Raw genomic sequence first — 144,179 nt, 5'->3', positions numbered from 1 at the left:
TGTTTGAAAATTTCACAACACTCTAAAAATGGAAAAATATTTCTGAAATAACGGTACATTATACACTTTAAATTAACATGTTAAAGTGAACACGAAAATATTTAGAAGGTGTTTTAGAAAATGCTGCTTATAAGAGGTGCCAATTACTTTAGTATCTTGTTGTTTAATTTTGAACCTTGAGACAGAGTTTTTAGTCACATTTTACTAAAAACTAATATAGGTATTCGTTTATTCAGGTAAGCAATATAAAGTAGTAAATTAAGGGTCCGGAAAAACATGTCTAGTCACATTTTTGGACAATAACATTTTAAATTCAATATGTAGAGCAATCAACTGTTAGTTACAGCTTCTGTTACCTCTGTAATTATAAATGTAACTCATTTTTATCTCACTTTAAAAACACCTATATACGAAAATAATACAATAATTACTTATGGTTAATTATGAACATTGTTCCTTTCAAACTGCGATGACTCAAAATGTTGTCAGAGTGACTTATTAGACATGTTCTTTCCGTGTACCCTTTAACCCTTAAATTCATGATTTTTTGGATAATTTCCTAAAAAACTGAAATAGATGGGTAATGTTGTATATATTGTGAGGCAAAAAAAAAGAAAAAAATAATACATATTAAGCCACAGGCCATCAAAATATACGATGTAGATATACATCATAATGCATTTAAGGGTTAAATAGAAAGTTCATGCATAGTTCGTGATCAGCAACGTAAAATAAGCTTCGTCAAGTGGAAACAAAAGCAAATCAGCTACAGGCTTCGTCATCTACTTACAAATTATGTAATCCAAAATATGTCCTATAGCTCGTATCGTATGTCAGCGGATTAAGAACTATGGGACATATTTTTGAGTAAGTTATATGCACGCATATTTTTACACTTGACTGTACAAACTTTCACGCTTAAATATAATTAATGGGATTCGCTTTATCTGTTAGTAAAATATTTGCTTTACCAAAACAATGTCACGGCAGTTCATATTTATCCCCTATTTTGTTATTCAGTTGAATTGAATGAATTCTTCACATATTTCCATAATTTAATAAAGTACGCAAACGATTCCGGAATTTCGTATTTAATGGAATAACATATATGATTATTAGTAAAATTAACGCTGAACTGCGATAAATATTTAATACCTACGAACCCACAGAACCTAAACGACACTTAAACCCCGTTTTTCTCACGTCACTTCGTAATTTATAGAGATTGCTGGCAACGAGACCTAAGGGCGGTATTCCGATTGCTTACCGACCATTTTCTTACAAATAAATAAATACTTGTGTACGAGCGAAATGCACGATGACGAAATAACATGATTCAAGTGATGATGATGTTGATCATCATCATCATAAATATCATTCTGATGTCAGTGAACGTTGGAATTGGCCTATATGATTCGTCTGGAGCAGTGGTGGGCAAACTTTTTTCATGGGGGGCCAGAAAGCTTGAGAAATTTCGGAGGAGGGCCAGAATTGCAGCAAAACTGGAAATTTTAAAATTTTACGGTTTTATATAAAAGTGCAATTATGCTGCAATTGCGGCCTTCCTCTTGAAACTTCTCAAGCTTTTTTTTACAGCAATAATAAACAAAAATATAAATATGGATTATTTATCTATGTATTTATATGTATTCAAATAGTTTACTTCATAACGGGTGAATCCTCAATATATAATCATCGCGGGCCATATACAAATTATTTCAATGTATCCGCGGCGGGCCGGATAAAATGGTTTCGCGGGCCGGAGTTGGCCCGCGGGCCGTACTTTGCCCACCACTGGTCTGGAGGGAAAGTAATCTGTATCAAAGTTCAAAACTTTTAATTGGTTTCGGGATCGTTTCACGTGAACCCCGTTCTTTGTCAACGTTATTGCTGCCTCATTATTATGTACGACTGTACGAGTGTCTTTTGAGACCGAAAGTTGTTACGAAGAGATTGCGGGCAGTAAGTCTTATTACGTTGTTGTAATTTTGTTTTGAGAGAAAATTTAATTTGGGGTATTACACAGTTTAAATACTTTGGATAAATGTAATATGTTTATTTTAGAACTAAAGACATACAGATATCGTAAGAGATAATTGTAAACTGATTAAACAGGTAATTTACAAGTAAGACACTTGGGGCCTTAGGCCCTACGGTCTACTTCAGTCTTCGCAATTAGGATGCTTGGGGAAGTTGTGGGAAGCGCGCATTTGTCGGAATTGCCAGGCCTTCAGCCCTATCAGATCAGCCCTATGTGGAGGTCGGCCTTCGGTCTTGGCATTTAGACGCTTAGGTACACTATTGTTCTTTGTTTGAGCACTATAATTATGCAGCTCGGCCTTCGGCCTCGCTGGTAGGCGCGTCTCTTCGGATTCGAATCCGAACGTCAGGCCTTCAGCCCTTTAGGTACAAAGTTTGTAATGTTTTGTGATGTCTGTCCACACTTTAACGTAAACCATTGCGGCTTTGTCCTTGATAATAGCCTACCCGTATTTTTAGGGTTCCGAATCATAAACGGTAAAAACGGGACCTTTTTAAGATTACTCGAGTGTCTGTCTGTCTATCCGTCTGTCATAGTCAATTTGGTCCGAAATTACTGGACCGATTTGGTTGAAAATTATACGTAACGTAAATAAATACATTTTTTAAATGGCGGCCACTTTGGGGGGAAGCTAATAAATTACATATATTTTAGTTAATATTACTTTAAAATAAATAAGTACGTTATATGTAAGATAAGATGTATTTATTTGAAAAGATTTGTCCCGCCGAGTTTGTTGCCGGTGCCATATTGAGATACCCTCCTCCAATTGAGGGGGGATTTAAATCTTCTCGGGGCAGAGGTATCGGGTTGGAGCCGGTGTAGCTTTACGAGTATTTGACGTTCATAAGCGCATTGTGATATGCATACTTGAATAAACTATCTTTTATCTTATCTTATCTAAGAAAAAAGAAAAAAGGCAAAAATTGACCAAAAAAGTAAAGCTAGCTCCCATACAAAAACCGTGATGTTTCGGTGTTTTTAACCCGTGACCCAGTAAAAAGAATCCCCACTATAACGTCTACAACACCCAACCCCTTTCGCCGTAAAAATGTAATCCGGAATGAAAAAGAAATATTTGATTACAGGGCGGATGGAAAGAAAATAGGTTTTAGATTACACATGACGTAATGTATGGAAATGAGATGAAACTGGTAGCGTGTACTGTGAACCAGCGTACAGAATTTGTACCTCAACATAAAATAGAATAGGTAGTAGATTCATGAAATAAAAATATTAAAACGGATTATATCACGTATATTGAGTTTATACTACATCCCGACGTTTCGAACCCTTTACAGCGTTCGTGGTCAACGGATGACTGAGGAAAACCTACACTGTGCAAATCAACTATAAATTTTAAGGACATTTAATACGTGCAAAATTGGTTCATAAGGTTATTTCTACATTACAACTACGAGTATTTTCAAGTAAAGATAAAGTTACGCCGGTTCTAACGTTTTTCGTCGTAATGTTCGAAACGTCGCGATGTAGTATAAATTCAATATACGCGATATAATCCGTTTTAATAGTTTTATTTCATGAGTAACTGTCGCGGTAACCGAATACAATATTAGCTAGGTACCTAGTAAATTGTTAACCAAGGGTTGGATTGGAAACCAATTCCTTATGAGTTAAAATCAATGATCAATCTCTCCCCATATTCAAATCAAAGTAACCCCAGTTTACCGGGACCCCTTTTATCTACTCGACACCGTTAAATCCACTCTTTCACAGTTACAAAGCATAACCAGCCATATTTGCTATTCCAAATACGAACCTAAAATGAAATGCATGAAAAATATTAATTTCTCACTTCCCTACAAATGTCACGCGTCTTACAATTTGAATAATTATCTTTTAACACATTTTGAACGTTAACACTAGAATCTAAAGTGCAATTTTGAATACCTTTTGTAACCGCATGTTTCCTGATATGACAAAGTTTAATATGCAGGCGGTTATGGCACTGTTATTTAAAATTTTCCTTAAATCTGATTTTGTGAGCTGTAAATCTAAGTTTGCGAGTTATAATTTTGTTACCGCATTCGGGCAGTGGTAGAGAACATTTTTGGCTGAAATTTTGGTTGGTCGAAGAATTTATAGTGTAAGGAATGATATATGGGTGTTTTGCGATTTCGTTGCGATCATGTTCATAGTCTAGTGGTTGTAAATTTATCTACGAAGTCAAATACAAGTTGTTTAAGTTGTTTTTGTTGTTTTTGTTTTTTGTTTAGTTGTTTATTACTTACTATATTACAACGTATATGTACTTAATACAAGTTGTTTTATTTAGCTATTGAAAACTATAATTATTATTTATTAAGTACTTATTTTTACAATTAGGTAAATAATTCATTTTTTTAGTTACGTATATTGGTATCGTTACTATAAGAGTATAATTTTAGTATAAATAAAATAGCTAGTGATATAGCCGAGGGATCTGACGAGCGAAATTTTAAACAGAAATATATTTTCAGAGTAATTGAGACAAAGTGAAAAAAAATCCGAGCGATGGCTATTTCTTCCGTCACAAGTTTCATTAGGCGAGCCGTAATCTTTTGTCTCCTTTCTTTAACTTTTTATATAATTCTTTATTTTACGAATAAATAAACTTTACATGTATGTATATTAGGTATGTATAAAACTACTTATAAAATACCTATAACACTTTAAACTCTCGCGTTTTGTACACATATTTAATTACACAAACGGGTCTACCGCAATATAATTTAATTTGTTTTTACCTTTAATTCCGACGTTTCAGCTGAGTAGCACTGCACCGGCTGTGGTCACGGAAAGACTGACGTCCCAACAAATGTCAACGGAGATATTATTAAAACACCACTAAACTACCCTAAATTAGTTAATAAAAATGTTCGGCGTAGACAAATAAACTGCAGCTACCCGTCAAAGTTTAATGTTTATTGTCCACGGCACGGCACGCAACACTCACAGTATCCGTACACTGGTCCGAAGATATATCCGCTGGTTTCAACATTTAACAATAACAATAAACATTCTGCAAAAAAACTGCACATAAAACACGGTATATTAAGACACAATTAATGTTTTTACCAAATAGGAAAAATATTTTTTATTGGGACAGTGCCTCAATGGTCGCATTTTATTTTTTAATGGACTGAGTTTACACATAATAACATAGTTGTATATTAAATGCCAGCTCATAAAAATGAAGGGGTGACGAGATATGAATTTTTAAAATTTTTGTTTAGGGTTGTCACTAAATTTTCTATGGAAATTTAATTATCATGTTCAGTCATACTTATTGATTCAGCTCTCGTAAATAACATCGTTAATTTTGGTATATCATTAAATCACTCATAACTTTTTAAACCCAAAGGGTTAAAACAAAATCTTCACAATTTTTTTGGTTTGTAATAGGCATTATTATGTTTGACTCTTAAAAAATTGTGCTACGCAAAAGAACCTTGGGTCATATCTTCGATGAAGGACATTGCGTGGTATTGGGAAGCCGACAGTCGGTACATGCTCAATCTATAATAAAAGATCAATGATATATATCTATCTATCTATCTTAACCTACTCTAAAATTCTAGTCAGGAATCGACAAAGGAAACAATATAGTATTTTTACGGGCTCCTTTCCAACTCAAACTTTCCTTAAGTTTCCCAAGCTTTCTATACGCGTATAATCGAAGGGAGTTCGAGATAGTTGGCAACTCAAACAAGCCAAAGATTCTCAAACTGCCTATTTGGAATGCCGCGCCGACCTTTGGGGGGAAACAGGGGAAACCACGTCTTTTGAAATCGAGGAAAAGTTTTTAGATACCTATCTATATTTTAACTTTGACCCCGCCGCTACCTTCACAGCCTTATCACTATCGATTTCCTGCCTATTATCCGCCTATTCTTGTAAAGTATAAGTACTTGTAACAGAACGCAACAGCAAACTGCTGTTACGTACAGACGCTGTTGAATAGGAATGAACTGTGTGAAAAAAACATCCTCTATGTCATACTTAAAAGCAGCCGTATGCAGTAAAGCCAATATGATTGCTGGTATGCATTGTTCGTGCCGGTAAACCTGCGCTTAAATCTCACTATGCTAAAAAAAGTGAGTGACGAAATCAGAAAGTGACGTCCTCAGAAAGTGGCGTCCTCAAAGAGTGACGTACTCAGAATGACTGTAAAAAGCTCAAAAGTGACAAACTCGGAATGTGACGTAGATACTCAGAAAAAGCCGTCCTCAGAACGTGACCTAACTGAAAAGTGTAGGAATGTGACATCTTCCGCCTAAACCTTCTACTCTTTGTGAGCTATCAGAATACAGTGCGCAGTAAATAATATAGACTTGGGACACCATTTCTTAAAATAATAATAGGCCCTCCGCCGGGAAAGGAACATTTTTAGGGCAAACAATAAACATTCTTGGTCACATCGTAAACTATATCCCAATAAAAGCCAACAATTTGAGGGTTTTTATTGGGATATAGTTTGTTAGGTTCCGTAGACAAAATAGGAGAAATTGACGTTTCGTTCTGCCATCTATACGTCCGAATGTCACTGGAGTTTATAATATTATTATTTTGTAGTAAGATTAGGGAAACTCATTTTGTATAAAACACGTAAAACTTTATAAAGATTTACGTACAGTTTATGCTCGTGTAAGCAGCTTACCATTTCATTAATTAGGTAGGTACCTTAAAATAAAAAGAACAGTCTGAGTGGATTTTCCTTAAAACAGTATATATAGGTATATTCATTTTATACTTGTTTTATATTACAAAGTATTAATGAGTTAACGCCACTTTCCCCGTCTATCTTCGAACATACTTATTTACCAGTTCTTTACATCAATATGCCAAACTAGACAGTAATAAATATCGTTATAACATTATATGATCGTAAATATTCAATACTACACATATTTATTACCCCAAATTGCCAAGTCAATTGGGTTTAGCGTCGCGTACTTTCTGGCAATATGCGTAGCAGCATAGAGAAATATAGTAAGCACAGAGTGCTTACTCCATACATCAGCCACACAGACACATGCCAAATGGCAGAATATAGGTAGTCTATAAGTGCATGCGCGCTGTATCTTAGGTATCCAAGTGGATAAAATCATTCATTAATTCAGTTTTGGTACCAGAACGTCTATTATTTTCGTAGTCGACATCTAGCATCGAGTAGCGGAATTATCAGTATCATACGTTGTCGTGTCGATATTAAGCGCTGAATGGGTTAAGAAATCGACTTTTCTCTCTCAACAGTCTTGTCGTATATCAAGGTACGTTCAATACGAACCCGAATTCTTCCCTTATCCTGTACCTTGTGTTAATTTCATTCGATAGCGTGACGTGACCGGTTTGCGTTAAGGTTCCATTAACGATTTTAGAGCCAAAATGTAAAATTAGTAGATTTAGTCGTTGAAATTGTACTCCTTTTGTTACGTAATATCTAAATAACAAGTACATATTGGTTTCTATTAACACGTCTTCTCATCTTGCCTTTTAATAATAAGGTCCCAGTGTGCGTCATCGGCAATATATGACGAGAAGGGACAGTTTTTAAAAATTCATCAAACAATTATAGTTATAAATTATAAAAAATGATGTATAAGAACAGTTTTAGGAAATGTTGTAGATTGTTTAAGTATAAAAATTGCGTTGAAATCGAGTCTATTTTCACGAAAAATGTTCACTTGTTTTGAAGTAATTTCTCGTGAAAATTGATTTCGTCTAACTTTCGTTTACTCTTGTTCAGTATCATATAAAAAAAAATGTAGTCTATGCCAGTTGGAGTACAGGATATGTGTAATACAAAATTACCATTTTCAGCAGTCCAAACTTTACGAAATTTACAAATAAAATCGACTAAATCAGTGCTTTACGCGCGTTTACCTAAACGTCTATCAGAAAAAAATCATTACTAATTTAGTGAGTCAGTTTTCAAAAAAATGATCTGCACAAATGCAAGACAAGAAGACGTGCTAATAGATACCAGTACTTGTTATTTCTATTACGTAACAAAAGGTGTACAATTTCATCGACTAACTCTATCAATTTTACATTTTTGCGACTAAAATCGATACCGGCCTCTTAAGTCTGAATTTGCATGAAATTAAGAGTTTTCAAAACGTCCCGTTTGGCGCGCTATTCAACATTCCATACAAAATGAGACATAAGGCGTTTGCCTTGCGCGTGACCTACGCGTTTGCGTACGTCACGTCACGCTATACTAATGAAATTTACACTAAGGGTTCAGAATACCTCCCTTATCCTGTCATGTCTAACCCGCGTCGGTACGTGCATCGTAAAAATAAAGTAGCGTAGTTTAAAAGCGTCGTAAACGAGCCTTGTATAGGCTATCAATCTTTTTTGCGACGATCAAATGTCTATACGATACCAATTACTTTACAGCAATATAAAAGTATAAAATCGGTTAAGTGCGAGTTTGTTTAACTCGCGCATCGGGATCGTTACAAACTTTCAATTAAGTACAGTTTTGAATGATTCCCGGTTAGTTTCACTAGACTTGATATGAATATGAACCGTGATTACCTCTTATCCCGGTCGATATAAGTCTAGTGAAACTTTCAATTATTTCATGCAACTATAAACACGACAGATTTTTGACCAGAACCCCTAGTGTAAACTTCACCCATCAAAAACATTCCATGTAAAAAGGTGCCAGTCTCGCACCGCTTTTAATACAAAAAAGTTTTGAGATGTAATGTGAAACCAAGTCGGTTATTTTAATCAGTGCCAGGGGGTGTTAAAACCGTATCAATAAGATATCTTTAATTTGTAATACGTATAATGACTTAGCCATTGACCATGACCTTTACTTTACCTACTATTTGTAGGAACTGCAACAGTAACTTTGTAATAGCATATACTTATATGGGATTACAAACTTACGTATGCAGTTTTTAGATATTTATAACGTGACTGATATTGCAATATTTTTAGGTTTTCTATGGCTTGATAAGCTAAAAACTACTTATGTTTAAAATTTGAAGCTTGTGGATGCTAGAAGTACCTTAGAATTATGATGATCGTGAGTGAGTGAATCAGTGTCGAAATTAAGGAACTTTGACATACAATAATTCTTAAGCTACAAGTTCAAATTGAATATTTTTGAGAATATGTCTTAAGTATGTTAAGCCCTATATATTACTGAAAATTCAGGGTTCTAGCTTCAGCTAGCACAAAATTACAGGACGTCGAAAATGGCCTGAAGCGCTTCGATAAAAGGATGGTATGGCCGTGCCTCTTTGTTTTGCTCGACTTGGCGGGGGCACTGCCGTGCCCCCAGATTCGATAGCGTGACGTGCGTTAAGTTTCATTTTATATGGGATTTTGAATAGCGCGCCAAGCGGGACGTTTTGGAAACTCAAAATCCCATACAAAATGCGTAAACGCGTACGTCAATTTACACTAGGGGTACAGATAGGTACAATAGAAGGATGTATAAAGGATGCTGCTATTGCTGCTATTGTGATTCCATTCATATTGAATTGCAGCTGAAAATAAGGGATTCCTATGATTTTTATGGTTCCGTACCTCAAAAGGAAACAAACGGAACCCTTAAAGCAGCGGTCGGCAACCTTTTAGCACCCAAGGGCCACATAGTAGTTGACGAATTTGACGCGGGCCGCACTTCGGTAATATTTGTGACTTTAGCAGACATTGTCGTTTGTCAATATTACATACAAAATAGCCAGGAAGGCTCGCGGGCCGCAAGCGAGAGGTTCGCGGGCCGCATTCGGCCGGCGGGCCGCCTGTTGCCGACCGCTGCCTTAAAGGATCACTCGTGCGTCTGTCTGTCTGACCATTCCCCCTTTATTGCCGAAACTACTGGGTCTAAAATTTTGAAAAAAAGACACAATATAGTCCTATAGATGACAGGAAAACCTATTAGAAAAATGCAGTCAAGCGTGAGTCGGACTTAATGTACGGACCCCTTGGAACGCGAGTCCGACTCGCACTTGGCGGGTTTTTTTAACCTTAACCCTCCCTTGACTTAAATTATCTTAATTTCGAATCACCTAATTCTAAACCGTTTGTGTCAGTGGCACGTAGGTATAATTACATTAATGTACCTCATAAAAGATCGCTCCTTTAAACCCCGAAATAACCTTTATACAGAGATAATTTAATAATATAGATCGGTAGGAAATAATACCTATTTGGTTCATCGCTTTTCCCCAACAGTCTTGTTTGTACAACATTTTATATTCCAACTACAAGAGAGCAGCTGCATTAAGGCCACCCCACACTAGCGTCTTTTGAGCGACGTCTAGCCAGCGCTATGGAAAATGACGTCGCTGCGCAGTTGCGCCAACGTTGCGTCGAGCAGCAGCCATTGTGTTGACATTGACGCTCGGAAGACGCTAGTGTGGGGTGGCCCTTACTGTTGCAGCGTCATTGTTTCCACCGCTGTATCTTTCAACTTCCTTGATAACATGAGTAACATTTGCTACAATCGTGACATTTATATTGACGCCCATTTTTTAAACAAAATTGATAGACATATTAAGTCACATTTATAGACGGGTCTATCGCGAAATTTACCACGACGAGTGAAACCTGTATCGAAACATCGGTAAATAAATAATAAAAAAATAAAAATTAAGGTAATAGAATAAAACGCGAAAGTTTTAAATATTAAAATTGATAGATTCAGCGGCAGCAACAACAATGCCGCAACAGTAATGCAGCTGCAGTTACCACCAACTTAAATAATTTATTTGTACTTACTTACTAAAGTAAAGAAGAATTTCTTACATTGACACGCCATTTCCTATCTGGCACAGTGGCATAGACCGCCGCATCATAGGCGGGACAGCAATATTAATTATGCGCGTGCGATAGAGATAGGAAACGGCGTGTCAATGAACGAAATCCTTTGTGCTTAGCGTCCTTACTTTAGCGGCACTTTTAGGATATCGACATTTGACAGTCTTTCTTTCAACTCGTCTGTGCTATAAGCAAATTGGCTTCTACATACACGAAGCGGATCGCACAAATGTAATTTTAAACGCGTATTTTATGGCCTAAAACGTATACTTGTAAATATTTAAGAAGCGTCGGGTATTCGTAATCTAATTTATAGCTCGAATGGCTTGTACTGTTATGTAGGAAAGAATAGAGAGAAATATTATTGCAATGTTCTGCCGCCAGAGTGCAGCACTATCACAAACCGTAAACCATAGAGTCACTGTGCCGTAAACAGTTTTTGCCAAGTTTTCACGGATTATTTGTTACGAATAAATGTGATATTGTTGCATCAGGGTGAGTGAGTGAGTGAGTGTGAGTGAGTGAGTCACAAGTTGTGTGACCCTGAACTTTGAAGGAGCTTACTACCTCATTGGTTAGAAAATGTTTTCTCTCAAAGTAATTTAAAGTCTTATTTTTTAAGTAACTTTAATTAAAATGTCATCCCAACAAGAAATGCTCCGAATGTTTTAAGTTTCTTCAACAAAACTGACACAGTTAAGCCATTATACACTTTATTCCCAATCAATAGCGTCTATATAAAGCTTACTTACCTGTCGCCTTCAATATCTAGCAATCGCAACGTTCAGACCTTTATAAACTCTATCGCAAAGGAATAGAGTCCAAATCTTCACATGTCAGTTTTATAGGTGTTCTGTCCAGTCGACATACCAGTCACGCGCGATATGTCATGCTAGGCACGTAGGCCCGTTCTGGTCGCAGTTGGAAGAACAGCTAAGGCAGGGATTTTTTTAAACAGGATGTCTGTTCAGACAATATGCTAATCGCTAACGCTCTGTACCGAATGAAACGCAACTGTCACTGCCGCACTAATATGGAAGTGTGTTAGAGAGACACAAAGCGTTTCGCTGTCGTAGCGATAGCGACTGTCACCTAGGCTAGGCCGGCTGCTGGCCCCGTAGACAATATGCCAATCGCTATCGCTCCGTGGCGAACGAAACGCAACGATCTGTCACACTAATATGGAAGAGTGATAAAGAGACAAAGCGATTCGATGGCGAAGCGCAAGCGATTGTCACCTTGGCTAGGCCGCCAGTACGGACCGAACGAAGGCCAAAAAGTCCTGGCCCTCACTTGTGACACTGATAGATCATGTCCAAAACAAATCAAAGTAGGTAACAAACTGTTAGTAAAATCAAAATAATTAAGCGTCCATATAAACAAGATTGGACTAAAGACGTAATGTAATGGTTATCAAATAAAGCCAAAATGTCAATGATTTCTCCATCAAACCATCTGTCATCCCGTTATTGTTTCTTTTCATTTGGCGTTTTCTATCAACGCTTGTCATCTTGACTAGCCCCCCCCTGTAATAAAGCTGTCCTAACAAGTCTGTGGCAGTCTACCGCCCGAAGCCCTGATTATGATAAGTACTCTAACAAGCCATTATGGCGATTTCAGCATAATGTATAATTTAACCTGACATTGAGGCCCGAATATATTCCAATAGCATCTCCCGGTGACTCTATCCGCTAACTCACATCTCTTGTTTGTTCATCCCGAGTTTGCTGCCGGTCCCATATTGGGATACCCTCCTCCAATTGAGGGGGGATTTAAATCTTCTCGAGGCAGAGGTGTAGGGTTGGAGCCGGTGTAGCTTTATTTGACGTTCATAAGCGCATTGTAATATGCGTTCTTGAATAAACTATCTTTTATCTTTATCTTATCTTGAAGAACGCTTGAATTTCAAGCACTAACAGTGCGCGAGTTTAACCGAAAAAAAATCAGGTTACCCCTCTCAACCCCCTAAAATAAGAGATAAGCGGTTCTGACTTATTGACAATATTAGTGGTGGTACTCGTAATTGCTGTAACTGTTCCAAATTTTAGGTATCTAGGTAAAATGTTTACGTTGTTATTTTGTAATGTAATAATGTGATGCTTGAATAAATATTTTTCTATTCTATTCTAAAACGCAGAGATCGTTTTAGAAAAACGAAGACCGAAGTGATATCAAAAGTTACCCGTGAACAAAGTTTTGTACGGAACACTAACACTTAATGTTAGTATTAGTAGGTATGTCTCGCGATAGCACAGAATAAATAATAGTACTAGGTACAGAAGACTCACTCTCTAAAAAAACGCGTCTGTTACGATCAGCACAGATATGGCCGCTAGGTGGCTTTCCCCAAAATTGGGGCGGAACGGATGTACTTTTAGCTGCCTGTAGCAAAGCGACGAAATCGCGGAGTGAGCCACGCCTGGCGATAGTTTAAATTCGGGTATCTTTATAGTTCAACTGGCATGAAACTCATAGTAGATACACTGCAATATGGGTGTAGTAAACTAGTTTTGGCGCGCAAGAGGGGCTACCGCGAAAACCGAAATTCGCAAATTGCGGGGATATTTCTCTTTTACTCCAATGAAGGCGTAATTAGAGTGGCAGAGAAACATGCCCGCAATTTGCGAACTTCGATTTTCGCGGTTATAGCCCAGGTGAGACGAGAGGTATGATGGTCTCGCTTATCGCTCGGAAATTGACGGGTGCTGCGGATATTGTCGACGCGGTGCGCCGGCGACGGAACCGCTATATCTATAGGTACTCATACTGTCGTAGGTTAACGTGGCAGGTATTAGAAAGAGGGCGATTCAGATTTAACGATTTGTTATGGTTTTGATCTTAATTTGATACGACCTTGAAGATCGGTCACGCTGTTTGGTGTATGCGAAATGAAGTGATAGAACTATTATTACTAACGTATAGAACCGGCACGGGGAACCAGTATTTTGTGTCATGAGTTGTTGTTTGACAACAAACCATAGAAGCGGAGCATGAATCTCGCGACCTAAATGCGTAGGTGCCATGAATTTTACGGCGCTTGCGAAGTTCTGGTTGCGTGGTACAGGTTGCGATTACGACAATTTCATTATTTAGTATGTCTTTTCTATAGTAATAATAACTCAATGGTCGCCAAATCGCCAATCACGAAGACGATCGTCTAGGACGTGTTAAAACCAGTTGTAATTCGGCGGCGATTGTCGTTTATTTTATCGCAAATTGACAGTGGCAGAACCCGCTGCAAGGCCGCAACAGTAATGCAGCTGCAGTTGGCATCTGAACGTCACCTTAAGGGTAACATTCCATTTCTGACCGCAGCTGCACTACTGGTACTGAACGCGCCGCTGTTACTGTCAATTTCCATAGTAAAATTGACAGTAGTGCAGCTGCGGTTGGAAATGGACTGTCACCTTAAGACTCTTAATGAAGTTATTTGGCATTTAATACAATATGTATATGAATTTTGAGCTAAAAAGTAACATTGTAAGAACCCGTATCCTTTCAAAAGTACCCAAGTATCCATAAAATTAAAAGTTATCCCTTAACTTTCAATTTAGAACTTAAAATTACACATTTCCGCATGGTTACGAAGGTTGCGATGAAAAAGTTTCGAAACTGGAAGTTCCATTATTTAAATAAACAATAAGCGAACTGTAGTAAAAAGTTACAATGTCCGATCGTTCATACAACAGCTGGCTAGGGATTACGCACTTTTAGAGTTTACAAGATATGTCACAACAAGTATACATTCATACAAATTTATAGGTACAGGCAATAATACAAGTAGGTACAATATCAAAAAAAATGTTAGGTACATTAGTTTGTGGTTTGTTTTTGTAGTAGTGGGTCAATGAATATTATGGAAATATTCGTCAATAGTGTAATAAGACTAATAAGCCATCTGTAGTAAAACATTTTTAAGTTTGTTCTTGAAAATTAAGTCACTAGGTGAGTTTATTACGTTAGCTGGAAGCGCGTTGTATATCTTGGGCCCTAGTACACTAAGTGATTTTCGCGCCTTTGCGAGTCTCCGCGACGGAACGAGTAGCAGGTGCTGGTCGCGCGTGCTCCTGCCAGGGGCATGGTGATGCGCGCGAGTCGGGTACGACCCCAGGTTGTGTGTTTTAACTTCACTTTAGTTGATACTTGTATCCTCGTTCTATCCTACCAAGCATAACGGCCGCCACGGCTCATTAGAAATAGACAGTTAGCATCTATAAAAGCCTATGAAACTACAAAAGTATATGCTACCTTAGAATACTTTTCCAAATAAAGATACCTATATCAGAACCCCTAGTGTAAATTTTCTATAGCGGAACCGGACTATTATTATAATTTACTAATATTTAAATGCTTCAAAACTTCTTAAATTATGAAATACAAAATGTAGGTATTAATTTCAGAAACGCAGACTTTACTCGTTAGAATTGATAATAGTTTTTTAATGTTTTAACTAATTAGCTAAAATGTAACACAAATTTCACTTCAAATATAAAACTTAATTCAGAAATTAGGCACGCCAGGTGGAGAATTGAATATGTCTGATTTAATTAATTAAACGTTTAAAAAAATGGAGTATTTAAAAGATAGAATATACTTTTATGAAATTTTTATACAATAGTTATATAATGAATTATTAATAAGTTCTTTTCAAGTCAAATTGATTTAAACTAAGAGACGTTTTGGCGAAGAACAGGTTATGATTGCGACAACTTCATTTTTTGGTATGGCTATGGCTTCTTATACATTTATACATAAACCACAAATTTACAAATTATATAAAAACCTTCCTCTTGAATCACTCTATCAATTAAAAAAACACATCAAAATCAGTTGCGTAGTTTTAAAGATCTAAGCATACATAGGGACAGACAGACAGCGGGAAGCGACTTTTTTATACTACGTAGTGACTAATTCAATGTCTGAAAAGGATACTTCTCGTTCTAAAGATAAAAACAGGCCTGAATGTTACGGTTCCATATCCTGATAAATAAATTCACTCCAAAGCTTTCCAACGCGATCCCGGAGTTTTAAAATTCCCTCTCAACACAAAACCCCATTATCTCTGAAAGAAAACTTTGAATAAGTCTAAATGTAATTCGTACAATCTCTTTCAATGTCTTACGATAAAATAGAATTAGGATTTTTGAATAGGCATTCGAGTGCTGTGAAGATCCGGTCGCGTTCGGAAATGCTATTCGACTTTTTTTTACTGTATTCATAAACATCCATTCGGATAAGCTGTGAAGGGTAATAAAGTAGGCCTAGCACATGATTGGAGCGACAGTATCTCGCGGCGAGATAGACTACCTGTCTTTTACTAACAATGTTAATTAAAGAGGGACGGGTAGTCTATTTCGCCGCGAGATATTGTCGCGCCAATCATGTGCTAGCCCCGCAGTGCCTAATAGAAAAAAAAACTCATTTATTATATAATAAGTGGTAAAAAACTAAACTAAAATTAAAAATGTCTATCAAAATTTTGAGCCCTTGCTAGGGTGCCCATCACGCAGGCAGCGTTCCCGCGCTGGATTGCTATGGCCAATCTTTGAGCTAGAAAGCTGCCTGCGCGAGGGTCACTCAGGGCGTTTGCTGAGCGCCTGAAAAAATGATCTTTCTTAACGGTGTTTAGCTTGAAAATATTGTATTAAATAAACATTCTTACTAACTTCATATCATAATACATCGACATTTGACTTGAAGTATCGTATTAATTATTCAAGCCAGTTTTTGACGATTGAGCCAATGAGGTAGGTAAGGGTATTTATTTACACTATTTACACAATGCAATACAGGAAGTTCGATTAACGTGTGAAAAAACTTACACATACCGGGTGGAAAAGCGAAGGGTACAACGACGTCCCCGGGGAGGGGATTCAATAACGCTATCTGAGCTAAGATCCGCGTTGGGAAGCCATGAAGTTAGCGGGACTCCAACTGGAAAACCGAGTACATAGCGGTATAATATATTCATCATCATCATCATTTTAGCCTCCTGTCACCCATTGCTGAGTTTAGGCTGGCGTGGCTCACTCCGCGGTTTCGTCGCGTCGCTACAAGTACCAACAACTACATGCGGCCCACACCAATTTTGGTGTCCATAGTAGTTGCTGCGCATCGCTACGGAACGGACGTCTGCTCGGGTGTGCCACCTAGCGGTCATATCTGTCGTAATAAACGCGTTTTGTTAGAGAGTGAATCGTCTGTAGGTACCTAGTACATACTAATATTTATTCTGTGGTGGCCTCTCTTCGTATATCCCGATCCAGGGCTAGTATTATCCAGAGGTGCCCGAATCTTTCGAATGTCGTCCACCCAAAGAGCTAATGGACGCCTGACGCTTCTTTCATCTGAAAGCGGCAAACAATCCATTAAGGATATGACTCACGTTAGATCGGGCCATGTCCGGGCCGGAGCTCCCGGAGCTTCGTTTTCTATGGAAAGCTCCACGTGATCACCTGTGATCTGTCATAGAAAAGTAAGCGCCGGAGGCTCCGGACACGGTCAGGTCAGCCCGGTCTAACGTGAGTCATCCTTTAACATGTTGATCAGTATTAACAAAAAATATTCATAAGCACACAATTCACACAAATAAATGCGCGTCTGTAAATACTGATCCATTTAAATTTCCATTCTGTATAAAAAAGTATTTCTTGGACAGCTTATAAATTATGTAAAAGTCAGTTCCTCAAGTCTTTGAGGTCCAAATTAATATTTAATTTTCATTGGACGATTGAAAAAGTTCTTTGAAATAAAATATTAACGTCGTTAGTGATTGCAGCAATTTTTTTTATTTTTTTATTGTTTCAAACAATTGTGAAGCAACGATTTTTTTTCTTAGTCATACTCGTAATATATGTAAAAGCGTAATTACGAATATGAACTAAAGGTTTATTGTCACCTAGAATAAAGCCTGAAAACAATAAAAATATTTCTTTATTTAGCTGCCTTCCTAGTCAATAAATGTAGAAATATTTTAAACTTACGTTTAGGTAGAGTACAGTGAAACCTGGATAATTGCAATCTCAAGGGACCGGAATTTTTTTGTCAATTAACCAGGTTTTTCATTTAAGCAGGTCGTGCCAATTAACGAGGTTCAAAAAATCGTTGTGTCAATTATAGAGGTTCTCATTAATAGAGGTTGCGTTCTGAGAAATTGCTTTTATGGAGGTTCAAATAACCATTGAAAATAGATTCTGGGTTTCTGGTCTGTATATTATATAACTTGTACTTTTACACTTAACTACATTAGTTACTGCTTATAATCATTTGGGTTTTTTAAATAATCCCTTGAATTGTAGAAGAAAGTTTTATTGGAATGTAAAAAGCATATTATGTTTTTGATTTAATCAAAACTATTTCACCTACTACAGTCTGTGATAGATACCCAATTAATAAATTGAATTCTGGGTGAAGATTTGAAATAAAATTATCATTGCTATTAAAATATTGTTTCTGCTCTCTACAAGTCTACATTATTTCAATAACAGAGGTCTTACTTATAGACTCGTTTCAATTACAGAGGTAATAAGAAGAGCTAAAATAACAGTGTTATTTGCACAGTGTCAATTATAGAGGTCTAAGTTGCGATGTGGTCAATTACAGAGGTAAAATTACGAAAAACACTAAAATCTAAATTGCAATTGTAGAGGTTCAAAAATTTCAATTATAGAGGCCTTTTGGTCTCAAGGGACCGGGACCGGTCCTTTGCTTGTAATTATTGAGGTTTTGCATTTATCCAGGTGTCAATTAACCAAGTTTCACTGTACATACTTATCTTATAAAAAAAAAACACTCAGACACATCTCATGGCCCACACTCGACTTTTATCTCCACATTTCCACTCTTTTGACAACAATAGTGTTCTGTCCGACACGTTCATTACATTTAGATGCTATCTCTTTCGCTCCGGGACCTCATCAGGCGGGATTAGATGCTATCTCTTTTTGACCTCTGGCATAACGAGTGGACAAAGTGACACTATACCGTCTAGTGGGGTAACTGATGGGGACAGGTGGAATAATATTAGAAAACTAGCGACCCGCCCCGGCTTCGCACGGGTATCTCAAAGCCCTAACAAAATATACACCTAATTAGTTTTATAAGATTAGCTTTTGCCCGCGACTTCCTCTGCGTGGAATTAGTAATCGAGGATATTATTTTGCTGACGATTTATTATTCGTTAGTTTTTGATAAAATTTCACATTAAATATTAAATAGACTGTTACTCTGTTCCGTTCATTCCTCTGTGTGAAGCGCTGCCACAATTTTTGAAATTACATAGACTGTTACTCTGCTCAGTTGGTTCCTCTGTATCTCAGGGCTAGGGCTGCCACAAATTTTTACGACGATCGCTACAAAAGATGCAATTAACGGTTTATTGCCACTCCCTAGCGCCGTGGAGCCGTTTCTATATAAATTCCTGGCCCTGAAGGGCTTTCGGTAATATCAGGAATTATTGTTCCAAGGGTTCCTTTATAGGCTGTATTCCACGTTAGAAAAGAAACGATGATTTTAGTTACAAAATCAAATTATTATTTTTATAAATGTATTTCGTATTTTTTCTTTATGTTACCTATTCTTTATATTGTTATGAAAGCGCCAACATTCAGCACGCTTCGCTAAACGAAAAGTATAATAAAAAGAAATTAGAGCTAGTAGAAGTTTTACATAAAATTCTTCTTGCTCTATTTTCTTCGTTAAACAAATCTTAACAGGCCAATTCGAACGTGCACCTGACTTCAAACCGATATTTGAATCATATTGGAATCATATCATTCAGCACTTATTCGCGCGTTCATACTTTTGTCCGTAGGTACATGTGGGACTGATACGCCCGCGCAAATGGCAGCTAACTAATATGATTCTAATATGATTCAAATATCGGTTTGATGTCAGGTGCACGTCCGAATAGGGATGTTGACACATGTTGAATTTTATAACAAAATCTAGTAAAATAGATAGCAAACGAGCAATTTATCACAATAATGTGGATATTAAAATAAAATATTGAAAAATTACAAAAATACAGGACCTGAAAGTTTCAAAATTTAAGTTTTTTTAACTTCCAAAAACGATAAAAGTAAGGGTACCATTCGATTCCTTACATTTCACCAAAAACAATATTGTATAGCAACCAGGGATCGGAACCGGTTTTTTGCAAAAACTTAGAAATAACCATATTTTTCGAATTATTTTATACTCGAAATGTAGGACTCAGTTGTGTTTTTAGGTTACGACTTCGTATTATTAGATTGCCCAATTAGAAATGAAGTAATTAGCAAAAACCGAAAAAATACCGTTTCCATTCCCATACAAAAAATACCGGTATCCGATCCCTGATAGCAACTATATACATAAACGCAATATTTCACCGACAAAAACGCAATTTTCTTGTTTTGTCCATACTACAACGTGGGCGGCCTCTGGCCGTTTTGTATAGGGCGTTTCGCGAGTGAAGTGCGACTACAATTTCTGACTTTTGTGTTACTTTAATGCAATGGGCCCCATATAGACATTTGATCCTAAAAACAAACCCGATCGATTGATACCATAAAAAAAAATTAGTCACGTAGCCTATTGCCCTGTAAATGACGTCAAAAGAGCTTTAATACAGCTGCCCGAAAACATCCGCAAGGAATAGCCGAAATACTTTTACTGAAGTTTATTCACAATAAAATTGTAAAATTTTACTACATTTCTGCTCAAGTATCTGTAACTTCGTTCCAATCGCGCTCGGAAATTTAATATATAAAAGAGGGACACTTAAAAAATGAAGACTGACAAAGTAAATACTAGAAAATTGAAACCAGGAAATTGAATATCTGGTGTTCGAGACGAACATCATAATTAACCATATTAGGTACTGAATTATAAATTAATAAATTTAAGAATTATGTAAAGCGTAAACTTATTTCTAAAGCTTTTTATTAGGGATGTACCGACTAGTCGGGAATGCCGACTATCCGGCCACATTTGTAGTCGGCAATTAGTCGGCGACTAATAGTCGGCAAAAAAGGCCGATTAGTCGGCCAATTATTAATTACAGAAACCAGGACATAAATGAAATAAAAAGGCAATATTAATCAAATGTTACATGCCCATTCTATTCAAATACGTATTTAGGGTACAAAAAGTGCTTGTGTTCATATTAAATTCATGTATAGGTAATTATGTAGGTGTATCGTCGCAGTAGCAGGGAACATATTTCAGTTGATATTGAAAGCGCGACGACGCAAGGAGCAAAAAAAAATGTTTTAATAATGCATCCGAACTTGAATAAAGCTACTACAGTTGCCATACGAATGTAATCTTTATCGTGAAGTAACGATCATGAACTTGGCCGACTAGCCGACTAGTCGGCCGACTAATCGGCCATCCGAGCGCCGATTAGTCGGCTAGTCGGCTAGTCGGCCAAAACCATAGTCGGTACGTCACTACTTTTTATACCACATACACAGGTAGATTAAATTTTCGCATTTTAATTAAAATACTACAGTTTAGTAGCATATTTTCTTTCCTAAATAGTTTTGTAGCAGACTTTCCTTCCTAAAATTAGAGAGCGTGGAGATCTGATCGAGACATATAAAATACTAACCCAACACTATGATCTCAAAGACTTCCAGAAGATGCTAGAACGCAATAATAACAACCGTCTGAGAGGTCATCAGCATAAGCTGGTGTCTCGCAGGTCCTACAATAATCCTCATAGACACTTCTTTAGCAACAGAGTGGTCAAAGCTTGGAACAAACTCCCAGAAGACGTAGTATCGGCCCAAAGTGTCAATGAGTTCAAGAATAAATTAGATAAGCACAACACGGAAAACTCTGTTGATGACTCGGGATACAGGCATTATCAGTTATTTCAACTGCCTGCCTGCTTAATAAATAATAATAATAATTGATATTGATATTGATCTTTATTGAAATCAAATTTTACAGCATTACAGCTAACACCAATGCACTGAAAAATTAAGTAAGTAATAATAAAGCGATTAATAAGCTACCTATTGCATGTTTGATTCGCAGAAACGTAAAAAATCTTTCAAAAGTTTACGACTTTGGTCGGCAAACAGGTCGCAGTCAGGTGCAAAAGATAATAATAAGGGCCAGATGCAGAAGGCGGTGATCTTGGACACGGCGCGGATAGTCCGTCGGTTCCTCTCTCTGCGGCCCTGACCACCGGCAGCTTGGGCCTTGCCCCGCTGCTGGCGGCACCCTAGGTTAGGTTTTTTATAATGTGTGTATATGTATTTTTTATTGTTTTGTAAGTGTTTTTATATTTTACTTTTATATTCATATTATAAAGAACCTAACGTAAGACGAAAAATAAATAAAGTGTATAATAATTAAAGTGAATTAAATAACTAGTCTTTATATTATCCACCATTCTGGTAAGTAAAAGATAAACTTCAGGCCGGAGCGACAACGAGCGTCGCAACTTTACAGCTCTTCTGGGATTATTATCAGTTCCCTTTTGTGCTGGAAATATTCTTTTGGAAAAAACCGTAAAATTCTATGAGACATTACTTATCGCGATCATTATTTAGTGTAAGATGTTTTTACTAGTAAAATATATCCATGAAAAACATAAATGTGAAATGAGAGCCAAGTTCAATATTAAGAACAGATATGCGTCGTTGTTGACTTCGTCGGAAAAATATCGATTTTAGAAGTAATTCCCACGTTTTTAGCTTTTGTGCATAATTAATTAAAGCAGACCTGTGTTCTTGATTTTTTTTCTATCGAGCGAAAGTCAAAAACTCCAATTCCAATCAGTAAAATCCCTCGAGAAAGGCCTCAAGAATGCTAATTAAATCTATGGCAGCCGTATTGTAATCCAAAAAAGCGCTATGACACTCTAAAAACTCCGTTTTCTGAACCTTTTGCACCTTAAGTTCGTGATCTTTGCGGTGTTAACTCCGTCGCTGTATCTGTCAATTTATTTAAAAAAAATAGTGACTTTCGCCGCCGCATTATTATTGCGATTATGACGCTCAATCCGTCTGTCAACAGTTTCATAAAAATCAACTATTATTATAGTACGTTTACGTCATATATATATTATATATGTGTACACGTTTACACCTTACTCCTTTGCAATAAAGGTGAAAAATGTACGCATATTTGGAGCCAATTGTACAACAAAATGAACAAAGGATATCTTGCTGCATATTTTACAAGCTTGTCAGTATTTTATACCAGTTTTCGTTTGTTTTGTAACAAAGCGATACGTAATGTTGATATTTCATGCTTTTGTTTGATAAGACCAACATTTTATGTGACCTATTCGTAAAATATTATCTATTTTTCACTATTTTAAACTAAACCTGTCGAGTAGACACCGCATTATGAAGCGTTTACAAAGAGCACGCGATAACCGCATATACAGGGTGTTTCCTGTAATAGGAAACTAAAGGCTGTACTCCTCAAGCCGACCAACATATGTTCAGCAATAATTTATTGCTCCTGAAGGAAGCACCCTGTATAGTCTGTCAAGCTGGTACAATTTAATATGTACATTACAAGCAAACTAAAGTAGGGTATCCCTAGAAAACGAACCAAAAGCAGCAATGTACATTTAACAACGATTAAATGTAAACAAAACAGTTCCACAGATAAGATATAAATGACACGCGATTTTTGAACAATTCAAACGTAGTGTTGCTAATTCGCGATTCTTCAAATTTGCCGCCTTTTTCTACTGACAAGATTTGCTTGACCAATGTGGCTACCACTAGTTTGGCCATCGAGAACGCAAGTACCTTACTTCCTATGTATCACGCTCGTACTCGCATATTAGTTTGAGCGAGATGTAAAGAAATTAAATTACGTTCTCGATAGCATATATATCAGTTTTGACACTGTCAGTGACTACGAATACGGACGGGCTCAAGTATAATTGCCCGTATTGGATTTACACGGTATATTAATACTCGTTCATAATACGAGGGGCGTTCAATATATAATGAGAATGAGATGCAAACTCTTTAAATATTAGGAAAGTAAATACTGGCCGGTAAAGCTAATCTACCTAGCTGATTGCCCTGAAAAAAAAAACTAATTGTTTTTTGTTTAAAAAAAATACGGCGATTTCTTTGCGATGCTATTGAGTACGTTAGCGAAAATGGAGAAAATTGAACTGCGCGCCGTTATCAAATACTGCCGTTTGAAAAAATTTTCTACGGACCAAGTCAATTTAGATTTACGGGACACTTTAAGGTCTAATGCTCCTCCGTATTCGACAGTCGCACGTTGGTGCGCCGAATTTAGACGTGGAAGAACATCGACCATGGATGACCCCCGCTCCGGACGCCCTACTACAGCAGTAACTGAAGAAATTGTGAAAAAAGTCGAAAACTTAGTTTTGGCGGATCGTCGTGTCACGGTTCGTTTTATTGCTGAAAATGTAAAGATTTCAACGGGGAGCGTGCATAATATTTTACATGAACGCTTGGGTATGAAAAAGGTATCAGCGCGTTGGGTACCCAGAATGCTTACTGACACACAAAAACAAACTAGAGTCGAGATTTGTCAAGAAGCTTTGGACCTGATACAGCAAGACCGGGAACTTTTTTTGGCGCGATTTATAACAATGGACGAAACATGGCTCCATCATTACGACCCTGAAACGAAACTGCAGTCTATGACATGGAAAAGGCCATCATCTCCAACTCCGAAGAAATTCAAGGTGGACCCATCTGCCGGTAAGGTCATGGGCTCTGTTTTTTGGGATGGTAAAAGGGTCGTAATGATTGAGTATCTCGAGCATGGAGCCACTATTACGGGCTCTTTATATGCCAAACAAATAGCAACATTGCGCAATGAGATCCGTGAAAAACGGCGAGGTAAACTCTCGAAAATTGTGTTGTTCCATCAGGACAATGCACCGGCACACAAGTCCGCCGTTGCAATGGCTGCAATACGTGATGCTGGGTTCGATATCCTTAAGCATCCTCCGTATTCACCAGACCTCGCCCCTAGTGATTTCTACCTATTTCCGAGATTGAAGGAATACCTAAGAGGCAAGAAATTTGAAGACGACGACGCGATAGTCGCTGCAGTACTAGATTTTTTAAGTACTCAAGATGAAACCATTTTTAGAAATGGAATTTTAAGTTTAGAAAAAAGATATACTAAGCGTATTATGCTAAAAGGTGACTATGTCGAAAAATAAAATTACATTTAATAAAAGTTGTATATAACATACTCATTCTCACTTTTTATTGAACGCCCCTCGTATTGTATAATTTTTTAAAGGAATGGCCAGAGACTGCACAGAATCGGGAAGACTGGAAAAAGTGGGGGGAGGCCTTTGCCCAGCAGTGGGACATTATAGGCTCCTAACAATAATAATTGTATAATTTTACAAAAATATTTCAAAACACAAGAGCAAGGTGCTCACTCATTCTATGAAGTTTAACTCACAACTTTAAAAGAACAAAGTTTAAATACCTCTGTTTTGTTTGATGTTACGTTGCGTTACAACTTTGCAATTTCCCAGTTTCTGTAATAACTTCTCTTTGAAAAGTTACAGAAGGTATTTTTTTAATTTTACGCCTATTTTTAATCGACCGTTGGAAAACTGTATTAAAATGAAACACAATACATACATTATAAAGTCCGTCTAGGCAAAGAGAATTAGAAGTAGAGGCGTATTGTCAAATAAATTATCTAGCGACAGTTAAGTTAAATTAACGCCATGTACTCGACACTAGCCACTATGGCGTTAATTTTTGATATTTAACAAATTGACACATAATATCCGTGAAAGAATAAGGATCAAAGTCAAATGGCGTTCTAACAGTTTTAATCTTCTGTTGAAAGATAGCCGTAAATTTACTGTGGATACATAATTTACTTTAACAAACCGCCTCTATTTCAAATTCTCTTTGCTAATACGGAACCCAAATACAAGTAGGTATTGGAAGACAAATTAATTCTGTTTCGTATAATCACAAGTATGTTAAACAGTATTGCCAATCTACGAGACTAACGTCCCCAATTCCCTTATACACAGACCGGTCAAGTGGCAAAAGGGTGTAAAGCGATTTGAAAACTTTTCGTGCAAAAAGTTTTTGCCTTGGTTTGAATTATTTTTGGCATTCCCTTGTTGGGTTGGAATCGTTCAAGTTTTGATAAAGAGGATCAAAACTGTCTTCAAAAAAAGTTCGGAAATCAAATCGTTGGTTCCGAATAAAAGACTTATTTTTTTACAAATAATTTTGAAGTGACAATTTTTGACCAAAAAAATCTAAAAACTAAATAGTAACATAACTTATACCTATGTATATCTGCTTACACTGATTAACTAGAATGTTTTCAATCTAAGCTTCGATAATAAATAGGGCTGTACCAACATAACTGATGTAGTACAGGAAAAGTAGCATATTTTGGCGGCAAATGGCCATATTTAGGCTTACTTTACCTGTACTAATGTAAAACACGGCATACACTTATCTCGTAAAAACATTTTAAAATGATTGTAAATTAAATAATATAGTACCTATATGATTCAAAGCAGAATTTTTAAATAGTATTTAGTCAAAATAGTGTATACTTGGGGTATATATTTATTTCTTTTTTGTTCTGCTACCTAAAGGTTGCTTACAAAAGATAATTTTTAGCGATAAGACTTCCTGCCGTCTGCCTATCAGATTTTTTCCCACGGCTGTTTCTTTTACTTAGAGTGGAATTAAATATTTTATAATTTCAAAAAAATACTCGTATTTTTCAATGTAGCTAGTACATGAATATTATTTGACTACAACTCAACAATAATCAAAAATTTCCATGTCTTAAAACATGATATTCCAGACTTATAGATTTTGCCATTGGGCGGCAGACTATAATGTATGCAACAGTCTCGCGTCTCCATAAAGAGATACAAATCTCGGTAGGATCCGAGGATCTCATGTGTGAGGTATAGACTACCCCTAATAGACTGCTGAAGGAAACGTTTAGGAAGACTGGGATATCAACCAAACTGCGTAATCAATGTTTCAGTTCATTGAATATAAGAGTTGGCATAAACGTACCTTCAATTCGCCTTTATTACATAAATTCGCATATTTATTTTGTTGGTTTATTAATAATATTTTACTTGGGCGAAGTTGGGCACCGACGGTGAAGTTATAATTTTTTCAACTTTCATTTTTTAGTGTACCGCACAAAACTTTGTTCGCGGTACACTTATGGGATCACTTCGGTCTTGAAAATCAGTTATTTTAGTTTAAATGGCACACATACTCGTAGGCACTCGTTTACTAGTTAAATGATATTACAAATGTAACTCGTCATATTTAATAGTTTCAGCTTTTTAACGTTAACGCCACTTACCTCAGCGGACGCGCTCTCCTTGTGCGCCAATGTAGTATGTTTCATCTATTGAGTAAGTGATCTCGTATGTCCCGTGCAAAGGATTTTTTCGGAATAAAGGTGAAGTGTCAGATTGCTCTGTATTTATAGCGGGAAGCGGGTACGAATACAAAGTGAAGGTGATAACCTTATCTACCTTACCTACCAAGACTTACCTAACAAGACTGCTGAAAGAGGTTTTAAGGGCGTACCTACTCTAAAAGGAAAAAGCGGCCAAGTGCGAGTCGGACTCGCCCATGAAGGGTTCCGTATTTAGGGGATTTATGACGTATTAAAAAAAACTACTTACTAGATCTCGTTCAAACCAATTTTCGGTGGAAGTTTGCATGGTAATGTACATCATATATTTTTTTTAGTTTTATCATTCTCTTATTTTAGAAGTTACAGTGGGGGGGGGGGGGGGGTAACATTTTACCACTTTGGAAGTATCTCTCGCGCAAACTATTCAGTTTAGAAAAAAATGATATTAGAAACCTCAATATCATTTTTGAAGACCTAACCATAGATACCCCACACATACTGGGTTTGATGAAAAAAAAAAATTTTGAGTTTCATCTTTTGTTTTTTGTTTTTTTTTTTCAAATTTATTGTTTTTTTTTTTTTCTATTTTTGTGTTAAAATCTTAATGCGGTTCACAGAATATATCTACTTACCAAGTTTCAACAGTATAGTTCTTATAGTTTCGAAAAAAAGTGGCTGTGACATACAGACGGACAGACGGACAGACAGACAGACAGACATGATGAATCTATAAGGGTTCCGTTTTTTGCCATTTGGCTACGGAACCCTAAAAACGGTACCCTTATTAGGATGATTCGTTCTGTCCGTCCGTCTGTTTCAGCCGATTGCCGAGCTGTAGCAACAGCCGCTTTTATACTCTCTACCGTACTCTATTACTCTAAGGTAATATTGCTGCAGTAATATGGCGCGACATTGCTGCCGCAAATGTAAAAGATCTGGGCAGCAACATCGTTTTTGCCACTAAGCGCTGCTCGCGCGGCCCGGTTCTGAACAGAATGTATGCGCGCCGTGCGCCGCGTGCGTCCAGTCTTCGGCCTAAGTGTAAGGCCTGAGTGGACGCTCGAGTTGGGCTTGCAGCGGGGCGGGGCGTGCGGCGTGCATGTTAAACAAATGCAAGCGTATAGGAGCGGGCTTAGTGCACGCTGCTCAAATTACTCCTGACAGTCCTGACCCCGACGCCACGCTGCACGCCCCGCCGAACGCTCTGCTTCGAGCCCTTAGCCCTTATTACACTTAATGTTATAATTATCATATTTTGAATATCTAAATACGCCTCAAGTAATCAAAGATACATTTCTAATGCAAGCTTCAGCTGTCGCTGAAATCTCCTTTAATATCCAGATTTAAGTCACGATAAGCACAAATGGTTTTAATGATTAATTGGGAGCAATTACTTGGGAGCGTATTCGACTTGTTTATGTGAGGGATCGTGGCATAACTAATTACAGTGACTCTTTTTGAGGTTTGTTAACAGAAACTTGTTGGCTCATTCAATCTGGACCAGGCGTGGCTCACTCCGCGATTTCGTCGCGTCGCTACAAGTACCTACAAGTACATGTGACCCACACCAAATTTGGTGTCTAACCATAGTAGTTCCCGCGCACCGCTGCGGAACGGATGTCTGCTCAAACTTGCGCCACCTAGCGGTCATATTTGTCGTAATAGACGCGTTTTTAAGGTTCCGTAGCCAAATGGCAAAAAACGGAACCCTTATGGATTCGTCATGTCTGTCTGTCTGTCTGTCCGTCTGTCCGTCTGTCCGTCCGTCCGTCCGTACGTAAACTATAAGAACTATACTGTTGAAACTTGGTAAGTAGATGTATTCTGTGAACCGCATTAAGATCTTCACACAAAAATAGAAAAAAAAAACTATAAATTTTGGGGGTTCCCCATACTTAGAACTGAAACTCAAAAAAATTTTTTTCATCAAACCCATACGTGTGGGGTATCTATAGGTAGGTCTTCAAACATGATATTGAGTTTTCTAATATATTTTTTTTCTAAACTGAATAGTTTGCGCGAGAGACACTTCCAAAGTGGTAAAATGTGTGTCCCCCCCCCCCTGTATCTTCTAAAATAAGAGAATGATAAAACTACAAAAAATATATGATGTACATTACCATGCAAACTTCCACCGAAAATTGGTTTGAACGAGATCTAGTAAGTAGTTTTTTTTAATACGTCATAAATCCCCTAAATACGGAACCCTTCATGGGCGAGTCCGACTCGCACTTGGCCGCTTTTAGAGAGTGAATCTTCTGTACCTAGTACCTACTTAACTACTATTTATTCTGTGTCTGGACTGGACACAAAATAAAAGTCATAGTGACGTTTTAGTTATTGCTGTCATGCCGCCGTGACCGGATGGCCGAGCGGTCTAGGCATCTGTCGTGTGAACAGAGGACGCTGGTTCGATTCCAGTTGACAGCCGCAACACAAGAGGAGTTCTAAATGCGATGCCGGCCTATAAGATGGGAGTACGTTCTTTTCAGGTTTGAAGGTCGTATCGGTCCGGAAATACCGCATGCGACAGTTCACACACAGCAGCATACAGGATACCTACCTGTAGTAATAATGTCACGATTTCACGAATGTAAAAAGAGAACGTTGAATTATGCTTCCGTTAAAACATAACATTACCTTGCAACCAAAACCAACTAAGTCTAATTAGATGCGCGTTCAAAAACCAACTCTCAGTCTTAATAATAAGACTCAAAATTAAAAGAACACAATTTTCCAACTTGATCCTCTTTTGTTTTGTCATCTTAAATATGACAAATGACGATCGTTTATTGCCACCATATTTATTGCTTTCGCAATTATTTCTTATTCTTATTATTATCTTTTGGGGGCCATTTTTCATATACTTTGTATGGCGGTCGCGGAATGGAAAGATCGAAAAATGTATGGAAATTTTGGGACACTTTTTTTCTCCTATTAGGATAGAAAGAGCTCGTGATTCTGAGTATAAATAACATAAAAATCCCAAATTTGAAAACAAAGTGTAGGGGACAACAAAAAAAAAGCGGCCAAGTGCGAGTCGGACTCGCCATGAAGGGTTCCATATCCCGTGGAGCGCCCTAACAAGACACGTGTGCTAGTAACTAGTATAGGAGTTCCATACTACGGTAATTCTGGGGCGCTCCAGGGGATATTTAGGGGATTTATGACGTATTAAGGCCGTGCATCGAAAAATAACAGGATCTTAGAAACGTGGCAGTGGCTAGCCCCGGAAACAAACAGTAGTGATTTTCGGATATATGTTTCTTGACTATATGATAAGTGATTTCGTAGTAGTCGAAACACGAATGCTTAAAATTTTCTCGATAGAAAATAAATCCAAACTTACGTGTTCATTTTTCGGTTTTAGCTTCGTGCAACTAGAAAACACATCCATATCCAGCACAATCCACCTTACAGCAAAGGTTTTAATCTCGTCTTAACTTTCAAAGAACTAAATATTAACTTATTATCCTTTACCGATGGATTTATTATCGATTTTTGATTTTATGAATTCAACAGCAAACGCCCATTTTACGCAGTTCGGTTTCTCTTTCTGTCATGCGTCAAAGTCATAAATGCATTCTTTATGCCAGTAATGTTAGATGGCCGTCGTGCCTCAAAGAGGTAAGACCTATGTCACTTCGCGCAGCGCTCCGAATTACGTAAAATTTTAATATCCAATAAACGTTGAGTCGTAACTCCATTGAGTAGTAACGGAATCGGAGGTAAACCTATGATGGTGCCTTCTTACAGGCCTATACGTTACGCATGTGTGCGTGTTTGCTTAGCTACGTCATGCTACGTCGAAATCTATACTCTTTGTCAGTTACAACGGGTTAGGAAATTTCGACAGATATTGAAATGTATCGGTAGCTGTTTGGTATTTAGCCATCAGAATCTAATCGTAACTTTTTGCTTTATTTTTGTTTGAAAATAAAATATCTATAAGAATATATTTTTTGCTTTTTTTCTATTGTAATGATAAAAATAAATCTAGTATGTTTCATGCTCAAATAATTTAAAATAATTGAATAAATATTAAAAACTAATTGATATTATTCGTTTTAATTATTATATTATTAAGTTTGTTTGAATAAAATATTTTATTTCAATAATACGAAAAGTTATTATATTTAAGTATCACTAAAAAAGGTCCCTACTTACAAAAACTCACTTGCACGGGCCGGGGTTCGAACCCGTGACCTCCGGTTTGAAAGTCGCACGCCACTACAATTTCACATAAGTAATTTACAATGACATGATACCGTGGAAAAAGTGAATATTACAATGTACTGTGTTACTATCATTTTATAGTTTATTTTGGCTTGACAAGGAGGAATGAGAAAAACGTGCAGAGCGAGAGGATTAAATCTCTCTGTCCCTTTCTTAAAGTAGCCAATCCTAATTATGACATCTGTTTTGATATTAATTCTTTGAACATATACTGGGTCAACCAAATCTTGTCAGTAAATAGGAACAACAAAAACTATACTCATCCTTTTCTTTTGGGTGCTAGTACTAGTGTAAGACAAAGATAGTATGATTCTCTGTCTATGTTTGAAATCAAACAGACCTTTGACACACTATAATTTGTCGATGTTCTTTTCATCGAGAAAGATTTTTATTAAAAAAATGTGTTGAATTTATATGTTTTATTTATGTTTTTTGGCATACATTTCATTATTTTGACAAATTTTTATTGTGATGACAAACGATTTGATGTGATGTGTGAAACGAACGATGTGATCAACGATTTATCTAATAAAACTTCATTTAGTCGAAAAAAATTGTTGTCTACTATACCGGGTGGAAAATAATTATGGGCCCTGGAGGGAAAGTGCCTTAAAACCTTAAGTTTGCTCATTTTACTTAAATGAAACATTATTGTTTTTTAAAGAAACAACTGCATTCAAAGATTATTGACGAGAAAACTTCTTTAGCGGCGCTGGGCACTTTTTGAGGTGGGGAAAAAATGATAAACTCGAGACAGCGTAAGGCGATCACGTGACCGTAAGGTTTAGATGGCCACTCATTTAGATGGCATTTAAATCAATAAAGAAAAACTCAATGACATTACATGAAAAAGGTTATAATCTTGTACGGGCTGAAATACGAGGATCTCACAGTTACATTATAACTTTATATCACTCAAATATAAATAATAATTATAATTCAATAAAGCTACATCTTGATGAAATCGCTAATAAAAGTGAACTCTAGTACTGGTGAATAAAACTCAAAATATCATGACCAAATATTAGATGCGAGGTCTGCAAGGTAACTTTACAATTTATATTCGAATTTTAAAAAATTAACGCTACAAATTTGAATTTAGAATTTTAAACAAGCTCACTGACCAGCAATTTCGGAACTAAAGTTTTTCAATAGAAAGGAGGATAGGTCAATTAGTTATTTTAGATTACAAAATTAGCGCATCAAAAAAATCAAAGTGCATAGAAAAAAGTCTCCTGAGTCATAATAAAATTGATGTCTCTTGGGTCACCAGAAAAGTCACCAGGGATAACGATGACCCAAAACACATTTAAAAGAAAATTTAAATTTTGTGTACTACCTACGAACATTTTTCAATAAACTATGTTTTTATAACATATTAGACCCAGGATAGATCTAATACCTCTTTTCGTACCCCGGATAAAATGGTCGGCGACTAAAAAAGTAACTGAAACGTTACGTTATTAGGTTCACGATGCCGCGTTGTACCCTTGCCTTCGTTGCGATATGTTTGGTAAGTCAGGAGACTTAAAAATGAGCCATGATTTTGGGACATACTAACAAATATTTTTTTGAATATATATAAATTTTAGCGGACTTCAATAATTTACCAGTTAAATTAGATGCAAATACCTTTTTAGTTAATCGTTAATATGATATATTAGTAGCAGTAAAACACTTTATTGTACAAAAAGACACATAAAACATGAAAAAACACACATCCTTCGTATATGGTAGAATATATTTTTCACACTTATAAGTAAAAACCAAAACCGATACGCGATTGGGATACATTCTTTTTGTATGGGATACAAAAAAAATTCTCCTGGGTCACCAAGAAAAATCGACATATTAAAATAATTCTGTTCGTTTTTAAGTTCTAGTCAGATTGGTTTTTTGGTTATTTGAGATAAATTACAATAACGCTTAGATTTGAAAAATATGATTTTCTATTTTGTTGCGACACGACCCGGGTAATAAAAATACTGCGAATTTGAACTTTTGTTTGTTGTCGTTGTAAAATGTATTAAAAAATTAATTTTAAATTAATACATTTAATACAAATACAAAATAATACATTTTAAATTAATTTTAATTAAAACCCCTGACAATTGAAATTCAAAATTATCCAGAAAATGGGTGTTTCAAAAAGACACCCTGTATTCCTTACATAAAATAATGTCTTATTCAATAAAACATAATTACTAAACACTGATTTATTTCAAATAAATGCAAATCGATCGGATAAAAGATATTAATACCTACCTATACAATGAATACGAGTACAGTCAGCTGCAATAATATGTTACACACCGAAGGCCGTTTTGCGGTAGATCGTGTTAGATCTTATTTGTAGAGCCATAAGAGCGTGTCACATATTTTTGCGGCCGTCGAAGAGTAACTTATTATTGCAGGTGACTGTACCTATGAAAAATTCGAGGGTTAAAAAGCATTTCAACCAAAGCATTTATAATAATAACGACTATGGACGCCTGCAACCCCAGGGGTATTGTAATCTCATAACAATAAGGTTGAAATTTGCATTTAGTGACCGCAAAGTCAGGTGAGCGTAATCAAGTAAATCTGTTTTCATCATATTTTATCAAAAATAATCTCTTTTCTGTTCTTGTGCTATTTTCTTATTATCAATACTCTTTAACTTATATGCTATCTACGCTGCTGCTTCTATGCTGTTAACATCTTCCAAAAACAACAATAAATATTTAGGTTTATTAATTAATTATTTTATTGTTTGCTATTATGAACAAGTAACAACGCCATCTGTTTCTATTTTTTCCGAATATAAGTTTCTGGCCGACCGCAGCGACCGCGTATAATGGTAGTTAACTTCTGTAACGTTAGATGGTGCTAAAAGGTCACACAAACTTCACGTGCGGCGCGAAGCGTTTCCATGTGTGCGTGTTAGCGGGGAGGGAAGAACTAGCGGGCGTGGTTTACAAAGCGCCAGACGCGGCTGCAGTAGGCCCTTAAAAAAAAACTACTTACTAGATCTTGTTCAAACCAATTTTCGGTGGAAGTTTGCATTGTAATGTACATCATATATTTTTTTTAAATTTATCATTCTCTTATTTTAGAAGTTACAGGGGGGGGGACACATTTTACCACTTTGGAAGTGTCTCTCGCGCAAACTATTCAGTTTAGAAAAAAATGATATTAGAAACCTCAATATCATTTTTGAAGACCTATAATTTTTTTGAGTTTCAGTTCTAAGTATGGGGAACCCCCAAAAAAATTTTTTTTTTCTATTTTTGTGTGAAAATCTTAATGCGGTTCACAGAATACATCTACTTACCAAGTTTCAACTGTATAGTTTTTATAGTTTCGGAAAAAAGTGGCTGTGACATACGGACGGACAGACGGACAGACAGACAGACAGACATGACGAATCTATAAGGGTTCCGTTTTTTGCCATTTGGCTACGGAACCCTAAAAACGCCCTTTAATGACTTTTTGCCCGATTCGAACTTTAAGATACGTCAAATATTACGGCTAGATATGATATGACTTAGATATGTCAGTGTCAAAAATTACTTCTTTGAATGACTCTTTTGACGACTAATATTTGACGTATCTTAAATTTCGAATCGGGCCGTTTGTCGACCTAACTTTGAGGTTTTTGCATGATCAGATGCAAATTGTATTAGCCGAGTTTTACTGAAACACAAAAAACATAAGTTAATTATGCTCATTCAACGTTTTAAAATGTCGCAGCCGTGACCAAAACACCTTAATGATGAAATAGTATTTTGACGTGGAACGTCTTTAAAAACCCGTAGTAGAGGTGCCGGACCAAAAACCAAGTGTAACGAAAAGTGTTATGGCGCGGTGGCTTATATCTCTGTAACTGTAATACCTATATGTATAGTTATAACATCAGTATATAGAGGAAAGTAGCCATTACTCGGAAATGCATGTTCTGCTGACATAGATGGCGTTGATTCTGCGCTAGAAACGACGCAATAGGAGCTAAAATGACCCCTATTTTCAGTGTTCATTTAGTAATTACTCATCAGCCCATTAACCTATTTCGGTAAAATTGGAGTCATTTGATAGATCTTATTCCATTTTAACGAAATAGGAGAAAAATAAAACACGCGAAATTATAATAAGCTGCAAAAAGGTAAAAGAGTGACAGTTTTTACAGAAATTTTATCACTGCTCTTGTTTGAGGCTGTGTGCGAAAATTAAGGCGCAAAACTGACAGAAATTACCTAAAGTAGTAAGATAACGCAAATACGGTTCTTTACATACCACTTTTACCCTAGTGAAGCCTGTTAATCTCCTCAAATAGTTCATTATAATCTATGGCGGCGCGGCGGCGCGAGTTAGTAAGAACACGTAGAACGAACGTATGGCGCCTGCTTGACAATCTCGAGTTCCTATTCCTAATTACTATCTTAGTTGAGTACTTTCTGCTGTATGGGTCAAACCAATTTTAGAAAAGGTTACTTCTGTGGACAATACATTAAAAGGTAACGACTCTGGTACGTATATATCCCGTTTTTCTCATTTGAGTCTCAAGAACTGAAAACATGTATTCCGCCTGTAAAGGTGCTGAGTAAAAAAATGGTTTTAGATTCCCTTAAATTTGCGATGTCTACAGGAAAGACGCGAACGAGATTGCTATAAAACGTGTATTACCCGTATAAAATATCTATTCTCGTAACATTGGTGTGTAATTTACTAAAAAATAGTACCTAATAATTACATTCATTACTCCAAAATTAATTAATTGATCATTTATAATTAAACAGGTGTGACGCTGTAATTTATTATTTTAAAATTTCCTATAAAAGCCGTGTTCATTTCTTAATAATTATCACCCCAAATAATCTTTATAGATAACATTTAAGATATTACCCATAATTATTAATTATTATAATACATCAAACATCGCGAGATGCGCGACTTCGGTATTCAAACACAAAGCAATAGTACATAGTACAAGTGTCTTAACGAAATGCGAAGGCCGAAGGATGTAAGTGTGACACACAACACACATAAGTGTGTCAAAATACATCCTGGACGCTAGAAATTCACAAAAAAGCAAGCACTCTACTTAAGCGTAGGCTTCGCCCGACATTTAAGTGTGAAGGGCGCCGCAGGCGCTCTGTATTCAAGAGCGCGCGACGCGCGCTGAATGTCGTGCTTTGCCCGACCTTTTAGGGTGAAGGACGCTCTGTATGTAAGAGCGCGCGAAGCACGCTGAATGTTGGGCTTCGCCCGACCTTTAAGCGTGAACGGCGCCGCAGGCGCCCTGTATGAAAGCGCGCGCCAAGCGAGCTGAATGTCGGGCTTTGCCCGACCTTTTAGGGTGAAGGACGCTCTGTATGTAAGAGCGCGCGAAGCGCGCTGAATGTCGGGTTTCGCCCGACCTTTAAGTGTGAACGGCGCCGCAGGCGCCCTGTATGTAAGAGCGCGCAAAGCGCGCTGAATGTCGGGCTTCGCCCGACCTTTAAGTGTGAAGGGCGCCGCGGGCACCCTGTATGTAAGAGCGCGCGGAATGTCGTGCTTCGCCCGAACTTTAAGTGTGAAGGCGGCCGCCGCATTCTTTAAGTGTGACTAATAATGTTCATGTGCCAGCGGCTCTCGGTCGGCCTTCGGCCTTCGCACTTAGACACTTATACTATTGTTCTGTGTTTAAGCACGCATCCTGGACGCTTCGGACCTTCGGCCCTACGCGGAGCTCGGCCTTCGGCCTTCGCATTTAGACACGTTTACTACTATGACGCTTCGGGCCTCCGGCCCTACACAGAGCTCGGCCTTCGGCTTTCTCATTAGCTATCCACACCAACGTTTCACGTCAACCATTGCGGCTGTGTCCCTGACACAGCCTCTCTCAATTTTTTAATTCAAGAAGTAGCAAAAGGGCGTTTTCTAAAATAAATATTGAAAACCTGATTCTTTCAAATCTGGTCGTTCTTGGGCTCATTCTACTCAGAATCGACAGCATTTTCCATCCCACCATTAAAAAAAGATGTCCCAAAATATCCATTCCATTACGTCACGTTTTAGTATGAAAAAAAATTTCACTTGTATGTGCGTGACGTAGTGGAACGTACAATTTTCATACAAATTTTTGGGACATTTTATTTTCTAGGATTCTGAGTTGAAAGAACCCAAAAACACCAGGATCTGTGAGAATCAGGTTTTCGATACTTATTTTAGAAAACGCCCAAAAATGGAGGGTACTGGCAAGAAAAGAACGAATGAATTAATGAAATTAAAAAAACATGTCTATGGTTCACTTATTTGTCAGAGATGACATTTAAAATAAGGTTGGTAACACTGTATTTCATTCAATATTTTTTAAGTGGTCATTACACGAAGTATCGTAAAGTCGCCAAAAAGGTACTGCGTGTATGCACAAATTCTTTTTTGGGGAATAGACTAAAGACTTGTCTTGGAAACTATAAAGTAGGGTTTTAAAGGTGTGTGCACAGTGCACGACCCTTTAAATGACAAATAAAAGTACGGGAGTAGAAAAATATATGTAAACAGTTCATTTACCATCATTAACATGTTTAATTGATTTAGGACCTCCATAACTTTGGTAAATGTAAATTAATGGCCTCCGTTCACAGATCACTTATTAGTAGATGGTGCATTAGGCGACTATTAGCTGTCATTATACGCGACTAAAAGGGTATTTGACTGTATTTTAAATAAAAAAAATCACGTTATGCATGAAATAAAGCACTGATTCTGATTCTGGATAGAAATATATAAAGTATAAGCAAATCGTTTCGACAGTTCTATAAAAGAAACTGATGTGACTAGTTGTAGCAATAATTCCCTATGAAGTAATAATTCCCATAGCCATACCACTCCCTTTTGTAACGTCTACGTTTAAGGCTGCATTTCCATCATTGATGCGTAACGAGGGATGTGTTTGTTAAGAACCAATAGAATCACTACACGCTAAGCAAGGATAGGTAAATAAAGTGATTCTATTGGTTCTTACCAAACACATCCCTCGCTACGCATTCTCCCACGTCTCTGGTGGAAACGCCGCCTAAGGCTGCTTGTATACGTCCAGCATTTTCACCGGACAATTGTCCGTGTTAGGCGACGATGTCTTGTTTTCTTGGGTGTAGCTATCGAGAGCCACATACAAAACTGGACGTAGCAAAAATGCGTACCTAGTCTATTTGAGGTGATCTACGCCTTCGTTAACAAAATGAGCCATTTAAGCTTAGTCGGCGGTTTCTTTGAGACAGTTTTAATATTTATTGCTTCTGGATTTTCAGTGAGTGATGGGGTCAAAGGTTTAGCTTCATAATATTAATACAGCCCCGGGTTAATGACATAAATGATGACAAATGGTAGGCCGAGGCGAATTGGAAAAAACTAAAAAAAGTGTTATTAAGTACCTATGTAAAATATTGTCAGACGGCGTTACATAGTACTTATGGGAATAATAATAATGTTGGTGGATGATTAAAAAGTCACTTTTAATCAAAGAAAATTATATATTTTCCATTAAAACTTAATTATTTTACAGAGCTATGTTAACAGTGGGAGTTGTTGAGAAAGAAGAGTCGATGAATGGATACAGGTATAAAACCATTCGGTCTTAAATATGGTTGCGTTCAGAAACAATAATAAAACGTCCCTAGTAAATTCATCATTCAGAGACAATTTCAATATGGCGGTTTGTTTACATAGATAGCAAGTTCCATAGAATGACACTTTACTGAAAAACACTTCTCAAAAATGAGCGTTTCTTTTATTTTTTGCTATTTTTATACATATATTGTGACCTTTTTTGTAACTTTTGTGTTATTTCTACTCATAATCACGAGCTCTTTCGATCCTAATGGGATTAAAAAATGTCCCAAGTTGTTTACTATTGTGTTACCATTTCTCTATGTACTTTGTATGGTGGTAACAAAAAGGAAAGTTTGTAAAATGTTTGGAAATTTTAGGACATTTTTTTCTCCTATAAGGATGAAAAGGGCTCGCTGAAATTAATTTCAGTCAGCAGAATTTTTTGTCGCGTCATGCCAGTTATACAGCCCCCCCCCCCCCTCTCCACGCCACGCACGTCTCATGCTAATGCAAGTCTTTATGAAAAACGCCGCGCGTGCCGACACGCCACGTGCTCGAGTGGGCATTCAATATCTCCGCTTAAGCTTAGGTACTTACTCTTTAACTTATGTTTGATCCGTACTGAAAGCGATACCGATGTATAAATAGGTATAAATGGGGGTTCACAGAAAAAAATGGTACCAATTACTTTTGTTCGAACATCTACTTTTGATGGGTTATTTAGACTCAGAATCACGAGTACCTACTATTGAATGAGACAAAGAACACATTTTTTTTCTTAAAACTGGTTTTTTGAAAAAAAAGTAAATGGTACTTACACTTTTAAGTGATAATGCCCAGATACACTATATATAGTGTGTGAATTCAATACGTGTGATAAATTAAACCAGATATAGAAAGTATCCGTATAATCATGAATTAAGTAAGAAGTTTTTAGGGTTCCGTACCTCAAAAGGAAAAAAACGGAACCTTTATAGGATCACTCGTGCGTCTGTCTGTCCGTCCGTCTGTCACAGCCTATTTTCTCCGAAACTACTGGACCAATTAAGTTGAAATTTTTTAAGTTACACTTCGTTATGACCACGGAATTATTTTTTTATTTACCGGACAGCAATGTACCTACTGCAAATATAACGAGACATACATAACATAGGTATAACATGACATTACTTGTTGGCAGTTACTTCAAAAATCTCGTATCTTGTAATTTGTCTGTTGCTTTAAATTGCGGGCTGAATTATTTTGTATGGTTAATATTTTCATTGTATTTCAATAGACAGATAGAATAGATAGATAGAGATTTAGATTTATAAATATACTTCTTAGGTCCTATACTAACTACCGTTTAAATATTCGCCCGTATTGAATTTACACACTGTATAGTTATGTGCTCCAAGACAATTAACAACGCACGTCTAATACAATTAACAGTACAAACAATACCGCGGTATGACCCTGGTTTATATTAATTTGTATCAAAGGTCCCTAGGGTAAAGGTGCCTATGCCAGATTAACTATTCGCTTTACAGGTTCAGGGCACGATCAAAGTGTCAGCGTTCAAACGGCTGCATAATTACAGAGGTCTATGGAGTTATTCCGATGGGACACAGTGAATCAGGCGTTTAAACCAGCCTTGTAGAATACTTACTTTTGAGTGTTGGTAAAATATCCTTAATTGTTAAGCGTTTAAATAAATGCCCGCAGCATAATTACTGAGGTTATTATATTGAGATATTGTACATGTGTACTGGGACACAGTGAAACAGAACCAAATTTTTTTATGTTTCAGACGACCCTATTACTAAGACTCCGCTGTCCGTCCGTCTGTCTGTCTGTCACCAGGCTGTATCTCATGACCCGTGATAGCTAGACAGTTGAAATTTTCACAGATGTATTTCTGTTGCCGCTATAATAACAAATACTAAACTACTATTACTACTACTAAGTGGGCGAGTCCGACTCGCACTTGTCCGTTTTTTTTTTTGTTTTTATATTGCTTTGTGGCTAACTGGTTCGCTTAAGGCTAAGCGATCGATTCTCCAAAACTCTGTAAGCGATTGAAATAAGATGGTGGCGGTCACAGCGAGTCTCAGGGTTGATTGTTCGAGCCTATGTTTGAATTGATTGTACATTAATGTACATTCATGTTATGAAGCCGTTAACGACTAGGTTAGTGGCGAGACACTCCTGACTTCGGGCAAACTCGGTTCCGTTCGGCTCAGCATTGCTCCGAGCTCCGAGCAGTTATTAGGGTTGACACAACTTGACGTCCCTTTGCGTGCACGACCACAGATAAGATAATGACTTGAATTTTGACAACCCTAAATAGCCGAAAGGGATAGTGCCATAAGTTAGAAAGGGATATCATGATTCGACCCTGAATCGCTGTCAAACTTCGGTTTTGTAGGAAGTGTCCTTTCTGGACGGTAGTTAGGTATAACCTATTCTGTGACTAGGCACTATAAATACCTATAGCTGAATAGTTAGACCATTCAGAGGGTTAAGCTAGATTTACGAATAATGTTTGTTACAGTACCGTCACGCTCCGTGATTAATTAACAATCCTGGGTGGTGACTGTACAAATAGGCTTTAAAAAGCAAAAGCTCATTTGATTCATTAGTTTACACACCTAAGAGTTATTTATTTTATTTTAAAATTTAATTCAGGCAAGGTGGTCATGGGCCATTTTATTTAAAGTTGTCCCATACACTTTTTTTTTTTCAAAATTGGGATTTTTTTATGTTAGCTCTTTTGATCCTAATAGGAGAAAAAAAGTCTCCCAAAATTTACATTTTTCGATCTATCCATTCCTTGTGGTAGAAGAGCCCGCCCCAAAATTTCTAACCGACTTGATCTTGATACGCGAAGCGCTGGTGGCCTAGCAGTAAGAGCGTGCGACTTGCAATCCGGAGGTCGCGGGTTCGAACCCCGGCTCGTACCAATGAGTTTTTCGGAACTTATGTACGATATATCATTTGATATTTACCAGTCGCTTTTCGCTGAAGGAAAACATCGTGAGGAAACCGGACAAATCCCAATACGGGCCTAATAGTTTACCCTCTGGGTTGGAAGGTCAGATGGCAGTCGCTTTCGTAAAAACTAGTGCCCACGCCAATTACTGGGATTAGTTGCCAAGCGGACCCCAGGCCGTGGCAAAATGCCGGGACAACGCGAGGAAGAAGAAGAGACTTGATCTTGATACCACGATGAAATGCACAATGGTTTCCCATAAAAGTGATGTTAAGTCCTTGATGATGACTTTTTTTATCCTATTAGGATAGAAAGAGCTCGTGATTCTGAGTAGAAATAACATAGAAATTAACAAATTAAAAAAAAATGTGTAGGGGACAACTATAAATAAAATGGCCCTCTGAATACATCTACATGTAAGCTTTGTATACCGACACCTAAAGCACGAAATTTGGCAAATAAATATATGAAGCAAGCCGGAAAACAAAGACAAAGACCAAGAAAGGCAGCATTCGGGCAAACTGCCATCAGCTTAGAAACTCAGATGAAGGCACCTGGGAAAAGCTAGACCATTCATAGGACATAGCTGGATGCAGAAGCAAATACAACCGGCCAAGTGCGAGTCGGACTCGCGCACGATGGGTTTCGTACTTACCATTTCTAAAAAAAACACCGGCCAAGTGCGAGTTGGACTCGCGTTCCAAGGGTTCCGTACATTAAGTCCGACTCACGCTTGACTGTACATTTTTAATAGGTTTTCCTGTCATCTAAGGTAAAGAACTATTTTTTAGGGTTCCGTACCCAAAGGGTAAAAACGGGACCCTATTACTAAGACTCCGCTGTCCGTCCGTCTGTCACCAGGCTATATCTCACGAACCGTGATAGTTGAAATTTTCACAGATGATGTATTTCTGTTGCCGCTATAACAACAAATACTAAAAACAGAATAAAATAAAGATTTAAGTGGGGCTCCCATACAACAAACGTGATTTTTGACCGAAGTTAGGCAACGTCGGGCGGGGTCAGTAAGTAAGTAAGTAAGTAAAGTAAATACACTTTATTGCACCACAAAGAAAAATACAATAACAGATTTACAGTGTAAATAAAGGTAGCAACAGGCGGTCTTATCGCTGTAAGCGATCTCTTCCAGACAACCTTGGGGTAGTACTTGGATGGGTGACCGTTTTTTTGCTTGTTTTGCTCTATTCTTTGTTGCTGGTGCGGAACCCTCCGTGCGCGAGTCCGACTCGCACTTGGCCGGTTTTTTTGTATTTTTTTGTTCAAAATTTTAGACCCAGTAGTTTCTGAGACAAAGGGGGAAATGGTCGGACAGACAGACACACGCACGAGTGATCCTATAAGGGTTATATTTTTCCTTTTGAGGTACGGAACCCTAAAAACAGCAAAAAAATCACGTTTGCGGTAAGGGAGCCCGATTTTAATATTTATTTTATTTGTTTTTAGTATTTGTTGTTATAGCGGCAACAATACATCATCTGCATCAATACAAAATTTCAACTGCCTATAAGCTAACACGGTTCATGAGTTATAGCCTGGTGACAGACGGACGGACAGCGGAGTCTTAGTAATAGGATCTCGTTTATACGCTTCGGGTACGGAACCCTAAAAATGCCGCGGTAATAAAAAAGTATTTTTCGGCCCTCCTGTATATAACAGGACCCTTACATTCAATTTACGTTGTCTTTTGCTAAGGTAATCCCTGCCGTAGACTCATTACTTGGGGAATTGGAGATAATGCGACGTCTACATATTAAGGGAACCTATGAAGATAACGTGTTTAGAACTTAAGGCTAGGCGCACATTGGATACGAAAGGTAATAAACTTAAAACTAGGGCTGAGCGGCCAAGCCTGATAAATCGAGATATTTTTAGGGTTCCGTATATCAAAAGGAAAAAACGGAACCCTTATAGGATCACTCGTGCATCTGTCTGTCTCTCCGACCATTACCGACGACATTAGGGGGGGGGGGGGGGCTATAGGTAGATGACAGGAAAAGAAAACCTATTAGAAATGTGCAGTCAAGCGTGAGTCGGACTTAATGTACGAAACCCTTGGAATGCGAGTCCGACTCGCACTTAGCCGGTTTTTTCATTTAAATAAGAACCCCACGTGTGTCACATATAGTTTTAATTTCAAAAACCCTTTTACTCGAGTTATCGAAAATATTAAATAGTTAAGGTTTTAAGTAACAAAAAAAGGTCGAACCTTTTTTTGCTTGATTAAAGCATGAAACTTGGCACAGTTGTTCCTTATATCAAAATAAGCCGATTAAGATCGGTAGCCCGAGGGACCCCCCGCTTAAGCCCGAGAGGGGGGGGGATCAAGTAGCGCCCCGCCCGGCTTCATTCTAAAAATTCTAACAGGCCCCGTTTAGCTAATAGGTCATATTTGGTATCAATTTCGGATAAATAAATAACGTAGAATTCATTTCTGGTATAAAAAAATTGCAATTTGTTGAAAAAAAAATTAAAAAAACACAAAAAATCTAATTTTTCAAGTGTAATTTTTGTTTTTTATTTATTGTCAAAATTAAACTGCTTGGTTTTTCTACATACAAAAAATATGACAATAAAGCCTATTTAATGCAGATTTTAAAAACATAACTTTTACTAACCTTTATGAAAAAGAAATTGCATTAAAAAAACATATATCGTCCCGCGCCGGTGAATATCTTGTTACCGACATAGGCATCGATATAGACAACATCCGAAGTACACACTCTGGAGACCGACTAAATGTGTTGTTTATTATTGTAGATCATATATTAAAGATAGAAAGGCGTACATAATATTTGATTAGAAAAAAAATGTGTCGTTCAGTGAAAAAAGGGACCTTGGAAAAATTTATCATAGAGCCTCTCTTTTGTATAGAAGCATAGTTAATTCCAACTACTCCATGGACTCCATGGTCCCTGTTCTCAATGAATAAGAAGTAAACTGTAAGTATTATTTAATCTACTTACTTATTACATTATAGAATAATTTGCCAGTAACTGGCCGCTTTAATAACTAGCCGCTCTAAACTAAAAATGAATTATATTCACCTATAAACAGAATTCATTTTAGTATAAGGTTCCAAAAACTGGCCAGCTTTCAATAACTGGCCACTGGCTAGCCTAAAATGATTTTTTGGTTTTGGGTGGCCAGTTACTAAAAGTGGCCAGTTACTGGCGAATTACCCTACCACACTTTAATTTTGCGTCTTGTGTCGTAATACAGTTCCTTCCCCAGACACATAAATGCGTACATTTCATCATTCATGTAGTTGCATCGCGTTTTTTATTCCGGTTCGCATTTACTTCTGGTCAGTTCCAACCATATTCTGACCAAAGCAGGTGTCAGACCAGTGTCGAACCCGTCGTCTGCTTCTTGCTTCCATTCCCAAGAAGTCTGACGGACTGAGCAAGTTTGACGACGAACTAACGTCTGAACTGAACCTAAACATCAACCCCTCGGTACACTGCGCGTAATAGGGCATTTATATGGCTCCCTTTTGTTAGAAGTAGGTATACATTATGGAATTTAATAATAAAATAACTTAGCAGTGACTTAATCTCATAGAACAGGTATAACATTATACAACTCTTCATTTCAATATCCCGGTGTAACTTGCCTTCTTCAATATTGCACTTATTACCGATCATATAATAACATTTTAGTATTTTAGGGGAATGCTTTTAGCCACTGCTATTGCTCCATCTTGTAAGGGCTTGAATCCTTGTAGTGGTTTGGTTGAACTCTGAACAGATTCCATGCTTCGAATTCACTTTTTCTCCCCTTTCCACTGAATCCTCGAAACAGGGCTAAGACTTCCGCTCTTTTAGGGTAAATAAAAGATAGTTTACTTAGCTTATAGAATAGATAATTTTATTAGCTTAAAATATAATTCCCTGACCTGGATGCAATGGTGTGTCATGTGATATAATTGTGTTTTCCACTGTGTCAACGTGAGCCCACAATTCCTGTAGTTGGGGAAATATTCGTACGCATGAATCTAGTCTAGCTGCTATGACTACGTTCGTGTCTACTGTGCGTATCAATACCTTGCAATGACTGTTTTACAGCATCTGCAACTAGGGCCATCATATTAAATGAATCGGACTTTTCATGGTTCTTGGACTATTCGGAATCTCACGAGGAACATTACTTGTGACATGTTTCTCTACACAATTTCGCGATGGCATAAATAAGGACTTTTAACTCTTCGAAGTTTTGTCAACACAGTGTCTCAAAATGATTTACCTAGTGGTAAAGAAATGAGTTTCACTAAAAGATCAGTGGTTATAAGTGAAGCTTACCGTCATGGTAAATTAAACTCTAATTTATTTCTATCGGGCCCTGAAAAACCAGGAGTCGTACTCGTATTCCAAGCATTATCTCGATCGACCTTGTAATACTGTAAGCTCAATAAGACTTGTGATGTGGGTACTACGTGATATATATCATATATATTTGATACATACACTCAAAACATCCATAGGTAATTCAGGAACAAGTATTCACGATAAACAGACAAATAAATGCCTTCTAGAATTTGAACCCGGGTTCCCCATTTAATATAAGGTGTATAAAAGTGAGATCTAAGCATGGACCCTTTTTAGCCTGGCCGATACAAGGATTCAAGCTCCTACAGGATGGAGCAATAGCAGTAAATAAATAGCATTCGCCAAAACTTTATTATACCTTTATATGATGATAGGTGAAATAACCTTGTAAAGCAAAGTAAAGTAATACTTACAGATAAAGCCGTTGCTAAATAATTAAAAAATGCCCGAAATAATTCTTTACATGAATCGACTACTGAAATAGAAGCAGCCTTATCAGGATAGGATTATATGTTTGGGGTCAGACTTTAGTTCCTCTTTAAACTTGCTCCTAGTCCGTCTTCTTGGGAATGAAAGCAAGGAGCAGACGACTGTTTCCAAACTGTTCTGACAACCCTGCTGTGGCCAGAATATGGTTGAAACTTACATATATACGTGAATGACGAAATGTACCCATTCATGTGTCGGGGGAAGGAACTGTATTAATACACAAGACGCAAAATTTAAGTGTGGTATAATGTAATAAGCAGGTATATTAAAGAATACTTACAGTTTACTTCTTATTAATTGAGAACAGGGACCATGGAGTCCATGGAGTGGTTGGCATTAACTAACTACGAGTATGCTTCTATACAAACACGAGGCTGGCTGTGATAATATTTTTAAGGTCCCTTTTTCACTGAACGACACATTAAAAAAAATTGTACGCTTTTCTATCTTTATAATAGAATCTACAACAATAAACAATACATTTAATCGGTCTCCAGAGTGTGCACTTCGGATGTTGTCTATATCAATGCCGATGTCGGTAAAAAGATATTCACCGGCGCGAGACGATATAAGTTTTTTTATGCAATTTCCTTTTAATAAAGGTTAGTAAAAGTTATGTTTTTAAAATCTGTATTAAATAGGCTTTATTGTCATATTTTTTGTATGTAGAAAAACTAAGCAGTTTAATTTTGACAATAAATAAAAAACAAAAATTACACTTGAAAAATTAGATATTTTGTGTTTTTTTATTTTTTTTTCAACAAATTGCAATTTTTTATACCAGAAATGAATTCTACGTTATTTATTTATCCGAAATTGATACCAAATATGACCTATTAGCTAAACGGGGCCTGTTAGAATTTTTAGAATGAAGCCGGGCGGGGCGCTACTTGACCCCCCCCCCTCTCGGGCTTAAGCGGGGGGTCCCTCGGGCTACCGATCTTAATCGGCTTATTTTGATATAAGGAACAACTGTGCCAAGTTTCATGCTTTAATCAAGCAAAAAAAGGTCATTTCACTTAACACCCTCACTAAAATGCATGCTGAAAACGTTGAAAGCAAAGACGTAGCTTGATTTGAACTTTTTAAAAAATTTGCGAAAGATACGATTTGGATCCAATGATTTATAACTCAAGATAGGTTATAGGCGTTCCAAAATTGAAGCGCTTACCTTGTGACAAATTGGACAAGTTGCCTTTAGTCGCGGCTGGACAAGCGAGAAATGTGCACGTGCTAACGAGCTCCCGCACACCGAATGAGAAAAAGACGAGCTTATGTTTAACAACGAGTGTGACAAAGATGGATGGAATGAAAAAACTAATCAAAAATAAAAGATTTCTTCGTAGGCACAGAAATAAATATGGAAGTATTTTTTGTACTCCTCAAGTATGAGTATAACCTATCTATGGTTATATAATATCATTGTTTGGATCGAGTCAGTGTCCAAAGACTCCAAAGTGATGGTGTTGTTTTAAGAAACGTCACTTTTTTTCTTTTTTTTTTATGTTAAACTGACATTGGCTCTAGACACACCTGATGGAAAGTGAAGACAGAGCCTAAGATGGAGCTCACCGGTTTATTAATAGCCTATTCACTCTAGCTTTAAAGAGACCGAGGTCATATTTCTCAGGGAATACGGATGACGGGAGCGCATTCCATTCCTTAGCCGTCCTTACCAAAAAAGACGAGGCAAATCGTTTTGTGCGGACAAATGGGATGTTAACCACGAACGGGTGCATTCGCTCCCCGCGCCTGGACGTCCGATGATGGAAAGGGGAAGGTGGAATCAGGTCATGCAGCTCTTGTGCGCATTCTCCAGAATGTATCCGATAGAACACCGATAGACATGCGACTCGTCGGCGATGATCGAGGCTCTGTAACTTTGATTTGACAGCTGGGTCATCGCCTAAAAGTCTATGAGCCCGGCGCTCTATTGAGTCCAGGGCCGCCAGCTGATACTTGGCGGAACCGTCCCAAAGGTGGCAGCAGTATTCCATGCACGAGCGGACCTGTGCTTGGTATAGGGAGAGAAGCTGATTCGGCGTGAAGTACCGCCTCACCTTAAATAGGACACCAAGTTTCTTGGCAGCAGTTTTAGCCCTGGACTCAATAGTCGACCCGAAGTTTAGGTTGGGTTTTAGACTTAGACCAAGAAGCTCAAGATGGTTGGTCACGGGAAGGGACACATTCTGGAAAGTGGGAGCCAAGGTGAACTGGCTCCGTTTTGCGGTGAACTTTAACCTCTAGCCGCCCATACGTCAAACCTTGCCAAGCAAAATGAAATTTTATTTTGTCAACACAAAGTTCAAATTAGAATGGAAAAGGAGACCTTTTTATAGGTCTCTGGGAGGGTAGAGGATAACACTGATCCATGTTGTATCTTTAGCAAATTTTTGACGCAAGTATCTTAAAGTTCGAATCAGGGCCGTTACTAAGTAAAATTCGTACGTACCTGCAATAATATGTCACACAACGAAGGCCGCAAATATATCTGACACGATCTTATTTGTAGAGCCATACGAGCGTGTCACAAACAAAAACGTCAGTTTTGACACTGACATATCCGATCCATATCGTATCTGTAGCAAATTTTTGTCGTATCTCCAAATTGGAATCAGACGGCCTAGGTAGGTATCATTCCCTACGGAGCGTTAGAGATTGGCATGCCAGGCCGTTTATTTATTGAGTAAAACTCGTAGGAAAACATATGCACTGTGTGACTTGGCCGTAGGCCTAAGGTACACTAAACTTATAAGTAAGGACAAAGCCATTGGTTAGAATGAGATAATGATATTCATCTCTCATTCTATAGTATAGCTGTGTCCGTACGTACGTAAGTAAACCTTATAAGCAGGGGTCGGACAAAAAGTGCGGATGACGTCAAACCACTTATAGGATGATTTCAAATAGTATTTTTGATTTTCATAAACAATTATCACTTATCATTTATCAACCTCTTTATTAAACGATATCGCCACTTGAAATGAGTAAGTACGTTTTTGACTGACACATTGTCAATCAGATGAACAATAAATTGACTTCGTTATTGTTTAGCTATTGTATCTTCACGATTATATTTAGCTACAATTTATATTTACTAATGTATAAGAAAACGCTCTAAAATGTCATCTTTACTCGAATATTGTGGCAAGTTTCGTGAAATTTATTTTATTCACTACATCACCCTACCACCTGTATTATTAATTCCATAGATTTATTTACGATTATTTTGTTACTTCATTAATACCCCTTTGTTACTACATGTCACACGGAAGTTTAAATACAAACTCAAACATCATCCTGTGTGCAAGATTACGTCATTTTTACGTCATACGCACTTTTTGTCCGACCCCTGCTTATAAGTGCATCTTAGGCCCGACATACACTTGTACGTTTTACTAAAGTAAGTAGGGACAAAGCCATTCGTTAGAATGAGATAATGATATTCATCTCTCATTCTGTAGTATAGCTGTGTCCCTACTTACGTAAGTAAAACTTACAAGTGTATCTTAGGCCCGAGATACACTTGTAAGTTTTAAGTAGGTACTTACGTAATTAGGGACAAAGCCATTTGTTAGAATGAGATAATGATATTCATTTCTAATTCTGTAGTATAGCTGTGTCCATACTTACGTAAGTAGAACTACAAGTGTATCTAAGGCCTTAGCTCGGTCGCTTATTATCTTCGAGGTTCGAGTTCTTTTTTTGTATTTTCCGAAGGATCCCTGTTTTGAATCCTTTCTTTTGTTAGTAGGATAATGGATTTAGCGCGGGCTCAATGTAACGCTGTTTCAATTCAAGATAGCCGTTTATTTCATAATAGTTATTTACGATACAAGTGCGAATTTCAAATAATATTGGTATAGACTCTGTGCAGATGTTCGCAATTTGCAGGCATCTTTCTTCGTCACTCTAATTACGCCTTCATGGGAGTAAAAGAGAAAGATCCCCACAATTTGCGAATTTCGGTTTTGGCGGTAAACCCTCAGACTACCTATAGTTTGTAGCTTTCTAACAGACCCCGAAGGGTAATCCTTTGTCTATTGTAAAGTAAAACCGCACTTGCTACTTACCTGCAAAAAAAATGCCTTGGCCGTTAAAACCGGTTATTGAATTACAACTCTATGGAGATTGCAATAAGGTTCAAAATCAACTAATGGGGAAACATCTAAGAATTCAGTGTGGTCTTTACCGTTACTGAGTGCCGGCAAGTCGAACGCTACTAAACCAGTCTAAAATGTAGCATCAAGATGCGTAACAAAGGTGCGTTATCGGAGAGCGCACTTACACTGGTTTTTTGAGCGTTGGACTAGCCCGCGCTTAGGTGCCAATTAGAATTACGCACGAACCAGGTAAGGGCAGGGATGGATTACGATTGAAACATTTGGATGGATTTATGATAAATATGTATTTATTTGAAACAAACATTTTTTTTAAATAAGCAGTTAAATAATAACATTAGGTATATAAGAGTAGGTAATAATCATGATAAAATGTTCAAATGGGGTGTATTATTTCAATCCTATTTTTGAGATCATTATTTTCGGAGCAACGCCTCGCCTTTACTGGTCGAGGGCGTATAAAATCTTAATTAATATTCTATATATGAAATATAAATTATTAACCAAGCAATTTGTAATGAATTAATGAATAAAGCTTTATTAAATTCCATACAGATTGAAGAAAAAAGTTGATGGACTCCCCGAGATTGATAAACCTTCGGGACGGTTACTTAAACAAAATTGAAGAATACCGACAGCAAGGAAAACCTGTTTTTAGGGTTCCGTAGCCAAATGGCAAAAAACGGAACCCTTATATATTCGTCATGTCTGTCTGTCTGTCCGTCTGTCTGTCCGTCTGTCTGTCCGTCTGTCTGTCCGTCTGTCTGTCCGTCCGTATGTCACAGCCACTTTTCTCCGAAACTATAAGGACTATACTGTTGAAACTTGGTAAGTAGATGTATTCTGTGAACCGGATTAAGATTTTCACACAAAAATAGAAAAAAAACAATAAATTTTTGGGGTTCCCCATACTTCGAACTGAAACTCAAAAATTTTTTTTTCATCAAACCCATACGTGTGGGGTATCTATGGATAGGTCTTCAAAAATGATATTGAGGTTTCTAATATCATTTTTTTCTAAACTGAATAGTTTGCGCGAGAGACACTTCCAAAGTGGTAAAATGTGTGTCCCCCCCCCCCCTGTAACTTCTAAAATAAGAGAATGATAAAACTAAAAAAAATATATGATGTACATTACCATGTAATCTTCCACCGAAAATTAGTTTGAACGAGATCTAGTAAGTAGTTTTTTTTTATACGTCATAAATCGCCTAAATACGGAACCCTTCATGGGCGAGTCCGACTCGCACTTGGCCGCTTTTTTATTTAGATGAAACGTTTGAGTTATAATCACTTATATTATAATTATTCGGGAGGAGTAACATTTATCACTACAATAATATTTCATAAACTTTATCACATTCTGCAAAACACTCCAATTCCGCCCTTAAAAGGACTACATACTGACCCAATTAAAACAAGACATAACGTTAAACATTTCGCAAATAGACAAAACAAACTCCATATTCACTCACGCAACTCCTCTTGCCAAACTACCGACCCTTATTACAACGGAATACGGTAGGGATTTACGCGTTTTTGAGGATGTACGAGGTTACCAACAGCAATAATTTCTTTTGCTTATTCGGGGCGAATTTTGAATTTCGAATTCGACCGTTAATTTATGCGTAATAACCGCGAGTTCCTATTATAACAGTACTTTGTTTGAATTACTAATAAAGATTTATATTTGGAATTCGAATGTTGCTATTTACATTTTCACCGGGTTTTGTTTTTCAATTACCTATCGTATTGTTCGTGTCGTAGTCAGATCGTATAATCCGCCGTATTACATTAGGGCTAGCCGTTTACAAAAACAGGGGCGTTTTGAAATGCGTCGGTTCGACGATTAGCCGGATTGTCATTGCGATACGTTCTTCAATAAGGCGGCCTACGTTTAGCCGCATCGTATCTACTATTTAGATTGTAGAGTGACCAGTTCTTTCAGTCGCTTACGAACCGGAGTTTTACAATGTTTGCAATTTAATTTATTTTTACCATAGTCCCACCGCACTACATGTGTTTCTTTTCCAAAACATTTCCTTCACAACTTAAATAGACGGAGCCCCGCAAGCGGGGCTCCTATTTCTGGGCGGTTTGCCCTTCGGTCATCTGAAGCTACCTAACGAACCTAACCTACTTACCTATACCTACGCTTTTTTCCCCAAAGTGTAATGTTTTCACGGACGTCTCACTAAATCAAAAGGTAGGTAGGTAGGTTAGGTTCGTTAGGTAGCTTCAGATGCCCGAAGGGCAAACCGCTCAGAAATAGGAGCCCCGCGAAGCGGTCTAGTTAAGTTGCAAAGGAAATGTTTTTTGAAAAGAAACAGTCCGACGAAATCCAGATTTGATGGACACCCCAGCGTTTTTCATAGTTTGTTGTTGTTATGTCAGGCAGCGCCACGAGTGTTAAAAATGGGAACTAAAAACTGTCAAAGCGGCGGCTAATGACTCGCTGTATTACATTACGGCTAGCCGTGTTGAAGAACGTATGGCGCCGAATACATTCCGGCGGATTCTCATTCAGCCGCATTCAATCCGGCTAATCGTTAAACCGCCGCATTTCAAAACGCCCCTGTTTTTGAAAACGGCTAGCCGTAATATAATACGGCGGATTATACGATCTGACTGCGACATTTGTATTACTTTTGAAAAACGGGTCGGGATTATTTGGGTATATAAAGGGATTGTCGATATAGGACTTGACGTGAATTACTATAGGGTAGGTGCGATAGTTTTCGTCCAGTTCTAGTTTTCGTCCACTTGAGGAAATTTGAATTTATAAACCTACATTGCTGCATAAATTTGTACGTATTGCAATCCTTAATGTCAAAACAATATTACATAAAGCGGGAGCGGCTTTTTGGGGGCGAGTTCGTGTGACAATTAAAGCTTTTAATATATATATATATAATATACGTAACTTACAATATGAATGTCTTATGTTTTACTAAGTCCTAAGCACCACACTATTGATTAATGTATAGGTGCGTAATATACATGTACGTACCTATTTATCGTGTAATATCACAATAGACATGATTGAACTGACATTATTCTGGATAATTGCTTCTGTAAACAGACCCAGAGACATAATTGATGTGATTGTCTAGAGAAACAAATAGGGTTATTGCGCTAGTATCCGTCTATGCTCTAGTTTTAGTCCACTTGACAGATTAGCAAATAATACATTTGATTTTTAATCTTCTTAGTAGAAAATTCGCTAGTGCGAAAAATATTTTTTATGCAGATATATATATTGATTGGGCATTAAGGATTGCAATAAGTCCAAATTTGTTCAGCAATGTAGGTTTATATTCAAATTATGTCAAGTGGACGAAAACTAGAGCTGGACGAAAACTAACGAACCTACCCTATAGGAATTATAATTATTACATATTACAATTATATACCTGTAATTTTATAGATAGCATCTTATTAGAGTTAAGGATGACTCACGCTAGACCGGGCCGTGCCCGGGCCGGAGCTTCTGGAGCTTCATTTTCTATGGAAAGCACCACGTGATCGTCGATCAGCCATAAAGAATTCCTTGAAATTTACTATAAATCCGCCTAACAAATGATACAGTAGAAATATTTACCGTTTTTCCAATTGTAGGTATCTCTGTTTGGCCCTAGGCTTGACTGGTAGAGAATGCCATTTGGCATTAAGTCCGCCATTTGTGCTGCTCTTTTGACCTAAAAAACATGTAAAATATAATACACAATATTTGTAAAACAAAAAAAACATATTTCCCGCACTGATTGCAACACAAAGGATATCGTCACACAAACAAGCGCAGATATTGTTTTGAATATTTAAAAATTCAAGTGAATTTCCCACTGTGTAACATACAAAGGCGGAGCGATTCGGATTTTTAAGTATGTTATACTGATTTGATTTTTCGTTATTGATACCGAAATTTTGATCATTCCGGGATACCGGTATTGAACATGATAGATTTAAAAATTCGGAGTTTTATTAAAAACGGGATGTAATCAGGGATGTTGCGAACATCCGCATCCGCATCCGCAACCGCGGAACATCCGCATTATTTTCAACATCCGCATCCGCATCCGCATCCGCATAAAATCGATGCGGAGCTTATGCGGATGCGGATGTTGAACAAGTCGGTACAGGAACGTCTTAGCGGCGGCGTAAGTGCTAGGTAATTTCGTCATTACCTATAACGAAATCGTCTAGATCCAGAAAAGTCGGCGAAGTTACTGTTTATTAAATATAACGCACCTATATTCTTGCTCAAATACTAAACGTTTGGTTTTTTTCATAAAAAAATACTAAAAATGTAATATTTGACGTTTTCTAAGTACCTAATCTTGACATCCGCATCCGCATCCGCATCCGCGGATGTGAGCCATTAAAAATCCGCATCCGCATCCGCATCCGCGGATGTCAAAAAATCTGCATCCGCAACATCCCTGGATGTAATAACCGGACAAGTGCGAGTCGGACTCGCCCACCGAGGGTTGTTATAGTTATAGCGGCAACAGAAATACATCATCTCTGAAAATTTCAACTGTTTAGCTATCACGGTTCATAAGATACAGCCTGGTGACAGACAGACGGAGGGACAGTGGAGTTTTAGTAATAGGGTCCGGCTTTGGGTACAAAACCCTAAAAAGGCTAATTCAAAAACCATATATATGTCATAGCTTGTAAAGGCAGTGGATAATCATTTCATTTTTATTCATGAACATAAAATAAAGTATTTTTATTGGTTCTTAGGGTAGGTATTTTGATATGCTGTATTAGCGAATATCGTTCCCTTGATCATCCTCCTAGGGTTTAAAGTTCTAATACAAGTAAAAATTACCTGCAATTAAATTGGAATCATTATTGAATGGAGCAGAGTTGCTTTTGTTTTGTTTGATTTTAAAAGGAAACGAACTCAATTCTATTTTTTTAAACCATTAATTCAAAATTAACTAACACATTTTCTTGTATGGTGGACCGCTAGAAATGATTGCTGTCAGGCCAATGCATAATTATAATTTTACAAAAAATAATAATTTCAATATTAAATCAAGAACAAATTTTTAAACCTGAACGCCGCATCTTCTGCACCAAATATCACAGCTTTGTCATTGCTGGCCGCTCCCTCAAATTATGGAGCGAGCATAAAGAGTGACCAGCAAGAGTCTTTTATACAATTTTTCCAGTTGTGTTTTTGTCAATGCTTACTTTGATATTTTATTTTCGTATTTGAGATTTTGCTAGTGGGAAAAAAAGGGGCTGGTGGCCTAGCGGTAAGAGCATGCGACTTTCAATCCAGAGGTCGCGGGTTCGAACCCGGCTCGTACCAATGAATTTCTCCCTCTGGGTTGTAAGGTCAGATGGCAGTCGCTTTCGTAAAAACTATGCCTACGCCAATTCCTAGGATTAGTTGCCAAGCGGACCCCAGGCTCCCATGAGCCGTGGCAAAATGCCGGGACAACACGAGGAAGGTGGTGATCATATTGGAGATTTATTTTATCTAGCAGATACGTCTGCAAGCGATACTACTCTTCCGTACCTAAAGGGTAAAAACGGGACCTTGTTACTAAGACTCCGCTGCTCTGTCTGTTCGCCCGTCCGTCTATCTGTAACCAGGCTGTAACTCACGAACCGTGATAGCTAGGTAGTTGAAATTTTAACAGATGGTGTATTTCTATTGCCGCTATAACAACAAATACTGAAAATAGAATATAATAAATATTTATTAAGTAGGGCTTCCATACAACAAACGTGATTTATTTGCTGTTTTTAGGGTTCCGTAGCCAAATGGCAAAAAACGGAACCCTTATAGATTCGTCATGTCTGTCTGTCTGTCTGTCTGTCTGTCTGTCTGTCTGTCCGTCTGTCCGTCTGTCCGTCTGTCCGTCTGTCTGTCCGTCCGTATGTCACAGCCACTTTCGAAAGAAACTATAAGAACTATACTGTTGAAACTTGGTAAGTAGATGTATTCTGTGAACCGCATTAAGATTTTCACACAAAAATAGAAAAAAAACAAAAAATTTTTGGGGTTCCCCATACTTCGAACTGAAACTCAAAAATTTTTTTTTCATCAAACCCATACGTGTGGGGTATCTATGGATAGGTCTTCAAAAATGATATTGAGGTTTCTAATATCATTTTTTTCCAAACTGAATAGTTTGCGCGAGAGACACTTCCAAAGTGGTAAAATGTGTGTCCCCCCCCCCCCCTGTAACTTCTAAAATAAGAGAATGATAAAACTAAAAAAAATATATGATGTACATTACCATGTAAACTTCCACCGAAAATTGGTTTGAACGAGATCTAGTAAGTAGTTTTTTTTTATACGTCATAAATCGCCTAAATACGGAACCCTTCATGGGCGAGTCCGACTCGCACTTGGCCGCTTTTTTGGTTAATGGTACGGCTACGGAAGCCTTTGTGCGCGAGTCCAACTCGCACTTGGCCAGTTTTTTAATTACAGAGAACATGAAAAAACCTACCGTTTCGGCAAAAAAATGATTCGGACTTTTCGCGCGGCATCTCGAATCCCCAATCTTGGTTAAATATTCCATTCTGGACACCCTCTACTGCTCGTATTACTTATTCTGTCCTAAAAGATAAACACCCCATAAAAATAATAACTGTCAAACAAAACTATTTCCCATTACATTTGTCGAAAGCTTTTTTTAGAAAAAAAAAACCCCTCATTTATTTCAATCGGACCTAATGACTCGGAATAATAGTCCTTTGTGTCAACCAGATTAGGGGAGGTTGGGCCAAACAGCTTTTTAGGGAAAGGTGGATCTTAAGTAATTACGCTTTGAGGAAGCTCTTTCAATATCGGCGCTCGATATTGGTCAAAGATATATACGGGGTGAGACTACCCTTGTTACAACGGCGAAGTGCATGTGTAAGTAAATAAACAAATATTATAGGATAATTTTACACATATCGACCTAGTCCTACAGTAAGGTCCTAATAAGGATCAAAAGAGCTCGTGATTTTGAGTAGAAATAATATAAAAATTCTAGAATCTAAAAAAAAGTGTATATACAACGTTGAATAAAATTTTCCTTTTGTCTACAATTCCACATGACATGCGTGTGTTTAAAAAAGGACGCTTATTTTATCGAATGGATCGTCATCCTTAATATGCCTACTATACTTACTGGTTTGGTACTAGAGTCAGACCAAGAAAAGTCTGCAGCGATATTAATAGCCCACGCAGTCAAGTGTTATTTATACCTCATAATAATTTCATAGAAGTTTGACGTTTAAAATAACACTTGCACTTCCTGGGCTCTCAAAATCACTGCAGACTTTTCTTGGTCTAACTCATAGTTTCTGTTGCAAGATATATAAATAAGTAAGTACAAATAAATTAGGAGTAATTGTTTTACATACACAAGAGCCCGTACGATGAGTCACTCACAGTGTCAAAACTGACATAAACGCTTTCGAGAACGTAATTTACTTTCTATACATTGTTGCAGAATGGAGTTTTACTCTGTATATCAACATTAAAAAAGTTGTCCTGTCAACTGTCTTCTTGGAAAATTATATCTTTCGTTTAATACGTACATTTTGTGTTTTAATTCATTTATTTACTTATTTGGACCTCAAGGCCCAAGACTTGCCTTTAACATGGTCCATAGGTTGCTGGGTCATATCCGGCTCGCTTGCACTAATATGCGAGTACGAGCGAGATGCATAGAAAGTAAATTACGTTCTCGATGACGTTTATGTCGGTGCCAAACTGGTGGTAGTGGTAAAGGTGTAGGGCTGATAATATCGGTGGGTGAATATGACGTCTAATAAAATATATGTCAGTGACGTTGGGTATATCGAGCATATGGAGTAATGAATTATTTATATAACTTACGAGAAAAGATCGCGGACATTTTTTGATGGCTTTATTGGGATTTGCTTGTGAATAGATGAAAACAAAATTGCCTTTCCTGTTAACAATATTTTTTTGTTGTTTTCTTATTACGTAGGTATACAAACTGATAAGTATCTAAGTCAAGTCTTATTAATATAGTTTTTATTATACTCATTTAAAAATAACTATCAAATAAAAAAATAAAAAAATAACAAATACCTCAAATACCAAAAAGCTTCCATCATTTTGGAAAAGAGCTGCTCATCAAACTGCTGGATCGATTTCTATTAAACATAGCTCCAACCAACGCAAGGAACGTCTTGGGTGAGACTTGAACTCACGGCTTCTGGGTCCCCTTGACCCATATGGTGGGAAGATTTGCTGGCTATGGATGAGGTTTTGGTGGCTCAGATGGCAGAGCGCTGGAGTATCTATCCAGAGGCCGTGAGTTCACCCGAGACAGTAATTTTTCCCCTTTTAAATATAACGCCCTTCTTTTTACGTGAGAGGTTTAAAACACAAATCAAAATATCTAATTATAAAATAATTTCATTTATACCCTAGTTGTATATGGTGGAATATTTATTTGTCTTAGTTTAATTTGTGCCAGACTTGTTGATTTTCGATTCCAATATATGTAATATATTATGCAGGGAGTAAATTGAACTGTACTATCTCACTTTAACTAATTAAAATTGGAAGCGATTGATGCAAATAGTGAGGGGACGATTGTAAGAATATTCTCGATTTCAGAGAATGGCGTTGTTCAATTATTCATAAACGTCTGCTAAGTTAATCAGCTGATGATCGTCGTTTGTCCCTCTCTATGGCATAGCAACAGATAGGGACAAACGACGATCATCAACTGATTAAGTTAGCAGCCGTTTATGAATAACGCCGTAAGGATTTAATTTCCCATTAAGACGAAAGGGGACGACCGCCTCGAAACCGGTTTTCCATACAAACGTAGTCCCCATTTTCCTCTCTGGATATTAACATTATAAATGTTTTAACACAATTTGATGTAGGTATTATAATCATTTCTATGTATAATCGGCACCGAGAACCAGTATTTTGCGCCATGAGTTGTTGTTTTGTCAACAAACCATAGAAGCGGAGCGTGAGTCTCGCGACCTAAACGCGTAAGCGCCATGAATTTGACGGCGCTTACGATGTTTTGGTCGCGTGGAACAGGTTGCGATTGCGACAATTTCATTGTTTGGTATAACTTCTCTATAGTAATAATAGTACATTACTTACATACCAGGGAGGTGAATCCGTGAATGCTCCAGATCGCAGGTGTTTGTGACCCGAACCGAAGGTGAGGGCCATAAATATGCGATCTGGGGCTTTACGAATTACCGCCCGTGGTTTGTCTAAACTTTTACGTCTTGCCTTGGCCAGGAAGTGAGATTTTCTCATCGCGTAGCAGGGGAGAAAATCCCACTTACGGACCTAGGGTGACGTAAATGTAATAACATCTCAATTATTGTGTGACTGTCGATCGATGCACGGCGCAACACTAACAAACAAACATAGTAAACAACATGATTGAACTGAAATCAAACCACATTGTTCGATAATCGAAATTGCTATCGTCTGTATATAAACATATATATTATTATAAACAAAATAGAAATACATTATTAGCATACTTTGGCATATATATATATATACTTACCTAGAGATTTTACAATTCAAAAGATCTCAAATATCAAAAGTGTAACCAAAATCAAAATGATGTCAAGTGTCATTAAAAATATTATATCAGAAATAATATTGGATTGCGTCATTTATTTGCTTATAACATTCCATTATATTCCAAGATATATCTCCTGAATACATTGCGGTTAACCCTAGGTTAGTGGGATGGTGCAAGTGGCGCTAACATTAGTTTAGCATTAGCATTAGTAACATTAGTAACAGTAAATATTGTGAGCCAACGTTTCTCTTTTTATCTCATTGTCGATCTTCCGACGCAATTAGGGTTTGCAATCCGGATCCGAAATGTATCGAATTATCCGGATCTGTATCCGCGGATATTCCCATACATTTGTCCTGAAAACCCTAGACCCATTAAACAACCAGATCACCATTCACGAACCTTTCCACCCCAGCAGCCATCGCTAATCGAAATTGCTTCACAAACAAAGCACAAATACAGAGACAAGTCATTAATACAGACATCCAACCATTCAAGGTCGCGATCCTCATTAAAGATATAAATGGCATCAGTTTGTGCGGTCTCGGTTACATTAATGTTGAATATAACTTTGATTAAGTTTACAACAACTCCATTAGGTATAAGTGAACTAAGTTTATGTCTGTGATATTTAGCTTTATTATGAGGCACGAGCAAAATAGATGTCTGTGATATATCTCTAGCCTAGGGGGGTCAAAACCTTTCGGGAAAGCCGGCGTCTCTTCTGTGGCCATTACAAAAGTTAAAGTTAAATAAAAGCCATTACAAAAATAAAACAAAGTCGCTTCCCGCTTCTGGTCTGTCCCCATGTATGCATAGATCTTTAAAATTACGCAGGTCGCTAGTTATACAAATTTTAAGATGTAGAAGTTTGTACAGTTAAGGTAAAAATATAAATGCATATAACCTAAAGTGTCATTCAATAGAACTTGCTAACTATGTAAACAAAAGTTACTAGTAAATTTACATTCAGTGTCAATTTTAGTATGGCGGTTTGCTTACATAGTTAGCAAGTTCTATTGAATGACACTTTACTTAAAAAATAAAAATATGTCCCTAGTTCAGTGGTGGGCAAACTTTTTTCAAGGGGGGCCAGAAAATTACAAAAAATCGGCGGAGGGCCGAAACTGCAGAAAAAATACATTTTGATTTGAAACAGTGACGTTGCGAGCCATAAGTACCTATACTAATTATTTCGAAGGACCGGCAGCGGGCCGGATAAAATTCTTGCGCGGGCCGGAGCTGGTCCGCGGGCCGTACTTTGTCCACCACTGCCCTAGTTCCTAATTGGCTGACATAAGAGCTGTATAGCTCATAGAACATATTTTTGAGTAAAATGTGTGCACCCATGCCACCCATATTTTTACACTTGACTATACGAGGGGCGTTCAATAAAAAGTGAGAATGAGTATGTTATATACAACTTTTATTAAATGTTATTTTATTTTTCGACATAGTCACCTTTTAGCATAATACACTTAGTATATCTTTTTTCTAAACTTAATATTCCATTTCTAAAAAAGGTTTTATCTTGAGTACTTAAAAAATCTTGTACTGCAGCGACTACCGCGTCGTCGTCTTCAAATTTCTTGCCTCTTAGGTATTTCTTCAATCTCGGAAATAGGTAGAAATCACTAGGGGCGAGGTCTGGTGAATACGGAGGATGCTTAAGGATATCGAACCCAGCATCACGTATTGCAGCCATTGCAACGGCGGACTTGTGTGCCGGTGCATTGTCCTGATGGAACAACACAATTTTCGATAGTTTACCTCGCCGTTTTTCACGGATCTCATTGCGCAATGTTGCTATTTGTTTGGCATATAAAGAGCCCGTAATAGTGGCTCCATGCTCGAGATACTCAATCACTACGACCCCTTTACCATCCCAAAAAACAGAGCCCATGACCTTATCGGCAGATGGGCCCACCTTGAATTTCTTCGGAGTTGGAGATGATGGCCTTTTCCATGTCATAGACTGCAGTTTCGTTTCAGGGTCGTAATGATGGAGCCATGTTTCGTCCATTGTTATAAATCGCGCCAAAAAAAGTTCCCGGTCTTGCTGTATCAGGTCCAAAGCTTCTTGACAAATCTCGACTCTAGTTTGTTTTTGCGTGTCAGTAAGCATTCTGGGTACCCAACGTGCTGATACCTTTTTCATACCCAAGCGTTCATGTAAAATATTATGCACGCTCCCCGTTGAAATCTTTACATTTTCAGCAATAAAACGAACCGTGACACGACGATCCGCCAAAACTAAGTTTTCGACTTTTTTCACAATTTCTTCAGTTACTGCTGTAGTAGGGCGTCCGGAGCGGGGGTCATCCATGGTCGATGTTCTTCCACGTCTAAATTCGGCGCACCAACGTGTAACTGTCGAATACGGAGGAGCATTAGACCTTAAAGTGTCCCGTAAATCTAAATTGACTTGGTCCGTAGAAAAATTTTTCAAACACAAGTATTTAATAACGGCGCGCAGTTCAATTTTCTCCATTTTCGCTAACGTACTCAACAGCATCGCAAAGAAATCGCCGTATTTTTTTTTAAAACAAAAGACAGTTAGTTTTTTTTTCATGGCAATCAGCTAGTAGTAGATTAGCTTTACCGGCCAGTATTTACTTTCCTAATATTTAAAGAGTTTGCATCTCATTCTCATTATATATTGAACGCCCCTCGTACACGCCTATAAGGAGGGAAGTAATGTTACATAGGTACTTATAACATGAACTTAGCCCGTATAAGCTTACAGTCGGAACCGGTTTTTTGCAATAATTTCGAAATAACCATATTTTTTCGAATTATTTTATACTCGAAATGTAGAATTCATTGTGCTTTTAGGTTACGACTTCGTATTAGATTGCCCAATTAGAAATGAAATAATTGGCAAAAAACGAAAAATACCGTTTTCGTTCCCATACAAAAAATACCGGTATCTAATCCCTGGAGACAAACAGCTACAAACAGCAACCCATTCACGATATGGCGCATCTAACCAGTTATTTCCTCGTCTCTGACCAATACAAACAAGAAACAATACATAAAGATAATAATCTGATACTGAGCAGTTTAATTAAAGATAAAGTACGGTTCGACCCTTCTTGAAGGAAATATATTGTTTCTTTAGCTATTTTTATTTTATTAATGAGTTTCATGGGTAGTATTTTAATCTTGATGAAAGGACTTTCCTCTAGAATAATGTCCTGTACGAAACGCTTGTGCATTTGGGCAATGGGGTCCCTTTGTTTCCTGTATTGTTTGTCATATTTCACTATTTATATTGTCATATTTCATATTTCACTATATATATATATTTCACTAGCTCCATTATTTACCAATGAGTGCATTATTAGGAAAAATTAAATCAGTTTTGTGCCCATTTATTATGTATCAATGAATTTAATATTAATCCTATAAGAGTAAATTGTGACATATTTTTAAAAATGAAAATAGTAATATTTATTTTATTTTATTTTATTTTGATCTTCTTATATAGGTACTCTTATATCCTAATTTAGTCTGTAGAAATCGATCTCATTTAAATTATTATCATTATTGTATTTAGAAGACTTTGACATTGACATTGTTGCTAATTCCATAATTATTCGGTATTGTACATATAATTTAAGTTTTGATGTAATCCGATTTTATTTTATTGAATTTACTGCAGTTAATGCATGTTAGACACTAAGTAATGTAACGCCAATTAGCACGTAAGGTTTATCTGTAAGTGCTGATTGATTGAATTGAATAAATGAAATGAAATATTATCATTAGTCATAAAACTGAAACCGTTAATTTTTCGTAAGATTATCCTATAGATAGGTTAGGTTTGCTTTATGGCAATCCTAAAAAGTGACGCGTTTCTGAACCAAATGAATGACTAAAGAAAATGCGGGCAAACAATACATTTATGACTTAAAACTATTTGGGAAACAATAATAGAGACCCTTGTGCAATGTATGGCTAACCTATGGGTAACCTTAACCAAATACGTAAAGCTTGAGAATATAGGATGATTCAGAAGGCGTGGACAGGATCAAGCCTTCGCAATCAGCAATTTATTAAGTGGATTGCGGGTCACTTCTGGATGAGATTAGCTCCGGACCGATAAGTGGGCGATAAGGGTCTGATAATATACGAGTATATGGTGATGAAAGCGTGACAAGGGTGGGAGGTGGGTTCCTTAAAATCGAGACTTTATATGTCGTAATATATGGATTGTATATGTCGAAATTTAGCTGAAACGCACAATTTTTATATATACGACATATAAAGCTGAAAGCTGAAACTTTCAGCTAAATTTGCACTGATTCGAACAGAACAAAGCTAAGGATTATTATAAACTTCATTATTTCATAGAAATTTACATTAATGATGACATTACTACACTTTGCCATGGAAAATCTTGGTCCAACTCTAGGTGCTATCCTCGTATTGTGTTAATCTGTAATTTAATCACAAATAAAACGAAATGCCCACTTAAACCGATCGAGGACTATAGATATTAATTAAAGGGAATTTTAATTAAATACAGAAACGTAGCACTCATCTTTGATAATTACGGGTAACAAACAGATTTAATTTTATTTATATTCTAGTAGGTAGTAGGTACATCATAAAATATTGGATTTTTTAGGTAATAAGTGATATTTTACGGGTCTCTATTGTTTCTCAAAAAGTTTTAAGTCATAATGTATTGTTTGCCCGCATTTTCGTTAGTCTTAATTCATTTCGTTCAGAAACGACTTACTTTTCAGGATTGCCATAAAATAAAACCTAACCTATCTATAGGATATCATTACGAAAATCCTGAAAAGTTATCGGTTTCAGTTAATGACTAATGATAATAATGACAAACAATACATTATGTCTTAAAACTTTATGGGAAACAAATGGATCCCGATATTTTATCGCTTGGTGTCAACATTGAACTATTATAACTACGTATAGAACCGGCACAGAGAACCAGTAGGTAAGTATTTTGCGCTATGAGTTGCTTTGACAACAAACCATAGAAGCGGAGCGTGAATCTCGCGACCTAAACGCGTAAGCGCCATGAATTTTGCGGCGCTTACGACGTTTTGGTCGCTTGTTATCATTCTCTTATTTTAGAAGTTACAGGAGGGACACACATTTTACCATTTTGGAAGTGTCTCTCGCGCAAACTATTCAGTTTAGAAAAAAAATGATATTAGGAACCTCAATATCATTTTTGAAGACCTATCCATAGATACCCCACACGTATGGGTTTGATGAAAAAAATTTTTTTGAGTTTCAGTTCTAATTCTAAGTATGGGGAACCCTCAAAATTTATTGTTTTTTTTTTTCTATTTTTGTATGAAAATCTTAATGCGGTTCTATTCTGTGAACCGCATTCTACTTATCAAATTTCAACAGTATAGTTCTTATAGTTTCGGAAAAAAGTGGCTGTGACATACGGACGGACAGACAGACGGACAGACGGACAGGCAAACAGACAGACAGACATGACGAATCCATAAGGGTTCCGTTGTTTGCTATTTGGCTACGGAACCCTAAAAATGGCAACATTTTAGTGTCGTCGTAAATCAATCCAAGAAAACGGGACGACACTGCCTACAATGTTGTTTTTAATTTCTACAATTTCTTGTCGGTATATACCTATTACGTATACACATATTCGTATATAAGACATACACACAATAACTTTTATTCCAAATCCTTGACCTATACGTTGACCGCTAACTGACTGACCTTCCGACTAATCGGGACAACAAGTCGGGAACAAAGTTGGCCGACTAATGAGCCCATTTATACACTGGCTCGGAAAATGCTGTCAAAAGTTTTTGTCGCAAAACTTTTGGTATGACCTCTGGGAGTAACACCATCCATACTATCCATACTTAATTATTATCACAAGATAATATGATTATACCTTTTAACGAGCAATTCTTATATTTTCATATACCTATATATTTCGGAGATCTCGGAAACTGCTCTAACGATTTAGATGAAATTTGCTGATAAGTTTTTGTCCTAATGACATTTGACAAAGTAAAATCATGCCAAATGATAATTTGACCTAATAAATTATATGCGAAGTGTAACTTTGCTAAAGGTTCCTTTGGGAAATTAAACTATTGCCATAAGTTTGTTGGGAAGTGAAATTTGGCGAAAGGTCCAAATGGCCCAAACGAAAGTACACCGGGGTTTTTGGGGAGCGAAAAATCGTTCTATAGCTAGATCATTTGCGTAATGGTACGGAACCCTTCGTGCGCGGTTTTTTTAATGTCAATGTCAAGGTCTAACTGTCGTTAAAGATATATTTACAATTTTCACCTAATTACAAAGGAGTAAGGTGCAAAAGTATAAACGTATTTTTGGCGTCGACTGTAATACTACTTAGTATGTAAACTGTTAAGTAGATTTTAAGATAGACCTCGAAGGCACCTCAATAATGTTTGTGGTGTTGGATAAAGTTTCTGTCTCCATCTCTCTCTCTCTCTCTCTCTCTCTCTCTCTCTCTCTCTCTCTCTCTCTCTCATGAATTAAAAGAAAAATTGCGATGGATCGTTATCTGCGTGTAATTGTCTCAACTCATTTACACCGGAGTCGATTTCAAGCCCTCTGGAGATCATAAACGAAGGTCGGAGACTATCTTCCGCTAGATAGACCATATTTAAAAAAAGAAAACTTCAAATGCCAATAAGTCCGGAAGCGGAAGGTGCTATTTAAATCAAATGAGGGCCTAGCCAAGATGACAATAGTACAGTCACCACAGGTGATTGTTACGCCATTTAGGTCCTAGCTAAATTGGTTGTTCCATACTTACGCTGTGAATTATCCACCTGATTATGTTTTATCCCTTCCTTACAAATAAAATACATAAGTCAAAATGACAGATAAAGACAAAAGATTCATAGGTAATTCAGGCTTGTAATGCATTTATAAATAGCGCGATTAATGTTTATCCCTTGTGCGCCAAGAAGCGTTACAAGCAGGGATCGGATACCGGTATTTTTCGTATGGGAACGGATACGGTATTTTTGCGTTCTTTCTAAATTACTTCATTTCTAATTGGGCAATCTAATAAAACGAAGTCGTAACCTAAAAACACACCTGAGTCCTACATTTCGAGTATAAAATAATTCGAAAAATATGGTTATTTCTAAGTTTTTGCGAAAGTCCTAAATGGGATATTTAGATAGGGGTGATCTGCGAGTGAAATATAACGGAAAACGAGAGTTCACTGGAATGAAAAATTAATGAGAGTCTTGGCCGCGTGACGAATACAAATGGCTGCCAAGTTGGTGATTTGATTTTATTTAGGATTGCGATTTTGATGGGATTATTTATTTCAATTTTTAATTATTTTAGAGAGAATTCGAAAGGGTATAAAAGATATGGAGCGCCGCGTGAAACTTGCGACGGAAGTTATGGCCAATTTACATTAGATATATATACAACGGGAGCCTATTACCAAGATTCCACTGTCCGTCTGCCTGTCTGTCACCAGGCTGTATCTCAATAACCGTGACAGCTAGACAGTTGAAAATTTTCCTTCAGGTCTTAATATAAAGTCAATTATCGCATTACAATACCATGCCGTAATGATTCCATTACACGCCCGATCGCGTTTGGAAATTCCAATCATTGTTAGTACCTATGTAGGTAATTCCAATCATTGTTACCAATGATAAACAAGTGTTATTCGGATTGCATGAAACCACGAGTTTGATTTCGATTACAAGCTAATTCAGCTAGTAGGTAGATACCGCATTATGAAGCAATTAAATATGGGATTAAACAATTGAAACTTTCGCGTTTTGAACACATACCAAATCATATTTTGTGTCACAGAAGTCACGTTTTTTCAAAGAAATACTTCACTTTTGACACTTGTTTGACACTGACATATCCAATCCATATCGTTTCAATATCTTATATTTGACGTATCTTAAAGTTCGTTCGAATATGGCTGTAACACAAAAGGGGACTACTGCCTCGAAACTAGTCGAAACCGGTTTTTCATACAAACGTATCCGACGCAAGCGAAACCGGTTTTCTTAAGCGCTTAATAGTTAATATCTGGGAGAACTAGTTTTGCTCGGAGAAAACTTGTTGATAGTTGTAGTACCTACCTACCCACTGGACAATAGTTGAGTGGTTATATCGTCAGGTGACAAGTCAAAGTCACTAATAATTACTATAAAAACTTTAAACAAAAATCAACCTTCTTTTCATACTAATATGGTTCACAGTAGCTATGAACTTTTGGTGGCACTTAGTGACTTTTGCTTGTCACCTGACGATATGGTACATAAATTACAAAATGCACCATCTAGTGGTAAGCGGTAATGATTATTCCAATAGTAAACCGCTCTTATGGTTTATATTGACCGCTGCACACTAGATAAAATCTGGCACGCCGCAATATACCGACCATTCAAATGAGAGCAAGCAGATTTACGTTTTTAATTTAATGCGGCCAGGCTGCATGCCGTTGATAATTGGCTTGGTGATTTAACGACTTTAACATTTAAATGGAGGTTTTAAATTCGAAATTTTTCATTTTTATACAAAACCTGCGACCCGCCTCGGCTTCGCAAGGGTTAACAAATTATACATAAACATTCCTCTTGAATCACTCTATCTTAAAAAACCGCATCAAGATCTAAGCATACATACAGACAGACAGACAGACAGCGGGAAGCGACTTTGTTTTATACTATGTAGTGAAGTGATAAGTGAAATATTATGATAATATAGAGCTTATATCGACTTATATCGACCTGTTGCTGACTGTACCTATCGTTAAATTATAATAAAACTGAATTAGTAAAAGCAACTTAACTTCAAATCCGTTTTCAAAGGGAAGGAAACAAATTTTGTAACAATCGGATAATTTAAAACCCGATGAAACAAGCAAAATCCTTGAAATGCTGTTATTACCATGGACCTATAATATTACGGACAGAGTTTCGCTTACGCAACTGCATGTGATTCCAACATCCACCAGTTTCATAGTATTTACGCGTGACACACACACATTGATAGCCCACATCCACCAGTTTGCCGTCAGACGAATCGAAACGTCATTGAAGTAAACATGTCGAAGAAAAAATATAAAATATGCCGGCATGCGTAGTTAAATCCTGCTAGAATTGTACCGATCGAAAGAAAAAAAGTCACGGAATAACTTTTCATACTTAAGTTTATCAATTAGTACGTAAAATCACGATAATTTGTTGTTTATAAATTATCAAACTGCAAAACAGGAGTGTGACCAGTAACATGAATAGGGTAATTTCCCGAAAGTAGGGTAATTGATACCCTTCTTATTAAATCATTATGTATTAAGAGATCATTTAGGTAAATGGTTAAATTATTGATTGTGCATTTCAAACTAGGTCGGTATGGTAATTTTCCGATACTAAGGAGATTAGACGCTTACATGCATGTTTGATAGTTAACGTTTGTTTGTTATGTTTTATAATTTTTTTGGTGAAAACCAGATATGTTTCAAGTTAAATGTATAAATTAAAAAACATGACGAACTGATTTCATTACGATGCTAAATATCATTAGGTATTGAAAATAATGTTTGCACAAAGTAATTGTGCAATATTGCGCATTTTCAAGACCTATAAAATCAGATACGTACACACCTTTTTTATTGTCTAACGTAAAACTGTCCTATTTTTTTATTTGAAAACAAGGATGATATTAAAAATATACTTGGTCAGCCAGATCTTGACAGTAGAAACGGGCGGCAAATTTGAAAAATGTAGGCGCGAAGGGATATCGTCCCATAGAAAATTTGAATTTCGCGCCTTTTTTTACTGACAAGATTTGGTTGACCAGCTATAATTGTTTCACCATTAGGGGAGAAATTTGTGTTACATGGTAACACTCGTCTACACGCACACATTCAAACCGTCCGCCATTGCAGTGTCACAGTTTGTCTTAGGTGACGTGACAGTCCGTCCGTTATATTCTAGGTCCATGGTTATTCCAAAAAAAATAAATTATGCATCTCGCTCATACTCGCATATTAGTGCGAGCGAGATGTATAGAAAGTCAATTACGTAGACGTGAGCATATTTGTCTGTTTGATAACTGCTCACGTCTACGTAACTCATCATACCAAATTTCAATTAAATCGGTTCAGCGGTTTAAGCGTGAAGAGGTAAGTAACATACAGACAGACAGACACACTTTCGCATTTATTATACTAGTTTTTATATATTAGTATGGATTAGTATGGATTGTTACAAGATTTCTCGCAAAATCGTACAAGAAATCCCACCATGTCAAAACACCTTAAAACAGATAAGAAAACATCTCACCATGTCCAAAACTACGTGTCCCTAACTCATAATTGCAAGGAACATTAAAACCATTGAAATTCAAACCTTATTGTTAGGGTTTACAGTTGGTTTTGGCTAGACCAGGGTTGAGAGATACTATAACCATTAGGTCCATTGAAATTTGAACTGTATAGCAAAGGGATAAAGTTTATTTTGAGTTGTAGATACGTTGGCTAGTATGAGGGATGGTATGGACGTGTTAATGGTGGCATTAGGCCGAAATCTCGCTTGTTCTTTTTCAGTACATATCCTTGTAACATTTCTAGTGACATAGTAAAATAATGACAGTACCTATGGAGCCGATTTTTATTGTTTTTTTTTCGTCAGAATTTTATAAAAATGCTGGATAAATAGAGTTCCATATTGTGTAAAATATAAGAGCAACTGTATGTCGTACAAAATCTTCCTTTTGATAAAAACAAATTGGGATTTCAAATTAATCTACCCAAAATAAGTCTCTTTTCAAACCAGCCAAAGCTGTCCAAGTAAATCGAAAAAAGAAAAATAAACCTAAACCTAAAGAAAAAACCTATGAGCTTTCTGTAAGATGACGAACCCTGCGCTGTGGGTCTGAAGGTATGCCATTATTTATTCAATAAAGTTTATTCTATCCCCGTAAGCCCACCACACAAAGTTTCCCAATTTCATTTGTTTTAGGAAACAATGAAACAAAAGAAATGCTACTTTATGTAGATTTAGAAAGGTTCGAATTAGATTGAAACAGAGTACCTAATACCTACATTGTAATGCACATTGGGTCTTACGAGGCTATAAGTCGAGAAAAAAATCGACAACAAAATAAAATGCGCCCCTTAAAGCACATTTAGGTTTACCTACTGTTTAAATAGCGACTGTGGTCTTGACGTCCTTTTTTCTCCACTGAGTCAGCTCGGGACTGGAATCTTGTTCCAAATTAAAATATCATTTTCGCTCGACTGTTTTTTTTTTTGTTTGTCTGTTTTACGGCTCGGCCGCGACATTGAGCGACTTGCGACGGCGGCAGCGATAACCATAGGTTGGAGTGAGACACAGCGATCGGACCTTTCGTTCCCACCTATGGTTGTCGCTGCCGCCGTCGCAAGTCGCTCAATGTCGTGGCCGAGCCGTTAGTGTCCCACTGCTGGGCAAAGGCCTCCCTCCTTTCCTCCACTCAACCCTGTCGTGTGTACTTTCCCGCCAATCCGGATAAAATGCGTCCAAGTCGTCCCGCCATCTCCTTTTCGGTCTGCCTGAACCCCGGCCTGCACCATCGATGGTGTTCCGTGGGTCCCACTCGGTAACCATTTTGGCCCACCTTCACAGGGTGCATGCGGCAGACATGTCCCGCTCAGTTCCACTAGATTGACTCGTAAGTCTTAAGCTTAGCGGTCATATTCATCACTACATAGTAAGTATAAAACAAAGTCGCTTCCCGCTGTCTGTCTGTATGTATGCTTAGATCTTTAAAACTACGCAACGGATTTTGATGCGGTTTTTTAGGGTTCCGTAGCCAAATGGCAAAAAACGGAACCCTTATAGATTCGTCATGTCTGTCTGTCTGTCTGTCTGTCTGTCCGTCTGTCCGTCTGTCCGTCTGTCCGTCTGTCTGTCCGTCCGTATGTCACAGCCACTTTTCTCCGAAACTATAAGAACTATACTGTTGAAACTTGGTAAGTAGATGTATTCTGTGAACCGCATTAAGATTTTCACACAAAAATAGAAAAAAAACAATAAATTTTTGGGGTTCCCCATACTTCGAACTGAAACTCAAAAATTTTTTTTTCATCAAACCCATACGTGTGGGGTATCTATGGATAGGTCTTCAAAAATGATATTGAGGTTTCTAATATCATTTTTTTCTAAACTGAATAGTTTGCGCGAGAGACACTTCCAAAGTGGTAAAATGTGTGTCCCCCCCCCCCACCCCGTAACTTCTAAAATAAGAGAATGATAAAATTAAAAAAAATATATGATGTACATTACCATGTAAACTTCCACCGAAAATTGGTTTGAACGAGATCTGGTAAGTAGTTTTTTTTTTATACGTCATTAATCGCCTAAATACGGAACCCTTCATGGGCGAGTCCGACTCGCACTTGGCCGCTTTTTTTTTTAATAGATAGAGTAACTCAAGAGGAAGGATTATGTATAAGTTGTTAACCCGTGCGAAGCCGGGGCGGGTCGCTAGTATGACATATACATATTTCAGTTTATAATATTTCATAAGTTAAATCGGCCTCTAGCCAACGGAAACGCTGTGCAAGTTTATGCAAACAACTTTGTTGCAAACGCAATAACCCCCCCCCCCGTAACTTCTAAAATAAGAGAATGATAAAACTAAAAAAAATATATGATGTACATTACCATGTAAACTTCCACCGAAAATTGGTTTGAACGAGATCTGGTAAGTAGTTTTTTTTTTATACGTCATTAATCGCCTAAATACGGAACCCTTCATGGGCGAGTCCGACTCGCACTTGGCCGCTTTTTTTTTTTAATAGATAGAGTAACTCAAGAGGAAGGATTATGTATAAGTTGTTAACCCGTGCGAAGCCGGGGCGGGTCGCTAGTATGACATATACATATTTCAGTTTATAATATTTCATAAGTTAAATCGGCCTCTAGCCAACGGAAACGCTGTGCAAGTTTATGCAAACAACTTTGTTGCAAACGCAATAACCACCACACATGACACTCAAACGTCGTAAACGCCATTTGTCTTTACGACGTTTAAGCCCTTTAAGTATAAACGTATGCTCTTAGCGACAAACTTAACAGTAGAGTGGACGAACTGGACAACCGCTTCTCCATACAAAGGTAGTCCCCATTTTGCTCCCAATATTGATTTTTGGAAAGTAAGTATTTTTACACAAAAATTATAACGAAGGGAAGGGGCATTGCTATGTTTAATAAATAGGTATATTTCAAATACCTAGGTAACTATACATCAAATCGCGTTAAAATATTTTCTGTTATTATTCAAAGAGGAAAATTGGGACTACTTTTGTATAGAGAAGCGATCGTCATTTCATCTAAATATGAATCAAAGTCCGTTAAAATATTTTCTATCATGTCAATATCCAGAGAGGAAAATGGGGACTACTTTTGTATAGAGCGCGGTCAAAGTTACTTCGTCCCCTTTCGTCTTAAACGAAAACAAAACGTCGTAACTGTCATGAGTTATCATGGTGCTTACGCCCTTTTTGCCTGCCGTTACACTCGTGAGTTGCAACTTTTTCAATAAGACCCTAAGGCGGGACGACGTTCTTTAGTAGCAAATGTTCTTCAGTTTCAAGTATAGCAGAAAACTTTATACATCTGTGTGGCTACCACCAGTTTGGCACTGACGTAAACGACATCGAGAACGTAATTTACTTTCTATGTATTTCGCTCGTACTCGCATACTAGTGCGAGCGAGATGTATAGAAAGTGAATTACGTTCTCGATAGCGTATATGTCAGCTTTGACACTGTGAGTGACTCATGGTACGGGCTCTGTCACTTATAATATATAGTATATGTTAGTCGCTTACCGCCGTAAGTTAAACACGACATAGTATAAAACAAAGTCGCTTCCCGCTGTCTATCTGTCCCTATGTATGCTTAGATCTTTAAAACTACGCAACGGATTATGATGCGGTTTTTTAATAGATAGAGTGATTCAAGAGGAAGGTTTATTTATAATTTGTTAACCCGTGCGAAGCCGGGGCGGGTCGCTAGTACCTAATAAATGGTATCATCTTGGGTCGTCCCATTCGTTTTTCGTCAAGTTCTTAAATTAGTCCTATTCTGCTTTCGTCACCCATTCTACATTGAAAGCCTAGTAGCCTAGAATGAGTCTAGAAAAACATGAATTAACCATATTTAAGTACCTACAGGGTCGAATGCCGTGTTAATAAAAATTTCACGTCAATGCAGATTAACTCCTGTTTAGGGTTCCGTGCCTCAAAAGGAAAGAACGGAACCCTTGTAGGATCAATAGAGCGTCTGTCTGTCTGTCTGTCTGTCTGTCCGACCATCCCCTCCCCCCTTTATCTCCGAAACTACTGGGTCTAAAACTTTGAAAAAAGAAATCAAGCGAGAGTCGGACTTAATGTACGGAACCCTTGGAACGCGAGTCCGACTCGCACTTGGCCGGTTTATTTTTTTTAAAGGCGGTTACAAATAATACGTTGCTTGTAACAAACAAACGTTAATTTTGGGCTACATCGGGCTTTGAGCGAAAAATTAATTAATCCGACTCAAACGCCGTTGTTTTAACAAATAACACCTTTACACGAAAGACATGTAGGTATACGATTTTCAGCTTTATTACAAGGAAATAGGGTTTAAGGATTTACGCTTGTTTTTCGCCAACGGATGAGTGTAGGTACGTTGTAAAATGCTTATACATTTTTGAGCTCAGGGGCCTTACCATGATGTCCTTATTGCGATTCTGTTTAGGATCTAAATTGAATCGCCAATGGACGGAGCTGGGCCATTTTATTTAAAGTTGTCCCATACACTTTTTTTTTCAAAATTGGGATTTTTTATGTTATTTCTACTCAGAATCATGAGCTGTTTTGATCCTAATAGGAGAAAAAAAGTGTCCCATGATTTCCATACATGCATTTTTCGATCTTTCCATTCCGAAACCCAGAGATGCGATTTATTTGAAATACTTCTATTTAAAATGCAAATACAAAATGCAAAATACCTATTTTGTATTTTGCATTTAAATGCCTTTTAGTAAAAACCATTTTGTATTTTATTTGAAATACTTTTCGAGACGTATTTTGCATTTTTAATATTCATTTCAAAATGCAAAATACTTTGTGATTAAGTTTAGCCAACATTACCAGTCAAACAAAATGAAATTAACAAATGACGCTTGTATTGCCGAATTTGACCGATAGAGGCGCCTGCTAGCGACTGGCGCCAGCGCCAGGAGGCCGATTTTTGAAATTCGACCGCTCGATTTCGTGTATTTCGTTCAGTAATATCTCCACTACTAGGCATGTAAATTCTACTAATAGAATCAAAAACTAGTGGTCAATACCACTAAATTCACAATTTATATCGCTCGTATTTCAAAAATCAGCATCTCGCCGTTTTCCACCGATTTTCGAGTGACGCAATCGAGCGATCGAAATTCAAAAATCGGCCCCCTGGTATTGTTAAAAAGCGTAATAAATAAAAACTGATGTTTTTTTCACTTTTTAACAATACCAGTCCAGTTGTTATTAATAAAAGAAAGGTGTAATAATAATAAAATAAGAACTAGATGCACAATCAACCGAAATAAATGGCCACACAAGTCACAAAATGGAGCCATGGCTCTCTTTTCGTTAGTCTAGTTTTTTACATTATTTTAAGTGAGTATTATTTCCTTTATTTATTTCTCTTCTCTGGTTGGTTTTTTACAATATGTATATAAAATTAAAATATAAAAACACTTACAAAAATAATATAAAAAAATATTATAAACACATTATAAAAAACCTAACCTAGGGTGCCGCCAGCAGCGGGGCAGGGCCCAAGCTGCCGGTGGTCAGGGCTGCAGAGAGAGGAACCGACGGACTACCATAACAGAATTTATTGATACGCGTACTGATAAATATGACCAAAATGTCATGCATAAGGTGCCATGCCATGATATTAGACGTTTTTGTTCGGCTCGGCATTGTGTCTCTATTTCTCATGATAAATACCTAAAATAAATAAAAATATCTGAGATTTGCTCAAAAGGTATTTTATTTTGAAAAAGTATTTTGAAAATACCTATTTTGCAATTAGCATTTGAAATACAAAACGCAAAACTATTTGGTATTTTGCATTTGAAATAGTAAATCTAAAAAGTATTTTGCATTTTGTATTTAAATGCTTTTTTAAAACCATTTTGTACATCTCTGCCGAAACCGCCATACAAAGTCTATAAAAAAATGATAACGGAATGGGGAAAAACCTTGGGACACTTTTTTCTCCTATTAGGATAGAAAGAGTTCGTGATTCTGAGTAGAAATAACATATAAATTCACAAATTAAAAAAAAAATTGTAGGGGACAGCTTTAAATAAAATGGCCCAGTTATGCGACTTATATAGCTCCGTCCTTTAGCAATTCAGTTTAGAAAGGTCCTAAACAGAATCATGGTAAGGCCCCAAGTTATTTTGATCTACAAACGCAATATTTTAAAGACGTTGACGGTATTATCTGACACGGTCTTCTCGTGGTCTTCTGCATATTGGCATTACCTTACGTTACTCCGATTATAGCGTGAAGTGTCGACCATCTACTCAGCTAGGGTAGACCGAGGTGAGTTAAAACAAAGGTAAGTTGAAACAACGTTAATTTTCCTTATTTACAATCGTCTTGAGGTAAGGACGCATATTTAAGGGACCGTCTTTTTCAGGTCGATTACAGTTATATCTTATACTAGCGACCCGCCCCGGCTTCGCACGGATTAACAAATTATACATAACCTTCCTCTTGAATCACTCTATCTATTAAAAAAAAAACTGCATCAAAATCCGTTGCGTAGTTTTAAAGATCTAAGCATACAGACAGACAGACAGACAGCGGGAAGCGACTTTGTTTTATACTATGTAGTGATATGTCTCAAATTTACGTTGTTGCAACCTACTTCTGTTTTAACTTACCTCATCCCATTCCAATTAAAAAAGATAAAACGTTAAAACACGGCGTTGATTCACCGAGCCGTGAAATCGCGTGAAGATCGCAGCTCAGTGAGCACGGTGATTGTGTCGCGATCGCATCAAAGGATCACGCTACATCGCGGCATCGAGATATTATTGCTATAGAGAGGCCATACCAATGAGATTGTCGCAATCGCAACCTGTACCACGCGAACAAAACGTCGTAAGCGCCGTGAAATTCATTACATGGCGCTTACGCGTTTACGTCGCGAGACTCACGCTCCGCTTCTATGGTTCGATGTCAAAACAACATCAACTGATAGCGCTGTGTATAGACACAACACCAAAGAGTTAATAAGTAGTCATCGAAAAGGATAAGGCCACTTGCTTTCGCCATTTATCATTTGCTATGTTATTATTTTATAACCTGATTAAGTGATTATGCATAATCCATACTAATATTAGTGTCTGTCTGTGTGTCTGTCTTTCTGTGTGTTTACGTCTTCTCGCTTAAAACCGCTGAACGGATTTAGTTTTAATTTGCAATGGAGATAAATCGTTTGAATGGGAAGGAAGACATCTCGAAAGAGGGTGAAAAAAGAGGTGTAAATGAGAAAATTAATGACTTGCCTGTTAAGTGGTGTTAGCTGAAGCTTATGCTCAAAAATATTGACATTCGATTTTATCCAGGCGCTGTACTTAATCAAATTGCAGACGAAGTCGCGGGCCAAAGCTAGTAAATTATAAATAAAAGGGAGCATATTACTCAGAGCAGAGCAGTTACACGTGGCTTAATTTTACTACCTACTCAATATAAAGTATATAAACTTAAGTTCTGCCATATAACGGCGATCTCTCATAATGGCCTCTGTTTAATAGCCCTTAAACCGAAGAGTATTTAACTAGGTACCTACCTCGGTAGTTACTACCGTGTAATAATCACTACAACAGACCAATTCGGACGTACACTGATATCAGAATGATATCCGAATTATGTCAATTAGTCATCGTGGTACTCGCGATGTACCTATGTTTACAAACATCAGGTCAAATCTTGCAAGTTAAATTTGACCCACTTCCCGGTTTCCGATGAAGCTGAAAATTTGTATACGTATATAAGTCCGATAAAAATACAATATTATGGTATGGTACCATGGAGCTGATCTGATGATGGAGACAGAAGGTGGCCATAGGAACCGAATTGTGTTTAGGGTTTTTAGAATTGTCTCGATGAGTATTAGTTGTCTGTGGAAAGAAAAGTACGGTCAGCGATAAAAGCTTGTACCAAAAGTGTTTTTTTTTTCCAAAAAGTTATTCTCTGTCCAATTTTTTCTATAGGGTATAATCAGCATAACATAATCACACGGTGCCTGTCCATGTCTGATCTCCTATTATGAATACGCGTTCACCCTCAATTTGTTTGCCAATTTTATTTTTTAATAACTCAGCGGTCACAAAGGGTCTATTATATAAAGGTCCCATTTCAAAATGGCGTACGTCCATATGAGAACATCTGTAGATAAGCTGTTTTTAATTTAGCGGATTTATAATGAAAAGGGCGTAAGTGGATATGAAAAAAGAATAGGATAAGACTTTTTATTTTGAAAATATAAGACACAGTGATGTGAAGTGAAAACAAACCCAAACTCGGGAATGTTCCTTAAATGTGAGATTATTAATTTCAGTATTTGACATTTTGGAAATAAGACTACAGCGAGGACATTCGCGAAAACTTTCTAAACTTTCAGAAACTTCCTGCCTCGCACAGCTAAACTATGGATGGAACTGCCTGCCGCCTGCGGTATCTCCGGACCTATACAACTTTCATGAAAAGATCGTACTGCAACTTCAGAGTTGTAACATGCGGGTTGCCGACCCTTTAAAAACCTGTACGTGGACACTCCTTTCTTGAAGGACCCAATACTGTAGGCCCTCGGGAAATCCTCGACATCCGAGCTCGTTCCTTAGACTAAAATTACCGCAAACGATTGTGGTTGTCACTCGTTAAAAAAAAACTCTTTTGGTGGTTTCCCACCGACGTTGTTAGAAATATTTTCTTGAACCAGGAATATTCCCTAGGTCAGAAATATTTCTAAAAAAAGCAGGATATCACCAGCCAACAAGGGCTGATACTTAAACCCAGCATTTACAAAAAGCGGAGTTTTATCAAGAAATAACATCGGAATCGGGTAGACGCTAGGCTAAGTAAACGCCACTTTGCTCTTATAAGTTGTAGTGCAGCGTAAGGAAATTTTTGGCGTATTGTTCTAAAATGTGTACAAGTTTTTGAATGGTCTGCAACATGCTAATTCCTGCCTACTTAATGTCCCACGTTGTCACAAACATTTTTACAATGAAAATTTCCTGGAATCATGAATATTCTCGGGTATATTACCGGTAATATTCCCAAAAACAGGACATCACTAGTCAACAAGGGCCGAGGGCTGTTTTCGGCCCATTGTGGGCTAATTGAACCCCGCATTCACAAAAAGGATTTTATCGACAGGCCACATTGTTGCCGGATCACGCCGGATAAGGAACCTTCGGTTACCTGATTAGAGAAAAATAAAATGTTACCTTTAGATTTTTCCTTTTTAGGGTTCCGTAGCCAAATGGCAAGAAACGGAACCCTAATGGAATCGTCATGTCTGTCTGTCTGTCTGTCCGTCTGTCCGTCCGTATGTCACAGCCACTTTTTTCCGAAACTATAGGAACTATACTGTTGAAACTTGGTAAGTAGATGTATTCTGTGAACCGCATTAAGATTTTAACACAAAAATAAAAAAAAACAATAAATTTTGGGGGTTCCCCATACTTAGAACTGAAACTCAAATTTTTTTTTTCATTAAACCCATACATGTGGGGTATGGATAGGTCTTCAAAAATGATATTGAGGTTTCTAATATCATTTTTTTCTAAACTGAATAGTTTGCGCGAGAGACACTTCCAAAGTGGTAAAATGTGTGTCCCCCCCGTAACTTCTAAAATAACAGAATGATAAAACTAAAAAAAAATATGATGTACATTACCATGCAAACTTCCACCGAAAATTGGTTTGAACGAGATCTAGTAAGTAGTTTTTTTTAATAAGTCATAAATCGCCTAAATACGGAACCCTTCATGGGCGAGTCGGACTCGCACTTGGCCGCTTTTTAGGGTTCCGTAGCCAAATGGCAAAAAACGGAACCCTTATAGATTCGTCATGTCTGTCTGTCTGTCTGTCCGTCTGTCCGTCTGTCCGTCTGTCCGTCTGTCTGTCCGTCCGTATGTCACAGCCACTTTTCTCCGAAACTATAAGAACTATACTGTTGAAACTTGGTAAGTAGATGTATTTTGTGAACCGCATTAAGATTTTCACACAAAAATAGAAAAAAAAAACAATAAATTTTTGGGGTTCCCCATACTTCGAACTGAAACTCAAAAATTTTTTTTTCATCAAACCCATACGTGTGGGGTATCTATGGATAGGTCTTCAAAAATGATATTGAGGTTTCAAATATCATTTTTTTCTAAACTGAATAGTTTGCGCGAGAGACACTTCCAAATTGGTAAAATGTGTGTCGTCCCCCCCCTGTAACTTCTAAAATAAGAGAATGATAAAACTAAAAAAAATATATGATGTACATTACCATGTAAACTTCCACCGAAAATTGGTTTGAACGAGATCTAGTAAGTAGTTTTTTTTTATACGTCATAAATCGCCTAAATACGGAACCCTTCATGGGCGAGTCCGACTCGCACTTGGCCGCTTTTTTAATGAAACGAACTACAAAGCGTTTGATAAAATTGGGTCATACATTTTCATTTTCATATAAAAATTTAACTGTAGTGTCTACAGTAATAACATCGATTTTCTGTAACGTTTTTAGACACTATTACAACTGATTTTACGCTAGGTATTTCACAAAATTGGGTCAAAATTTTTGATTTTAATTTAAAAATGTAACCGTATTGCCTACTAAAAACCGATTTTCTATAACGTTTTAGACACTATTTAGAAGTGATTAAACGTTATTTTAGTAGGTATACCTACAGTTTTAAACCATCATTTTATGATCTTCATTATCAATTCAAATTCATAAGTGCACGCATTAAATTATTAGGCGTGTCTAAAATATTTCAAGAGTATACCTAGGTATTAGGTATATTATACCTAGGTATCCTCGATTTTTAATGTTTTTATAATACCTCTATGGGGTCCATTAATTACGTCACACGTTTAGGGGGAGGGAGGGGGTCAACAAAATGTGACATGTTGTGACATGGGAGAGGGGGGAGTCACAAACATGGTGATGTCACTTTAACTTCATCAGTAACCGAAAATTAATTTATATTTTTTTATTCGCTGTACAGTTAAATAATAAGATTTTGGATGTAACTTTCGTTGTGTTGTAAAATTACTAATATTTATATATCAAAAATATTTTTTTATTAAAAAATAATGCCGAGTTAATATTGTCGATTTCGTTGAAAACAAAATTGCCTAAGATGTGACGTCACACCAGGGGGGGGAGAGGTTTGCAAAATGTGACCAAGTGTGACAAGGAGGGGGGAGGGGTAAAAAAACCTAGAAATTGGTGTGACGTAATTAATGGATGATCCCTATCAATTTATAAATACTACCTCTAAATAGTTCCAGTAACCCGTAAATTATGAATAAAAAAATATATTACAAAAATTGTCGATTCGATTAAAAGATCGATAAACTTACGCATTAATCATCCCTACTAACATTAGGTACAATACAATACAATACAAATCCTCTTTATTACACAACCTCAGAATAAAATGTAGGTACACGGAAACACAACCTACCAGGTACCTATAAATACAAAAGTAACTCTGTCTGTAGCTATGTCGGTTTGTTATTCTTCACGCTTAAACCAAATATGGAGATAGTCTGAGGACCGGGGAAGGACGCAGGATATTTTTTATCAATCATCATGATCCTGTACTGTCCATGTAAACGTTGTCATGGCCAGAACACATCAGTTCACACCAGCAAAATATAATTCCTTATGAGAATAAGCTCATAGCTCATAAAAGTGTGAAGAATATGTAACTTTCCCAAACATGGATGAAAAAATATTTCGGATCTCAAACTTTTCGATTTCTTTCATTTTCTTTATCGCCAGCAATACGAAAGCTTTGAATAAATGATTGGCAACAATAACATTGTTGGCCTACAACCTTTGAAAAGGAGAAAAGTGGCGAAACTTGGAGACGTGCCAGGGCCCGAGTTTATTTTACAATAAAAGGGTGATATTCTCGTCCATTACCGAATCTTATTTACGTACGTAATAGTATGTCGTGACTGGCTTCAAGCAGCCGAGGATTTTTTTTTATACCCTGATAAGTTTTTATTTGGTTGGTTTGGTGGATAGCGTGATGAGCGTTCACGTTATGACTGAGATATAAGGGGGTGAAAAGGGGAAAGTTTGTATGGGGAATCAACAAAAAGCAGATGGGATAAAAAAATAGCTACCTAAATTACTATTTCCACGCAGAAGAAGTCGCGGGCAAATGCTAGTATTGAATAAAATAATTAGATTTTTCCCCTACTTGAATAGAACCGAAAAGGTTATAATATCTGCGTTGGCCCTAACACACGCATGACTGGATTTCCCGAGACTTCGAGACCTAATAGGTTTCCGCGTGATGGACGACCCATACAAAAACGAACAAATGGACTGTCAGTTTAGCCTCTAGTTATTTATTGTACAGACAGACGGACACACGGGCGTTGGCCGTGGTATGTGAAATGGTTTAACCTTACATGCCTGAACCGAGTATATTATGAAAAAAAAACTCAATAGCTAGTTGTTGTAGTTTTATTACAAGCTTTTATATTTATTATTTTCACCTGTCCCGTTGTCTGTCGGTCTGTAATCAAATCTTGCAAGTTAAATTTGATCTACTTCCCGGTTTCCGATTGAGCTGAAATTTTGTATGCATGTATAAATCGGATGACAATGCAATATTATTATGACAGAGAGCTGATCTGATGATGGAGACAGGAGGTGGCCATAGGAACTTTGTGATGAAACAACGCAACCTAATGTGTTAGGGGTTTCGATGAGTATTAGTTGTCTGTCGTAAGAAAAGTATAGTCAGCGATAAAAGCTTCTACCAAAAATGATTTTTTTGCCAAAAACTTATTTTGATGTAGGAACATCAATCGAAACTTAAATAATGTAGGATGGAAATAGTCGGGTCTCTATTGTTTCCCATAAAGTTTTAAGTCATAATGTATTGTGTGTCCGCATTTTCGTTAGTCATAATTCGGTTTTTCTCAGAAACGCGTAACTTTTCAGGATTGCCATAAAACAAACCAAACCTAACCAAACCTATCTATAGGACAAACATAAGAAAATGCTGTAAAGTTAAAGGTTTCAGAATTATGACTAATTATAATCTGACAATCATTTACATTATGACTTTCAGTCATTATGTCAAACAAACGATCAGAAATAGTCACGTGACTTTTCGTACCAACTCAAGCATTTGTCATCCCAGTACAATTTTTATGGCTCTACAAATAAGATCGTGTCAGATCCGGTCACACTGATTTTTAGTGCCACTTGCACCAATCACTGACCCGGGGTTAACCGGTTAAACCTGGAGTTACCCTGGTTACCAGTACAATTTGACACTGGGTTAACGGTTTAACTGTAAATCCCGGGTTAGTGAGAAAATAAATAAATGTGCAAATAAGTGATTATGATTATGATGGTGCAGGTGGCGCTTAGTGCTAAAGGCTGAAGGCCATTTCATATTCCAATGAATACCTAACACAGCCTACCTTTTACAATTTAAATTAATCACTACCCCATTTCCAACTTTTCAATCAAATCAAATTTTCCACAACCCGATCTAATCCGCACGCGGCCCAAGCGTGTGTCTAATTAATTTTAATGTTCCCTCACAAGCCTAATGGGCAAATAAGGGGACCCTTTGGGTTAGTATTGGGAGTGCGTGTGGTATTTATTGGCAATTGGGTAAAACATGGTTGTGGATATATATTGTAGCATTTCCGGTGGAATACACGCCTTTTCCTGCGTTAAAGACAAATTTATGATAAAAATAGGTAGTTTCCTTTATAAGTTTCACTTATTAACTCACATTTTATAGATGGGTCTATCGCGAAAATTTTATTAGGTACCTTTATTTACCGACGTTTCGACACAGGTTTCACTGGTCGTGGTCGCGGCTAACAGATGTCCCAGCAAAATGTCAAAACAGAGAGTTGTGCAGCTACCCGGCGAAAAGTGTATCCCATCAAAAACATTACATGCAAAAAGGTGCAAGTCTCGCAACGCTTTTACTACAAAAAAGTTTTGAGATGTAATGTGAAACCAAGTCGGTTATTTTAATCAGGTTCCAGGGGGTGTTAAAACCGTATCAATAAGATATCTTTAATTTGTGATACATATAATGACTGCTCGATTGGCTCGAATTCGTGAGTGACACCGCTGAACTAGTACCATTTTTAGTACCCGTAATAGGCGGGGGAAGAAAAAATTTTGCTTGCATTAATTCGTACAGTTTCGAAAGCTTTTTCTAATCAATATTTAGGGTTTACAGATGCCCACGATACGATTATCTCCAGTACCGTAATTGAGCTCTTCATGAAATTAATGACCCTAGGGTCAATATCTAGAACACTATACAGACTAAGTCATACAGTCGGGATAATGTATCAATTATATGTCTTAAGTTAGTTCATGATTAATAACAAAGAAATCCCGAGAGTTTCCTGTGAGCTGTGTACAGTAAGCTCAATCTATAGTTTTTTTTTAAATAATCGATATAAATGTAACTTAAAAATTCCTACACAATTCGAAAATTTGATGATTAGGTCATAATATTAATCTCAATTGATATGGAAATTTGCACCACTCGGATACCGTGAGAACTATTTATTATGATTTTTTATTTTTTATTTTATGCTTAAAAAATATGTTTATTCATCCTACACTCGAAAATTTTATATTTCTACAATTATCTGTTTATTTAACACGTGTTATCAAAAAAATACTGGAATAATAACAAGTGCTTTGCGAGAAATCAAAATAAATAACAAATAATTTGAGACCAATATTTTTAAAATTGCTACGCTCAAAATAGCTACGTTCAAAAAGCCTAATGACAATACTTTGAAAGTCAATATTTATAAAAAAAACGTCACCTTTCTCACTTGTTTGACCCTGACATATCCCATCCATACAAGTGACAAGAGTGACGTTCCTTCAAAAACGTCACTTTTGTCACTTGTTTGACACTGCCATAGCCCATCCATACATATCAAAAGTCACTTTTGTCACTTGTTTGACACTGACATAGCCCATCCATATAAGTGTCAAGAGTGACGTTTCTAAAAAAACGTCACTTTAGTCACTTGTTTGACACTGACATATCCCATCCATACAAGTGTCAATAGTGACATTTCATAAAAAACGTCACTTTAGTCACTTGTTTGACACTGACATATCCCATCCATACAAGTGTCAATAGTGACGTTTCATAAAAAACGTCACTTTTGTCACTTGTTTGACACCGACAAATCCCATCCATACAAGTGTATTATTAGTGACGCTTCTTAAAAAAAATTCAGCTTTTCACTTGTTTGACCCTGACATATCCCATCCATACAAGTGTCAAGAGTGACGTTTCTTAAAAAAACGTCACATTTTCACTTGTTTGACCCTGACATATCCCATCCATACAAGTGTCAAGAGTGACGTTTCTTCAAAAACGTCACTTTTGTCACTTGTTTGACACTAACATAGCCCATCCATACATGTCAAAAGTGACGTTTCTTTTAAAAAAAAGTAACTTTTGTCACTTTTTTGACACTGACATATCCCATCCATACAAGTGTCAAGAGTGACGTTTCTTAAAAAAACGTCACATTTTCACTTGTTTGACCCTGACATATCCCATCCATACAAGTGTCAATAGTGACGTTTCATAAAAAACGTCAGTTTTGTCACTTGTTTGACACCGACATATCCCATCCATACAAGTGTCAAAAGTGACGTTTCTTAAAAAAACGTCACCTTTCTCACTTGTTTGACCCTGACATATCCCATCCATACAAGTGTCAAAAGTGACGTTTCTTCAAAAACGTCACTTTTGTCACTTGTTTGACCCTGACCTGACATATCCCATCCATACAAGTGTCAATGTCAAGAGTGACGTTTCTTCAAAAACGTCACTTTTGTCACTTGTTTGACACTGACATAGCCCATCCATACATGTCAAAAGTGACGTTTTTGAAGAAACGTCACTTTAGTCACTTGTTTGACACTGACATCCCATCCATACAAGTGTCAAAAGTGACGTTTTTGTTTGAAGAAACGTCACTTTTGACAGTTCATGAACGACCAAAAATCGTGATTCTTCAAAAACGTCACTTTTGTCACTTGTTTGACACTGACATAGCCCATCCATACATGTCAAAAGTGACGTTTCTTTAAAAAAAGTCACTTTTGTCACTTGTTTGACACTGACATATCCCATCCATACAAGTGTCAACACGTCAAGAGTGACGTTTCTTCAAAAACGCCACTTTTGTCACTTGTTTGACACTGACATAGCCCATCCATACTTGTCATAAGTGACGTTTCTTTAAAAAAAAGTCACTTTTGTCACTTGTTTGACACTGACATATCCCATCCATACAAGTGTCAAGAGTGACGTTTCTTAAAAAAACGTCACCTTTCTCACTTGTTTGACCCTGACATACCCATCCATACAAGTGTCAAAAGTGACGTTTTTATTTGAAGAAACGTCACTTTTGACAGTTCATAAACGACCAAAAATCGTGATGTTAAATAAAATTATCAGTTTCGTACGGTAGTCCCCACGCTAGCCCAATGCGGATTGGGGACTTCACATACACCTTTGAATTTCTTCGCGGTACGGTAGACTTTTTAAACTTAGGTCAGCTAAACGTGGGACACATGTCGTTACAAGTTTCGCAATTTATACATTTTAAACTTAGGTCAACTGGACGTAGGAAAAAAGGTCGTTAGTATTTTCGTGCACTAGCAGACATTTAATTGCTGGTGACTGTACGCGTACGCTCGTATAAAACGCTACTCTGTAACCGCCCTAAGATACCTTCATCCTATCCAATCCGTTGCTTTGCGGCCGTGCGGCCTTGAGGTATCGCCATCGCTTCCCCTCCCGCCCCGCGCCGATCATTTAAATAATTTAACGATAGCCAATTTTACAATTGTGACAAAAGCTCATTGTATTAATAGGAGATTCTTTGACGTTGTGATAACATTAATTACAGGCTGTATGGTGCATTAAAAAAATATACTGTAGAATTAATGCGCGTGGGGTAAAATACGTTATAATTGTTTAAAAAATAGTAAAAATAAAATTCCCTGGTTTTTTATTTTATTAGATTGAGTAGAATAATTGGCGTAACAATATAGTGGAAAATCACCAAATGTTTAATTAATGTTGTATTGTAATTATTTATTTCAAACATTTTTATTGCTCGTGACGTATGCACCACTAAAAAAGTGGTGCATATTTTACTTACAGTGTAAAATATTTAGTTATGCCTTTTGAACAAAAAATCGCTACTGTAGAATTTGATGTTTACATCTTTTTAAAAACTTAATTTTTAATTATTTTTTTTCCAAAAATCTCAATATATTTTTTAGAGATAACTTTACACATACATTCACAAAATAGTGTTCTATTATATTCCAAACACAAATATACTGTAGGATATAATGTGATGCTCTCGAACAATTTAAAGTTTAGTAACCGGCCTATAAGGCCCGTCCTAAGATATACGTCAATGGCCGAAGGCCTTTGCCCAACAGTGGGACAATATGGGCTCATAATAAAAATAATAAATAAAATATAGTAAAGATTGATCTCTACGTACGTCTACATTGACCATTGATGAGACTTGTTTACCTATTTTGCGAAAATCCTAAAACAACACCTCATACGAAGGCTCGCCTCTAGCCCTCGACGAAATGATAGAAAAACAAGAAACATATATACTTTCCTTCTCAAAATACGGACACTTATTCAAATACGTTTGATGTACGAATGTTTTTTTAGCGACATTGCCAGCGCCTAAGCAAACATGACACAGAACTGTAGACCATATATGAAGGGTACACGGAAATAACATGTCTAGCTAGAGTCTGTTCGGAAAGAGAAGAGTCGTGAAATGTATTGGGCCCCATACATTCTACAACTCTTCTCTTTCCGCACAGACTCTAGTCACTTTAGTAACATTTTGAGTAATCGCGGTTTTAAAATTTGGAGCAATTTCAAAATGCATGTTAATTACGTGACCAGTTTTTTTTAACTGAACTAAAAATTGTGTTACATATATTATACCTACCAGTGATAGCAAAAAATATAACTAATAGTTCATTAAGAGCTCTACATTTTGAGATAAAAATCTCATTTTCCGAAAAAAATTGACTAGACATGTTCTTTCCGTGTACCTTCTTATACTTAGACACCGTGTATTAGAACGTGAAGTCACTTACGGCCCGATTCAATAGCTTACAAGATGTCACAGCGATACGATACTGATCTGTCAGTGTCGAAAGTGATGTTTTTGGTTGAAGAAATGTCGCTTTTGACACCGACAGACTTTTTTGTTACCACGTCGGTGACAAACAAGCATACGGCCTGCCTGATGGTAAACAGTCACCGTAGCCTATTGACGCCTGCAACTACAGAGGTGTTACATGCGCGTTGCCGGCCCTTACTCATGTTACATAAAGTTTCAACTCAACCGAATAATCGGGAAGTGAGTCTTTATAGCTTGTAATTTGACCCATATATACATAAAAGGATTGCAAGTTGAATAAAAACATGTAAAAAGGTCACACAATACCCGCGCAACCATATTGCCTCGGCATCCTCTACTTTAGTAACTTAGTGACAAGTTAAGTTACTAACGATGTCGGTAACTAGGCTCTGAAACTAACTGGAACTGACTAACTAACCAAATATCGGTCTAGCTCCTGAATTTACCATTAATGTGATGCTTGTGCAGTGGAATCCGTTTATTGTGACTCTGCTTATACTGACCAACCGCTTACTATGACGCAATTACTGTGGAATCCGTTTATTATGACTCCGCTTATACTGACCAACAGCTTACTATGACGCAATTACTGTGCGAAGTTTGGTTTTCATATAAAATCTGTGACAAAGTCGGATAAGATGACTTCGCTTATACATATACAAATCGCTTACTATGACAAGTAAATCCTATTATTATGAAATGATGTCCGCTTATACTGACACATTCGCTGGTTATCCTGGCTGTCTAATAAATACGACATTTATTTTTTTAGTCTAAAAAGTTTCTAGACAAGTTTTAAAACTAATTCCAGAAAGAAAAGCCACAAAATTAAATATTCTTCGTAAAACTTCCGACAGAATCAACGAAAGTAATATTTAGTTTGAAGACACTCAAAGGAAAATTGAATTGAATTCTCAAGAAACATTACTTAGCTAACTAAAGTTCTAGACTAGACATAAGAAATACAATTTGAAACATAAGTTCAGCAACCATCTGCCACATAAACTTCGAAATGAATTGTCTTTGAAATGTGTTACTGGGTAGTTCAATATCAGAATCAAACTACTGGCGTAAAATGTGCCCATGGTACTCTAAAATTTGCTCCAAATCTTGAACTGAAAGTACAGAATAAATAATAGTACAGAAGATGCACTCTCTAACAAAATGCGTCTATTACCTACGACAGATATGCCCGCTAGGTGGCGCAAGCGTGAGCAGCCGTCCGTTCCGTAGCGGTGCGCGGCAACTACTGCTAACGGCGGCTAGACACCAAAATTGGTGTGGGCCGCGTGTACTTGTCGCGACGCGACGAAATCGCGGAGTGAGCTACGCCTGCTTGCCATTTTATAAGTTCATTTATTACTGTTATAAATCTTTATTATTAGCTTAGGAGGGCAGAAAGTGACCTGTTTGCATTGCTCTTGAGTTTACTTCGCCATAATACCTGGTTTTAAAACGCGCGCATGTTATTTTTCAGCCTATTGTTATCAACCTTTTCCACGCATGATTGAGAATAGTTATTTACGATACAAGTGCGGAAAAGAGGAAATTCGAAACGAGTGGCGATAAATTAAAACACGACCGAAGGGAGTGCACCGACGCTTTCAGGCCGCTGCAGTAGTATCAGAGCAGTAGTGCAGCTGCAGTCGGAAATGGAATGTTACCTTTAAGGGCCTACTGCAGCCGCGTCTGGCGCTTCGTAAACCACGCCCGCTAGTTCTTCCCTCCCCGCTAACACGCACACATGGAAACGCTTCGCGCCGCACGTGAAGTTTATGTGACCTTTTAGCACCATCTAACGTTACAGAAGTTAACTACCATTATACGTGGTCGCTGCGGTCGGCCAGAAACTTAAATTCGGAAAAAATTGAAACAGATGGCGTTGTTACTTGTTCATAATAGCAAACAATAAAATAATTAATTCATAAACCTGCATATTTATTGTTGTTTTGGAAGATGTTAACATCATAGAAGCAGCAGCGTATATAGCATATAAGTTAAGAGTATTGATAATAAGAAAATAGCACAAGAACAGAAAAGAGATTATTTTTGATAAAATATGATGAAAACAGATTTACTTGATTACGCTCACCTGACTTTGCGGTCACTAAATGCAAATTTCAACCTTATTGTTATGGGGTTACAATAACCCTGGGGTTGCAGGCGTCCATGGTCGTTATTATTATAAATGCTTTGGTTGAAATGCTTTTTATTAACCCTCGAATTTTTCATAGGTACAGTCACCTGCAATAATATGTTACTCTTCGACGGCCGCAAAAATATGTGACACGCTCTTATGGCTCTACAAATAAGATCTAACATGATCTACCGCAAAACGGCCTTCGGTGTGTAACATATTATTGCAGCTGACTGTACTCGTATTCATTGTTGTATAGGTAGGTATTAATATCTTTTATCCGATCGATTTGCATTTATTTGAAATAAATCACAGTGTTTAGTAATTATATGTTTTATTGAATAAGAGATTATTTAGGTATGTAAGGAATACAGGGTGCCTTTTTGAAACACTCATTTTTAGGGTTCCGTAGCCAAATGGCAAAAAACGGAACCCTTATAGATTCGTCATGTCTGTCTGTCTGTCTGTCCGTCTGTCCGTCCGTATGTCACAGTCACTTTTTTCCGAAACTATAAGAACTATACTGTTGAAACTTGGTAAGTAGATGTATTCTGTGAACCGCATTATATTTTCACACAAAAATAGAAAAAAAAAAATTTTTTTTTGGGGGTTTCCCATACTTAGAACAACTGAAACTCAAAAATTTTTTTTTCATCAAACCCATACGTGTGGGGTATCTATGGATAGGTCTTCAAAAATGATATTGAGGTTTCTAACATAATTTTTTTCTAAACTGAATAGTTTGCGCGAGAGACACTTCCAAAGTGGTAAAATGTGTGTGTCCCCCCCCCCCTGTAACTTCTAAAATAAGAGAATGATAAAACTAAAAAAAATATATGATGTACATTACCATGCAAACTTCCACCGAAAATTGGTTTGAACAAGATCTAGTAAGTAGTTTTTTTTTTAATACGTCATAAATCCTCTAAATACGGAACCCTTCATGGGCGAGTCCGACTCGCACTTGGCTGCTTTTTCTGGATAATTTTGAATTTCAATTGTCAGGGGTGCCTACATTATTTTTTAATACATTTTACAACGACAACAAACAAAAGTTCAAATTCGCCGTATTTTTATTACCCGGGTCGATCGCAACAAAATAGAAAATCATGTTTTTCAAATCTAAGCGTTATTGTAATTTATCTCAAATAACCAAAAAGTCAATCTGACTAGAACTTAAAAACGAACTGAATTATTTTAATATGTCGATTTTTCTTGGTGACCCAGGAGAATTTTTTTTTTATCCCATACAAAAAGAGCGTATCCCAATCGCGTATCGGTTTTGGTTTTTACTTATAAGTGTGAAAAATATATTCTACCATATACGAAGGATGTGTGTTTTTTCATGTTTTATATGTCTTTTTGTACAATAAAGTGTTTTACTGCTACTAATATATCATATTAACGATTAACTAAAAAGGTATTTACATCTAATTTAACTGGTAAATTATTACAGTCCGCTAAAATTAATATATATTCAAAAAAATATTTGTTAATATGTCCCAAAATCATGGCTCATTTTTTAAGTACCAAACATATCGCAACGAAGGCAAGGGTACAACGCGGCATCGTGAACCTAATAACGTAACGTTTCAGTTACTTTTTTAGTCGCCGACCATTTTATCCGGGGTACGAAAAGAGGTATTAGATCTATCCTGGGTCTAATATGTTATAAAAACATAGTTTTTTGAAAAATGTTCGTAGGTAGTACACAAAATTTACATTTTCTTTTAAATGTGATTTGGGTCATCGTTCTCCCTGGTGACTTTTCTGGTGACCCAAGAGACATCAATTTTATTATGACTCAGGAGACTTTTTTTCTATGCACTTTGATTTTTTAGATGCGCTAATTTTGTAATCTAAAATAACTTTAAACTGCTGATATACTTATATCACTTTGCTGATGAGTGGAAGTGGAATTTAAACTTAATTTATTGTTCTCTCCCTTGACATTTTGGCATACATTTGACATGCTGCAGTGCACTCCTAACGTTAATAAAGACATAATTTTTAGAAAAAGCTTTAGGAAAACTCACTCTTGAGCTTAAAACGATTAAGTCCTTATCATATTATGTTAGATTTTTAGTACAGACCCCAAATCAGTGAAAATGTGTCTTAGCCAACTAAATTTGTCTCTGGGAAAAGTACGATATCCCTAAAAATTGTACGTACATTTCGCATTTTTCTGAAGGAACGGAATTCATAAATTGGGTTATTATTATTTTTTCAGATTATTTGATTGCATTGACATATCACCAAGATAGATAGAACATTTAAGTTACCAGAAGAAAAGCATTTGTGTTCTTTAATAGTGTGGAAAAAGTAGGTTCGATTCCCGGGCGCGATTAAGCGAATTTAAAAAAAAACAACGTGTTGCATTCCGGGAGTGCCGACAGAAGTGAAAACTCAATGACTAGTCCAAAATGTCTGCAGCACTATGTATAATTGACCCATCCTCCTTTCTATTGAAAACTTTTGCTTCCGAAATTGCTGGTCAGTGAGCTTGTTTAAAATTCGAAAATCAAATTTATTAATTATAATAATTTATTTATTTGGTCATGATATTTTGAGTTTTATTCACCAGTACTAGAGTTCACTTTTATTAGCGATTTCATCAAGATGTAGCTTTATTGAATTATATTTGAGTGATATAAAGTTATAATACTGTGAGATCCTCGTATTTCAGCCCGTACAAGATTATAACCTTTTTCATGTAATGTCATTGAGTTTTTCTTTATTGATTTAAATGCCATCTAAACCTTACGGTCACATGATCGCCTTACGCTGTCTCGAGTTTATCATTTTTTCCCCACCTCATAAAGTGCCTAGCGCCGCTATAGTTATTTTCGATACTAGTGCGAAAAAGAGGAAATTCGAAATGAGTGGCGATAAATTAAAACACGACCGAAGGGAGTGTTTTAAATCGACACGAGTTGCAAATTACCTATTCGCACGTGTATCGAACAACGTTTTACAGTACATATGGCCCTTTAAACTTTTAACATCGCACGAAAAGTGCTATTTTACGCACTAGTGCGGAAAAGTAGCCCCATGTGTACTGTAAAAGAAGTTTTCACTTCAAAAATCTTTGAATGCAGTTGTTTCTTTAAAAAACAATAATGTTTCATTTAACTAAAATGAGCAAACTTAAGGTTTTAAGGCACTTTCCCTCCAGGGCCCATAATTTTTTTCCACCCGGTAGTAGACAACTATTTTTTTCGACTAAATGAAGTTTTATTAGATAAATCGTTGATCACATGGTTCGTTTCACACATCACATCAAATCGTTTGTCATCACAATCAAAATTTGTCAAAAGTAATGAAATTTATGCCAAAAAAACATAAATAAAACATATAAATTCAACACATTTTTTTAATAAAAATCTTTCTCGATGATATAAAAAAGAATATCTACAAATTATGTTCAAAGAATTAATCCTCTCGCTCTGCACGTTTTTCTCATTCCTCCTTGTCAAGCCAAAATAAACTATAAAATGATAGTAACACAGTACATTGTAATATTCACTTTTTCCACGGTATCAAGTCATTGTAAATTACTTATGTGAAATTGTAGTGGCGTGCGACTTTCAAACCGGAGGTCACGGGTTCGAACCCCGGCCCGTGCAAGAGAGTTTTTGTAAGTAGGGACCTTTTTTTTAGTGGTACTTAAATATAATAACTTTTCGTATTATTGAAATAAAATATTTTATTCAAACAAACTTAATAATATAATAATTAAAACGAATAATATCAATTAGTTTTTAATATTTATTCAATTATTTTAAATTATTTGAGCATGAAACATACTAGATTTATTTTTATCATTACAATAGAAAAAAAGCAAAAAATATATTCTTATAGATATTTTATTTTCAAACATAAATAAAGCAAAAAGTTACGGTTAGATTCTGATGGCTAAATACCAAACAGCTACCGATACATTTCAATATCTGTCGAAATTTCCTAACCCGTTGTAACTGACAAAGAGTATAGATTTCGACGTAGCATGACGTAGCCTAGCAAACACGCACACATGCGTAACGTATAGGCCTGTAAGAAGGCACCATCATAGGTTTACCTCCGATTCCGTTACTACTCAATGGAGTTACGACTCAACGTTTATTGGATATTAAAATTTTACGTAATTCGGAGCGCTGCGCGAAGTGACATAGGTCTTACCTCTTTGAGGCACGACGGCCATCTAACATTACTGGCATAAAGGATGCATTTATGACTTTGACGCATGACAGAAAGAGAAACGGAACTGCGTAAAATGGGCGTTTGCTGTTGAATTCATAAAATCAAAAATCGATAATAAATCCATCGGTAAAGGATAATAAGTTAATATTTAGTTCTTTGAAAGTTAAGACGAGATGAAAACCTTTGCTGTAAGGTGGGTTGTGCTGGATATGGATGTGTTTTCTAGTTGCACGAAGCTAAAACCGAAAAATGAACACGTAAGTTTGGATTTATTTTCTATCGAGAAAATTTTAAGCATTCGTGTTTCGACTACTACGAAATGTCTTATCATATAGTCAAGAAACATATATCCGAAAATCACTACTGTTTGTTTCCGGGGCTAGCCACTGCCACCTTTCTAAGATCCTGTTATTTTTCGATGCACGGCCTTAAACCGACACGTGCGAATTTCCTCTATGGCACTTTAAACTTTCGACATAGGTACGCACGGAAAGTGCTCTTTCCCTGTAAAAGGTATTTTAACCCAACCCAACTCCGCAAACAGACGGCTTACCAATACTTCAACAAATCCAATAAAACATATCACATAACACCTAAAACACAAACACGGAGTGTGTCACCCCGTATGTTCCGGGACAAATTGGGAAAGAAAACTCTTGAGGAAATCCCATTTATCTGACACGGAGCTTTTGAGAAGAAATGTAAATTTGTGTTCTATAAATATTACCAAAACTTTGGTTATGTTAGGGTTAAGTAGCATTTTACACATTGTTAACACTCTCGCTAATCTCGCTAGTTAAATTATAAACTGACGGTAGGGAGATTATAAACTAACCTACTAACCTAAGTTAGATTGTAAACTAACTAACGGGTTCACAATTTTACATCATAACTATATATTTTGCCTGTAACGATTTCGATGAATTTTGCTATATGGGAGTTTTCGCGGGAAAACAATCGATCTAGCTATATCTTGTCTCTGAGAAAACGCGCATTTTTGAGATTTTATGTTTTCCGAGCAAAGCTCGGTCTCCCAGATATTAAATTGTTAAATCTGAATTGGGTTCTAAATACGTAATAATACTCCCTTTGTCATCTGTTTAGTTTGAAACTGTAATTTCAGAGTAGATAATTAACCACATATGTATGTGAATATAGTAAGGATAGTTTTGAGTTGCGGAGTATATGATGGTGTATTGTGGTTTTGAATGTATGAAACTTGTAGGTACGAGGTAAACCAGTAGGTACCGCTAGTATAAATTTAATTCGATAGTGTAACGTGACGTACGCGATTGCGTTAAGACTTTAACTCATCTTGTATGGGATTTTGAGTTTCCAAAACGTCCCGCTTGGCGGGCTGTTCAACATCCCATACAAAAAAAGACATAACGCAAACGCGAACGCTTGTCACGCTATCGAATGAAATTTACACTAGTTTCTGAAAGCCTAACTTTCTAACGGAAGTGAGAATACTGTTATTATATTTCGTTTCATAATTGTTTTCTATTGAATTAAACTAATGACAACAGGTTAAAGCACTGCGGTGATATTTTATTTATTTTAATTTTGTAGTCGAATTTTTGGTTTTCGTCCGATTTCCATAAAATTTGCTGTTAATAACTACCTAGCTATTTGTTACAGCTTCTGTTACCTCTGTAATTATAAATATAACTCCTTTCTTTCTCACTTTAAAATCACCACACACGAAAATTATATGGTTAATTATGTACATCGTTCCTTTCAAACCGCGATAACTCAAAATGTTGTCAGAGTGACTAGACATATTCTTTCCGGGTACCCTTCAATTAGGTATTATTGATAATTATGCTTTCGAATCCTACCTATTATGGGTAAAAAGACCATATTATACTAGACACTGAACATTTTCTGATTACTGTAACTGGGGCAACCGGTATAATCGCAGTTTTTCTCAACGGGCTTAATTAATATTGAGTCTACGCTACCCTCATTCTATTGGTTTGCGTCAGCCTGGTAGGGCTTGGATAAAGTGGTGGCTCATAATCACTGCATAGTATAAAACAAAGTCGCTTCCCGCTGTCTGTCCCTATGTATGCTTAGATCTTTAAAACTGATGAGTGATTTAAGGGGAAGGTTTATGTATAATTTGTTAACCCGTGCGAAGCCGGGGCGGGTCGCTAGTAAGTAACAAACAGAACATAAATTAAATTCAAAATGTGGTCATCGATCAACTGTCATAGAAAAGTATCGAACGACTTGGCCCGCACCCGGGCCGTTCTAATGCATCTCGTCCCATAGTTTGACTTGTGTTAAAACAATCCGTATTTTTTTCTATTCGACCGAAAATAAAACAGATACGCAACAGCCAGCGGCAAAATCTCGTATTACATATTATTTTATCTTCAATTAATGCTTTCATATTTATTTTGGGTGTTTATTTATTTCTGGAACTTATATAACGACTAATTTTGTTGTTTTTCCCTCGGAAATAAAAGCCAAACAAATAATAATACAGTACCCAATGTTTGAGTTATTATTTGAGTCCCAATTATTTTCGTACATATTATATGTTAAATTAAAGAACGAGAACGTAGCAAATAAATTATCCATAAATGCATGACCATAGAGACTATAAACTCTCTTATCTTACAGTGTAGTAGGGTGACTGCTATATTTATTGGCCACTTCATATTAATTGGCCACTCCTAACAAATCAGTTAAAAACAAGACAATAGAACTCGTAATGTTAAGAGTGGCCCATAACTATAGCAGTCACCCTTGTTGATCTACTTTAAGCATTTTTATAATATAGGTACTGCTACTGCGTTTATTAATGTTGTCACTTCGTCGCGTCGCTACAAGTACCTACGTGTACTTTACATGCGGCCCACACCAATTTTCGTGTCTAACGTACCGCTACGCTACGGAACGGGCGCCTGCTCGCGCTTGCGCCACCTAGCGGTCATATCTGTCGTATTAGACGCGTTTTGTTAGAGAGTGAATCTTCTGTACCCTAGTACTATTATTTATTCTGTGTCACTATAATTATTATGGTACTGTAAATATGGTAGGCATTGTCACTAGACATTTTTCACAGAAAAACCCTTCAGTCCTTCTTGCAGAATTTATTTATTTAATTTTGAAGGTATCCACAGATCACCCGAGGCAGAGGCAGATCAAAAATGAGATGGCTAAACGACCTGGACTCATTCTGTTGCCGTGACCAATGGCGAAAGACAGGGAGGGCTTTGCCCAGCGTGAGACACAATATAGCCAATAAAAAAAATTTGAAGTGGCCAGATTTATTTAACATTGCTAGATCTAGAGTCTGGCTAGACTAACACAAATACGGCTTGGATCAATTAGTGCTATCGACTTATTATGATAATAGCCCTTGGTGGGCTTAAAGATAGAAACACGACAATTGACTAGATTTTATACAGAATAATGGCTAAACACTAAAAATATACATACTTACCGTTAAGGTACCGTTCGGGTTCAGACTACATCAGCATCATTGCTGCAGTATTGCGGCGCGACTTTGCTGCCGACTGCATCACTGCCGCAAATGTCAAAAATCCGGGCCGGGAATTAGAGGCGTGTCAGGCGTGGCTCACAGTACCTAAAAGTATAAGTATGCAGCCCACACCAATGTTGGTGTCTAGCCATAGTAGTTGCCGCGTACCGCTACAGAACGGACGCCTGCTCGCGCTTGCGCCACCTAGCGGTCATATCTGTCGTAATAGACGCGTTTTGTTAGAGTGAGTCTTCTGTACCTAGTATATTTATTCTGTGGGCGTGTTCAGATATTTGTGAGCACCTTGGCCGCTCCGATATTACCATACGGTAACACAAACAGTAAGTTAGGTAAGTAATAAGTCTGTTCAAGTAATACCATCTTGAAACTTCCTCTGTCAGCGAAAAAACTTGTCTAATTACTTAGACCTGACTTTCACAAGTGTCCTACCCGCTCTAACCCACGCGTAACCTAATGAATGAGACAGGGAAAGAAGATAAAAGTTCCGCTTTGTGTGCGGCGACAATGCTCCGTCTTAATCTACTAAAAGACTTCGCTAATGAAAATCCTGATTTGAGAGAAACTGAGACAGCACAATCTTTACCCAACTAGTGGAAGGAGTTGTGTTTTAAACAGTCTATGTAGGTATTTACATATAAACTTGGGACCCTATCACTAAGACTTCACTGTCCTTCTGTTTGTCTATCTGTCACCAGGCTGTATCCCATGAACCGTGATATCTAGTTAGTTCAAATTTTCAGAGATGATGTATTTCTGTTGCCGCTATAACAACAAATGCTAAAAAGTACGGAACCCTCGGTGGGCGAGTCCAACTCGCACTTGTCTGGTTTTTTACTAAGCCAAACGAGCTGTCAACAAATTGCATTACTTCTAATATTACCTACTGTTCTAAACAACAATACTTACATATTTAATTATATCACACGTAGTGCACCCATGCCTAACATTGTAATGTGACATGTGACTATATTACTATCGTATAACATTACGTAAACTATGATCCGACCACAACAAACGTTGCGCCTCGGACTGAATAATGAGCCTTATCTCGTACGCAACAAGGTTTATTTTAGTTACATTTAATGGGTGTGTCTAAAATTAACGCAACATATTCACATCCAGTACTGAGACGTGTGCATTAATCTACCCTCACTGAGCTTGGGATACGTCACAGTTAAAGTATCGTCCGGATACAGACTACACCAGCATTACTGCTGATGTAAGGGCCCGGGCACACTTAGCGTCTTTCGAGCGTCGGCGTCTAGCCAACCGCTGATCGATACAATATCTGCACAGCGCCATTTTCCATGACGCTGACAAGCTCGATAGACGCTAAGTGTGCCCGGACTTTAAGGGCCAATACTTTAGCGTCTTTCGAGCGTCGGCGTCTAGTCAACTCTATGGCTGCTGCTCGACGCAACGTTGACGCAACTGCACAGCGACGCCATTTTCCATAGCGCTGACTAGACGCCGACGCTCAATAGACGCTAGTGTGGGGTGACTCTAATGCGGCACGACATTACTTCCGAGTGCATTGCTGCTGCGTAGTCGAAAACATGTTTTTCTACTATCTGCATCGAAATAAATTGATTTGATCCCAAAATTGTATAGATAGCAGTACAGCTCTCTGTTGCCTTGTAATCCCGCAAGAGGGCTATGGATATAGGAGGTGCAAGTACCTAAGTACTGCTCGCCCTTAGAGTCAGTCATTAGTATTTCTAAGACGGCATATAGGTAATATTATATTTGACAAATTGGGTTGGTTTAATTAACTTAACTGCTGACTGATAACTAATATTTACGTACCTAACTCATAGGCATCTACTTTAAATGTGACAGAAATCGAAACTAACTGTAAGGAGGTTTGGCAATAAACGTGCAGAAAAAAATACCAAGACCTTAGCAAACTATGAAAATTATTTTTAGCCATTTGCTATTCATGCAGTTGATGTACTGTTCCGTTACAAATATTTTAACTGTGGCCTACGTGTTCAATATTAATTGCTCTGTAATTTGCACTTGTCTCCGCCCAATATGGTGGCCATTTTGAATGATATGATATTGCTTTGTGGGAAATCTGAGTCAAGATGTTCAAACATGTCTGTGCTTAGCCGCCGCCATACAATCGATGGTACGCTCTCATTTTAAGAGGGAAGTATAGCTCGTACTCGTCCATACAAACACTGAAAACGTTTTTCCACTTTTAAACATATCTATTCTCCATAAATTTTTTTGAGTGTGTTATTGACACAATGAAAAACTAGGTTTATAGGTTTTCCTTTTTACAAAATTTACAATACATTTTTTTTTAAAGCGAAACCTTCAAACCTATTATATACAGGGTGTTTCCTGTAACATGAGCAATAAATTAAACTGTAGGCTGTACTCCTCAAACTGACCAACATTTGTTCAGCAACTTTTGAAAATAACTCGTGTTTTGATTTTATTACACTTTAAAGTTTATTCTAAAACGCAATGTATTACAAATGTTGTTATGTTTAAAGCATGACAAGCAACGTCAAACACAATGATGTCAGCGTACATTGAAGGCAATATTTGTCCGGAGACCATTTCCAATCTGAGATTGTATACGAGTTTCAATTCAACAGTGGTTACTCAAATGAGTACGTCTGAATGTCTGTCAAGTTAAACCAGTTTGACAGCACTGGCTTCCCTCGAATGCGGCTAAATAGAATAAATATTTTCTATGAAAAAGAGGAAGTCTAAAATATTCATGATTTTTAAAAGTTGCTGAACAAAGGTTGGTGTGTTTGAGGAGTACAGCCTTTAGTTTAATTTATTGCTCCTGTTACAGGAAGCACCCTGTATATTATGCTTATGCTGAAGCAATCGACGGCAAAATCAAGGTGATTTGTTAAGATTTAGTTAGTGGACACCGTTTTCTCCCGAAATGGAAATTGTATGAAAAAAGTGCCTATTGTCAGTAGCTATTCTTCCCTCTACACCACATTCCGATTGAGTCCTGTATCGTAACCCCTCGTATAGCAATAGTATAATTTTCGTATAAAATAACTGTAGTAATATTACCAAGGGATTTGACAAGCAAAATTTCAAACAGAACTATACTTTCAGAGTTATTGACGTAAAATGTTTAAACCCGCGCGATCGCCAAATCTTCCATCGCAAGTTTCGCTCCGTGCGCCATATCTTTTGTCACTATCGAATTTACTGGCTTCACACCCTCTCTTAACCTTACAATATATTATACAAACACTAGATAAACAAATGCGAATATCTAGGATCTAGTCACTGATCCACCATACAGCCATAACCGACATTGGAACCCATTCAATTATCTACCCTATTTCCTTGGCACAAAGTCCAAATTCAATTGATTTTCCAATGGCAGTTAGGACTGTTATACGTAGGCATTACTCTAATACAAGATAAAGATTCAAGTCTTCACTAAACAGTTTGGAGAGTTGGCAAGTTCCTGTGTTAACACGGATTTAGATTTGATACATCTTATTCACAGAACTGCTTTCGGACATTACGAATAGACCACATTTAGGCTCATTTTACGATTTAACCCCAATGATTTTATAACTACACAGGTTATAGGTTAAAAATACCTCTTGCGTCGAATGATGCTCCAAAATTAGTCCAAATGAAAATTCCGTCATGTCTCTTTTCGGTTGGGCATAGATGAGCTTTTTTTTATAATTTTGCCATTTTTTCTCCCATTAGGATGAAAAGGGCCCGCGATCCTGACTAGAAATAACACAAAAGTGGCAACAAAGGTCACAATCAGAACCCGGAATTCTCGTAGCATTTTTGAGTAATTGTATTACGTTAGTTTGATTTGGTAGTTGTAGTTGTATTTAATAATTGTTGATGTATTATTATTATTATTTTGCTTGTATGTAAATTCAATGTTGACGTGTAAAAGTGCCCTTGTGGCCTATTTGCTGAATAAATGTTGAAGTTGAAGTTGAAGTTGAAGTTGAAGTTGAGCTGTCATATTAGGGACTTCTCGTTTATCGACTTCCGATTATACATATGTATATCGACCAAAACAGAATGCAATATTTAAAATATGATTACGAGTAGAAGTAAACAACATGCAGTTTTATCGCGAATGAGCGATCTCTTCGAGATTCGAGATAAACTTTGGATACCAACTTTTAGCCAAATTTTTACCAATTCCCTAAAAGTAAAAATGCTACGAGAATTCCGGTCTCTGGTCACAATATATAAAAGAGGCAAATAATAAAAGAAACGCTCAGGTACCTAGGTCGTTTCTCAAAAAGTTGGCACCGCCACCTGTCAATAGGTTTATGTTAGAACTTTTTTTTCATTATGTATAATTTTTATATATAAAATTTTAACACATATTTAGAGAGACTTTTTACACAGAGGCCTAATACTTTGAAAAAGATTTAATAAGTATTGATTACAAAAAAATATATTGTAACTACGTTTATCCGCTAACCTGTCGTGTCCCAACGCGAGGTACTGATGTTCCGAGCTATGAAAACCACATAAATTATTGACTTAATTTAACGTTATTGCCGGATTTTATTATCATATATCCTTAACTTTTAAATTATTACTATCGCATAACAATATTATGCTTATATTTTAAGTTATTCGGCTTCAAAGTTTGTCCAAGGCAATTTTTGACATTCACCTGTCGCGTCACGTTCACGACGATTGTATAACCCCCACCGCACCTTTCCCGTCTCACTCCACACGAGCCGAAGGCGTCAGTCATCAGCTATCTCCTGGTAGGACGAAGACGTGGTTATTGTGCTCCGCAAATAAAACACAAACGACAAAGTATCGGAAATTGGAGTTTGTAATGGGTAAGTACTCTTTATCCTGGCGTGGATATCTTGCTAATTGGGTAACCTATCGCATTACTATTAAGATATGTAACGTAATCAATAGTTTAGTTTTATATGCCTAAGTATGGAGTTCATTAAGCTAATACATTTTGTGTATTCGCGATATAACTGCCATTTTCCCCATCACCTGCATATCGTTCACCTGGCTAAAACTGCCAGGTGGATGAGATTTTGCGGCAGGTTAATGTTACTGATACCACAACTAGTACTCGTAACTATATAATTGTATAGCGGTTATATCACTTTTGTGTGTTAATTTAGGAATAAAAACTATCCTGTCTGTTAAATCTGCATATTATTCAAATTTGTGTACTTTTGTCTTAAGTCTCGTTAACCTGTCCAAAAAAGTCAGGTGAATGATGCAATAGCAGGTGAATGAAGCGTCATTCACTTGCTATATGACAGGTGAACGATAACTATTTTAAATCCACGTTACATATACTCAAACAGTGATTAAGTAGATTTGTGACGTCCCATGGGAAAAGGTACCTTATGAGGGTTTTTAGTTTTAGACATTAAAATATTTTGTACAAAGGTGAAAACATGCTCAATTCTTTTATTGTGTGATGAGATGAGAGAGAGAGAGGTCAGTTATGATAATGGGATCCATGAAGAATCGAGGGAACTCCTCAAATCTTAAAGACATACATATAGTGATTTTTGTGTTTTTATTTACAAATCAAGCATATACATTCAGAAAAGTGACATTTGATGAAGTGGAACTGCTGATGAAGATCAGAACGTAACTCTTCAACGACGCATAGTTCACGTGTGGCGATTTGTCCTCTTCGTTATGTTTGTTAAGCAAGTTAAGTTTTTAAGCCACATTTTTGTCAAGCTCGAGTTCTGATGATGGGATCCATGAGGAATCAAGGGAACTCCTCAAATCTTAAAGACATGCGTATAGAGACTTTTGGATTTTCATCAGAAAATCAAGCATTTTCATTAAAAACTGTCGCATTTGATGAAGTGGAACTGCTGATGATGATCAGAACAGAACTCTTCAACGACGCATAGTACACGTTTGGCGATTTCGATTTCAACTTGGACTGGGACTGGGGCTGGGACCCGGACCTACATACACATATCGGTACACGGCGGGAAGAATTTTAAGATCAAGTTTCTTCAATTTTCTATTAAATCAGAAACTACACGATCCCCAAGAATATGATTTCTCTATCTAGGGTACCTACTGCTCTCCAAGGACGTGTTGGATGATCAAAACAGCGTATGCCTATGATGCACCAAGTCTATTCCACTTGTACTACGAGGGTTCAGCATCAGCTCTATCTTGGGTTCTGCTCTCCCAAGTGCTCATTAAGACGTGTCGGATGACCAAAACAGCGTGTGCCTATGTTGCACCAAACCTGAGTTCCACTAGGTACTGCGAGGGTTCAGCATCAGCTCTATCTTGGGTACTGCTCTCCCAAGTGCTCATCAAGACGTGTCGAATGACCAAAACATTGTGTGACTATGTTGCATCAAACCTGAGTTCCAGTAGGTACTGCGAGGGTTCAGCATCAGCTCTATCTTGGATACTGCTCTCCCAAGTGCTCATCAAGACGTGTCGAATGACCAAAACAGCGTGTGTCTATGTTGCACCAAACCTGAGTTCCACTAGGTACTGCGAGGGTTCAGCATCAGCTCTATCTTGGGTACCGCTTTTCCAAGTGCTCATCAAGACGTGTTGGATGACCAAAACAGCGTGTATCTATGTTACACCAAACCTGAGTCCCACTAGGTACTGCGAGGGTTCAGCATCAGCTCTATCTTGGATATTGCTCTCCCAAGTGCTCATCAAGACGTGTCGAATGACCAAAACAGCGTGTATCTATGTTGCACCAAACCTGAGTTCCACTAGGTACTGCGAGGGTTCAGCATCAGCTCTATTTTGGGTACCGCTTTTCCAAGTGCTCATAAAGACGTGTTGGATGACCAAAACAGCGTGTGTCTATGTTGCACCAAACCTGAGTTCCACTAGATACTGCGAGGGTTCAGCATCAGCTCTATCTTGGGTACTGCCCTCCCAAGTCTTCATCAAGACGTGTCCAATGACCAAAACAGCGTGTGTCTATGTTGCATCTAACCTAAGTTCCAGTAGGTACTGTGAGGGTTCAGCATCAGCTCTATCTTGGGTTCTGCTCTCCCAAGTGCTCTTCAAGACGTGTCAGATGACCAAAACAACGTGTGCCTATGTTGCACCAAACCTGAGTTCCACTAGGTACTGCGAGGGTTCAGCATCAGCTCTATCTTGGATACTGTTCTTCCAAGTGCTCATCAAGACGTGTTGGATGACCAAAATAGCGTGTGCCTAAGTTGCACCAAACCTGAGTTCCACTAGGTACTGCGATGGTCCAGCATCAGCGCTATCTTGGGTACTGCTCTTCCAAGTGCTCATCAAGACGGGTTGTATGACCAAAACAGCGTGTGTCTATGTTGCACCAAACCTGAGTTCCACTAGGTACTGCGAGGGTTCAGCATCAGCTCTATCTTGGGTACTGCTCTCCCAAGTGCTCATCAAGACGAGTTGGATGACCAAAACAGCATGTGCCTACGTTGCACCAAACCTGAGTTCCACTAGGTACTGCCAGGGTGACAGCAAGTTTGAATGTTTACTTATTCACAGAAACTTATTGTTAAATTGGGAATCGTATCGAAGGTGAGGTGGGTCAGAATAAAAAATTTTAACATACTATTGTAATCATCGTAGTGGACAATAAGTTCCCTTTTTATAGAAAATGACACATTTTTCTATTATTTTTAGAAGGCATTGAAAATGATGTGATGGACAGGTGAATGACACTCAGTTCAGGTGAATGATGACAAGAAACCAGGTTAACGGCAACGGACACAGGTTAATGGAGGCTCTCGATAACCTGTCAATATTTTAAGTGGAATTTGTACTTATTTCTCGATAACCTGCTTCTACTATCGATAACCTGGGGACAAAATATCTTTCACCTGTCCTTGATGTCATTCACCTGAATTTTCAAACGCCTATATCTTCTAAACTAATTGAAAGAATTGCTTCCCTTCCACATTTTCTAATAGTTTAAGTTGCCTTTTAACGATCTCAATAAAAAAAAATGCGAAAATGCATAATTTTTGAAAAACATAAATTTTAACCTGGCGGTGCCAACTTTTTGAGAAACGACCCCTAACAGTTTTAAATTATTCACTAGTCTTATATCGACCGGGATATGGACCGTAATTACCATTTGTATTGCTTTCGAGCTCCCGATATTTCGACGCAGTTACATGCATCTTGTTCACGGGTAACTGAATATCGAGACGATATATCTGGAGGTGGAAAACAATACAAAAGGTAATCACCATACCCCGGCCGGCGAGAGCAAAAATGCGTCTGCTCCTAGTGCTTAATTAAATATCGACTATTCTATCGACATATGGATGTCGATAGAATAGTCGACTCGCTACGCTCGTGAATCTAATTTAGAATCTTGAGCGTAGTAAGGGACTCAAAAGCGCACGAGATGTAAATAACTTTGATCTCGTGTAGTTCACAAAACTTTTCACCTCAACAGTGAGAACATATTAGACAAACCGAAAGATGTAATCCTTCTTCATCACTTACCTATTCACTTATGTTCTCTCATGATCAGGGACCGGAACCGGTTACCTTAACCGGGGTTTTTTATAGGGTTATTTTAGAAGTGGTTATGAAAACCCCTACCATAACGGTAACCGTCTGATAAGGTAACACTTTGATTCGGTAACCGTATCAGATCGAGTTAACCCCTGTTACCGGTAACCGAAATAAAAACCCAGTCTATTCTGTTACCTCATAATAAGGTTTTCAACCAGTTCAAACGATTGTAATCTTTACGCAGACTTAAATTCGACTTATTATTGAATAACCGTGGTTGGCATGGGCGGTCTATGAAGCCTCCAGCACAAACAAGTTTTTTTGCCGGTAACTTCGCTTATTGTCAATTCAAACAATATTGTACTTTGAGTCCTTAAGCTAAAATTGAAAACATAAGTGAGCGATTACAGTATTATTTTCGAGCGTCAGCCGCAGCGCGGCCATTCCTTTGTTTATCTTTATACCTGTGTGTTCCTATTGTTTTTGTTACTTTCGGAGCAATTCTAGTTTAGAAATTTTTAGAAAAGGGGTTGCAAGTAAACAACATCATATCCTAGTAATATCTGCTATTATTTAGTTATATTTTATGCTACTTAGATTATTATTTTTATTTTCGGGTTCACACTTAGTACCTACAAATTAAAGACTGATTTAAAGAAAAATTTTCACCTAACTAGTGATTTTACTGGTACCTAGTTAGGTTAGGTATAATTTATCTTAAGTGATTTAAAAAAAAATCACTTTGTGATAAAGATACATGCGCTAGCGGATTGTTGTAGATATTTTACCATTGTTAACAAATGACATATGTACTAGTTATTATAAGCTTATTTTATAATAAGCAATTAAAGTCTATTTTTTATTCGGTAGACTAAAATGACATTTCATAGTATGAAATGAAATGACACATGATGTTCATACTATGAAATGTCATTTTAGTCTACCGAATAAAAAATAGACTTTAGTTTAAAATGTTTTCAGATGCGGTGAGTTGTATGAGCTAAGTCGTAATTTACCTTGTACCGCTTAATGCAGCGATCAGAAAATATATATCTATAGCAGTTATAAACTTATTTTTATACTACAAATCTTTCATTAATACCAGGGGGCTCAGCACGGTTCCATTTTTATCGACTATCACTATGCCCGTCACTTTCGCACTTACATACTTGTTAGAACGTGACAGGCATGGTGATAAACGATAAAAATGCGACCGTGCTACTAGGGCAGAATTCATTATACATATTCATTGGGTATCTATAACATTGGTAGGTGAAATAGTTTTGATTAAATTAAATAGATACATACTTAGTAAGCAGTGTTGGGCATTCAAGAATAAAATCATTATTTAAATAATAATTCCTAAGAATAAAATCATGCTGATTTTATTCCCGTCAAAATTATTCAAATAATTTTGATCGGAAATAATTCGTATGTGAAAAAATTTAATAAGAATAATCTCATTCTTAATCAAATAAATATAATCATGATTTTATATTCTAAATAATATTCCTGGATTAAACATGTAGTCTGCGTGCCGTATAGGCGTTACGTATAGATAGAAGTAAATTAGACAAGAAACTATTATGTTTATTGACTAATTTATACCTGATTTTATGCAATAAAATCTTACAAATTTAATTTACTGCCGCATAGTCTTGGTATTGGACGATACCCGTATTTATTTTAATGTGATAACTAAATCATCAGGTACAATTCAGCTGCTCTGAACGGATGGTGGATAGCGAAACTCTTCAATGGCTCACTGTGCCTAAATTAATGTAAAAAATAAAAAACCGGCCAAGTGCGAGTCTGACTCGCGCAGGAAGGGTTTCGCACCATTACGCAAAAACCAGCAAATAAATCACGTTTGTTGTATGGGAGCCCCCCTTAGATATTTATTATATGCTGTTTTTAGTATTTGTTGTAATAGCAGCAACAGAAATTAATTATTTGTGAAAATTTCAACTGCCTAGCTATCACGGTTCATGAGATACAGCCTGGTGACAGACAGACGGACAGAGGAGTCTTAGTAATAGGGTCCCGTTTATAGCCTTTGGGTACGGAACCCTAAAAAAGATGTTTTTAAAGGTAGGATAAGGAATGGCTCGATATGGTGTATTCCTATTTCTCCCCGCCGGGCACAGATGGGAATAGGCGTTTCATTTAAATCATTCCCATATGTCCCCGCCTCATGTATCGCGGCGATCACGTTGGGCAGGAACAAATGGGGAAAATACTCATGATTTTTTTCTGTTTTCGAATTATGTTTATAGTTCGTTTTTTTTAGCATTAGAAAGAACTTGAAGGAAGGTAAGCGATTTTGACATGTCTTTTAATTGAAAAACACTTTTTTATAACCATAACTATTACTTATGAAAGCAGAAGACTATAAAAGATCGTATTAGATTCATATATGTTACATATTTACCGTAACTTATTTTTAAAATGTGCTTTTCAATTAAAAGAGACATCAAGATTGTTTACCTTATTTCTAATGCTAAAAAAAAATGAACTATAGTATGTGGTTTCAGTATCCGAGTTACTACCAAGACTTATGGTGTTTTTAAAAGCTCTTCTGATATTTAAAATTTGCATTTATTATTTAGACGGAAATTAACAGTACGGTTACCATCAGTTTGTCACTGACATAAACGCCGTCGAGAACGTAATTTACTTTCTATACATCCCGTTTGCGCTAATATGCGAGTGCGAGCGAGATGTATAGAAAGTAAATTACGTTCTCGACGGCGTTTATGTCAGTGACAAACTGATGGTAACCGTACTGGTATTAATATCGTTTGACACAACGCTTGCCGCACGTGTTTAGCAAATGCTGACAAAGAATTCACCACGCCACGACTTAATCCTATTGTTATTGCCAATGAGTAATAAATGACGGTCTCAAGTGGAAACACGCCTGCAACTTCCTGCAAATCTACTTAATTATAGTGATAAGCGTAGGACTCTTTTCTTACCTGCAGTAATTTACTATCTCATTCACTTTCCGTAGGTGTGAAAGAGATAGCATACGTAAGAACTCAAGGCTGGTAGGAATAATAAACAAAATACATACTTAATACGCAAAGAAATATACATTGAACCATCATAATTATAATTTCGCAGTTTACTTTCTATGTAGCTTCATTATAAAATTATCATCACCGTTTCGAAGGCTTCAAAAAATTCAAATCAATCCGACCATTGAAAAGAGGGGTGAAATTCATTTTACTATCTATATACATTGTACTACATATAATATGACGTATAATATGACCAAATAAATTCCATTTAACCTTGTTACCACTAACTCATGTATCTACAATTACATCAATTAGTCATGACACGGCAGAGCACTGATAACAATACTGTAGTGTAGTACAATAATAAGGCTTTATTGTTGTCACTATGACTCTCACCGCATTCTGCTTAATCCTAAATATCCTAATACAATAGAAAATACCACGACCTTTAAACATTCGGTGCACTTGCGTTGTAGCGCGTGCCAGCGGAGCGCAGCGTTTCGATTTAAATACGCATGTTGCTTCGCCTGTATAGGTATATTTATTATCTTCATGTTATTAGGTTCTAGGAAGTGCAAATAATTGACTTCATACATGAAAGATATTTTGCAGATTTTGTTCAATAGTCACCTTCAACAACACGAGAGTAATCTAGAGCAGAGTTGGGCAAAAAATAACTTGAATAAGAATAAGAATAAAAACAGAAATTTCATTCTTATTCCAATCGATTTGAATAAGAATAATTCTTGCACTCGTTATTTTAGAATAAAATGAAAGTGAATAAATCATGACACTTTTATTTTAAATGAAAAAGACAAAACGGAATATTTATTCCAGATGTAGGATTATACTAAATAACGTTTTATTCAATTAGAATGTTATTCTGAATTAATTTAACTTTTGTAGTTACATAATACTACTTTTAATTTTGTAAGTTTCTAAAATTAATAAAACAAATAAAATAGATAAAATAAATGAAATAAATAAAATAAATTATATTATTTACATCTATTTTATTAGTATTGCATTTTAGTTTTTATATAATATTATAAGTATTAGTTTAATTTTTAAGTAGGTTTATTTTAATTCTAGTTTGGGTTTTAAATTTTTAATTCATAGTTAGTTGTAATGTTTTTTTATTATTACCTTTTAAGTTAAATAAATGAACTTTATCCTAATAAAATAAATAAGATAAATAAAATAAATAAAATAAAAAAAGTAAATAAAGTCAATAAAGCAAATAAAGCAAATAAAGCAAATAAAGCAAATAAAGCAAATAAAGCAAATAAAGCAAATAAAGCAAATAAAGCAAATAAAGCAAATAAAGCAAATAAAGCAAATAAAGCAAATAAAGCAAATAAAGCAAATAAAGCAAATAAAGCAAATAAAGCAAATAAAGCAAATAAAGCAAATAAAGCAAATAAAGCAAATAAAGCAAATAAAGCAAATAAAGCAAATAAAGCAAATAAAGCAAATAAAGCAAATAAAGCAAATAAAGCAAATAAAGCAAATAAAGCAAATAAAGCAAATAAAGCAAATAAAGCAAATAAAGCAAATAAAACAAATAAAACAAATAAAACAAATAAAACAAATAAAACAAATAAAACAAATAAACAAATAAAACAAATAAAACAAATAAAACAAATAAAACAAATAAAACAAATAAAACAAATAAAACAAATAAAACAAATAAAACAAATAAAACAAATAAAACAAATAAAACAAATAAAACAAATAAAACAAATAAAACAAATAAAACAAATAAAACAAATAAAACAAATAAAACAAATAAAACAAATAAAACAAATAAAACAAATAAAACAAATAAAACAAATAAAACAAATAAAACAAATAAAACAAATAAAACAAATAAAACAAATAAAACAAATAAAACAAATAAAACAAATAAAACAAATAAAACAAATAAAACAAATAAAACAAATAAAACAAATAAAACAAATAAAACAAATAAAACAAATAAAACAAATAAAACAAATAAAACAAATAAAACAAATAAAACAAATAAAACAAATAAAACAAATAAAACAAATAAAACAAATAAAACAAATAAAACAAATAAAACAAATAAAACAAATAAAACAAATAAAACAAATAAAACAAATAAAACAAATAAAACAAATAAAACAAATAAAACAAATAAAACAAATAAAACAAATAAAACAAATAAAACAAATAAAACAAATAAAACAAATAAAACAAATAAAACAAATAAAACAAATAAAACAAATAAAACAAATAAAACAAATAAAACAAATAAAACAAATAAAACAAATAAAACAAATAAAACAAATAAAACAAATAAAACAAATAAAACAAATAAAACAAATAAAACAAATAAAACAAATAAAACAAATAAAACAAATAAAACAAATAAAACAAATAAAACAAATAAAACAAATAAAACAAATAAAACAAATAAAACAAATAAAACAAATAAAACAAATAAAACAAATAAAACAAATAAAACAAATAAAACAAATAAAACAAATAAAACAAATAAAACAAATAAAACAAATAAAACAAATAAAACAAATAAAACAAATAAAACAAATAAAACAAATAAAACAAATAAAATAAATAAAATAAAATAAATAAAACAATTAAAACAAATAAAATAAATAAAATATATAAAATATATAAATATATAAACTATATAAAATACATCAAAAATAAAAATAAACAAAATAAATAAAATAATCAAAATAAATTATATAAATAAAATTAACAAAATTAATAACAAATAAAATAAATGAAATAAGTAAAATAAACAAAATAAAAAAAAGACAAAATAAGTAAAATAAACAAAAACATTAAAATAAACAAAAACATTAAAATAAGCAAAATTAAAAAAAAAATACAAAAATAACAAAATAAACTATTAGTTCTATTAATAAATTAACTTTTTCTTTTAGTAGGTATTTGACTGACGGCACATCACTAAATACGAATGTAGCAAACCAATAAGCAACCGATAATAAAGGTTACCATAACTGAATAAAAACCGGTTAAAAACCCCTAACAAAAACCCTAACGCGATGGGGTTTTGAGATTAACTCGGTTAAAGGTTAAGGTTACCGTTTCAATAAGCTTACCGTTACAATCAGGTAACAGTATGATAGGGTTACCGAATGATACGGTAACCGAATTGATTGGGTTACCGAATGGATAGGATTAAGCGTAAAGAGGGGTTTTCCGGTCCTTGCTCATGATATACTAATAATTAAGGTTAATCACCACAATCAAACACAAAAACAAAACGTATAGTAAATTTCAGTAAAATAGGAAATATATGAAAACAACGACCATCAATTGATCGACACTTCATGCGACAACTTTTTTTTGTTAAAAAAAACATTGTAAGATACGGTCCGAATTGCGGATACTTACTATTCGTAAACTATAGTAGAGATTCTTAAAAGTATAATTATTTATTTTACGTGATATTCTGTGTATTTTTCGAGTTCATTATTTTAATCTTACTATAAATTACGTAAAATATAGTGTTTTATCAGTTTTTATCAAATCTTAAACTTTATTTTCATTAATTAATTATTAAGAATTCATACTCGTACATGTTTTGGAACGATGCGTTCTGACATTTTTCGGGGGCCTATTATAAACCGTCAATATACCGTTGAATGTCGTTTGAACTTTTTTTGTCTCTTTCTTTTTGCTAACGACGTGAAGGGGACAGATATAATAAAATCCAAGTATTTCGAACTTGTATTAGACCCCGCAATGTTGAAATGACATTTGAATATTGAGGTCACTTGAATGTCATTTTGTCTCACTCAGTGAGCAAAATGCGATTTTGCTCGCTGTTTTTAAGTAGCAAAGTACCCTTGTTCGAGCTACTGAGGTGAAAAAACTATTTTAATAAAATCGTGCTGATACAAAATTCTCAGATCGTGAGTTTGTCTCGCAAATAGCCGGTTTAATATGTAGTTAATTATTTATCAATATATGAATGATGCAAGTAGTTGAAACCACGAACTAGAACTAGACTAAGAGCCAACCTTAGAAAATGGTACCTATGTACAATGTTAATGAGAGCTGGGAGACTACAGTAGCTATTTTACTACAGTGTCCTTATTAAGAGGAGGCTAGCGTTTTTGCAATGACTGTAACTACATTATAGTTGTAAAGACAAACTAACCAAAATTTTACTAGGTTTAAGTTGGCTTGTTAGAAAAAAAACCTGCATATCATAGTAGCATATAGTATAAAACAGCTAGAGATATAACCGAGGGGCTTGATGAGAAAACTTATAAACAAAAGTATATTTTCAGACTTGTTGAAATTTGGTCAATCGCGCCCGCGCGTTGGTCAATCCTCCGTCGCAACTTTCATGCGGTGTTCCATATTTTTTGTTCCTTTCTAATTTCTTGGAATTATGCAAACTATTTATAGTTGTTTTTTTTTAACATTAGAAAAATAATACGCGATCTTGACGTGTCTTTTAATTGAGAAACGCTTTAAAATCAGTCACTATATTACTTATAAAAGCAAAAGTATGTAAATAAACGTATATGATTCATAATTGTTACATATTTGCCGTTACTTATTTTTCAAAGTTTTTCAATAAAAAGACACGTCAAGATTGTTTATCTTTTTCTAATGCTAAAAAAACGAACTATAGTTTAGTTCACCTGCCATTATCCGGGTCCAGCTCTCTGTGTATTGGTGAAACTAGAACTAGTGAGCAAATAACTAGTTTGAGACGCTCGAAGCGAGTACGAGAGACAGAGTTACCAAGAACGCTCAGTTGAAGTAATAATTGCATTCACTCAGTAATGAAATAAACAACCCTAAAGTGGAATATCGAATCAGTCTTGTATTAAGCAGAAAATATCTGCAAACGTTACAATGCCTAGAATTAAAGGGAAAAGATTTAAAAAGAAATGCTTGGTGGAATGGAATTCCTTGCCGGCGTCTATATTTCCGAGCACATATAACCCGGCAACCTTCAAATCAAGGGTGAACAGGCACCTTCTGGGCAGGCTCGCTCCATCGTAGGCCACGTCTTCGCCTCGGCTAGTCTGTGGGAATGAGTAAGCCCATTCATTATACAAAAAAAAAATCGCTGTGAACAGACATGTCTCGGTCTCGGTAGCTCAGTAGAGAGGCGGGACGGTATCCCGGTCGCCTATGTCAGAATACTAACCGTCTACCGTGATGTGCGTCATCCAATAGGGAATATTACGCGAAACTCTGCGTAGGGGGCGCCACTACCACAATCCTTCACAATCTGAGGGTCTACCGCAAACGAGAGAGTCGAAATGTTGTTATCTAACCTCTGTATCACTCTTGCATATTCGAGTGATAAAGAAGCAGATAGCCGAGTTTCGATTTTCGCGTTTCCCGGTAGGCCCATTGTAAACAAACCGCCTTGATATATCAATGTCATATTTTATTGTCTGTGAAAACTTGACAAAAATCAGTTTAAGGCAGAGTATGTATAAGTTACTCTATGGTTTACGATGCATGCTAGTGCTGCACTCTGGCGGCAGAACATCGCAGTAATACCCCCTGAATATCCATGCATATAGAACGCGAGTCAGGTGCAAATTTCGTCACCACAGCCTGGCCTATAATTCGTTAATAACAGCACGCAATTATCTTAAATTTTATAATCTATTTATTCGTAAGGAATAAACTCCAGTCGTGCGTCGGAGCTGACACACGTTTTTTGTTTACTTTTTAGGGTTCCGTACCCAAAGGGTAAAAAACGGGACCCTATTACTAAGACTTCGCTGTCTGTCCGTCCGTCCGTCTGTCACCAGGCTGTATCTCATGAACCGCGATAGCTAGACACTTGAAATTTTCACAAATAATGTATCTCTGTTGCCGCTATAACAACAAATACTAAAAATAAAATAAAATAAAATAAATATTTAATGGGGGTTCCCATACAACAAACAAGATTTTTTTGCTCTACTTTTTAGGGTTCCGTAGTCAAATGGCAAAAAACGGAACCCTTATAGATTCGTCATGTCTGTCTGTCTGTCATGGGCGAGTCCGACTCGCACTTGGCCGCTTTTGTTGATGGTTCGGAACCCTCCGTGCGCGAGTCCGACGCGCACTTGGCCGTTTTTTTTATGTATTAGCTGCCGTTCCTCAACCTACCAACGGAGCGGCAACCGACAACCAATAGTGTTCATTACACGTCTCCATTAACTTTACTAGTCATCTCCCGGGATGCCATTGGTGATGGAAATCTGTTCATGGCTCGCGGACTATAAGTTAGTACTAGCTACGTGCCGGTCACGATGACTATAAAAACCGCCAAGAGCTAGCAAAGAAGTAATTTCTCGAAAGGAAATTGACAGTGGCGGCACCCGTGTCAACATCGCAGAAGTGATGAACAGAAACCATGACAAGCAATATTATCATTTATACCCTTTTTTCAGAAACCACAAGTCAATGTTTATCGAAATTTCGTTTATTAATCCTGTGCTTTTCTGCTTTCTACTAATGATTGCACAGCGATTATCCCAGGCCAGTGAGGCCAGGAGACCAGGTATAGTTATTTGTACGATATCAAACAAAATCAAACCAAATCATAACCAAATGAATTTTATTGAATATTTATCATTCAAAATCATCATTTAAAAGTCAATTCTACCAGCAAACATAAGAGAACAACTCAAAATTTGCATTTAATTACTTTGCCACACATGTGAATAAAATTCAAATGTGCTGATAGTTTTTGAACAATCAAGAGAGCCTTTACCAGTTGGTGTAATGAAAAATTTCGCGAAACAAATTTTAAATTTAGATTTATTTTCCCATACAACAGTTACGGCCGTATAAAATTATCCAACCTAATCACAAAAATTTACAAGGATTAGTTAAGAAAGGCGACCTGTAGAGGAGAAATGCCGGACAGACATACGAAAGCAGTTTTGCCCAAACTGACACAAGCCATCACGCTCGTAAGGTCAATGATTAAATTTAAGACATATTTACTTATAAAGCGTTTCTGCCATGTGACTAAACATTGTGTTTTTACAGAACTTACAATGGGCCCTGAGTTGCCAAGACCCATAGTTCATACTCCAGTAGGCAGTTTTCGAGGGCTTCGGGCCCAGGACGGAAATTACTATATGTTCCTGGGTATCCCATATGCGAGAGTTGACCCGGACAACGTTTTTGGTGTGAGTACCTACTAACATTTAAATTTTTTTGAATATTCAGAGAATCTCGTTTTGCCTCCAATATTTTCTTCTTAGTGCATATTCTTATCATTCTGGTATGAAACTACAAACTTTTCCTTTATTGTTACCTACATTCTTATAAATATATTTTCCTTTGATCGTAATTTCAAATGACTATTTTGGTATACAATTATAGACATAAACTTATCGTAATTCCACGTAAGTACCAGGTTTTATTTTCAATGTACAATAACCTCCACCAACAATATAAAATTAAAAACGATTACTAAAAAGACATGTTAAAATTTCAGCCTCCTATTCCACACAAATTTGAAGGGATATTTGATGCAGTGGACGATACTGCAAGGTGTCCTCAAATTGAAGAATTCAATAAAACAATTACTGGGACACTGAACTGTCTTCACGTCAACATTAATGTGCCGAGTAGTGCTAGTGTTGATAATCCCTTGCCTGTTATGATCCACATATTTGGAGGAAAATACGTATTCGGATCTGCAGGCAGATACTTATATGGAGCACGCTTCTTAGTTAGGCATGACATAATTCTCATTACGGTCAACTATCGCGTTGGCCCATACGGTTTTTTTTGTCTAAATACTTCCAAAGTACCAGGCAATCAGGGTCTGAAGGATCAAATACACGCACTGTGGTGGATTAAAGAAAATATACGATATTTTGGCGGAGACGACTCCAAAATCACTGTAGCGGGACACAGTTCTGGTTCAGTATGTGTGGATTATCATCAGTACTTTCTAAAGGAACAGCTCTATAATAGAGTGATTTTGCAAAGTGGCGTTGCATTATCTCATGATCTTAATGAAGATTCTGAGCCTGATCGAGATGCTCCTATAAAATTAGCAAAACAATTGAATTATTCAACAAATGATATTAATGATGCTTTATCATTTCTAAACAAAGTGGAGCCACTTGAACTTATTGCTGCAACAAGGGATTCTGGTGTTACTGTTACACCGTGTGTGGAAAAGCAATTCGAGGATGCTAATAACTATATAACGAAATATCCAGCTAGTTTGAACACAGTTACTCGTAAAGATGTCGATGTTTTGATTGGTATTACTAATGACGAAGGCTATCCGATAGCTTTGGAAATAGAAAATGGTAGGTTTGAATGTGAAGACTTCGTGTCCTTTGTTTTAGAAACTTATTTTGAATTCAAAAATGAAAGTAAGCTCTCAAACGAACTGAAAAAGATTGTACGGTTGTTTTACTATGGTGATGATGTTCAATACGCAGAAAACAAGAGACCAGAAATTAATATCCATGCTGATTTTTTAACACACAGTCCGATACTAAGAACTGTTAGAAAATATTTGGAGAGTGGCGTGAACAATATCTACTTCTATATGTTTTCATTTGCTGGTGAAAGGAATTATTGCAAAGATCACCTGAATATACCATTTACAATAGATGGTGCTTTTCACGCCGATGAGGTGGGATATTTATATGACATATTTCACATGAAAGAGCGTTTGCGTGATGAAGATATGCTGATTGTAGATAGGATGACCGAACTTTGGACTAATTTTGTAAAATATGGGTACGTGTTTGTTTTTTATTAAGATAACATCTCAAGTTAATTTTTCTAGGATATGCTTCTTTATATAGTTGTTTAGAAAACAAGTAGAAAAGCAAATTTTTTGTTTGTTTTCCGAAATTCGGAAGTGTAAATAAACCTTTTAATATAAGGTTTTATACAATGGTATTATACAATGCTATATATATATATATAGCATTGTATAATATAACACTGCAAAGTTAATGAAAACACGTTTAATAGGTACACAACCGACCGAGGTATTAAGATCCACCGCCGGTAGTTTACAATAAGTTGCGAAAGTTTATAATTGAGGCTTGAAGCCTTCCAAGCTATAAATATAAATTAAAAAATAGGTAATAGAAAAATGTTTTTAAAGTTATAATTTATTTAATTGATGACTGTACCTAATATTTAATGACCAATAGATTTAGTCTATGTCTATGTCAACCAACTGCTAAGAAATAGTGCTAATAATAAATATTTAAACGATTATCTAAATCATAAAAATGGGTGAACAGAGAATACTGTGCTTGTATAGGCAATAGCCTGTCCGTGTTTATGATGTATTTACAAGAAAACAATTCATGTCTTTATTCCAGAAATCCAACACCGAAGCCGTCAAAGTTGATTCCCCTGCAATGGCCGCGCGTATCCCAGGACAAGCTGCCATATATGGAGATAAACACTGAACTACGCCTAGGTTCAAGACCGATGCACGAGAGGATGAGCTTTCTAGACCTTCTGTACAAGGACATCGGACGTTATCAAAGGTGGATGAGCAAGGACTGAACAATGAAACAGGGAATGAACAAAAAGAAAATATATAAATAAATAAACTATTGTTTACTTAGTTTTATTTCTAAGTAATGAAATCCTGAGAGATTTTGATTTGCAAATGGCCGGTATAAGGGTGTAAGGGTTTCTTTACAATATCTCTCGGCACATGCCAGTGGTGCACCCTGCCAAAGAGCAAACGAAGCATAACTGACGACCCACCAACCCACAATGGACCAGCGTGGTGGGATTAAGGTCCAAACCATAAGATAAGATAAAGATAAAAGATAGTTTATTCAAGTAGGCATGATAATACAATGCTTTTAATTGCTACTTGTTCTTATTACAGTTTCTGGTTTGGACACCTAATACACAATGTAACAATAGAGATACAGAAAGTTAATTTCAGCTCGTATATAAGGAACATAGCGATATTTTTTCATAGCATGCTTGAGAAAAATCATGTTAATTTTTCCTTTTTAGGGTTCCGTACCTCAAAAGGAAAAAAGCGGCCAAGTGCGAGTCGGACTCGCCCATGAAGGGTTCCGTATTTAGGCGATTTATGACGTATAAAAAAAAACTACTTACTAGATCTCGTTCAAACCAATTTTCGGTGGAAGTTTACATGGTAATGTACATCATATATTTTTTTTAGTTTTATCATTCTCTTATTTTAGAAGTTACAGGGGGGGGGGACACACATTTTACCACTTTGGAAGTGTCTCTCGCGCAAACTATTCAGTTTAGAAAAAAATGATATTAGAAACCTCAATATCATTTTTGAAGACCTATCCATAGATACCCCACACGTATGGGTTAGATGAAAAAAAATTTTTTGAGTTTCAGTTCGAAGTATGGGGAACCCCAAAAATTTATTGGTTTTTTTCTATTTTTGTGTGAAAATCTTAATGCGGTTCACAGAATACATCTACTTACCAAGTTTCAACGGTATAGTTCTTATAGTTTCGGAGAAAAGTGGCTGTGACATACGGACGGACAGACAGACGGACAGACGGACAGACAGACAGACAGACATGACGAATCTATAAGGGTTCCGTTTTTTGCCATTTGGCTACGGAACCCTAAAAACGGAACCGTGTCTGTCTGTCCGTCCGTCTGTTACAGCCTATTTTCTCCGAAACTACTGGACCAATTAAGTTGAAATTTGGCACACATATGTAAGTTTGTGACCCAAAGACGGATATGTAACGTAAACAAATGAATTTTAAATATGGAGGCCACTTTTGGGGGGTAAAAGAGCAAATTAAAAAATAAAGTTATTCAAACTATATCGTGTTACATATCAAATGAAAGAGCTCATTTTGAGAATCTCAAATATATTTTAATATCTGGGTGACCGAGCTTCGCTCGGAAAACATATTGTTGCGAACGCAACCTTTATATTTGTATAAAATCTCAATACCTATATTCCTAATGCAGTAGCTAAACGCGGCCGTCGGGCTCGGCTAGTATTCGGCAGCCTTTCTTAAGCACCAATAGGAGCGCTCCACATACTATGTATCGCGGCCAATTAGAGGCACCTAAATTTAAACCACCTTTTGTACTATTGAAATTATGCAAATCACTCTCTCATCAGCCTTCATACAATAACCACCACTTCTACATTTAACCGTTTTGGCAAGAACCCTTGTAAACCAGTACTTGGAAAATTATATCAGTTCACTATAAGAATTGAAGCTTTTTATTTGAGTCGTCGAGCTCCTGACCACTGCACGGCGGCTACACATATAAAAACTCGAAAATGCGCGTTTTCCCAGAGATAAGACCTAGCTAGATCGATTTCTCGCCCCCGAAAACCCCCATATAGTAAATTTCATCGAAATCGTTAGAGCCGTTTCCGAGATCACCGAAATATATATATATATATATATATATAAATAAATAAATAAATATATAAATAAACAAGAATTGCTCGTTTAAAGGTATTAGATTTATATGTCGGAGTGAGATCTATCAGAATGATAACAATGCGTAAACCTTGAACCATGGTTAGTCTATTTGTAACTTAAGAAACGTCAGGTAGTTGCCTGGGTGAAATCAGAGATGGCGTTGCGGAGCTGTCACCTGGACAGTGACAGTTGGCGGCTATATAAGAAGGGCGGCAAAGACCGGCCCGTGGTCATTATGATTGAGGCGATCGAGCAAAGCGGTTGTGACGTGATGTCATCTCTTGGATCGCCACGTTTCTTGATAACTGATTTTTGTAATTCATGACAACCGAAGTGATCTTAAGTTATTTTGATGTGTAATCGATACTGTTAATTAAAACCAACTATCGGCTATCTCGACGTGTTATTATTTCATCGTCTACTTGTGAATCTATCCTCAAGTGTGCATATTTCAACGGTAAAAGATGATCCTGCCGATCTACCAACGGTTTTCCTATCCTCTTCTACACTACTGCTTCGTAATATAATTTTATGATAAATAGTTTAGCAGTTATTCAAGAAAAAAGGCAAAAAATAAACATTCCCCCCTTTATCTCTGAAACTACTGGGTCTAAAATTTTGAAAAAAATACACTAAATGAAGGGTACACGGAAAGAACATGTCTAGTCACTTTTTTCGGAAAACGAGATTATTATCTCTAAATGAAGAGCTCTCTTCGTATGTCTAAACACTGATCAGTGCGAATAAATTTAAACCTATTGTAATTAAACAATGGATTTAAATTCATGAGCACTGAACAGTGCTCAGATATACGAAGGGTTAATGAACTATTAGTTATATCTTTTGCTACCACTGTATAATAAATTTGACACAACTTTTTTTTTGTTAAATAATACCTGGTCACTGAATTACCATACGTTGAGACATTGTTCTAAATTTTAAAACCGCGATTACTCAAAATGTTACTGAAGTGACTAGCATGTTCTTTCCGTGCACCCTTCAAATAGTTCTTTACCTATAGATGACAGGAAAACCTATTAGAAATGTGCAGTCAAGTGTGAGTCGGACTTAAGTTTTTCACTTTTCATTAAAAAAACATATTGTTAAAAATACATGTAACGTAAAAAAATGAATTTTAAATATCGAGGCCACTTTTGGGGGTAAAAGAGCAAATTAACATTAGCATTTCAAACTATATCGTGTTACATATCAAATGAAAGAGCTCATTTTAAGAATCTCAAATATATTTTTTGAGTGTGTAATGTTTTTAATAACAACTATTTTCGAATTTTCATTTTGCATAATTCGAATTGCATAATTTTGAAAGCAGAAATGATTATTTTGTATAAAAACAAAATGAATAAGAACAAATTTCATAATTTCATTAGTCATAATAATTTAGTTGCATAGTAATGTATTTGCATAACAGGCAATCAGTATAATGATCACTTTGTATACTATTTAATGCTCATAACGATATAATGTTCATAGAATATAAACGCCTACTGCAAATTGATAAGCAGAGCTCGGCTTACCTTTACCTTATAATTTGACAAGTCTTACGTCATATTATAAGGAAAATAGCTCACCCCCGCCGAGCTCTATTGATAAGCAAAATATAAACGCCCCACTGCTGGTGGGCACAGGCCTCCTCTCATGATCGAAAGTAATAAAATGAGTACTATTATAAAATAAGTCGGTTCTGGCGCTTCGCCGGCCGCTGCCGCGGCACGCTCGCTTCGCTCGCTCGGCTCGCGCGCTGTAGGGTCGCAGTTCTACCTAACACTCCTCCTCGCTTCACTCGTCGTCGTACCTAACGGCGACCTGCCTTAAGGTAGAATATGTAAGTTGTTTTATAATTTATGTCATATTATATTATAATATGATGTCACCCGATCATTCGTTAAAATATAGTTCTACATTTTAATCATAATACTAACTGTATGTTATAACAAGTTAAATTATTCCTAATTATCGTTATAAACAACGTTTTTATGATTATAGAACATTCTGTAATTTAATTATTATAACGAATAATATTATGGATTTTGTTTCTATACATTATGTTTATTATGAGTTTTAAAAGTAGTTAAATGTAATTATCCAAAATGTTTGTATTAAAATTGAACGGCACCCATATTTTTTGTATAATTTTAAGATAAATAGTTTAGCAGTTATTCAAGAAAATAAGCAAAAAAATGACCGCCCCCCCCCCCTTTTATCTCTGAAACTACTGAGTCTAACATTTTGAAAAAAGTACACTTAATAGTTTTTTACCTAAAGATGACAGGAAAACCTATTAGAAATGTGCAGTTTTTGATGAGTTTTTTAAAGATATTTTACTCCCTTTTCATTAAAAAAACATATTGTTAAAAATTGTGTAATGTGCGGAACCCTTGGAACGCCAGTCCGACTCGCACTTGGCCGGTTTTTTTATCGTGGGACGTACCACATTATGCAAATGCAGATGTCGCTAGTGACATTGTCACAGTTGCAGTGACTAAATTCGCGTTGATTGACGGATGATCAGCTGGCGCAATTGGTAACGCATCGGACCGGCAATTCAAGGACGTGGGTTCGAGTTCTACGTTGGCAAGAGTTGATCATCGTTGACTTATTCTTTGTGATTGACATCTGTATTCACAATGTACAGAACAGCAATGTATGTTAATCCACATATTTTTTTATCGTCTGCCGTGATGGTCGTGATCCATGCATTCACGTAAGTACTACATAGTTAGAACTCAACGGTCACGATGATGATAAGAACCGACCAAAAGCTAGCAACAAACTCATTGCACACAGGAATTTGACAGTGACAGCACCCGCGCCAACACCGCATGAGCAACAGTAAAATCAAATGCTTTTGATTATGACAAACAATATTGTCTATTTATACTCCATTTTCAGAATTCACAAGCTCGTTATGATCTCTAAAATTCCAATTTTTAGTCCGGTATTTATGTGCTATCTACTAATAATGGCGCAGCAGTCATCTCAGACTTCGGTACCAGGTAAAATTTAATATTGTTTTACCACACCAGCGTAAAGGCTCTTTTTATTCTTCAAAAACTGATGAAAAAGTTGCATTATAATTAGCTAACTAATAATCCTCATACTTGCTGGTGGAGTTTAATCTTAAGTGATGATTTTGTATGATAAATGTTAATTAACTTTCATTCGGATTTTATTTGTACCTAAGATTTTGCAGTTCACGCTCATTCGGTCAATGAGTTGACTGAATACAACATTGAATGATTTGATTGAAGACATACTTACTGCGTGTCCACCTGTGACAAAACTTAGTGTATTTTACAGAAAATCCATTGGATCCTGAGTTATCCAGACCAATTGTGCATACTCCAGTAGGCAGCTATCGGGGGCTTTGGGCCCAAGACGGGAATTACTCCATGTTCCTGGGTATCCCGTATGCGAGGGTGGATCCGGACAATGTTTTTGGTGTAAGTATATAATAAATATATATTATAGGACATTTTTACAAAGATTGACTAAGTCCCACAGTAAGCTCAAGAAGGATTATGTTGTGGGTACTAAGACAACGATATATGTAAAATACAAACATCCGAAAATAAATAAATTAATAATAACATATTGTAAAGGACGATTAACAAAACGACATACCTATTAAAATTTCAGCCTCCTATTCCACACAAATTTGAAGGAATGTTTGATGCAGTGGACGATACTGCAAGGTGTCCTCAAATTGAAGAATTAAATAAAACAATTACTGGGACACTGAACTGCCTTCACGTCAACATTAACGTGCCGAGTAGTGCTAGTGTTGATAATCCCTTGCCTGTTATGATCCACATATTTGGGGGAAGATTCGAATTCGGATTTGCAGGCAGATACTTATACGGACCACGCTTCTTAGTTAGGCATGACATAATTCTCATTACGTTTAACTATCGCGTTGGCCCATACGGTTTTTTTTGTCTAAATACTTCCAAAGTACCAGGAAATCAGGGTTTGAAAGATCAAATACAAGCACTGCGTTGGATTAAAGAAAATATACGATATTTTGGCGGAGACGACTCCAAAATCACTGTAGCAGGAAACAGTGCTGGTTCAATATCTGTGGATTATCATCAGCACTTTCTAAAGGAACAGCTTTATCATAGAGTGATTTTGCAAAGTGGCGTTGCATTATCTCATGATCTTAATGAAGATTCTGAGCCTGATCGAGATGCTCCTATAAAATTAGCAAAACAATTGAATTATTCAACAAATGATATTAATGATGCTCTATCATTTCTAAACAAAGTGGAGCCACTTGAACTTATTGCTGCAACAAGGGATTCTGGTGTTATTGTTAAACCGTGTGTTGAAAAACAATTCGAGAATGCTAATAACTATATAACGAAATATCCAGCTGATTTGAACACAGTATCTCGTAGAGATGTCGATGTCTTGGTTGGTATTACTAACGACGAAAGCTATGCGATTTTAACTTTGGGCATAGGAAATGGTAGGTTTGAATGTGAAGACTTCGTGTCTTTGGTTCTAGAAACTCATTTTGAATTCAAAAATGAAAGTAAGCTCTCAAACGAAATGAAAAAGATTGTCCGGTTGTTTTACTATGGTGATGATGTTCAATGCGCAGAAAACAAGAGACCAGATATTAATGTCCATGCCGATTTTGTAATACATAGTCCGATACTAAGAACTGTTAGAAAATGTTTGGAGAGTGGCGTGGACAATATCTACTTCTATATGTTTTCATTTGCTGGTGAAAGGAATTATTACAAGGATTACATGAATGTACCGTTTACAATAGATGGTGCTTTTCACGCAGATGAGTTGGGATATTTATATGACATATCTTACATGAAGGAGCGTTTGCGTGATGAAGATATGCTGATTGTAGACAGGATGACCGAACTTTGGACTAATTTTGTAAAATATGGGTACGTGTTTGTTTTCTGAATCAACACAACATCTCAAGTTTATTTTTCTAGGATATGCTTCTTTATACAGTTGTTTAGAAAACAAGTAGTAAAGCAAAATTTTCGTTTTTTATCTCGAAATTCGGAAGTGTAAATCATTTAAAATAAGATTTTTGTTGGTATACAGCATTGCATAATATAACACTGCAAAGTTAATGAAAACACGTTTAATAGGTACACAACCGAGCAACTGACCGAGGTATTAAGATCCACCGCCGGTAGTTTACAATAAGTTGCGAAAGTATATGATTAGGCTTAAGCTCAGATCATAGAAGTAAGGAGATTTATAACGAAGCATAATTTCAACGAGACTCGGTCTCTCCAACTGTGCCCCACCACATCATTGAGGGCGTGGCCAGACAACCAACTCACGCGCTGTGATTGGCCGAACCGCGCGGGGTAAAGGACAAGAGCGGCGACGCTAGAGAGTAGGACAAGTCGATAAATTTACAATAGGCGGGGGAAGAAAAAATTTTGCTTGCATTAATTCGTACAGTTTCGATTGTTCGAAAGCTTTTTCTAATCAATATTTAGGGTTTACAGATGCCCACGATACGATTATCTCCAGTACCGTAATTGAGCTCTTCATGAAATTAATGACCCTAGGGTCAATATCTAGAACACTATACAGACTAAGTCATACAGTCGGGATAATGTATCAATTATATGTCTTAAGTTAGTTCATGATTAATAACAAAGAAATCCCGACAGTTTCCTGTGAGCTGTGTACAGTAAGCTCAATCTATAGTTTTTTTTTAAATAATCGATATAAATGTAACTTAAAAATTCCTACACAATTCGAAAATTTGATGATTAGGTCATAATATTAATCTCAATTGATATGGAAATTTGCACCACTCGGATACCGTGAGATCTATTTATTATGATTTTTTATTTTTTATTTTATGCTTAAAAAATATGTTTATTCATCCTACACTCGAAAATTTTATATTTCTACAATTATCTGTTTCTTTAACACGTGTTATCAAAAAAATATTGGAATAATAACAAGTGCTTTGCGAGAAATCAAAATAAATAACAAATAATTTGAGACCAATACTTTTAAAATTGCTACGCTCAAAATAGCTACGTTCAAAAAGCCTAATGACAGTAATGACAATACTTTGAAAGTCAATATGAATAAAAAAAACGTCACCTTTCTCACTTGTTTGACCCTGACATATCCCATCCATACAAGTGTCAAGAGTGACGTTCCTTCAAAAACGTCACTTTTGTCACTTGTTTGACACTGCCATAGCCCATCCATACATGTCAAAAGTGACGTTTCTTCAAAAACGTCACTTTTGTCACTTGTTTGACACTGACATAGCCCATCCATACAAGTGTCAAGAGTGACGTTTCTAAAAAAACGTCACTTTTGTCACTTGTTTGACACTGCCATAGCCCATCCATACACATCAAAAGTGACGTTTCTTCAAAAACGTCACTTTTGTCACTTGTTTGACACTAACATAGCCCATCCATACATGTCAAAAGTGACGTTTCTTTAAAAAAAAGTCACTTTTGTCACTTTTTTGACACTGACATATCCCATCCACACAAGTGTCAAGAGTGACTTTTCTTAAAAAAACGTCACATTTTCACTTGTTTGACCCTGACATATCCCATCCATACAAGTGTCAATAGTGACGTTTCATAAAAAACGTCAATTTTGTCACTTGTTTGACACCGACATATCCCATCCATACAAGTGTCAAAAGTGACATTTCTTAAAAAAACGTCACCTTTCTCACTTGTTTGACCCTGACCTGACATATCCCATCCATAAAAGTGTCAATGTCAAGAGTGACGTTTCTTCAAAAACGTCACTTTTGTCACTTGTTTGACACTGACATAGCCCATCCATACATGTCAAAAGTAACGTTTTTGAAGAAACGTCACTTTAGTTACTTATTTGACACTGACATATCCCATCCATACAAGTGTCAAAAGTGACGTTTTTGTTTGAAGAAACGTCACTTTTGATAGTTCATGAACGACCAAAAATCGTGATATTAAATAAAATTATCAGTTTCGTACGGTAGTTCCCACGCTAGCCCAGTGCGGATTGGGGACTTCACATACACCTTTGAATGTCTTCGCGGTACAGTAGACTTTTTAAACTTAGGTCAGCTAAACGTGGGACACATGTCGTTAGAAATTTCGCAATTTATACATTTTAAACTTAGGTCAGTTGAGATACGTCAAATATTAGTTATAGAAACGATATGGATCGGATATATCAGTGTCAACAAGTGTCAAAAGTGACGATTCTTAAAAAAAAACGTCACTTTTGCCACTTGTTTGACACTGACATAGCCCATCCATACATGTCAAAAGTGACGTTTCTTTAAATAAAAAAGTCACTTTTGTCACTTGTCTGACACTGACATATCCCATCCATGCATGTCAAAAGTGACGTTTCTTTAAAAAAAGTGACTTTTGTCACTTGTTTGACACCGACATATCCCATCCATACAAGTGTCAAAAGTGACGTTTCTTAAAAACAAACGTCACTTTTCTCACTTGTTTGACCCGGACATATCCCATCCATACAAGTGTCAAGAGCGACGTTTCTTCAAAAACGTCACTTTTGTCACTTGTTTGACACTGACATAGCCCATTCATACATGTCAAAAGTGACGTTTCTTAAAAAAAGGTCACTTTTGTCACTTGTTTGACACTGACATATCCCATCCATACATGTAAAAGTGACGTTTCTTTAAAAAAAAAAGTCACTTTTGTCACTTGTTTGACACCGATATATCCCATCCATACAAGTGTCAATAGTGGCGTTTCATAAAAAACGTCACTTTTGTCACTTGTTTGACACTGACATATCCCATCCATACAAGTGTCAAGAGCGACGTTTCTTCAAAAACGTCACTTTTGTCACTTGTTTGACACTGACATAGCCCATCCATACATGTCAAAAGTGACGTTTCTTTAAAAAAAGTCACTTTTGTCACTTGTTTGACACTGACATATCCCATCCATACATGTAAAAGTGACGTTTCTTTAAAAAAAAAGTCACTTTTGTCACTTGTTTGACACCGATATATCCCATCCATACAAGTGTCAATAGTGGCGTTTCATAAAAAACGTCACTTTTGTCACTTGTTTGACACTGACATATCCCATCCATACAAGTGTCAAGAGTGACGTTTCTTCAAAAACGCCACTTTTGTCACTTGTTTGACACTGACATAGCCCATCCATACTTGTCAAAAGTGACGTTTCTTTAAAAAAAAGTCACTTTTGTCACTTGTTTGACACTGACATATCCCATCCATACAAGTGTCAAGAGTGACGTTTCTTAAAAACACGTCACCTTTTTCACTTGTTTGACCCTGACATATCCCATCCATACAAGTGTCAAGTAACGTTTCTAAAAAAAAACGTCACTTTAGTCACTTGTTTGACACTGACATATCCCATCCATACAAGTGTCAAAAGTGACGTTTTTATTTGAAGAAACGTCACTTTTGACAGTTCATGAACGACCAAAAATCGTGATGTTAAATAAAATTATCAGTTTCGTACGGTAGTCCCCACGCTAGCCCAATGCGGATTGGGGACTTCACATACACCTTTGAATTTCTTCGCGGTACGGTAGACTTTTTAAACTTAGGTCAGCTAAACGTGGGACACATGTCGTTACAAGTTTCGCAATTTATACATTTTAAACTTAGGTCAACTGGACGTAGGAAAAAAGGTCGTTAGTATTTTCGTGCACTAGCAGACATTTAATTGCTGGTGACTGTACGCGTACGCTCGTATAAAACGCTACTCTGTAACCGCCCTAAGATACCTGCATCCTATCCAATCCGTTGCTTTGCGGCCGTGCGGCCTTGAGGTATCGCCATCGCTTCCCCTCCCGCCCCGCGCCGATCATTTAAATAATTTAACGATAGCCATTTTTACAATTGTGACAAAAGCTCATTGTATTAATAGGAGATTCTTTGACGTTGTGATAACATTAATTACAGGCTGTATGGTGCATTAAAAAAATATACTGTAGAATTAATGCGCGTGGGGTAAAATACGTTATAATTGTTTAAAAAATAGTAAAAATAAAATCCCCTGGTTTTTTATTTTATTAGATTGAGTAGAATAATTGGCGTAACAATATAGTGGAAAATCACCAAGTGTTTAATTAATGTTGTATTGTAATTATTTATTTCAAACATTTTTATTGCTCGTGACGTATGCACCACTAAAAAAGTGGTGCATATTTTACTTACAGTGTAAAATATTTGGTTATGCCTTTTGAACAAAAAATCGCTACTGTAGAATTTGATGTTTACATCTTTTTAAAAACTAAATTTTTAAAAATTTTTTTTACAAAAATCTCAATATATTTTTTAGAGATTACATTACACATACATTCACAAAATAGTGTTCTATTATATTCCAAACACAAATATACTGTAGGATATAATGTGATGCTCTCGAACAATTTAAAGTTTAGTAACCGGCCTACAACAGCTATCGATATTTTGTATTATGTTCTAAACATGACTTTATTGTTTTGGCATTAAAATGTTTTAAGTAATAATTGCCATTGACTTAATTTATATACCTTTAAACATTTGATCTTATTTGCGAGCTAAGATTTTTAATGTACGATTAAAGTAAGTACCTATATTATTCGATCCATAAAGTTCTGTCACAAAGCTTTTAATAAAAAAATAGCAATGATTCGAAAGCTTGTTATATGTTTATCAAAATGTACCTAACATAATTGGTATGAAATTTAGTAACGATTTTATTTACTGTTTGTTTATATTGTTTACTTTGGGATTGTCGTTAGACGCGATATTTTATCGATAACGCTTAAACCTCAATTATGCACGAGCGCCCAGTGTTGCCAGATCGTACCTTTTACTTTTAGTACGGTTTTACGTACTATTTTTGACACTTGCGTACCTTTTTTGTACGCAGCGTACATCGTACTAAAATCGTACTATTTGATGTACGATAGTTTTTAAATTTTTTTTTCGGTATGTTGGTTAATTCGGGGCAAAATTTCTAATTTGAAAATAATGGCCAATATAAAAAAGTACCATGTACATGTAGGTACTATAAGGAAATTAAAAATATAGACAATACCTATACGTCCAAACAATGTACTTACGTAATTACAAGTAGCAGTTGCAGTCAGCAGTTGTGTCGTAACAAAACTCAGTCAAAATTCGGTCGGCCATTAATTTTTCATGTATATCAATTTAACTTTGTTTATGTTAAAATATATTTACTGAGAGAAATACAACAAATGAGTTGTATTGTGTACTTTAAAATACTTAGTTCATTTTTTATTGCAAATTGCAATCGCAAAATGATAGCAAAATGTAGATAAACGCTGATGGCATGCTGTTTTATAATATAATCTTTTTGAATCTAAGGGCCTACCGCGAAAACCGAAATAAGCAAATTGCGGGGATCTTTCTTTTTTACTCCAATGAAGGCGTAATTAGAGTGACAGACAAAGATGCCCGCAATTTGCTAACTTTGATTTTCGCGGTTATAGCCCTGAGGGCCAACCGCGAACCACTTTTGACTTGTGGCAGTTGTGACCTCTCTGTCGTACTTATGAATTCGTACGTAAGTGTGACAGGGAGGCAGGCAACACGTCGAAGGTGGTTCGCGGTAGGCCCTCTGGACTATTCAAGTTATTTCACGACTCTTTCTTTTTCCGAATAGGGCTATAATAACCGCGAAAATCGATGTTCAAAAATTGCGGGCATCTGTCTGTCACTCTAATTACGCCTTCATTGGAGTAAAAGAGAAATATTTTTGCGAATTTAGGATCTTGCGGTAGGCCCCCAGATTCTTCAGAAATATTGTTTCTGTAAGAAATTTATCCTAAAAAAAAAATCCGTACTTTTTTTACCCAAATCGTACCTTTTTTGACGTACGTACGTACAAAAGCTGGAAGCGCTCTGGCAACACTGCGAGCGCCACTCTAGTTCCTTGCGGAAAGAAGGGAACCGGTTAGCGGTCGTACCAAGAAACAATAATGCCGTTGTGGATATCGTTAGCGGCTTAATGCATTGCGCCGTTGCCTAGCATACTACAAATAGTTTTCCATGCTAAGCCGTCAATGTAGAATGCATATTCAAATTGCCACGCGTTTGTTTGGCAAAATGGTCCGACTCAGTACAATCATATGTCACTGGATTTATTTGTTAAAATGTGTTGTTTTATTGACTAAATACGTTAAAAAAATGTACTCACATGTGGTATGTAACTCCATGATCCCTATAGTTTTTGCTAGCACTCCTATTTCTACACGAAACAACGCTACAAACCGGCATTTTACGTAAATTGACGAGCACATTTTTCTACGACAGCTAAATTGCGACTGTCTTACCGGTCTTACGGCGGAAAGAAAAATGGTCAGCCTGACCATGTTGCGGCGACACGCGCCACGCCTCCGTCAGATATCTAGTACCTTCTATGATCTGAGGGCTTAAGCCTTCCAAGCTATAAATATAAATTAAAAAATAGCTCATAGAAAAATGTTTTTAAAGTTATAATGAATTTATTGAATAATGACTGTACCTAATATTTAATGACCAATAAATTTAGTCTATGTCTATGTTAACCAACTGCTAAGAAATAGTGCGCAAATATTTAAACGTTTATCTAAAGAATAAAAATGGGTGAACACAGAATACTGTGCTTGTATAGCCAATAGCTTGTCCGTGTTTATGATGTATTTACAAGAATATACTACATTAACTAAATTATTTACATTTCGTTGTCACATGCATCGTCAAAAAATTCTTTAAGATTATAGTACACCTTCTCAATCAGCCATTTCTTTAATTTATACTTAAAAATATTGCCTTGCAACATTTTTAATTCATTCGGTAATTCATTAAATACACGTATTGCTGTTAAAAATGTGCTCTTGTAATACATTGTATTGTTAGCAACTGGACACATTAAATTAAATATAAATTAACGAGGTTTTCTTGATAAAACAGTCTGGGGAATTTTTAACAAATAGACATAATTCCATTATATGTATATGAAAACAATTCATGTCTTTATTCCAGAAATCCAACACCGAAGCCGTCAAAGTTGATTCCCCTGCAATGGCCGCGCGTATCCCAGGACAAGCTGCCATATATGGAGATAAACACTGAACTACGCCTAGGTTCAAGACCGATGCACGAGAGGATGAGCTTTCTAGACCTTCTGTACAAGGACATCGGACGTTATCAAAGGTGGATGAGCAAGGACTGAACAATGAATCAGGGAATGAACAAAAAGATCAAGAATGAAGTATAAGGGCATTTCTCAGGAGGGCCATTTTTACGTGTCCGGGGCAAAAAAACATTGAATTTACTGTTCAATAAATCTGAATTAATTCAGGCATAATCTCCAGCATATATTCTGTCTGGAACACTATCAAACTACAGGAGAGTCCGATTAGTACGACTTCGCATATAACAATCAACCGCTTATAGCGACGTAAGTATAGGCACTTGTTTGGTTTTAGTACGAGCTACTATGAAAGTACAACCGTTTATTACGACTCCGCTTATAACGACCGATCGCTTTTAACGACGGAAATTGACTCAAAATCCGTCCGTCAAGTCCGGTTACAACGACGACGAGCGACGTAGTTTTTACAAATAAATAGTTGGTAAGAAGCTTACTCCATCCCGCGCACCTAACTCCCCTCCCCTTTTGCCTATACGCAGCAAGATGAAATAGTCATGTGACTTTTCGTAATCTTGCAAACGAAATAAAACCCAACTCCCATTATTCAATTGAGCTTAAGGCTTAAACTTCACATACATAATGTATGTACATAAGTTAGGTACAATGCAATATTTTGGTAGGTACATACCTTCGAGTTGATCTATGGACACAGGAGATGGACATAGGAACTGTGTAATAAAAAAACCGGCCAAGTGCGAGTCGGACTCGCGCACGGAGGGTTCCGCACCATCAACAAAAAATAGAGCAAAACAAGCAAAAAAACGGTCACCCATCCAAATACTGACCCCGCCCGACGTTGCTTAACTTCGGTCAAAAATCACGTTTGTTGTATGGGAGCCCCACTGTACCTTGAAAAGTGGCTTCTTCTAAACACACAAGTCTCTCCATTTAAGACAAAGTGTTGTAATACTAACGAAAATAAATATTTTAAAGGAAATGTTTTTTTTTTTCTTTTATTGTCGCATAAGTGTTAATAAATACAAAATGACGTAATTATTTTGATTAAAAAAAATATTAAAATTGGCAGTTCGTTTTGTACGACGTCCGGTTAGTGCGACGTAATATCAGCGGTCCCTTGGGCGTCGTTATAACCGGACTCTACTGTATTTATTTATTATTTATATAATACACGAAAAAAAATTCAAATGCGAAAAATGATGTTCGGTGGGCGTGTCCCGCACCCAGATTGTTTGAAACAAAAAAATATTACTCAAGATGGGGCATTAGATCGGAGTTATTATCGGTATTCACGCATAAGGTATTAGTTAACTGATCATATTCTTTATATCAAAATAATGTGTTTGCTTGACACATTGAATAAAACCAAATTTGCGATGTGTCCCGGGCTAGTGACTGATTTCGGTGCAATTTGTAAACCATGTCTGTACTCTTACAAACTTGTAGACCAGGAACTGAGTGGCTCAAACATAGTATGCTTTAGTTGTGCCTTCTGCAGTCACAGTATACTAAGGTGATTTTTTTAAAGTTTCTCTGTCATTCGGTGGGTTTGGTCCTATGTTTTTTTGAGATCGGTGGTGCAATTTTCTCCCACAGTTTTAGTGCATTTATCGTTATGCAAGTGATTAAGAAATCCTTAAAAGTACGTGAATTCATCATTAGTACATCATCTCTGTATCATTCATGCTAATTCTGTAATTGCTAAAAAGCGATCAATTTTGATATCACTGGTGTTGATTTCCTTGGTTTCGGTGGAATTTTTGACCACCGATATCAAGAAAGTGATCACCGAATTCAAACCCTGCTTTGTAAACTAGTTTCTTGTACTTTATTTTCTAACTTAGCACACCTAAAAAGTACAAGATACGTTGTATAAACGTAAAACTATGCTTGTACGTAAATTAAGTCATAGTATAGGTACACAAAATCACTAGTTTACAATGAGTAGTTTTTTTTTCACCAGACGTATGTTGAAAATTGTAGACCCAATTTTTCTTTTTCTCTTTCCGCTGTTGTCTTGATATTCTCTTCAATCCAATGGAGTAAATTATGTGAATTTGTCCTCTGTATCACTTGACGCCCTACACCTCGATACCTTTAAACGTGTCAGCCATATTAAATAAATGCAGTCAATTCGATCCCACTTCTTTTTAAATAACTTGTGTATGTATATACTATTTATAAGTCTAGCAAAAATACTTGTTTTCCGTATTGTTTACATTGTTTTATAAGTGCATTAAATATCTTTGAGCATTGAACACCACTCAAAAGTTTCTATTGATCAGGTGTAGATAATATAAGTTTATTTTTGATGAGTGTGCCGTCGGATTGTATGAAGCAAAATTTTTCTCCTTCATGGCACTTATGTGCGCATTTGTGGTCGACATGTCTGAAACTCGTTTCAGGACCATACATTGCCCTATTGTATGATATGAGGATAGTCAATTAGTGTGGGTCTGTGGGATAACTTCTAGAGATGATGTTTCATAAGCCGTAACTTGGTTATTTTAAAATCTTGAGTAAACAAAGGTACTATTTATTAAACTTATTTAAGCTTACGATATCATTAGCCTCGCTACATCGCTTATCAACAAATAAGAATGAAAAATATGAATAAATTATAATATAATTTAGATATATATTTGAAGTGTGATTTATGTGTAAGCATTTTTGAATTCGGTGACGCAAATTGACTTCAGTGCCTGCACATGATTTCGGTGTTTTTTAAATCTTAAATATCATAAAAACTATAAGGTTCTAATGGAGGCCTCCACTACCAATATTTTTTATATTAAGGCTAGATTTTAGGAAATAAAGTCGCGTATCAAATAAGTAAAAAAAAAAAATTGGCACCGAAGTCAGGCACCGAACGTCATCTCTGAGAATCGCCCATAAAAATAATAATAATTTTTTACTTTGTTTTATTTTAATGTGATAAAATCCTGAGTTTGTGAGTTTGATTCTCAAGTGGCCTGTTTTATAGGTGGCTAATTGTTTATCAATATCCGAATGACTCAACCAGTAAAACCACGAACTGGAAAAATAGAATATTATTATTTATTATTTATTATTGGGGTGGTATCGGGCCTTTGAGTGTCACGTCGACCAAGTATTGATCTATTGTGACGGCCCTTTAAAGTTCATTACTAATGCCCGTTGCATCCAGAAAATTACAGATGCTTTGGGCCGTAACGTTCTGTACCTCATAGGGTTGCAATACATGCCGCCCTAAGTAGGTACTTCTTTTTGACATTAGTGGTCCACAGGAACAGAGAATGTGCATTGCAGTCTCCTCTGACTCCTGGCAGAACCTGCATGTCGCATCTTGTTTCTTGCCAATTTGAAACATGTGCTTGTTCAACTTACAGTGTCCAGTCAGTATTCTAGTCACCGCGCAAGTTTTGTGCCTTTTGAGCCCCAGAAGCTCCTTAGCGATTTTGCTGTTGAACCCTTTGATTAGAGCTTTCGAGTGTACTTGTCCTTTAGCGAACTTCCACCAATCGATTGCTCTCTTTTTTTCTAAGTCGCTGAGCAGAGAATATGCATCCCGTTTTGTGATTCCACAGAACGGTTCTGGGCCGACCAGGGGTGTGTCTGCGCCCTTTCTTGCAAGTTCGTCTGCTTCCTCGTTTCCGTTAATGTCGGAGTGCCCTGGTACCCATCTAAGTGTGACTTTGTTGGAGTTAGCCAGTGCATTTAGGTTTGTTTTACAGTTCTGGACTAGTTTTGAGTTTGACTCAAGGGATTCTAGTGCCAGCAGAGCAGCCTGGCTGTCTGAGTTGATGTAGATATGTTGGTGTCTTAGGTTTCTGTCCAGGTTAATCTCCGCACATTTGTTGATGGCGAAGACTTCTGCCTGGAAGATTGAGGCCTTTGTGCCCATGCTGACGCTAGCTCTGAGCTTAGGTCTCTCACCATAGATCCCACATCCTACATCATTTCCTTTCTTTGAACCATCCGTGTACCAGATGTGGCTTCCCTCTTCAGCGTACATTTGGTTGTTAGTCCATTTGTCTCTAGGAGGTATTTCATTCAAAATAGAATAAGCGAAGACGCTAAACCCCGGACGATATACCTAGGCCTGTCAGTTAGAGGGTGGATTTCAAATTCCGGCGAAAAGTTATGTTTCGGTCTTTATAAAAAAAACTAGTAGGTTGTGCGTGTTGTATTTTTTTTTATATGTTTTAAGAACTATTATCTTAATGTTCCTTCTATTATCATCTCCAATAACTTAACAGTTTTTTTTTATATAACATGTTTTATGTGTCTAAAATCATTACCGTCTACCGGAAAAATCTCAACTTTTTGTTTGTAGTTATCGCATACCTATCGTACGAATGCGATTTTGCTTTTAGTTATATGTTTTCCATGTTGTTGTTTAAGACATAAAAAAATATGAAACAATTCCTTCATCGAGAAAGTACACTTAAAAATATTTAAAATTTGTCACGAATATTCGTCAACACCGTCATGATAATGTCAACGTGAGTATATATCCGTGTATAAACAACAAAACACCGCTAAAGTTCCTTCCCTTATTTTTAACTTTAGTATAAAATTCAAAATATTTTTTTATTTCTAAGTCACATGATTCAATCGTGAGAAATATTACGAACAAATTTGTAAAACGTAGTTTGTCACAACAGAGCATCATCACCGTTACGCTTTGGTTTAAAAAACTTATGAATGATATATTATAAATAATTACTGAAATGAATGTAAAACTACATGAAGTTTATTGTGTTGCATAGACATTAACTACTAGTATTCGTATTCTAGATATAAAAACAAGAAACTCTCAAATCGTCAACACCATACCCATCATTACCGGGAAAAAAAGACGACCGGTGATGATTTCATGTGTATGGTGATGACGGTTCTCCATTACTTTTCCAGTTATTTTGCTATAATTGATTATGAAATTAAGCTGTATGTTTGAAAAACGTGCTCTATGTCTTCTAACACTATATAATGTCTACCTTATAAATGTAGAATAAATGTAGAAAAAGATATTACTATTTCTTTCACACTAGAGGATGGATAGGTTTTAAATAACATTATGACTAAGTGGGCAAAATTTAGGCCACTTAGAACATACAGTATGTTTTTTTAATTATGTAAATCGTGAAACTTAGAGTCTGCAATTGGATGTTAGTCGTGTTAATATCATTCGGTCCAGCTTTAGAGCATACAAAACATTGTATTTAAACAAGCTACATCTATTAAGTTGTAAGCGACCATAGGCTACGGTGTTGGCTTACTATCGTGATGGCCTTATGTTTTTTTTTATATTATTACATTAATTGATGCATATAATTACAGCAATTAATAATTATACCATTGGATAGTCACCGGACCCAATACCTAATATTTTGTGACATACATTAAAAGTACCTATCTTACAACTTATAAAACACTGATTATAGTGATTATATATAAATATTTAGCTATTAAACAAAGTATATATGGTTTTAATACATTATAGCTATTTTTAAAATTAATTTATAAAACAACAAAAATACAAACTTATGTAATGTATCAAATTATAAAAAAAAACTTAATATATCGTAAAAATTAAGCTCATTAGTAAGCCAGCAATTTTCTAATATGATATAAATACCAACATATGCAGTAGATAATGCGGGTTTAAACTGATAATAAGTGTAAAATATTGATAATATCATTTAACATTAAAAAATCCAAAAAAAAAAATACATAAATTGCCTATTTCGGAATATAAATTATGTAAAATTATACAATACAAATACTTGTTATATATTTATTTATACGAATATAACATATTTATTATAATTTTCTGAAAATAATTTATTTAGCTAGCTTGATGTTAAAATATGTACATGTTATTTGTAATGTTTATTAAAGTTCTAAATCCTTACAATAACGATTTTTTTGTTTTTCTTTTAATGCGTTTTTAAATAATGTATATATAAATTAGTTCACAAATAGTCATTACCGTACATGCAGTATCATTACCGTCCATAAAAAAGTCATTACCTTACCATGGTTGTCATCACCGTATGACGTTTTTATATTCCGAAAGCTATAACTTCAAATTTAAGCCACAAATGATTGTATAAATACCATAAATATCCTCAATATACAGTCAACTATAACTTTAGATAGTTAGAATCGTGTTAAAATAAACATTAAAAAAAAAATTGTATGGTGAAATTTTTAGTGATGAAATCCACCCTAGAACAAAAAGTTGACAGTTCCGAACAACTCACAGGCCGATATCGTCCGGCCGACTGGTAATCAGTGGGCCCCTTAAGCAGAGAATGAATAATGAAACAGCAAGGGAGACCGAGCTTTGCTCGGAAAACATATAAAAACTCGAAAATGCGCGTTTTGCCAGAGATAAAACCAAGCTAGATCAATTTTGCGCCCCCAAAAAACTCCCATATAGCAAATTTCATCGAAATCGTTAGAGTTAGAGCCGTTCCCGAGATCCCCGAAATATATACATATAAATAAATAAATATGCAAGAATTGCTCGTTTAAAGGTATTAGATTAGGTATTAATTTAACATTTTATTTAAAAGATATGTATGTGGATACTTTAATAAATTACATACACACAGGATGAAATGAAACCGGCCAAGAGCATGTTGGGCCATGCTCAGTGTAGGGTTTCGTAGTTACCGCCCGTCACAATAGGCCATGAACGGGTGCTATTAGAATAGAATAGAATAGAATAGAATATTTTTTATTGACAAAAGAAGACGATCTTACAGACACATGGACACAGGTGGATCCCAAACTAGGCTATGCCTGTGACTTGGGCTCCTAGAATGCAATTGACATTAGAAAATTTTACAGAAAATATTACCGACATTTAAATAACTAAGAATTAGTATAAAAGTTAAAGTTAGGTTCACTAATTTAAGAAGAGATTAACTAAATTAAGAGGAAGCTTACAAGTAGTTACTGTGTGTGCAGCCGGTCCTGCTGAGTGCGGGGCCTCACGGTGGGCCCTGGTGACAATTTTTACCAGAAAGAGTTTTCTAACACTAAGTACGCCGGCCTCCCTGAAAAGAGTGTCCGTTGAAAAAAGTGGCGACTTCTTGAGCATAACTTTAAGGACTGACCGCTGAGCGCGCTCTAAACTAATCAATGAAGAGGATGCTGAGCCCCCCCACGCCAAGATACAATATGTTAGAACCGACTGACAAAGCGCATATTAGTAAGTATCAAGTACATAACAAGTAAAAGGGAGTACCTTCACTACAATCATTCAATCGAGCAAAAATTACACATAACAATGTAAGTTGGAGAACAATGCAATATTACAGTATATATTTCTGGTGGAGGGTAGCTGAATTCTTGGACTAAAACCTGTTCTTCCTCCTCGCGTTGTCCCGGCATTTTGGCCACGGCTCATGGGAGCCTGGGGTCCGCTTGGCAACTAATCCCAGGAATTGGCGTAGGCACTAGTTTTTACGAAAGCGACTGCCATCTGACCTTTCAACCCAGAGGGTAAACTAGGCCTTATTGGGATTAGTCCGGTTTCCTCACGATGTTTTCCTTCACCGAAAAGCGACTGGTAAATATCAAATGATATTTCGTAGGTACATAAGTTCCAAAAACTCATTGGTACGAGCTTGACCCACTTCTGTGGGAGAAGCAGGCGGCCGACCGCCCTGTATGGAGATATTTTGTCATTAAACAAACAGATGACTTTGAATCCCGTCGACTTATGGTACTAGATATCAGACGGGATGAGCTGAAAGCCCGACCACCAGCGGCTATTAGGTATAACTATAGCATTGGTGTCCTTACCTGCCCGTTGTGTGCACGGGTCATTGCTAATAAGATCGGCTACGCGAGCCACACGCGGGCACATGAACGTATTCAGCAGCGGAGTTGAAAGAGTCGCCTTGGTCGAAACCGGCCGGGAGCGTAAAGCGTATATATATTTATTTTTATTCAATAGGTCTGCCAACAGCGGTTACAATGATACATTGTTAGGTATAGGCGGTAGTACTATTAGTTATTCTGTGGTATAGGTACATTTGATATGTGTCTTAAGTTTATTGCACAGCTAATTATAGGCACATACCACATGTGTAAACTTAAAGTTAAATTAATAATATTAAGACACTAAATAAAATAGGAAACGGATATACGTTGTAATTCTACGGTTCCACCGAGGTGGATGATGAGAAGTTGCTGTGGTTGGCTAGGTGGAGCTGATTTATAAGTCAAGTGTGTAGATATTTGAAAATTAGGTTTTAGTCCAAAAAGCGCTGGTGGCCTAGCGGTAAGAGCGTGCGACTTGCAATCCAGAGGTCGCGGGTTCAAACCCCGGCTCGTACGGAAGACCAGCGCTGGCTTTACAGCTAGCATTATGGACCCACCATTTCGTGATGCACACTGATTGCTTTCTTCTTTTCTTGCTGTTGTTGTTGTCTGTACATGTCCGTATATGTTTTTTGATCGTCACGAATAAAAATCTTATATCATTTATCGTATCTTATCTTAAATGGCTCAACAATTTAAGTCCGTGACTGTACCTATCTTACAGTAAGTTTATTTGAGATACCTACAGTTCAAAAGTTGGAAATCGGTAGGGATTTGATTTCATAGCTTTTGACTCAAAGTCTACCTTTTGCCTGAAGAATTTTTGTTTAGTATATATGAAGTCAGTATCAAAATCCAGTCTGTCACGTGGTTTTAATCATCCGCCGTGTTTTGCGTCATTCATGCATTTGCGCTTAAGATACTTTAGTGCTTGCTATAAAATGCTCGTCACGACTGATAATAACAAGCGTCCAAGAGCATTTCAGGCCATGTTCAGTCTAGTACCGTAGTGGGCAGTCCGTCAACATAATCAGACTTATACGACAATATGAACATAGCAAGGAATATGTTCCCTGACGTTCGGGTTATTAGGCCGGTATTATTATACTATATAGTAACTGCTCAGCAATTATCCCAGGCTGCAGTAACAGGTATTTTTTTCTGTCCAATCACGTATAACAGCAGTATAAAAAACTCTTAAAACTGTTTGCCGAATTCTCGCGCAACAAACTTAAAATTGAGACAAATTTTCCAATAACTGGCCGCGTAGCCAAAGTACCAATCGCTAACGCTCCGTAGCGATCGAAACGCAACTGTCCCTGTCGCACTAATATGGACGCGTGATAGAGAGACACAAAGCGATTCGATAGCGAAGCGATAGCGATTGTCACCTTGTCTAGGCCGCCTGTTCCGGCTGTAAGTATATAGGTAATTATCAAACCTACTCACAAGCGTTTGAGAAATGCGACATGCAAAGGAGAATAGCCGAATAGACATCTCATTTCATTTATATCACGAAAAAACAGGAAATAGTTACACTTACGAAAGCACTTTCGACCACGCTGATATAATTACCTATACCATTCGCACTCGTAAGACAATGATTTGATTGAAGACATACTTATAAAGCGTTTCTGCCCTGTGACTAAACTTAGTGATTTTTACAGAAATTCCAATGGGCCCTGAGTCGCCCAGACCCATAGTGCATACTCCAGTCGGCAGTTTTCGAGGGCTTCAGGCCCAGGACGGCGATTACTCCATGTTCCTGGGGATCCCGTATGCGAGAGTTGATCCAGACAACGTTTTTGGTGTAAGTATGGAAAATTCTCAATTGATAAATATTCAGAGAATCTTGTTTGTGTGCATTTTTTCTCCGGTTCGGGGGCTATAGTTGTATTTAGTATTGGAAAAGGGGATTATACGATACCTTTATATAAAGCTACCGTGATTCCACATTTTCCTAGTTTTGTTGTCAGTGTATAACACAGGCAAGACATCCTCCAGACTGAGCATAGTAGCGCTACCCCCTCTGCCACAAACATACGGTAGTTTTACTCCATTTTCGAGTCAAAGTGTCTTTGTGTGACATCCGTGTCTTTGAACGGATCAATCACGGCACGGGGCTCGCTCACCTCGTCCCCCGCACCCCAGTATTTTTGGCAGCATCAGTTTCATGAAATAATTGCTCTAAACTCCGTCTAGATGATTCCTAGTCCAATAACAACCTAACACATAGTATAACAACCTCAGCCAATAATATAATTATAATATCAAGGCCGATTACCAAAAAGAAAATTTCAAAATTTCAGGCTCCTATTCCATACAAATTTGAAGGGATATTTGAAGC

General features: G+C 36.6%; 2 protein-coding genes and 1 long non-coding RNA gene across 3 annotated transcripts in view; 2 read left to right on the top strand and 1 right to left on the bottom strand.

The window, feature by feature from the left end:
- Nucleotides 1–27,607: 27,607 nt before the first annotated feature.
- LOC134662852 (uncharacterized) lies at nucleotides 27,608–120,877 on the bottom strand. The gene is made up of 3 exons (XR_010098085.1): nucleotides 120,508–120,877; nucleotides 65,648–65,801; nucleotides 27,608–27,631 (listed from the first exon to the last, which is right to left on the bottom strand). It is a non-coding gene; the product is annotated as an uncharacterized LOC134662852 (long non-coding RNA).
- Nucleotides 120,878–124,830: 3,953 nt separating this feature from the next.
- LOC134662723 (juvenile hormone esterase-like) lies at nucleotides 124,831–134,088 on the top strand. The gene is made up of 4 exons (XM_063518994.1): nucleotides 124,831–124,864; nucleotides 125,169–125,311; nucleotides 125,508–126,778; nucleotides 133,882–134,088. The coding sequence occupies exons 1-4, from the start codon at nucleotides 124,831–124,833 to the stop codon at nucleotides 134,069–134,071; spliced, it is 1,638 nt and encodes a 545-aa protein (XP_063375064.1). The 3' UTR covers nucleotides 134,072–134,088.
- A 9,414-nt stretch (nucleotides 134,089–143,502) lies between these two features.
- The window catches only part of LOC134662771 (esterase B1-like), a 2,611-nt gene continuing 1,934 nt past the window's right edge, over nucleotides 143,503–144,179 (top strand). The window contains exons 1-2 of the mRNA XM_063519064.1: nucleotides 143,503–143,642; nucleotides 144,142–144,179. The exon at nucleotides 144,142–144,179 is cut by the window's right edge and continues 1,224 nt beyond it. Of these exons, the coding sequence (XP_063375134.1) occupies nucleotides 143,508–143,642; nucleotides 144,142–144,179 (173 nt within the window). The 5' untranslated portion in view covers nucleotides 143,503–143,507. The remainder of the gene's footprint in view (nucleotides 143,643–144,141) is intronic.

This window comes from Cydia amplana, chromosome 3 (genome assembly GCF_948474715.1).
Source record: "Cydia amplana chromosome 3, ilCydAmpl1.1, whole genome shotgun sequence".
Taxonomy (NCBI): Eukaryota; Metazoa; Arthropoda; class Insecta; order Lepidoptera; family Tortricidae; genus Cydia; species Cydia amplana.
This window is presented reverse-complemented; position numbering and strand designations above follow the sequence as displayed.

Excerpts from the sequence above, each read along its gene's own strand:
- LOC134662723 (XM_063518994.1), top strand. The coding sequence starts at position 124,831 with ATGGCGCAGCAGTCATCTCAGACTTCGGTACCAG. Across the intron at positions 125,312-125,507 it reads ATCCGGACAATGTTTTTGGT|CCTCCTATTCCACACAAATT; the intron begins GTAAGTATATAA and ends TTAAAATTTCAG. Across the intron at positions 126,779-133,881 it reads ACTAATTTTGTAAAATATGG|AAATCCAACACCGAAGCCGT; the intron begins GTACGTGTTTGT and ends TCTTTATTCCAG.